The sequence below is a fragment of the Talpa europaea genome, assembly GCF_964194135.1.
Source record: "Talpa europaea genome assembly, chromosome: 12".
In the NCBI taxonomy this organism is placed as follows: domain Eukaryota; kingdom Metazoa; phylum Chordata; class Mammalia; order Eulipotyphla; family Talpidae; genus Talpa; species Talpa europaea.
Window position 1 is genome coordinate 10,156,690 of NC_140079.1, and position 135,280 is coordinate 10,291,969.

General features: G+C 46.9%; 6 protein-coding genes across 10 annotated transcripts; 3 read left to right on the forward strand and 3 right to left on the reverse strand.

Annotated features, from left to right (window-relative positions):
• Positions 1–16,287: 16,287 nt before the first annotated feature.
• SAFB2 (scaffold attachment factor B2) lies at positions 16,288–46,391 on the reverse strand (the record flags this gene model as incomplete). Its single annotated transcript, XM_084248823.1, has 21 exons — positions 16,288–16,444; positions 16,732–16,798; positions 16,919–17,031; positions 18,364–18,494; positions 19,531–19,573; positions 20,787–20,927; positions 21,863–22,153; positions 23,447–23,583; positions 26,197–26,281; positions 27,504–27,641; positions 31,756–31,868; positions 31,959–32,108; positions 36,059–36,159; positions 36,681–36,730; positions 37,159–37,669; positions 38,589–38,616; positions 39,431–39,493; positions 40,718–40,921; positions 40,999–41,063; positions 45,041–45,128; positions 46,206–46,391. 21 exons carry the CDS (start codon positions 46,389–46,391, stop codon positions 16,288–16,290), a joined length of 2,862 nt encoding a protein of 953 aa, XP_084104949.1.
• Positions 46,392–46,857: 466 nt separating this feature from the next.
• SAFB (scaffold attachment factor B) lies at positions 46,858–88,095 on the forward strand (the record flags this gene model as incomplete). Of its 4 annotated transcripts, none has more annotated exons than XM_084249242.1 (21): positions 46,858–47,061; positions 50,165–50,249; positions 66,726–66,790; positions 66,869–67,075; positions 69,302–69,364; positions 71,772–71,799; positions 72,744–73,254; positions 73,677–73,726; positions 74,615–74,709; positions 76,427–76,576; positions 76,653–76,735; positions 77,063–77,202; positions 77,396–77,484; positions 79,103–79,209; positions 82,142–82,432; positions 83,495–83,632; positions 84,468–84,510; positions 86,708–86,826; positions 87,056–87,162; positions 87,382–87,448; positions 87,679–88,095. In XM_084249242.1, 21 exons carry the CDS (start codon positions 46,873–46,875, stop codon positions 87,806–87,808), a joined length of 2,757 nt encoding a protein of 918 aa, XP_084105368.1. In that variant the 3' UTR covers positions 87,809–88,095. The 4 variants fall into 4 exon arrangements, with proteins under 4 accessions (XP_084105368.1, XP_084105369.1, XP_084105370.1 ...); XM_084249243.1 differs by having other exon boundaries at positions 46,873–47,061; positions 87,062–87,162; XM_084249244.1 differs by lacking the exon at positions 66,869–67,075 and having other exon boundaries at positions 46,873–47,061.
• A 2,083-nt stretch (positions 88,096–90,178) lies between these two features.
• Positions 90,179–91,887, reverse strand: MICOS13 (mitochondrial contact site and cristae organizing system subunit 13). The gene is made up of 4 exons (XM_084249546.1): positions 91,792–91,887; positions 90,958–91,135; positions 90,758–90,818; positions 90,179–90,380 (listed from the first exon to the last, which is right to left on the reverse strand). Exons 1-4 carry the CDS (start codon positions 91,815–91,817, stop codon positions 90,283–90,285), a joined length of 363 nt encoding a protein of 120 aa, XP_084105672.1. The 5' UTR covers positions 91,818–91,887; the 3' UTR covers positions 90,179–90,282.
• A 2,484-nt stretch (positions 91,888–94,371) lies between these two features.
• Positions 94,372–96,782, forward strand: HSD11B1L (hydroxysteroid 11-beta dehydrogenase 1 like; the record flags this gene model as incomplete). The annotated part of the gene is made up of 7 exons (XM_084250437.1): positions 94,372–94,454; positions 94,550–94,676; positions 95,277–95,388; positions 95,779–95,870; positions 96,108–96,201; positions 96,326–96,491; positions 96,587–96,782. Exons 1-7 carry the CDS (start codon positions 94,378–94,380, stop codon positions 96,780–96,782), a joined length of 864 nt encoding a protein of 287 aa, XP_084106563.1. The 5' UTR covers positions 94,372–94,377.
• A 2,124-nt stretch (positions 96,783–98,906) lies between these two features.
• RPL36 (ribosomal protein L36) lies at positions 98,907–100,988 on the forward strand. Its single transcript, XM_084250952.1, has 4 exons — positions 98,907–98,956; positions 99,156–99,250; positions 100,450–100,584; positions 100,855–100,988. The coding sequence occupies exons 2-4, from the start codon at positions 99,158–99,160 to the stop codon at positions 100,942–100,944; spliced, it is 318 nt and encodes a 105-aa protein (XP_084107078.1). The 5' UTR covers positions 98,907–98,956; positions 99,156–99,157; the 3' UTR covers positions 100,945–100,988.
• A 269-nt stretch (positions 100,989–101,257) lies between these two features.
• Positions 101,258–119,161, reverse strand: LONP1 (lon peptidase 1, mitochondrial; the record flags this gene model as incomplete). 2 transcript variants are annotated; one of them, XM_084248672.1, is made up of 19 exons in its annotated part: positions 101,258–101,434; positions 102,189–102,353; positions 102,436–102,653; positions 103,337–103,502; positions 103,871–104,011; positions 105,757–105,873; positions 105,953–106,075; positions 106,355–106,442; positions 108,339–108,517; positions 109,368–109,506; positions 109,728–109,948; positions 110,907–110,990; positions 111,462–111,591; positions 112,120–112,181; positions 114,002–114,233; positions 114,959–115,078; positions 115,684–115,772; positions 118,727–118,839; positions 119,038–119,134. In XM_084248672.1, the coding sequence occupies 18 exons, from the start codon at positions 118,811–118,813 to the stop codon at positions 101,258–101,260; spliced, it is 2,538 nt and encodes an 845-aa protein (XP_084104798.1). The 2 variants fall into 2 exon arrangements, with proteins under 2 accessions (XP_084104798.1, XP_084104797.1); XM_084248671.1 differs by having other exon boundaries at positions 118,727–119,161.
• Positions 119,162–135,280: the final 16,119 nt, after the last annotated feature.

Consider the following 135,280-nt stretch of genomic DNA (forward strand, 5'->3'; position numbering starts at 1 on the left):
AACAAATAAATAAAACATGCCTCTATAAAAAAAAAAATCTAAAAAAAAAATCTTAAAAAAAAGAAGAAGCGGGGTGGCTAGCAAGCTATGAGATATCAGGGTGAAGGGAGGTCCCTCTGAGGAGGCAGCAGCTGAGATCTGAAGAAGGTATGAGCCAACCATGCCACTGAAGCAAGAGCACCGGAGGCTGAGGAGGGAACAGACTGTGCAAAGGCCCTGGGGCAGGATCATGCCAAGAGTATTAGAGGAAAGGCTAGGAGGCCCTGGTGGCTAGAGAGTGAGCCAGGGGAGCGAGGACGTGAGGGCTGGGAGGGGACCTGGAGCAGGTTGCCTTGGGGACCTCCAGGAGGACTTGGACTTTTACCAGGTGAGGTGGAAGGGTTGTGAGCAGAGGAGGGAAATACTGAGGTTAACATTCATCACTCATTCATTTATTCCTGAATTTCCTTCAAGACACATTCAACAAGCGTCTTCTTTTTATAGGCATTGGTGGGAACCAGAGAAATCTCAACCTAGGACCCTGCCCTCCAGGGTCTTCTCAGTAGGAGATGGAAGACAACACAAAGCTGGCCACAGATACTCCTAGTTCTATGTGATCAAAACTTCAGTGGGGCCTCCCTCGTGGTATAGGGGTTAAATCTCAGCACTATTACCCATCACTGAGGCCTGAGTTTGATCCCTGGCCAGGGAGCTACCCACATGGCGAGGCAGACCTCTCCTGTCTCCCCGCTGCTCCCCTCAGCAGTGTGTTTCAGCCAGTCTGCCTGTTCTGTTCCCTGCTCTGTCTGAATCCTCTCACCAACCCCCACACCTCTGGTCTACACCCCAGTTCTTGTATGCATAAATAAAGAAAAATAAATCTTTTAAAAAAAAGAAAAAATGCTAGTGGGAAAGATCCCAGACTGAGAAAAGCCAGTGGCTAGATAACTTCAGGGGCGGGGCCTGTGGATCTGAGACTTCGGTGGATGAGTAGGGGTTCAAAACTCCCACAAAGGAGGCACCTGCCATGGTGACCACTATATAGAACGATGTGTGCCTAGTGGGGAGAAGCAGGAATCAATGTTTGTGACCAGCAGTGGCCATCTGAGCAGAGGACCTCTCCCATTCCTAACCCCCTGCAATCCTCTCACCTCACAACCTCTTTCTCAGGCTCTGCCAGTCTCTTAGGTCACACTTACTCAAACACCCTTGTTCCAAAAGCCTTCCCTGATTGCTGCCTGCCCCGACCCACTGCTACGCCAGCCTGGACAGGAATGACCAGTTCTGGGTATCCAAGATGTTAACTTGATCTCAATGATTCAAAGTCTGTACTTAAAAGCCAGTTAAATAGAGCCTACTGGAACTCCTCCAGTTTGGCCAGGAAGAAGGGAGGCTATGGTCAGGGCAGTGGACAGAGTGTGGAGTCTAACCCCAACCTTGTTCCTTGGAAGTATCTTCCCTGGGCTCCAAAGTCCCTATCTAGCCAATGGGGTTGTTACAAGGATTCAATTAATGTGGGTAAAATGCTTCATAATGTTCCTGAATCATTGTCGCTTGCTAATTGGCTATGCTGAAAGAATTATTCACAGAAAAATGTAGTTTGACTCCTCAAAGAAAAGCAAATAAAAACAGAAATAGCAGCTGCTAAGTGACAGATGGTCTTCTAGGCATTTGATTAGGTAAAAAGAAGAAAGTTTCTCATTTCACATGCCACTAATATCTCTCATTTTACAGATGAGCAAACTGAGACATAGAGGGGTTGAGTGACTTCCCTGAGAGTACACAGTGAAAAATGGCAAAGTCAGCATTTTGAAGCCACTTGGCTCCAGCAATCACCCTATAGTTTACTTACTACAGTTTTCTATACAACCATCTGATTTCAGGCAGAGATTTTAAAGGTGGCTAAAAGCAAAAGAAATTCCAGATGGATTCTCCCCAAACTCCCCACCCCCCACAAAAAAAGAAACTATAAAACCACTAGAAGAAAACATGGGAGTTAAATAATAATAATAATAATAATCCTAGTATCTGGAAGCATGATATTAAACCCTGAAGCCTTTCATTAAAAGTTTAATAACTACATACAAATATAATATTTGCACACACACAACAAAATGCTAGAAGGTCAATAGACCAAGTCAGGAAAACTTTTCCAAGACACAATAGACAATAGGCTGACTTCCTTAATATGTAAAAAGCTTCCAAAAATCAATATGGACCAACAATCTAATAGAAAAGGGGGAAAAAGACATGAATGGTTTTTGAAAATGAAACACAAATGTCTTCAAAGTATATGAAAACTATCATGAAATACTTTTAAAAATCTATCAGGTTGCTTGTTAATTCACCTTGTTAGGGTTTGGGGGAAAAAAAACATCTCACTTGGAAAGGTTTGGAATACAAAACAGGATAATCTCTGTAGTAACAGCTATGGAAATGAGAAGACAGCTATACTCCTTCAGGGGATTTATCCATGATGCCCAAGGACAGATTATAACACAACTCACAACTCATGTACTGATCAATTTACACATAACCCCCAGCAAACTGTGAGGCTGAGCTCCTCCAACAAAGGAAGGGAGACTGAGGCCTAGAGAGGGGAAGTGGCAGATGAGAGCCCAGGTTGGTGTGTACTCTCTCCAGGGAAGGTGGGCAGGCTGACTCAACCTGCAGAACTAGGTCACAACGGCCACCTCCCTTGTCAAGAAACTTCAGGCCTCACGTTTCACACCTGTTGGTGTCTAGAATGGGTCAGAATAGGGCCCAGGGATGCCTGACTTTAACATATGGAGGTCAAGCCGGCCACGCTGAGTCCTGTGAGTGTTGGGTGCCAGTTCCAATTAATTCTGATTTTCTCATTAAGTCATTAGGAAAAGCCAGGTGGCTGCAGGTGGTAGGCCCTGTGCCTGGGTTGCTGGATTAGAGGGATCATGGTTTCTGCCTGGAGACACTGTATTGTCTGTCATGGGCAATTAGAGAAGACCTTGGCAGACAGTGACATGCTCAGAGAATCCATGAGTTCAGGAACCCGGAAGACTCAGAATCATGCGATCATGAAATTATGAACTCTCAGAATCTTAAAATGCCTGGCATTCTAGATCCTCAGAATATTCACCCCTCTGCCTGAACATTCTGGAATCAGAGAGCTCTCTAGTTTAAGGGTCAGAATTGCCAGTGGCAATCAACAACACACTTAAGAGGAAAAGGAATATTGGGGCAGGTTCTGAGGCAGTTCAAATAATCAGTAGATGTATGATGAGCAGGTTTGAGAAGTAAGCCAGAATGCATGACTTGTCAGAGGGGGAGCAGGTGGAAATGTCATGGTTGGGGTCTGCATCCCACCAATCCTGCAGGCAGATAGGAAGGGAGGGTGGATGCTTGGTCAACTTGCCCCTCCCCATGACATATCCACCCACTGACATCACCAAATTCAGAAATCACAGAGGCCTCTTGTGACATGGAGGAGGTTGCTTATCTAAACTTGTCCCCTTGGCTTTCCTTGCCCCTCCCTGGCCTGGTTTCATGGCCTGGGAGTCCCACTTTATTTCTGTTCTTTTTCTCCTCAATAAACTTCTTTCTCTAAACAAAAAATAAAATAAAATAAAATAAACTTGTCCCCTTGATCAGAGGTCTCTCAAAACTGGAAACCCAGGGCCTACATTGGGTGTAGTTCACACAGTTTTAAAAAAAAAGAATTTCTGAATGAGTTTTTCCCAATAAGAAGGGGAAGTTTCATTTGATCCCTAGTCCAAGCGGTGGACCCTCTGTCGATGGGACATGAATTCCTTATCGCCCTGTTGTACCCAGTTCACTCCCTGATCCCTGGAGATTCACTCCCTGATCCCTGGGGGAGCTGTTTGCCAAGGTTCCCCACAAGAAGGATGAAAAGCTTTGGAAAAAGCAAATGAATGTCCCTCAATGCTTTGCGGTTATTCCACTGAGTCCCGGTGACCTTATGAGGTCAGCAGTGTTATTATCCCATTTCTCAGATGAGAAAACTTAGACTGGGAGAGGGAAATCACTTCCCAAAGTCACACAAGGAGGGGCAGAGACCATGAGACATGGCAAGAGTGAGTGAATTAACAGGAGGGCCCTGGTGCCTCTTTACTGGGGGGTGATATAGGGGCAGGAATGGCTTTGAAAAGGGCACATGGAATAGTTTGGATTTTCTTCTCAGGGTAATCAGGAGCCATGGAGGGTTTGAAGCAAGGAGGTGGCATGATTTGATTTATGTGTTAGAATGATACCTGCTGTGTTAAATCCATTTTATAACATGGGTAAATTGATCTCACCTAAGAAAGACCAGAGGTGCCAAGAATTGATGGAATTCGAGAATATCCACCATAATTCCAGGGAGAAAAATTTCCTCTTGACAGAGGGAAAGGATGTGCTGAGAACCGAGGCAGAGTGATAGAATCAATGATATCAGGGGACTACTCCTATTCTCCCACCCTCTTCCTCCCCAGGTGGGATATGAAACAGGTATAAGTGAAATTTCTGATAATGTGATCACTTACATAAATATTTACATCACTCCAGAAATTGTCCTCATGTGTTAAGACTAACAAAAGTCGCACTCTCTTCATAGATACTGTCTGGCCTCTTCTAGTGAAATTTTATAAGGAATTCATTGCCAGGATATCTGGCAAATAGGGGTTTGTGGTGGTTCCTGTTGGTAAAATGTGCTATGCTGGCCTAGCTCTTTTAGAAACAAAGGCAATTTGTCACCAGCATGGTCAAAAGTTATGTCTTTTATATATAAAGAGTTTTTAGGAATAAATAAGAATATTAGAAGGTACATTTTTAAGAGACTGGAAAGAAATGCAGCAAACTCTTATTATTGTTATCTTTTTATAATGGGTTCTTTACTTTCTCTATACTTTTCTGTATTTTTCAACTGTTTTACAATGAATATGTCATGAATGTTTAAAGAAAGGATTTTTTAATAAATGAGCATATTTTCTAACAGAAATAAAGAATAGACAGATGCAAAGAACATTGATTTCACTTTGGACACACAAAGACACAGTAGGAGACTATGAATCAAAAACTCACATGAAATAGTATGTAACCACCCTAGAATTCTCCCTACTCTAATAGAAAGATATCTGATCATAGATTTTGAAAGGGTGCAAGGCAATGATCACTCATGTTCACTGGCAGCCTAAATACCATCTTTCTAGAAGGTAAAATGGCAAAGTGTATTGAAAGCCTTTGATGAATAACAGCTAATTAAAATGACTCACCTTTGTTGATGACAAATCAACTTTATTTATAATGTTTTCCCCATTTGAACAGAAGCTCCTGTAGGGCAGGGATTTTTGACTGTTTTGTTCACTGCTGTGTCCCAGTGCCTGGAACAACACCTGTCTCTCATTTACATGCTCAGCATGATCTAATCATTTTTCTGTCCACTGAAGTTTGAGAACCACTGAGTTAGACCAAAAGGGAAATTTTTTTGCAGAGAGCTATCTAAGCATTCACCTATTTAGATCTCTTAGACAACTCTTAAATACCTAGCAGTGAGTAGAAAATTCTCTGGGGTTCCCGCTGACCCACAGGTTAATGGATGTGCTTGTAATTATAAGCAATAAATGAGGTGATTTCTGACACTTATTGAGTCCTTAGGCTGTGCCAGGCAGTGTTTGAAGAGCTTTACAAAACTCAACTCATTTAATCACTTAACAGCAATACTATGAGGTTGTGCTTATATGAGGCCTGTTTTATACATAAGAAAACCAGTTCCACAGCATGAAAGCAGCAACCTAACCAGGCTTGGCACATAGTCAGGGCTTCGGTTTAGCAGAATCTATATCTTACTCAATTATCTCCATGAATACCTGCTCTTATCTCTCCAAGGAGCATTTTCTCAGGGGTCCCATGAAAGGCTCTGGGCACCAGTAAGTACTCCATAAATGTTTCTGATTCTCAAATTCCTTGGGTGACTCTATGCAGAGTTGCTGGGGGAGTTGAATGGAAAAGGTAGTGCTGAGAAGACAGGCCAGTAAGGAGAAATATCTGAGGATAAATGACATGTTGGAAATGGTTCTGAGGAGGAAAATGTGAGGAGAACCGACTTTTTTTTTTTAAGATTGATTTATTTATGCATACAAGGACTAGAGTACAGGCCAGAGGTGCAGGGAGGTGAGAGGATTCACCAGAGACAGCGTGGGGAGCAGAACAGGCAGATTGACTGAAATACACTGCTGAGGAGAGCAGCGGGTGAGTCAGGAGAGGTCTGCTACCCCATGTGAGTCAGCTCCCTGGCCGGGATCAAACTCATGCTGCAATGGCTGCAAATAGCTTCATAGGTTGTGTCTTAACCCCTTGCACCACCAGGGAGGCTCCAGAAATGACTCTTTAGGAACTAGATTCTGAGGAGATGACAGGCCTGTGAGGAAAAAAATCTGAGGAGAAATAACTCTTTGGAACTAGTGTCTGAGGAGCGGCAGTTTCCTGGGGCTGTGGAGACACACATAGCTAGCTACCCCTTCTCCCCGCACACACATAGGGACACATAAACACCCCAAGACAAAACACACACACTCACTTCTAAGCAGACACACAGAAGCACACATACATCCAGAACAACACGAAGCTATTCCAAGACAAGAGCAGTTAGGCACAACACACACACACACACACACACACACACACACACAACCCAGGGCCTTGCTTTTATTCACTCTCCATCCTAAAGGGAGCCCTGGCTCGCACCACCGGGTGCCTGGGACCCAGGGCCTTCTGCTCAGCTCACGGAGTGGTGACCCAGTGGGAGAGCTGCAGGCCCAGAGAAATGAACTCAGGATGCAGGGGGGCTGCGGCGCAGAATGGCTTTCGGGCGCCACCTAGTGGGCACGAGGGGCAGGGGGCACCGCCGGCCTGAAGGCATCCTGGTCTCTGGGTCCTTCTGTCCATCCACTGCGTTTGTCTCTGCTTGCATAGATGTGTCTCTATTTCTCTGTGTCTCTTTGCATCTTTCTCTGCTTGCCTCTTTTTCTCGTCTCAGTCTCTTTCTTTTTCTCTCTCGCTCTCTCCCTTCCTTTTACCCACCTCCCCTCTTTGGAATCCAAAGCCTCTTCTAAAACTGAGTGAGGTACCTCGAGTGACTTTGACCTGCCCAGCCCGCTCATTAACCACATTCCCTGTGCCCTGCCCCCTTATGGCATCTTGGCACTTCCTGCAATCTGTGGGGCGATGACCTCAGGAACTTGCCAGCCTACCCACTCCCACCTCCTCCATTCTGGTCTCTGGGAAGGGGCCCTGTATACCTGAAGGTGCATGAACACCTCTGCTGTGCCTTTGTCTAGAAAGAGCCTGGCCCAGGAGCCCCGCTTGGCTCACCCCTGAAGGTGGAAAATGCCAGTTGTACAGAGGACACCGCAGAAACAGTGAGGACTTGAAGCCCCAAGCGAGGAAGGGCCCAGAGACAGACAGTGACAGTCACCCTGGAGCCCTGCTAGCAGGGCAGGGATCTCCTCTCAATTGCGAAAATCTGGCTCAGCTTCCCATCACCTCCAACTGGCCAGTCCAGGCCTGGGAGGACACAGTGACCCCAAGTCTCTCTCACTCCTGCTTGCTTGGTTCCTCCAAGGTGACACGGTCTTTCCTTCAGGGTGTTTCTGCACATACTGTTCCCTCTCCTGGAATGTCCTTCCGGTCACCTCCAGAGGGTCCAGCCTCACCACATGAAGCTACCCGTTGGCTCTAGAACTCTTGTCTGTCTTGGTCATGGTTATGGCAGTGGCCCTGGCACAGTGCCTGGCACACAGGACGTGCCCAAGAAGCATTTGCTAAATGGTAAGCTATCGAGAAAGGGCTCAGAGGTGCGTCCTCAAGCCTGGATTTCCAATCTTGCTGTGCTGGGGGCGGGGACTGTGAACAGGGGGGACTTGGCCTACTGGTTTGCTTTCCATTTGGTGTCCTGTTTTCCCAGGGATGGGGTGAGGGGGCATTTTTCTGGGCCGCCTGTGAAATCTACCCTGCTGGGTCTCATTTCAGCCAAGTCTGTAAATATTCGTCCACCGTGGCTGGTAGCATCTACACAGGAGAAGCTTCAGTGCCTTTTATGAGCCTCCCCGTGGGGCGTAACATGAGGTTTCTATCACTGGGTATGTGGGGCGCCCCCACAGCTTCACAGCTGGCTGGCCCAAAGTGGGTATGACTGTGGGACTGGAAGAAGTCACAAAATGCTACCAGTGGCTTCAAACATTTAACCCCACAGTGCGCGAACAGGGGCCTCTTATTTTAAAAATTGCTAATGCAACATTCTAGATTATAGTCGGGATGGAAGTGGAGGCCAAGCAAACCCCCATACCCAAGTCCGAATTTGAACAAAGGCCATTCTTTTTTTTTTTTTTTTTTAATAGAGGCATGTTTTATTTATTTATTTGTTTGTTTGTTTGTACAAGCACTGGGTACAGTCAGAAGCACGGGAGGGTGAGAGAATTCACCAGAGCCAGAGCGGGGAGCAGCGCAGGCAGAAGGACCGAAGTACACTGCTGAGGGGAGCAGCGGGCGGCAGGAGAGGTCTGCGCGCCATGTGGGACCCTCCTCCGGTGGCCGGGGAGCAGCCGGGGATCGAACCGGCGCCGCAGAGGCTGCGGGCAGCTTAGCAACCCAGTGCTCAACCGCTGCGCCACTGGGGAGGCCCAACAAAGGCCATTCTTAATTCTCAGAGGAATTTCTGCAAGGAAGCAGAATAACTGGGTTCGGACTTGGCTCTTCTAAATAATAACCACAAGCATTTGCTAAGCACCTACTGTATACCAAGTGTACAAAGCACTTTAAATGTGTCATGTATTGCATCCCCAGAAAGCACCTTGCCCATTTTATTAGAAAACTCAGGGATTCAAAGTAAAAGGCTCATTGGTCTCAGGTAAGCAGGGCTACCTGGAAGACCTATGGCATCCACAAAGGGCTTCTTAACAGTCGGGATCCCAGGAGGTGGGGCCTGGCAGTCTGCTTTTCAAAAAAAAAAAAAAAAAAAAACTCCCTTTAGTATCAGGTAAGTTTAGCAAGAGGTGTTCTTCAGTCCTTTCTCAGTAACGGCAGCCATACGACTACACCGTCCGAACACGTCCACAGCGCACGTGTCAGTCTTAGCAGGGAGTGTCTGCCCTCTGGTGTGTATGCCCAGCGTTATGCGCAAGGCCAAACTATGAATGACGCAACCAGAAAACTGAAACAATACAGGATCACTATGTAATTGCTCTTTTTCTCCTCCACAGATTCAGTAAGCATTTATTAAGCGTCTACTAAGATCCGGGTGTGTTGGCCACATCTTTATTGCCTGATTTTTGATGCTTTGTCACCTGGGACCACATGGCCCTTGCGGGGGGGGGGGGGGGGACACCTCCTCCCAGGGTGGGCTAGTTCCCAGAGATAGCAAGCAGTTCCCTCTAGAACACCTTTCACATGCAAACCAGCCATTCCAGAGCCATGCCACACGCACCCCCCTCCTTTGGGGCTCTCAGTCAAAACCTCGATTTCACTCACCTGGTCACCCAGGGCCTGGTACCAGGCAACTCGGGACAGCACCTTGGCCTCAGAGCTGCTAAAATCACTCAAATTAGCTAATCCTAAAACTGTTTACTTCACCTTGCATGTTTTTTCCCACAATTATTACAAAAAAGAGGCCCTCCCCTGCCCCAGCTCCCTGCCCCTGCCTCCTGATCACTCTGGTGTTCCCCCATGGGGTCATACCTGGCTGGCCACACCACCTCCTCTTAGGAATTATAGCAAAAAATGTTTTATTTTATTTTTTAATTTTTATTATTATGTTTAAAGATTTATTTATTTATACAAGCACTGGGTACAGTAAGAAGCGCGGGAGGGTGAGAGAATTCACCAGAGCCAGAGCGGGGAGCAGAACAGGCAGACTGACGAAGTACACTGCTGAGGGGAGCAGCGGGGGCTGCAGGAGAGGTCTACACGCCCTGTGGGACCCTTGCCAGGGGCCAGGGATCGAACCAGCGCTGCAGAGGCTGCGGGCAGCTTCGCAGCCCAGTGCTCAACTGCTGCGCCACCAGGGAGGCCGAAAAAATGTTTTTGATGGTAGTTGTCTCCCTGCTTGTTGGTCTCACCAGGCCTGAATCATCATAAAAGCAGTGTTTTGAAATGCTGTCTCAGGGGAGACAGCCGAAAACAAGAGTGAATGCCTGCTCCAAAGAAGCCCACGCTGTAGGTGAGGACAGGTGGGTGTGACTGCTTGGAGGAGGTGGAATCTAAACCCTGACACGCAAGATGAGAATGTGTCAGTCGGGGAGAGAGGGGTGGGCATATGTTGATGGCTGGTCAGTCACCATCGGGGCCACAGCATTCTGTGCCCTGGTTCCCAAGTTATCCAGGAAATTCCATGAGGGGAAGCATCATGGGGAAGGGGGAAGGAAAGAAGTGCTTTCTGTAGTAGAATGTGGGGGTGGTTGTGTCTATATTTGCTCACAGGGTCAAATGTGGGGTAGCTGCCTCTGATGTGGATTTGAGGTTGTGCAGTCACAGGCCAACAAATAGCACACGGGCTATCTAGCGAGGCCTTGGTGACTGATTTTAAGGGAGGGATTTGAGGACTTCGGCACTGTTTTAACCCTTGCTGGAGCAGCTTCTGGCTCGGTTATCGGTCTGTCCCTGACAGCAGCAGGGACAGACCAGTAGTTTTACTGGTCTGGTATAAAGAGTAGGTGCACAGCAAAGTAAGGCAGATGGCTCTCTTCAAGACCATCTTGCTGATTAGTGCTCAAAGCAATTGTTACTTTACCATATGTGGCCTGGGTATGTGGCTCCCTGGCATGCTGGGGTAGCTGAGGAGCAGGGACCCCTCTCAGGCTCTGAACCTCCTTCTGGGCTTGACCCAGGAATGGACTTGGGTTCCCCGTGATGCTATGACTGGGTATCTGAATTTGGGGATATCGTGCGATGTCCTTGGACACCCACCCCACACATACATTGGTCACTAGCCACAAGGGCTGGATGCCTCACTTCCTCCAGTGTTCACACCTGTAACCCCTCCAATACAGACTTTATCATCCCAGTGAGGTGCTTAAAATGATGGTCCCTCTGCGCAAAGATGTTACATCCTAATCCCTAGGACTTGTGAATGTCACCTCATATGGCAAGACACTTTGCAGGTAAGGTTAAGGACTTTGAGATGGGAGATTATCCTGGATTATCCAAATGGGTCCAATCTGATCACAGAAATCCCTGAAATCAGAGAATCTTTCCTGACTGGTCAGAGGAGATGTGTTATGGGAAAAGGATCCCAAAGACGCTGTACTATTGGTTCGAAAGACAGAGGAAGGAGCCAGGAGCCAAGGAATGCTGGTAGCTTCTAGCTGCAAAGGCAGGGAATCACTCTCCAGAAAGAAGAATCCTACCATCACCTTGGATTTTAGGATCTCCGGCCTCCAGAATTGAGTTAAGTTCCAAGCTATTGTTTGTGTTCTCTTACTATGGCAGCCATAGGAAACATGCACCCAATTATGCTGTAGGTATTGTGTGAAGCAGCCTAATCCAAAAATAAACTATTCAGGTTAAAAGAGGAAATCACTGTTTCTGAAAAGCAACAAAAATGGCATCCCACCTAGCCAACAGGCTTCTAACACAGAAGGCTGGCCATGCCGTGGTCACCCATCAAATCCCTTCCATCGGCTCGTGTGGCCGACGTGCCCACCCCAGAGGAATGAGGAAGCTGAAGACGGCAGAGGGGGGTAAGAGCTAATGACAGTTGATGAAAGCAGGACTGAGTGAACCTTTAGTGAGGGCCCAGGCCCACGTCCTCACCCTGCCTCACCATCCTGTAATGGTGTGAAGGTGGGGGCAGTCTTAACTCTCCCGGGGATCCGCATGGGGAGGGCTCAATGGACACCCCAGCCCTCAACCCGTCAAGTCAAATAAAAGGCGATGGAGCCCCAACTGACAACTTTGTGGTTGGAGTTGAAAAAAAAAGTCAAAAGACATTTTCATAACTGCATTTGGAATTATTTGACTGGGAGTAAATTGTGCAATTTAAGACTGGCAATCATTTTGCAGGTTTGGGAATTCCTGCAAAGTGAGAAAATTTAACCTAGGAGCTGTTTTGAAATGTAATGAAATCTTTATGAATACAAAATTTAGCAATTGACGAAGTTGACACATTTTTGTAGATGTGGAGACATTTGATAAGTTATTAATTCTGATTTTGAGTTTGCTTTTGTATTTTTGGAACCAATAATTTCTTCCTACCTCCTCTCCAAGCCTTGAAATGTATTACGGATCCCCTACAAAACACGACACATAATCCTATAGGGTTCCGAAGTTGCTGTCACATTTATTAAGCACCTACTGTAGACCACAAACGATTCTGAGCTTTTTAGTATATTAACTGATTTATTAATCTTGCAAAGACTCTCAATGGTAAATGCTACTATCATTTCTTTCTTCCAGTTAAGGAAGCCAGGTAAGGAATCCTTAACTCCCTGTGAGCAGATAGGTTAGACTCCCAAGCTTGCTCTCAAATCTTCTGTATCAGAGGCCCTCACTCCTATAACCAACATCCCCTCTTCAAAAACTTTTAAAAACTGTGGTCAAATATACATAATTTGAAATTCATCATTTTAAAGTGTGTAGCACAGCGGCATAAAGTGAACATTGTTGTGCAACCACAACACAATCATAACCCAGCCGTCTATCTCCACAACTTTCTCATCTTCCCAAACTAGAACTCTGTCCCCATTAAACACCAACTCTTCTCCACCCCCACAACCCCTAGCACTCACCCCTCTATTTGCTGTCTCTAGGATGTGACTCCTCTAGGGATATCGAGTGGCTCACACAGGATTTGTCCTTCTGTGTCTGGTTTATTTCACTGAGTATCATGTCCTCAAGGTTGTAGCCTGTGTCAGAATGGCCCTCCTTAGGCTGAATAATACTCCATTTTGTGGATGGATGGACACTGGGTTTCTCCATACACTATACATTCATTAGAGTGGTTATTATTTAAAAAATTTAAACTCCCCTCCCCCCACCAAAAATATAATGTATGTCAAAGAAATTGGAAGCTTGTACATTTCTGGTGGAAATGCATAATGGTGCAACTGCTCTGGAAAAGTCTGATGTTTCCTCAAAAGTTAAACATAAAATTACCACACAAGCCAGCAATTCCACTCCCAGGTTCAGGCCCAGGAGGTTGAGAAGCAGGTGGACAAGCAAGAATAGGTACACCTTCTTCCCAGCAGCATTTTTCACAGTACCAAAATGTAGGGGCAATGCTGAGGTCCCTCAGCACACCCTTGTTTTTTCTCTCCTGAAATAAAAATCAGATTTTTAGCTAAGCTTTGGAAACAGCCCAAATGCCCAAAAATAGATGACTGGATCAAGAAGATGTGGTACATATACACCATGGAATATTACTCAGCATTCAAAAAAGATAAACACATGCCATTTGCAGCAACATGGATGGCGCTGGAAGGGATCATGCTCAGCGAAATAAGCCAGAAAGAAAAAGAAAAATACCGGATGGTCTCACTCATAGCAGGAATCTAGAAAACTTAAATAAGGGACCAGGAAAATGAATAACTATAAGAAAGTGAAAATCAAAATCAACAAAAAACTATGAACCAGAGACACTTTTAGGGGGGCGGGGGCCGGAGGGGAGGGATTGGGGTCAGAATGGGGGGGCTGCAATTGTATGGGGAATATAACAAAATTTATAAAAAAAAAAAAAATCAGATTTTTACAAGCTAATACAACTCTTTACATACACAACACCCTAACCAATGTGATGCCATATCAGATAAACACAGAATCAAGGAAAATAGTGTCTGATAAGTGTAATTCAGCCTGTAAATGCTCAGCAAAGGCCTGGATGAAACTGGGTGCAAGGCCGGGACCCGAGCAGTTACTCCAGTTTCCAGCAGCAGGGAAAGCTCTGAAATGAACCACTGGTAAAGTTCTGGACAATACGATGAACAATTTTCCCAGAAACTACACTCTGAAAAAACCTACATGTATGAAAACTGTCAAACCCTGGTGGCGCAGCGGTTGAGCGCTGGGCTGTGAAGCTGCCTACAGCCTCTGCAGCACCGGTTCCATCCTCTGCCACTGGCGAGGGTCCCACATGGCATGACAGACCTCTCCTGCTGCGCCCGCTGCTCCCCTCAGCAGTGTATTTCGTCGGTCTGCCTGTTCTGTTCTCCGCTCTGGCTCTGGTGAATCCTCTCACCCTCCCGCACTTCTGACTGTACCCAGTGCTTGTAAAATAAATAAATCTTTAAAAAAAAAAGTGTCAAGAGTATTGTCAACTATGTTCACCCAGACACCCAAATTCATATGCTGTAGTCCTGACCCCTAGGGCCCCAGAAGGTGACATTAATTGGAAACAAGGCCTTTACAGAGCTAATAAGAAATGAGGGACTGATGGCCCCATATACAGGGGGCATTTGGACACAGATATGCACAAGGACAAGGCCATGTGGAGGGAGATAATCAGTGGATGTAACTACAAGTCAAGAAACACAAAAGATGGCCAGTAACCCCCAGAAATTGGGAGATGAAACAACAGATTCTCCCTCACAGCCAAGGAAGCAGTCTGACACCTTGATCTTGAACTGTTGGCTCCAGAACTGTGGGAAAATTCTACTGTTCTAAATCAGGTGTTTGTAGTACTTTGCTATGGCAGTCCTAGAAAACCAGTACGAGCCTTTTTGTTATCTGTGGGAGAGCTGGGGTGTAGGCCCTGCTACTTAGAAAGGAGCTGGGCACACCCTACAGGCTGTCCTGGGGGACTGACCTACTCAGTCAACGTTTCCCAGGGCTCCATTGGGGCAACTTGGCAGTGGCACCCCAGTTGAATCCTTGCACTGGGCTCCGTGATGCCCTGCTAATCTCCCAAAGTTGCTCTACAGCAGTTACATGACAAGATGTGCAGATGTCTTACCTGCCACTCCAGGCTGCATCCTCCTGAGGCCGGCTGTCTGGCTTTTATGGCACAACATGAAAAGCCGAGACCCCATGATACACTCTCATTTGTGTAGAGGGAGGACGGGCCTCTGGGTAGGAGGCAACATGCCACATGGACCCCAGGGTGCAACATGGAGACGGTGTCCTCTCAACCTGTCATCGGAAAATGACTAAAAGCCGCTATGGGGGAAGCGCACAGGTATTTATTCCTGGCAATTCAGACAGACAGGACACCAAGGGCTAGAGCTGACCTGCCTTTAATGCTGTGGCTTCCAAGGCAAGCTGGGTAGGATTTTCAGATTGCTCTTTTAAAACTAAACAGCCCAGCGGGAACACAGGGTACTCTAGGAGAATTGGCAATTGGCAATTGTTCCCGGGCCTGTGGGGTGGCTGTCCTAGTTACCAAGGGGAGGGAATGGAGGTTCCTAGTGGGTGGTACTGTGGATTAACTCTCACCATGCTGGCCTGGGCAGGTACATGCAGAAGAGTTGGCCCTCCCTCTTGCCCCCAAATCCCAGTACAGATCCCCCCACTTTCAGCTATACTAGGTCTAGCCTATTCATGAGAGGGACCCAGCTCTTCCCTGCTCCAATGTGCTTCCAAGAGGAAGAAAATCACCTTGCTGTGGGATCACATGGGAGAGACCTAGAAGGATGGGCTTGGGAAACAGCTCCCTGTGGCTGCCCTTAATGAAGAAAATCTGAATCTTTGATAGTCACAAGTAAGACTTCACATGTAAATTTGCGTTTCCAGAAAAATGGGGGGATTTGGCACCACTGGGCATCCCCATGCCTGCACAGTGCAGTGGCAGCTGCCAAGCACTGCAGGTTTGCCAGAAATCACAAGCCACGTTCCTTGCCCCTCTTCCACTCCCACACGCACAAGGGGTAAAGGCACAGACCAGAGGGCCCCACTAAATTCACTAAATCCCCCAATCCCACTAAATTCCTAGTTCCCACAAAGGCTATGACCTTGGGCAAATGATCTGATCCCTGCACCTATTTTCTTATCTGAAGAGAATGTGGAGACCGAGACCCCACTCCATCAGGTAGCTGTGTGGCTTCAGTGGATGCAGCGCCGCTGAGGGTCAGTACTGTCCTCCACGCTGTAATCACAACACACATGCACACATGCGAACCATAAACTTTTATTAATGGAAAATGGAATGCTCGTTAACAGAAACCTTGGTCTTAAAAATGGCAGAACAAGTACACATTTATTTAAAAAAGAAAAAAGTGACTTCACATTGTATTGAGCTATAACATGATGGCAGAATTTGTTTTTGTTTCTTAGCAGATTCCACAAATGCAAGGTAACTCTGGCTAGGAGATTCAACAGTGCATTTGCCTACCTGAATTGCAGAGTGAGTGGGGTTTAGTAGCGGCGGGTAAAGTGGGGGTATGGGTGGGGATGGGGGTGTGGGTGTGGGACTCTGCTGCCCCGGTCCTGGTTGGCCAGTCCTCCACCTTCCAGTCCGCCACCGGGCACCACGTGACCCTGGGAATGCCCACTTTGTGCAAAGCCGCCTCGCCTAGGAACAAAGGCACACACATTTGTCTCTTTTAAGTTTTCTTCCCACCGTGACACAGTGTGAGGTTCTGCAGCCACTAGAGCCGGCTTGGTTTTTTCCAGGTGAGAAAAATCATAATCACAGACTGCATCCAGGTAACTGAAGAGTGTTACTTGGTTAAGCTGCCAAGAGTTACTTTTTTGGTTTGTCTTCAAAATATTTTATCCAGCAAGCTGATCAAATGCGAAAAAAAGGGAGAGTAAGAAGCAGGAACAAATCAATTTTTATCAACAAACAAAACGTCTTACCCTGACAATCCGCCCCGATTTGCCATGTGGCCTGGTCCTGAGGGCCCGGACAGGCCTCTCTCACCACCTGGAAGAGAAGCAGTAGTCTGCAAACATTCCCTTCTTGACACAGCCTCCAGAAATATTGGTGGGACTGTGGCTTTCCCAGCTGGGAAGTCCCCCACTCAGGGGAGGAGTCAGCCCTCACCTTGCCACCTTGAGTGCTCCCGACCTGCGGCGCCTGCGTCCACCGTGCCGGGCCAGCTGCGCTCCGGGTGCTCTTCTAGCCTCTGACTATGCTCTGTCCAGTCACGGCTACCTCTGGGCCAAAACAAAAGCAGATACACCACTGTCCCAGTGTGCCTTTAAGGTCAGGGCCTGGCTAACAGACACTTTCCCAAAATACACACGACTGTAAGCGCACACACTGTTCAGCATCAGTAACACCACCACCAAGTCATGACATGTGAGACCCTTACCCCACCCTATCCACCAGGATGCTACTTTCAGAAAGACAGACAACAAAGGCTAAAGAGGGGAATCAACCTAAGTGTTCACTGAGAGATGAACAGCTACCAACTTGTCTCCCCACACAGGAACATCACTCAGCCACGAGAAGGAGCGACACTCACACACACATGCTACCATGGGGAGGGACCTTGAGCACATGATGCACAGAGAGAGAAGCCAGACACACAAGGCCACACGGTGCATGATTCCACGGAGAGGAAATGTCTATCAGAGAGACAGGAAGTGGGATTGTTGTACTAGGGATGGGGGGGAGGAGGGCTGATGGGGAATGATGACTGTAGATTGGGGGGGGGGGTATTTTTTGGGGCGATGTAAATGTTGACTGCAGTGATGGTTGCATGACTGAATAAACTAAAAGCTGTCGAACTGTGTATTTTAAATGGGTGAATTCTATGGCATGTGAATTACAGCGCAAAGTAAAAAACAAACAAGTTTTAACTAGAAACGCTGGGAGACTAAAATGCAAACATGTCCCCAATGTGTGGGCACCAGGAAAGCTTCCCAGGTCCAGGGACTCACTGGAATACCTGACTGTGAGAGCAAATACTGCCCCCCTGATCTCCCCCAAAGTGAAAGCCAAATGCATGTGACATCTGCCAGAGGGTGAGAGCTGCCCCATCACAGTGACACAGCTCAGTGCAGTCTTTTGTCTAAAGATGAGTTCCCCATTTTAAATTTCCCACAGGTATTTAAAACAAAACGAACTAAATGATAAACGCTAAGTAGGTCGCTCAGAAAGAACACGCTATATTAATTTATGAGCATGGTACCCCAGTCTTTGCTGAACACCTGAAAACCTACTTAGAGAGGTGGTACAAACTTCCGGTATCCATGAGACTGGTCTCAAACTACCTGACGATATTTTGGGGCCGGGGGGGGGGGGGGGGAAGAGCGGTAAAGAAAGCTTTGCTACAGTTCGTGGGGTCAGTTCTAAGAAGTTTCAGGGCTATCTCCTTCAGCTATCAGGGGTGCCTGCCATAGAGATATCTGTAACTAGGGATGACCCCTGCCTGTGTCAAGTGGGAAGGGGCTGTTCCTGGTGACCTGACAAGGTAGAGTTTGAGAGGCCCTGAACAGGTGAGTGCAGAGATGCCCAGCCACTGCTGTGACGCACCCACTCACCTGGGTGGAGGTGGCGGCCCTCGGCCCTCACTCATCCGCTTATCAGAGCCATAGCCGCCCCAGCCATCTCGTGAGTCCCGGCTGTGGCGCTCTAGGGGTCCTCCATGGCCATGGCGGTCATCTGAGTAATGCTGAAAGGCAGAAGAGAGACAGGATGACTCTAAACAGGACGTTCCTGGACAAAGTGTGTGTGGCTCAGTAGCCCCCAAATACTCTGAGAGGATCCACCTGGACTCCCTTGCATGTCACTTTGCCGGATGCTCTGAACCTGACCCGGTGCTTCCTGACACCCATTCCCTTCCCCCCAACCTGAGAGCTCTAAGCACTCCTGCATTATCTTTCACAAGCATGTAGGCCGCTGCCACACAAATGCCAATGAAGACCTCCTGCCCTGTAACAAGGAGAACCCTGAGCTCAATGGAATGTGAAGGCTCCGCCCAAGGGTCCACTGAAAAGAAAGTCAGTTACAATCTTCTCTGAAGAATCAGAGAAGGGCCCTCCCATATCCCAAAGGGGAAGTCAGGACCCTCAGACACTTCTGTACACCATTCTAGGGTAGCAGAATCTTCTCTCACTATCTGATCCCCAGGGGTGAGTACCGCCGACGAGAAAGAGTCAGTACCCCTGTCAACTAGTCCTGTGCTCAGGAACCCAGCACAGCTGTGTACAAAAGGGAATGCTAAATGCTCTCTCAGATACCACACCCCTAATTTAAAGAGCCATGACTCCAATGCCTGCCCCCCCCCATCTTTCTCTGAGCTGACATCCTATGTACCCCTCACAGGGCACCTAAAGATTACCACATAGACACTGGGACCCACATCCCAAAGTGTGGGCCAACCAACCTCCTAACAGGTTTGCTAAGTCCTCATTTGGGGTATGGTGGGGTAATCCCAAAGTATTGAGACTCAAAGGCACTCCAAGCAAATATGCAATCAAAAGCTATTTGCAGATTCTACTAGATAAAAATAAGCAAGAACAAGGCCTATGTATTTAGAGAACACACAGACTCCCTAACCAGAAAAAGACCAATTATGTGTACACTACTCGCTGGTCAGAACTGATATTTCCACATAAGCCTGCTGCCCCAATTCGGTTGCCACCTCTCTGGTCAAAAAGTCAGCAAGAAGCAGGCGTGCTCAGGTGTGGTGTCTGAGCTGTACTCACCTGCCCATCTCGCTCTCCCATCACTGACCTGGAACCTTCCCTCCTGCAAAAGGGAAATTATCTCATTCCAATGGCAGCTGATGATACTTATACAACATTTCTGTAGGCCACACAAAAGTTCCACAATTAGGATACTTATTCTGTTTCACCACAAAAAGCATAATTTACTGGTGTGAAAAAAAATACTGGTTGGGATTTAAAGTCTTTTCCTTGGGAGGAGTGAAGTCAGATCCAAAGAAGGTGGAAATACAGATGTTACTTAACTAAAAGCCTTTAGAAGGACCCCAGAGGTTGAGTCCAACACCTGAAGTCAATACCTACTTTATCTGCAGCTGATGTCAAGTCAGGATAACAAGGAAGACCCAGAGTCCCTCACCTCCAGCTCAACCCTACACACATAACTCACACCAAGCCTTAAACCGACTCCAGCTACACTGAATAAAGCCCAGGGCTTCTCCCATCTTTCCCTGCTCCCCCGTCCCTGGAGAAGAACTGATGAACAATGAAATGGCTCAAGAATGTGCAGCCAGGGGAGCACAGTGAGAAACCTAAAGAGCAGCACTTTAAACTGGAAAATCAAGGACTGTCTTTTTACTAAGCTAGATATATTCCTCATTAGAAGAGGCACAGAAAAAAGAGAAATAGGCAGGCACTGGCTAAAAAGCCCCACCTAGATCCTCAAAACACAAAGTAGGCCTAATGAGAACTTTCCTTTTTGTGGTCTGCTGGCTTAGGAATCTGTGCCACTCAGTGAACCCCAGGAGCAGATCCTGAAGCCCTGGTACAGCCCTGGGTGTCAGACAGTGCAAGCAGTCACACCATTCAATCTGCTTCCTCATCTGTCCTAAGAGTAAGTTAAGGGTCATGCCCTCCTCAAAGTCCTATAATTCCAAGGGAAGTTCAGGGAGGAATGATTGTGGGAGATTGTGGGACCCAGAAACTGTGAAGCCCAGAACCTGGGCCACCCTAAGAGAACGCAGTGTGGTGGACATCAAAGCTCCCATTCTGCCCAGGCCCTATCAGTCCTATGTGTGACAAAGACAAAGGATGAAATGAGTCCTGCTAGACAAGTGCAGGATGCCCTCCATGACCACTGATTCCTACATCTCACTTAAGGTCTGTTTTTCTATACCCCACATGCAGTCAGTCAGGAATCTTCAAATGAATCCGACATAAATAATACAGACTAAGACCTCTTCCTGCATTGGGCCAAGTAGGCCCCATCTGCGGCTGCAGGAGAGGGGTGGGGTGCTCACCTGTCGGGTACATGGTCCTGGTATTGGCTCCGGTCTCGATGGTCAAAGTCATGGAATCGGTGCTCGGGTCGAGGGAAGTCAGGGCGATATCTGTCCTCCATGGCCACACGCTTTCCTTCCAGCCAATAGGCATCATCTCGCCTGTTTATTTTTAAAAGGATATAAATTTCATTTGTGGAAAAGAATGAGGGGAAAAGGGAAGGAGATAGAGATGGGGAGGGAAGCTCTCACTCCAGACTGAGTATCATTTAAAATGTCCTGCAGGGCTAATCTCTAAATATTCAATCATTATCGCTCTGATTTGACAAATTAAAATCCCCCAACCTGCCAAGAGGCACACTGGAATTCTCATCTGACGATCCTTAAAAAAGGACTGCTGTGAGCTAATTGTATCACAAGGCTGTTAATACCTTAATCCCCACATGAGCTGGAATGTAAGTGAAATGAAATATTTGATTCTTTGGGAATGGCCTTCCCAGTCACCACATTTTTACCTTCCCCATCTTCTGTAACCTGAGTTTCCTCTGCAGTCTTTTATCCACCAAAAGCAAAAGGATTTAGATTGGGTGGTTAGTGAACTACATACAGCCCAGGAAGGCATCCAATTATCTTCTTCCCAATGTCTGCCAGAAAACTAGGCTCATGGGTGATGGGGTGATGGGTGACTATCAATTAAACAGCTCAGAGAAGCTGGAGACCAATAAACCTACTTTCTAAAGGGAAGGTAATTTCCTTTTCCACAGTGCAGACTCCGCAAGGACACATGAGACCTACAAAGAGAACGCAAGCCTAATGCACACTTGGCTGTCTCCTCTGACAAACACTTTAGAAGGTGGTTATGCGACGGCAGGAACCACAGTGCAAATAACGGGTCGGCCTCAGATGACAAGCATCACAAATGCCCCCAACAAGATTATTTGAAGAATAACGAGGACTAAGTCACCTAGCCACAGGACAGTGGACTACATGAGCTTGAGGTGGTGGTCACAAGTTCTACAAAGTGCCCTAGGAGCCTAGTCCATCCTAACTGTCTCCAAGCATGCACACCAAGGAAGACAGGAGGGCCAGCTCCTTACCGGCCATCGTCATAGGGTCGCCGTAGTGCCGGTCGCCGCTCCTGCTCATAGCGTAGCTGTTCCTGTTGTCGCCGCAGCTCCTCACGCTCACGGTGGATTCGCTCCTGCTCCTTGCGGCGTTCCCGTTCCACACGCATGCGCTCCCGCTCCAGCCGCTCCCGCTCCATGCGCTCCCGCTCCAGCCTCTGTCGCTGGCACTCGAGCTGTAGGCGCTCCCGCTGCAGCCGAGCCTTCTCCTTTCTTTCATGGAAGGCTTCCAGGCGCTGCTCGCGCTCACGCTGCTCACGTTCTCTGGGGGAACACAGGAAGGTCACCTTGAACTGCTTGATGTGGTGGGGCCTGGCCACTGAGGCCCAGGCTATTAAGGGGGAGAAAGGTAAGAAAGGTAACGGATAGTTGCTCCCATAGGGCTGCTGTCCATACAGAGACTCCCAGAGACATGATAACAAACGTTTTCCCTAGGGGATAAAGAATGCTTTGCTTCCAGTTAAGACTTTCCCCCGTTTTCTTTTAAACAGGCTGGGAAAGTGTGGGGACAGAAGCCTAGGCCTGGACAGAGGCGTGACAGAGTATCAAGGGTCCCCGTATACAGCAGCTTGGGCAGGGACTGGGGAGGGCCCTCCTTTGTCTGTAGAGGAGCTGCTGTCACTCACATAACCCTCCCAGGTGCCTGGATAGGCACCAAGGGTAAACTGGCAGGAAGCAAGAAAACTCCGAATGGATCAAAAAGCCTCCCCTCCTTTGACTTTCTAAAGCTACACATGCAGAAAGGCTGAAATCATATGACTACAGAAAGAGCAAATGTAACACAACTGGGGAAGTTTCTACATGATCTACTTAGCTTAAGAAAGTTCCCCAGGGCCTCCCCGGTGGCGCAGTGGTTGAGCGCTGGGCTGCGAAGCTGCCTGCAGCCTCTACAGCGCTGGTTCACTCCCTGGCCGCAGCGAGGGTCCCACAGGGTGCGCAGACCTCTCCTGCTGCCCGCTGCTCCCCTCAGCAGTGTGTTTCATCAGTCTGCCTGTTCTGTTCCCTGCTCTGGCTCTGGTGAATTCTCTCACCCTCCCGCGCTTCCGACTGTACCCAGTGCTTGTATAAATAAATAAATAAATTTAAGAAAAAAAAGAAGAAAGTTCCCCAAACTCCATCAACAGCTTTTGTTGGGCTAAGCAGTATTTAAGGAAAAATGACAAGGGAGCTGAGTGTGCTCGTGTGAAATGGCAGAACATGAAAGGGGAATGACAGGCTCAAGTCTATAAACTATCTTCACCATAAAAGAGGAGAGTGGCAGAGTGCCACCATGGGACTGTTGCGGCCACGGCCATGAGTAACACCCCTACTGAGCCGACACACTTCCTGACCACAGGAAAACTGACCCTAGCTGCCATTTTTCCTATTATTTATGCAGAAAAGACTGCGGCGTTCCCAATGAGGACCACTGCATTTGTCACCTGTGGGTGAAGCTGCCACATGAGACAGGGTCCAACTTCAGCCAGGGGAAATTCTGCTGCACGGTGACACACGAAGCAGCCGGCTGGCCCAGGCACACAAGACACTCAAGGGGGGAGAAAGGAAGACCATACTCACCGCCGCCTCTCTGTCTCTCGAATCTCTCGCTCCCGCTGCCTCTGGCGTTCTCGCTCCCTCTGTTCTTTGATTTTATCAAAGGACAAGATGTCTCTCTTCTCCTTACTTTCTGATTTGCGATCCTGACTCTGGGAGCTCTGTTTACCAGAATTGGTTTATTAATGTCAGAAAGTTCATCACAACAGATGCACAATGAAAGTAAAATACGCACATCTGGGTCAGATTCAGATTCTTCTGTCCACCTGGTTTATGAGGAGGCCATGTGTAGTCTTCCGATCAGAGGTGCCAACACAAGCGGCCTCACCCACATCTGGGTTATGTGGCTTACTCTATAGAGCCCTGCTTTTTTTTAAGTAATAAAGTTTTATTTTTCAAAATGTACAGTTGGTAGGATCTGTTTATGCAACTCTGCCAGCAGCTGGAGCCTCTCTACCTTTGGTGTTTCTGGTGTAAATTACTTGTGTTACACAGCCTTGCTTTTGAATGCAGCAAACAAAGGGCAGTAATGAAGAGGAAAAAGCGGGACAAACCTCAGAAAACCTACAGGTAGTTTGTCTGATGCATCTGAGTCAGGCACTCTATACAATCTAAAGCAAAGCTAAGGCAGTCCAACGGGCATGTGAACACGGTGCTTTGACAGTGCATGCATTCAGCAGGGGACAGTCATCAACCCAGCTGTCTGGGCAGCTGGATGATGGACTCAATTTTTCACTTCTTAACTGCTAACTCAGGCCTCAGGCAGGCAGCCTTCAAATTGAACAAGGCAGAGACGCTTGAATGTGAAACAGCATTTCCAGTAAGACACAACACGTTAGTGGGCAACTTACATGACATTCATTTCTGGGATGAGGCACAGTCATGGGGTCAACTCTGACTTGCAAAGCTCTGAAGGCCAGAACACCTGAACTGACCATGAATCACTCTCCTAAGATGCACGTCAGCAGCATGGAACCCAAGAGCCCCTACATGCCCACAGCCTCAGAATCCCCAGAGAAGGGGCCTGGTAAACATTTGTTTTAAAACTCCTCAGGTTATTTTAATTAGTTCATGCAGGGGAAAAATATCAATTAAAGGCAAAACACTCAAAGATGAGTAAAGGGTATAACTAGATATTTTAACCAGGAAAAAAAAAAGAAAAAAGAAAAAATGGAGGGTGGGCAAAGGGACAGAGACAGAGAAGACAATCTTATTACAAGGACAGATCCACACCACAGAATATTACGACACTTTTCATCTACAAGACAAAGTTGCAAGCCTGATCACACACATTGCAGGACAGAGTAAGGGGGCCAGATACCCCAAGTTCCACAGTAAGGGTGTGATCTAGTGTGAAGGCCAGGTCAGTGGAGTACCCTCACTGAACTCCTGGGCTCAGGACATGGAGTAGCCATTCACTAGCTGCCTGGCCACACCACAACATAGGGAACGTAACTGAAGGCCACACTGATAACAACTGTCACAGAGAGGAATTGCTCACATCTTTGAACTTAGCAACCCCACTGATGATGGGTGTTTACAAGATACACAGAAGTCTGCCAAGAGGCAGGCACCACAACAGTTCTCAGTAGAAAATATGGAAATAACCAAGTGCCCATCACCAGGCTGGTTAAAATGACAATAGCCACGAATGGAGCATGAGGCAGCTTTAAAAGGAGACAGTCTGGAAGGAGATCCAGGGCATTATGTGTGAAAAAAAAGACTATCTCAAGAGGTCACATGCCCCATAATTCCATTTATGCACATTCTCATGACAACATTCTGGAGATGGAAAATGGGTTGGTTTCCCAGGGCTAGGGACAGGCTGGGGTGGGTAGGGGTCTAACAACATAAAAGTGCTCTTGGATGTACACTGTTGGCTTTGGATTCACTAAAGGAGCACTGCTCTTCTCATTAATGTTTTAGCTAGAATCTTCAGCTGTGAAGTAATGAAAGTTTTGTACTTTAGAATGGAAAATGCACAATGAGAAGCCACTGGCTTGTCCCACACGCACACAGCTTAGGAGTGTAGCTTGTTCTCTGATAATACGAAAAACAAGTCAGTTTTAGGGGGACTCTCGCAAATTTATTAATAGGTGACTAGAAAATCAACTAAAGATAACAAATATAGGACCTCCCTGGTGGTGCAAGGGGTTAAGTCTCAGCACTGTGAAGCTATCGGCAGCCTCTGCAGCACAACTTTGATCCCTAGCCGGCCAGGGAGCTACCCACATGGCGCAGCAGACCCCTTCTGTCTCGCCCACTGATCCCTTCAGCAGTGCATTTCAATCAATCGGTCTGTTCTGCTCCCCACTGTCTCTGGTGAATTCTCTTACCCACTTCGCCCCTTCCCCCACCCGGCTCATCTGGCCTACGCCCCAGCTCTTGTACGCATAAATAACATAAATCTTAAAAGAAAAAGAAAATGAGTATAAACTGCTGTCACATCAAAGAGCAAACCCTGACTTCCAATCTGAGAAGCCTAGGGCATGCTTACCCTAGCCAATGTGGGCACTGGAGTACGAGAATCAGTTCTCTTTCCAGAAGGTGGCTAACTTGACAGGTATCAACACATCTATGGGAAGCAAATATAAGTATTGTTTTGAACTGAGTTCTAGAAACTAGTTGCGTGCTGTATGTATGACCCAAACAGTCAACAGCATGCCTTTCGAGAATGTCAAAGGTGAAAAGATGTTGTTTCCATAATGCAAATCAAAATGTGTCAAACTACCATCAAAACCAGCTGGATTTGAGAAGGAGGAAGTGATACTTACTCTCTCTTTTGACCTGCTCGTGGTTTTCACACTAATGACAGGCTCTCCTTTCGATTTATCCATTACGACCGTCCGTTCCATTCCTCTGCTTCCTTCAGGAAAAAAAGCGCAACAGTCTATGAAAACATGATGATGCCCTAACTTCCCAATACACAGCTGACTGTGGGCCCTGGAAGCTGTCAAGTGACTAAAGCTGAAGCTCAGTGCTGTGCCTCGTCTTTGCCACGATATAAAGACTACCACGATGGAAACTCCGGGTTTGAGATGGCTGGTGTACCCCAATAGGTCTTTGCTTATCTGGAATGCAGTGGTATGATTTGTTTCCATATCACAGCTGAAATCCAAGTCAAAGTGCATCCTGCATTATGTGCAAAACATACCCCACCTGCAGGATTCCTTCACCCTCATACTAAGCCCAGTGGCTAAGGGATAACCAATTTCAGTTTTTATTTTCCCCATACATTCTGGAAAGTGCTGCAAAATCCAGGCTTTTAGGTTTTGAATCAGACCAGATTGGTGGCTTCCTCCTTCATTCATCTAGGGCAATAAAGACTTCCAAACCCATTCTGCCCCTCAACTGTATGATAACCAGGCTCAAACCACTGGAATAATTACTGATTTAGGGAAATTTGCAATTCTTGAGGAACATTTTAAAAACACATTCCTCATGAGACTGCTGGTAAATTACCCCAAATGCTTAAGATCTAACTTGCAATGTTCTGTACCTAATTCCAATGTGCCAGATGGTTGTATTTTGTTTCTGGGTTGTTGATTTTTATGGTGTGGTTTTTTGCGGGTTTTTTTTTTTTTTTGGAGGGGGAGGAAGGGTTTGTCCTGTGGAGTCTTGCAAATTTGAAGGGGTAGAGCACAACAATTTTTTATACAATGACAATAGAGAAAGCATGTTCCAAATGCAACTACTTCAATGTGTACAGATATTCTGAGATTTTCATTTTCTCTACAATTTTTAATACATCTGGCTTTAAAATTTTAATCATACACCCTGCAGAACTGAACCAAATTAGTCAAAAAAACTAGGACACCTCCCTATTGCAAAATCCGGGTCTGTTCTGCCAGAGACTCAGGGAAAGCCAGAACCCAGGTCACTGAACCAGCAACAGACATGAATCACCTGAACAAAATACTCCAGATTTGCTGCACAGAAACTGCTTTAAGCCCCTTCATCATGTGAGGTTCTGTTGCTCTAATGCTTCCCATATGCAACAAACAGTCGCCAGAGTCTTCTGTACTCAATCTTTCAGACTACCCAGTCACTGTCCTTAACACAGTTCTCTTTTCATGAACACTCATCACCTGACTTGGTGACTCTGGACCGATTTGTGGGACCTGGTTTCAGCTCATCTTCATCTTTTTCTTCCTTTTTAATGTCTTCAGGCCTTTTCTCCTCCTTTTTCTCCACCTTCTCTTCCTTCTTAATTACAGTTCTATTGAAAAAACACAGTGATTAAACTTTAGCTGTTGAGACTAACGGGGGCAGGTCACACTAACTCAGGATTTCACACACTAGAAACCAGCCCTGCAGCACTCAGTTGGGGATGATGATTTTAAACCATAGTGATCACAGTGCTGCTCTTCAGACATAGTCCATAGACCCATTTAAGTTATCTGTTGTATCAAGAAGTTTGCAAGACAAAACTGCAGGCCCCAGGGGATGGTCCCAAAATGCTTCATGCACTGGTATATAAGACAGGTTGTCACAAGAATATACAAAAGAAACACTCTTTTGCACAAATGCTTGTTAAAGATTAATTCAATCTAAATGTTTCGTTTTGCAGGTGTGGAGTATTAAGTTGTTGGGTTTTTTAAAGATTTGTTTATTTATGCATACAAGAGCTGGGGTACAGGCCAGAGGTGTGGGGGTTAAGAGGATTCATCAGAGACAGAGTGGGGAACAGAACAGACAGATTGACTGAAGTACACTGCTGAGGGGCGCAGCGGGCAAGACAGGAGAGGTCTGCTGTGCCATGTGGGTCGCTCCCTGGCTGGCCGGGAATCGAACTCGTGCTGCAGTGGCTACGGATAGCTTCATAGGTTGCATCTTAACCCTTGCGCCAAGGGAGGCCCAGAATATTAAATTTTGTAAGGAAAAACATTTCCCTCCCCCCAAATTAAAACAGTACAAAGCAGAACGGAGGTACTGTAGGAGGATGGGTAGCTCGCACTATATTTAGCCCTAAGTCTAACATACCTGTGCACCTGGTAATTTCTACAAACTTCTAGGGAAGTACAGTAAGATTCCATGTGCCAGCAGATAGGAACTCTGCTACTGACATTTCAACCAAGGGCAGTTTTATTCTAATCAGCGAAACAAACCACTGCCATTCCAAGTTGTCTCCCCCACATTCCCACAAACTGTCGCAGACATTTAATACCGCTTTTATTAATGCCCACCATGTACCAGCATCTAGGTCAGGAAAAGTCAGGCCCCAAGGATCCTCCAACAAGTGTGTTCTGCTTATCTTCCCTACTGACCAGGCAGAGCTAGGGGCATCGCAGGAAACCCTTCCCAGCAGCTCCTTGGCTCTGCCCAGCAGCTACCTCTTCTCCCCACTATACTTCCCAGCATAGAAGTGGTATCTTTAACATCAATCAAAGAAAACAAACCAGCAAAGCATGGCAAAATAACTCTTAGGCTCTGTAAAAATATACTGGTTACCAGAGGGAATGGGCAGGAGGAGTGGATCCGGGAAGGAAGGAGCTAGGACATCAGCACACCAAATTTTGGTGGAGAGTGGAGGTAATGTACATATGAAGGTATAAAGGTGTACCTCCAAAACTATATGGAAATGAGTGACAAATTAAAATTTTTGGGTGGGAGGGAGATTAAACACACATGGTGTGTACCAGAACCAATAACTGTAATTGTTTTTAACATACTGGTTATCTCAAAAAAAAAAAAAAAAAAAAAAAAAGTAAAACACTACAGGCATAGCAGATGTCAGATATACTTGTTTTCCTCATAACAACCATCACTAGTGCCTTTACTGTCAATCATTCAGCTCCACCTTCTGTGGCTTTACCCACATCTTTACAGAGCCCTACTTTTTCTGCAAAGCTTCCAGTCCTTTCTTAAGACTGCCATCATGGGGCAGCACTTGGTACTCTGTTCTACAGCTCTTTTAATCTCATGCTGTGAAGATCAGCCTGGGTGGATATATACACAGACCTGCTTTGTCTCAACTCTTGCACCAGGATCCTGTCCCTTCTGACAGGCATGGAGACTTTTTGCAGTGGCCATGGCAGCAAAACAAGCATGAAGCGTCTCCAATGGGCCTCTCCTGCTGACAGGGCCCTGCCTTCTCCCTCCAAGCAGAACTGAAGTATGTCTCAAAGGTACCCTTCCTCCTTGCTTTGCGCTTACCGCACCACTTTGACACAAATTAACTTGATAGCAGAAATTAGGTTAAACAGTAACTCCTAAAAATCAAACACACAGGTCCACGTAAGTGATGCTGAAGGTTTGATTACAGGCTTTTACAATAAAGCAAATATTGCAATATTTGCTGCCTTCAAGTTGTAATATTTTAACTGTTAGAGGGGCTTGTGTAAATGGCAACTATCTGTGAAGCACAATAAACAAGATATGCTCCGTGTAGGAATAAATCCGGAGGCACAGACACTAGAAAGCGTTGCCCCGAGCCGTGAGATGACACAGACAATTGCGTGTACTTCCCCACGGTCTTTATATAGAGCACCGCTCAGTGAAGCTACATCTTTGGAAAAGCTTCTCTCTCAATTAGGCTACGTACTAAACCTAGAAATTCTTAAAATGAAAGGAAGGTTATGTAGCAGAAACTACCTTTAGTACTCTACCAATGCAGATTTTTCTGGCAATGCTAAGATATGTGTCTCTTTGAAAAAGTTGCTGATAAAAAAATGGTACACATTTTAAAACACTCAGCCTCCTAGGCATACCACTGGAAGGCAGTTTGGCTTTAAACATCTTAAGTTCACGAGCTGGTTAAGTGCCCCAGTGTTGGGGGCTGCCAACTCAGGCTTAATTTCCAACCTTGTCGCCTCCCTGGGGCCCTAGGCAGACACTTTCCTTTCTGAGCTGGTGTCCTCTTCTAGATCTCACAGGACACTTCCAGGTACTAAGAGAACTACCTGATACACACTAGCTAGTTAGCACATACAGCTAAACAGATCTGTTTCTTCCACAAACATCTCACTACTGTGACCAGAAAACCAAGGACTGAAATGTACTCCGAAACAGTAAGGATATCAAGAAACTTTAGTAGTTTCCTCATATTCTACCAATGTAGATGTTTGAGCAATGTTGATAAGATATGTGTCTCTTTGAAGAAGTGGCTGATAAAATTATAGTTCTTGTTCCCAGCACATGAAGTTAATTTGATGTCAGTGCTCACAGGCTTACAAATACCAACTTGGCCACAATGACTGACAATTAATTACAGCTTTAAAAACCAAGTTCAACTTTTGAGCAGTGCTAGTTTGCCCTACTGTGAATTTTCTCACAAACGTTCAATGTCTAGAGAAGACTGCAAAATGGAAGTAAATTATGTTGGCAATATAAACGTAACACAGCGTTCTGAGAACAGCATCCTATCAGTCTACCCTCTCAAAAAGATAGTCCTTCAGTTTTGAGACAATTATAAACAGCCAATGATTGCTTTGAAAGAGACATCTGTTTCCATCTTGATTACAGGCATAAATCACCTCCTTTGTCAAAACAGTATCTCAGATATGTGGTTTCCAATCTATTCTGTGAAGAATTACCCAGGATAAATTTACAGGTACACTAACATATTTTAAAAATTTGAAGGAAACAGTAATACTTGCCATCTCTTCAACACTGCATAAGCTACAAGCTTGAGGTCATTTCAATATCACATCACTAAGATGTTTGGACAGAAATACTGGATTGACTAAATCAATTTTTTAAAGTATATACCACATTTTGTTAAAGTTATGTACTACATTTCGTTGGATGGCATGACAATGTTTTGGTCAAAGACAGACCATGCACACAGCGGGGGTCCCAATAGGCTATAAAGACACAGCCTCATTGTGTAGTGGGTTGTACCCTCTAGATTTGTGTACTTACATTCTTGCTACATTTGCACAAACATGAAATTATCTAACAACACATTTTCCAGAATGTGTCTGTCACTGAATGATGGATGCAAGGCTGTTTATTTTTGCAAAGCAAGATGTTTAGCAATTGCTACAATAAAAAGTAGGAACTGCATAAAATTCAATGTAGGTCAGGAAAAGACTCCCAAGTTTGTGAGGCCAAGAAAGGGTCTAGAATGTTAACAATGAAATAAAATGTATTCTTTGATTTCCTGTCATTTAACAGGCTACTAAGATATTTGGACAGAAACACTGTGGATCAACTGAAATCAATTTCTTAAAGTTATATACCACATCTTGACTGAAAGCTGAATATTCAAGTGGCAACAAGATGTAAAATGAGATTTAAATGAGGAGCTAGTGAGGCTCTCTATGGAAAGGAGACATGTGCCCTCCTCCCAAGAGAAAGATTAAGAAACAGGATTTTAAAAATCACTTTACTTTTCAATTTTGATCTCCACAGAATGATGTCTGTCAACGCTAGATAATTTTTCCTTCTTCACTTCAAACTCTTTTCTGTCAGACAGCTTTTTCCCAGCAGGTTCGTTTTTGGCCTGGAAACAGAATATGGGTAGAAATGGTTCACGGACCAGGTCTTCTCAGCTGGGAACTTCCTGAGTTACCAAAGACAAGAACTGCCTCACCTTCTCCACGGAGATCATTCTTCCGTGCAGTTCAGTTCTGTGCAGATGGCTGATACACTTTGTAGCCTCATCAGACGTTGACATGGTGACAAATCCGTAGCACCGAGCCCCAGGACTGCGGGCATTGGTGACCACTTTGGCCCCGACAACCTTCATAAACAAATGACACTCTTTTATCTTCTCATACAAATCACCATGCAAGTTTTTCCAAAATTTTTAGTAGTTAACTGGTCGTCAGAATAATTTACACTAGTTTTTAATGTCTCTGGAAATTGCTAATTCTTCAGTTAAATCCAATCAATCCCGAACTACTAGAATATAATTTTTGATATAAAATAAGTCTTTGTAGTACCAAAAGACAAAGAGGCAAAGACAGACAATTCAACCTCACAATTCACAATTTCCTAACTGAAAGTCCGCCCCATTCAGATCATGTTCTCCAATCCCACTATACCCCTAGGTAGCTGAGGAGTTATTTACTCAGAATGCACCACAATCCATGAAGGCCAAGGCCAAGAACCTGCTGAAAAAATTGCGGAGAGGATTTCTGCTTAGCCAGGAACCAAGCATTCACCCTCCTGCTACCCCAAACAACCAAAAACCTGCAGGAAAGCAGGCAGCAAGGGCTTTCAGACAGCGCAGTCAGGCCACACAGGACGGTGACCCCTGCAAGAGGGAAACACGACTCAGGCCTATGGCCTGGTTTGCTGCCTGGAGTTAGTTTCCAAGCCGCAGGCAGGGAACACTAAGTAGAGGGCTGGGGGAGCCAGATTCCCCAGTAGAGAAGGCAGAGCTCAGAGTACAAGGAGATCAAGCGGAGAGAAGTCACAGCACCAGAGAACAGAGTCGCACAAAGCCCCCATGAGGCTAAGGAAAGGACTGCCCATAAAGCAGAGGGAACAATTCCTGGGGCACACCCAGGGCTGCAGATGGTTCGCTTTTTCCACAGTAGAAACAACAGCCCCACAGAAAACGCCTAGAACCCACCAGACTTGAGTGCCAGGACGGTATAGGACTGAACACAAGGAAAGCACTCCTCAGACGAGGACACAGCTGGCCCCCAACTAAGGAGACCCTGGCAGGATTGATGAAGCCTAACAGCCTCAGGAGTAACAGGTAACCCAGTTGTGTCCTACTCCAAGTTTAAGGATAAATAAAGAGCAACTAGCCCCCAACAAAGTGGAAGTTACAATATGGCATCCGTCAAAACTGATTTTCCTGCTTCTTGGCAGGAATGAAGGAGGAATGAAGAAAAACCAAGCAAGAGAAACAGATCAAGAAATGACACAGGTGACAGAACTGTGGATAAGGATGTGAAAGTTATTGTAACTATATATTCTATGTTCTAGAAGGCAGAGAAAGGATTAGTGCACTAGGTAAACGCATGGAAGCTATCTGGGAAGGACAGGAGACACTGCAGAAGGGAAGATGAAAGAATGTGAAGACAGAAAATCTTCAAAATGAAACAAACAAACAAAAGACTGGAAAAACAACTACAGCAACTGAGTTATGGGCACCTTGAGGACCTTGAAGGCAAATCAGCACAGAAGACACTTAAACAAGCCCAACACACCTCACTAGCAAACTGCTCCAAACCCCAGATAAAGAGACCTTCAAAGGCAGCTGAGGAAGAAACACACAAACACACTGAAGAGCAAAAATGGAAGGACAGCCAAGTGGTGGGAGAAAGTGAGTGTCAGAGGGCAGGTCTTTGCCTCTGGAAGAAAACCAACCAGGCCTACAACTCTGTACCCAGGGTGAGAAGCTTTCAAAACAAAGGCCAAAAAAGCAACTTTTTCAGACATACAGAAGTAGCAAAAATTCAGCAGTAGCAATCCTGCACTGTAACAAAATGTTTAAGGAGGGAGAATGACACCCCATGGGGAAGTGGATATGCATGGAGAGGGAGATCCAGCACCCAAGATGTGAAGCATGTGGTGATTAATTATAAACCCATAGTTTCTCTTCCTGATTTATAAATCTCTTTTTACAAGCTAACTATTTCGAACAGAAAAGCAAACACAAGTCAATGATGTACAGTGTGGTTTACTAAATAGAAGCAAAAGGTATGATGCAAATACCAAAGACTAGGGCAGAAGGGTGGTTCCCTGTTGTCAGGTTTTGTACACCTGGAAACGTTATAACATCACTTGTAGACGGACTATGGTAAGTTAAGACATGCACTATAATTCCTGAAAGCAACCAATAAAAAAAAAGCATAGTGGATCAGCTGCAAGTAAAAATACTTAATGTAAATGGGGACACACAAACAGGAACAAGGGATGCAAGCAGAGAGAGGATACAGGGAAAACATGGTGCCGAAAGGCACCCTGCCACACCAATTCTATCCTCAAATGGAATGTCTCAAAAGACATTCAAACAAGTGAAGGTAGAGCCAGCTGCCCAGGGAAATGTGGACAGTGACACAGAGGACTGGTTCCAGGGTTTGATCAGTTCCATTACAAGGGGCAACGAAGAAGGCATTCCCTCCCTAGCTCTCAATGCCCTCAACAGTAAGATGAAGATGGTGTGAGCCAAGGGTCTAGGGGATGAGGAAGTCCCCCTAGGTTCCCAGCGGACTCCACCAATGGGGTCTCTGCCTGCTGCGAGGGAAACACTGGTCTGCCTGCAGAAAAAGTCCTCATGAGTCAAGAGCACTCCAAACAGGGCCAAAGGTAATAGAACTCTCTGCTGAGAGGGTCACTTCTCATATCAGAGATGGAGTTCAGACTGGCTTCCTGTGCTTGAGGTCAGAAGACTAAGTCAATTTAGGATCATCTGATCTTTCTGTCAAACTAGTTATCTCTGCAAGGACACCAGTTATGACAGGTAAAACCCATGCAGTAGACACTATAAAAGGGCTTCTGTCTCCTAGCCTACCCCCTCTGCCCTCGACTCCACACAGCAGCCTGTGATTAGTTCACCAAGTTACAGAGCCTGCCCCCACCTCGGGGCACCTACGCCCTGTTGCCTTTGTCCAGAACTATGCTCTAATCACTGAGGCACCTCCCAAATCCAAATTAGGTCTCCCTCCCACACTGACTACACGTGCTAGCACTTTCCTTACTGTGCTTATATAACATGTCCCATATATGTTTATTTCTTAAATGATTTTTTTCACCAGCTCTAAAACCTATGACAACAATGACCTCATACAACATTTAATAACATTTCATTAAATGTTACCCTTTTGGAACACTGATGAGAAAAAAATCCTGGCAATGTTGAATGAAATGTTCTTACTACAGGACCTGGTTTTGTTGGATGTTGTTTAAAGTCACAAGCTGCAACAACTTACGGATGAGGTGAAGTGAGGACTTACTATACCTGCAGTCTTCTGCTTTGTAATCACTGCCTGACTACAGAAGTCAACAAAATAACTGAATGACTAGGTTTTAGCCTAACAGTTTTCTAAGCTCTTCTAAAAAACACTTAAAAAAAAAAATTCAATACAATAAATGCTGCTTCTGGGTGCTGTCTGCTTAAGTCACTAACACCTAACAAGGTGACACAGACCCGAGCTTAGGAATGACTTGGGAGGCAGCATCAGAAAGTTGCCAAAGCTCTGCAAGGAATCCCCACCACGCCTTCATACATACTCTCCTCAGAGGGCTACTTCTCTAATTCCAGAACAATGGAATAGTTTTTAAATGTCTTTGGAAAGCTTCGGAGTCATAGTATTTTCCTCTTGCCCCCAAGAACAGTGTATGAGCTGACTTATTTTTAAATCATTACCACATTCTAATTAAGATGCCAGAAGGGAAAAAACCAACATAACAACTAAGTTTTGTACTGGTCAAGAGACATTAATTTCTTTTTAGAAGTTAGAATCACAAGAACATTGAGCATGTAGAGATTTACACACATTTTTGGAGCCACGATCTATGATACGGCAAGCCCTCTGCCACATCTGTGGTCCACTCTTGGCTAGGAAACCAGGCATGCTACCCCTAGTGGGTAGTTCCCCCATGTGCTATTTTTTTCCTTAAGCAGAAATAATCACAAATAAAATGAACAATAGCAAGAAGTAAGTTTGAGTTCTTGAGGTTACTTTTAATGTCACATTGAGGCAGGGTGGCAAGAGGTGGGGAGAACATTACCTTTCCATACTTGCTGAAAAGGTTCTTCAGATCTGTTGCTCGAGTTGTGGAAGACAGTCCACTGACCCAGAGATTCCGACCCGAACTGCTGCTGACACGACCTGGAGCAGGAGGGAGACCATTAGGCAGAACAGGAAGTAGAACCACTCCTAAAACTATGCCACCCCCCTCACACCCCAACTAAACCCAACATCCACTCTTCCTAGTCAAGAATTTAATACTGTCAATACATAAAAGACAAAAAAATCTGCATTACAGAAAGTGATTTTCCTTGCTTGAGCAATAAAAATAAACATGCCTACATCCGTGACAAACTGAAGTGTCTCTCGTGGATCAGTTTCCAACCAAGATAGCAGTTTTTAGAATTCTGTCATCTGAGTGTCCGATAGGCAGAAAAATTCTCTAACAGGATTCTCACTATCTCATAAATGACAACCACAACAAGGATATGAAACACAGAAACTGCCCATTTAAAACTAGTGTCTCAAATACATCAGATAGTTAATTCTCATAATTCGCGATAGAACAAAGTACCAGATCCAAAATGTGGACTCCTGTAGGCCCTCCCTCCCAAAGTAAGGGATCCATAGGTGGCTCCCCACCACATAAGTTAAAATCATACCTTTTTCATCTTTAATGATTGGCTTTATATCTTTTTCTTCCTTAAAAGAGCTAGAGACAAAAGTTAATGTTACTCATATAGGAAAAAATGAAAGAGAAATAAATTAAAAGTATGATATGTGCTAAAACTTAATACCTACCAGAAAATTAGTCTGAAATAAAATTTTAAGACACCTTTGCAAGCTTATATTGGAAATCTGACCCCCCAAAATACAATGTCAGATTTTCTTAAAAGTCAATTCGATTTAGCTGAAGGATAACACTTAACGATTTAAGAACACAACCATGGTAGGTTGAGAAAAAGAAAAGGAATTGAATCACCCAATAAAAATACACAAAGAGAAATAAAACATTCTTTAGAAGTAAACTACAATTTCATCAGTCTGGCTGGCCAATTGCAGAAAAAACAGCTTATGTGTGTCATTAAACGACCAATGAAAAGGAGATAGCGTCTGGTCTAAAACTGAGAAAAAACAAACCTCATTTTCTGATCAGCGCCCTCACTGGCTGAGGACTCTTTAGGAGCCGGAGGGACTTCACTACAAGCTTCAAAAGCAAACTTCTTCACGTCTTCTTTGCTATCTCTGGGTTCTGGGCTTGAGGCTTCCCGGGGCGCTTCCGAGACCTCCTCGCTAGAGGCTTCCGCGTGCTCTGAGGCTTTACTACTCTGCTCAACTGGCTTCTCTAGCCCTACAGGCTCACAGTCCGTCCTCTCGCCATCGCCTGTCTGCTCCACGGGCTCCCTTTTCACTACCGCTAACAGGGTGTCTGCCTTGCTCCACTGAGTTTGTGCTGTTGACTCGCTGGCCAAATCTAAATCACCCTCCTCCGGATGGGCGCTGTCAAAAAGGTCCTCTTCCTCCGCAAGCTTTCTGTCTGGCCCCACGCTACTTGTGTCCTGTGCAAATGGCTGCTCCAGCTCGAAACCTTCTTCTTTTACTGGCTCAGATTTACAAGTTTCCCCCAAAATGTCGAGTATTTTCTCATTTTCTACGGATTTAACAGGAATAGAATGGCACAAGGTTTAATTACCAGGGAAATAAAGCAATCACAAATGCGGAACTGGCACGGCTGCCACACTAACACCAAGAGAACTGCTAGCTACACAGAGATTGGAAAACCCGAGGGTACACAAAGTTACACTGGTTACACTACCTGCACTCCAACCGACTGCTAGAGCAAGCCTCTATGCTACATGGAAGAGAAAAGGCCCCCACAGATTCAAACACCTACAACCATTTGGCTGCTTCTGACAGTCTTCTTTATGTTTCTGTTCAAGTCTGGGTCTTCGACTTATTTTCCCAATGTCCAAGGTGCTGAACCGAATGCAATCACCATTCAATGACAGCTCAATTTCCAAATTTCTTTGAATTTCTTTTAACAGAACAGTCCAATATGAAAACCAGAAACTCTTCCGACGGCAGGAGATAAATGCAGTCCAGAAGGGGAATAACATGTTGGAAATTTTCACGAAGAAACTCTGTTTCCTCTTCTGGAATCCAGTCACTTCTCAGGCTCTAAGTGCCCTGACAACCGATTTATCCTGCCTTATCTGCATTAATCAAAATGACTGCAGCAAAATATCACAAGATCTGTTTCATGTGTAGAAACACATGGAAGAATCACAGGGGGAAATTACTTAAATGCCACTCTACAAGGTTAGAGAGGAAAATAATCACCACATCTCACCAAATATATTTGACCTCCAGAAACCAGAACGGCACTTCCACAGATCTGGTGATACGAATGGGTTTCCAATCTCTGATCCTTGTATGATCTGGATTGTCCACCATTAAAATAATTTACAAGACCGTAACACAGTTTAAAATAGTTAGACAGTTTGGGAAAAAAAAAAAAAAAAAGTGGGAAAACTTTCAAACCATAACTGTTGTGTTTCTCTTATCAGTACCTGGCTCCAATAGAGGTTCTTCAATATCCTATTTCAAGAAAAAAAGAGAAAAATATACAAGGCACTTTTAAAATCAGGCAGACACATTTCCTTACCAGCTCTAGCTTTCAATTACTTATGACTAAAAGACTATTTCAAACAACTTTCTCCACTCAAAACAGTTGAGAGCAGGTCATTTTGTCAATTTCTCTCTGGCAAAAGCAGAGGCAGTAATACTTAGCCTGTCAAATTTCCCCCACCGAGTGCAGGGCCCTTCCCAAGTGTGTGCTGACCTAATAGACTGCAGCTTGCAAAAGATTCCAGTCAAGTCAGAAGTCACACAAATGGCCACTGCTTTATACATCACACCAGATTTAAAATCTATTTCTCCTAGCATAAACTGTTGTTATATCTGGAACCTGTTAAAAAACCACCTCTCTGCAGCCCCACCCTTATCCCTCTCACTCCACCATGTTCTCCATGCCAACAGTGAGCCACTCTTCCTCTGCCCCAAAGTCATCTTTTCCCTTTTACTGGGTTAACCCCTGACCTGAAGAGCAGATGCCAGCAGGGACAGGATTTCCTGCAAGAAGCCTACCACGCACTTGTGGAGTCCAATCACCTTCACTCCTCCCACACTGAACTCGTCTTCTCCCCTAGTTAGACTCTTTACTGTCCCTACTGACCATACCTGTAAACCCCCAAACTGTTCCTGTTTGATTCAACCTATTATCCCCAGCAGCCACCTTAGTATCACTGCTTAATGATTAAGTTTTACATATACACACACATCCTTTTACACTATCAAGAAATCATCTACTCGGGTAAAGTTTCAGGTGTGGCAGAACCAGATGGTAACTTACAGGAGGTACTTTGAAGTCTAATGATGAAGTATCCAAAGTGTTTTCAAAGCCTTCCCCATCCACCTGAAAGACAAAACGAAGATCACTTTGTGGAGAGCTGCATTTATGAAGGCTAACACCTCACTACTTTCTGGGCAACCTACTTACATAGTATTTCCTCGATAGTGTCCATCCGTATCTACAAGTCCACTGCTGGATTATTTGATTTATCACCCGCCTCCCTGCTACAACACCCACTCTAGAAGCTGGAGACACCAGCAGTTCTGATGGTGATTAACAATAACTGGGCACTTTCTTCTAGAATGCTTTATTTAAAAGTAAACACTTAATTTGTTCATTTTTACTACTTACCATACTACAAAACTTGAAAGCCTTTTACTTTAAGTGAAATACAAACTATCCTTACTGAATTTCTCTCCTTTTCTAGTTTTGAACCTTATGTCTAAATACCTCCATTAACCAAGAAATTAGAAACACAAATCATGCTCTAGAAATTATTAACACAAGATAGGATTAATAGAGAGGAGGTCAAGTTATTCAAATGGTATCCTAGACCAAGGTATGCTGTTGTTTGGAGTTTGTGACTTCTGACCTTTAAAGTTTTAAGTCCAGTCCTTGAAGGGCAGTTTTTCCAATTCAAAGATGTGCTGTCTTAAGTAAATAAAACCAAACTAAAATGGTTGGCATGACAAGTCAGTAAGATGAAATGGTAATCAACTCTAGGACAGCCACCACAGAAAACTCTACATCACTTTTCACTAGAAGTGAAAAGTTGGGAACGTGGCCCTGCCAAGTTTTAAAGCCCTCCAACCCAATACATGGACTTCAACAATGGAACCCTTTAATGAGAGTGGTTCTTCTGGAAAATGACTACCTTTCTTCACTGTTCTTTACCTTTTCTACTTAATTGTCTAACCTTGTGCATAGAGCACATTAAAAAAAACAGCAACAGGATTATCTGGATAAGATTATGAACAGTTTTTTTTTATGTTTATGTCTACAGTTTTAAAGGGAAACTAGCTTTATGACAGACTTAGAAAGTGTCTACCACCCAATTATAAAAATACCATCCAGCATTCAGAGAAGCGATCCAATAATTAATACCTGACCTAGGTGAAGTTTACATGGATATAATTTGCTAACAAGATTTTTTAACCAAACAAACTATTTAAAGAGAATGATGATTCAGCTGTAGGAGCTGGTGTGTCATTTCCATACAAATAGCACATGAACACTGGGCGCCCGAGGGCTGACGGCACCCTTCCACCACGTCTCCAAGTTACCTACAGCATGTTCTGTGAGCTGGGCTGGGAGTTCGCTCAGCTGTGCAGCCACATAGTCTTTGCTGTCACACAGGGAATCAAGAATGCTGTCCGCACCGTCCTCCCCGAAGTCTGGAGCACTGCTATTCTCGACTTCGGTTTCTTCTAACACACTAACATCCATCATGTCTACACTCTGCAAGCTCTCCAGACCTGTTTCCATATCCTCCTGGAGAGAGGAATGAAAGCTGTCAAAAGACCAGGACAATGGGCTCCAGTTGCCACCACCACAGTAATGCCACACACCTGCCCGTCTCTGGAATCTTCTTCCAAGCCATTGTCTTCTGTGCCTTCTTCCTCTGTCTTTTGTCCTAATTACAGAATAAGCGTGTACACATAAGACAGGTTCTGACATGATCATTTGTTTACGCAGGAAGCTAGATTTCAATCTTGGGGGGAACATATCACAAAAAAACTAAAAGTTCTATCTGTGTAATTTTGTCTCAACTGGGACACAAAAACCTAGGATTTCTGCAAAATTACCAAAGCATGCTGATTGTGTACAAAATATCTAAAACTTTCAGAAAATTTCAAAATCACAGCAAACCAGATAATCGTTCCCAAAGTGAGCAAGGGACACAAACAGGCATTTTCCAACAAATTAAAAAATACAATGTTCATCTAGTAAACAAAGAGCTGCAAACTAAAGTAACACACTGGATAGCTAACTTGCTGATTCACCAACATCTCATCCATTTCAAGCAGGCCACCTGCCTTTCATTATTCCTCAGCTCAGGTACTTTTTTTTACAAATCAAAAAGGCAAAGGCTGCCCTAAAGTCAATGGTCAGACTGGGTTTTGTGACTGCAGAGTCAGTGCTAGCTATTCCTGAGAGGGCTGGGGCTACAGGGGAGGAAGTGCAGAAAACTTTTACTCCGAAAAGAAGTTTAATCTCTGGGCTCCAGGTGTAGCAAAAGCATTATTGTGCATACCCTAATTCCAGAATGTGTGCCAAAATGTTTGAGAAGGAATTAAAAACAGGCATTTATTCCATCTACAAGGTATACACAGAGGAAATAGCTGAAAGGGAAACAAATAATGGCAACTTTGTTCATCTGTGAAACACCAGTTCCCAAGTGGGAGAGTGGGGAGGTAATGTCTGGAGATGTTTCTGTTATGAAGACTGGAGCCCCCGCTGGTGGCATCTAGTGCACAGTGACCAAGGGTGCTGCACAATGTACCATAATGCTGCAGACAGTGCCCTAACACAGGAAATTATTCAGTCCAAACTGCCAACAGCGCCAAGTTCATTAACCTACCATAAAATATCTTGTAACTTTAAAAAAAAAAAAAAAAAAAGACTTATAGAATATTTAATGGAGTGGGAAAAGAACCAAAGTTAAAAAAAAAAAAAAACCCAAAACCCCAAGTCAGAGATAACTACTTTTATTAAGAAGCACATGTTTGTTTGTTTACATCTAAATGTGAAGATACACTTGCAAAATTAGAAATGGATATGGCTAGGGCAGTGGTAGACAGGAGATTATCATCATATGTTGCACTTTCTACATTTTCTAAATCAACTCACACTATCTTTATAATTTTGAAAATTAATCATAAACCCTCAATCTGCAGTGTTTATACCTTACATAACTCATTCCCCATTAATATCAAGAATTACTCAAAAAATGCAGTTTCCTTACCTGCCAGGCATGAATCTTCACGTTGTATTGTTTAATACTCCCCACAATACCAGTAGGTTTGTCATCCACTTAACTCAGCCGTCCCACTTCCCATTATACCTAAACATGGCTCATCCATTTGAATTACGTTAAAAATTAAAAATGTCGGGTCATCCACGCAGGATGTAAATAAGAGATACAGACCAAAAAGCTTTGCCAAAAAGCACCCTTAATAGGCCTTGTCCAAGCAAACAGGCTGCAACCCAACCCAAGGACCTGGTCTCACCTACTGCTGTAAGTTGAAGGGTGGCGAAAATCAGAGTTAGTCCAAAGCATAACCAAAATTCAAAACCACCTTTCAAAACACACCTCCAAGTTTTCAACAACTTGTTTAGGTACATTATGGAACAGAACTCTGGCTGACTTATAATAAAGTTGTTTCATAGAAAGCTTAGTTATAACTTTCACTATTAAAAGCAGCTAGTTACTGGTGAATTCCTAGAACTGGCCCAACTTTGTGACAGTCTCTGGAAAATAAGTGATTTCACCTAATCACCTGTATGTAACCTCAAGGATCTAATACAACCAGGTCTCCAGGAGGGTCTAATGCTTCATAAACTTAACTATGAGCCAGACACCATTAAAGAACATGCAGGGGAGACAGACCTGCAGAGGATGTGTACCCCAGGGCCCAGACCACTTGCTTTTCTGAGTTTTAAAGACTTCCCTGATGAATGGGTCTTCCCAAACCCAGCTAGAGGCACATTTTTTTGTACTAATGAAACTATTATCTAAGCTTTTCTGACAAAATGCTAACAGGTTTGCCCTAAACTTTACCCTAGTCTTTCAGGCAGGTATTTGAAGCACTCATTTAAGGTTTTGTTCCTGTGAAGATACGAAGCTCCCTGTTAGGAGATAAGAACCTCACAGATTTGAAACTTTTCAAACAGTTTTGTGAGAACATCTACACAAGAAACTTCAACTTCACAATTATTCAAAAACAAACTTTTAGGTAACAGTGAAGCATAAAGGTATTTGTATGTTTCCTACTATAGATTTGCCTCTCACAGTCTATATTCATTTGGACAATCAATATTTATAGCTGAAATATAACTAGTTGCATGAGTAGCAGTAGCACAGGAATGTTTTAAAATTAAACATGCATTTCTGTGTAACTTAATTCAAAAATATAACCTTTCAAAACATGCATAAATCTTAAATAGGCAAGTTATGGAAAAGCTGTCATTGGAAAATGTTTAAATATAAGCTGAAAATATTGAAAATACTACAAATTAATTTTTTTTTTTTGCTTTACAAGCATTATGCTCCATTGCTTGAATTCAGTGTTTCTTCAGATAAATGACATGACAATTTTCGCATGCCACTCATTAAAAAAAACAAGTCCATCACACAGGAGCTTTGAATTATAATGTATACAGCAGCGATACACTATAACATAGGTGAAATCTAGAGCACATTACACTTCGACAGAAGTCTGACACAAAAGGCCACATATTGTATGATTCCGTTTACATGTAATGTCCAGAACAGGCAAGTCAGCAGGGACAGAAAGTCAGATACTGCACGGGAAAAGCAGGATTACTGATATGCACAAGGATTTCTTTCTGGGGTCATGAAAATGTCCTGAGATAAGATTAGCAGGGATAGTTGTACAGTCTTATGAATGCACTAAAAAGTACAGCATTGCATAGCAGGCAATTTCATAGCATGTGAATTTCATAGCATGTGAATTACATATCTCAGTTAAAAATAACTCAGTGTTGGGGCCTCCCTGGTGGTGCAAGGGGTTAAGAAGCAGCCTATGAAGGTGTTCCCAGCCACCACAGCACAAGTTCAATCCCCAGCCAGGGAGCTACGCACATGGCGTCTTGCCCGCTGCTGCCCTCAGCAGTGTATTTCAGTCAGTCTGCCTGTTCTGTTCAATCCTCTCACCCCTCTCCCCGCGCCTCTGGCCTGTACCCCAGTTCTTGTATGCATAAATAAATATTTAAAAAAAATAAATAAATCAGTGTCATAAGCTAGATGCAAATATTCTGACAATCTATTTTGGATCCCAGAGAAGTTGGTTCTATTCTGTCTTAGGATGGTATCATTTTCCTTGATGTAAGACCTATTTTTTAAACAAGGAAGGAAGCAAAGCAGGTATATTTGGTTGCTTAGACTAGCTAGGGCAGCATTAAGAGTGTGGCTTATTCTACTTCTTTCTAATCCAGGGACAAGCTGAGATGTTTCTAATACAGCAGGTACTCAAATAACACCCTTCATTAACACTTATGGGGCAGGGGGAACAATCCCAGCTGACACTGAACTAAAAACCACTACGGAGTTCCTGATTTCCTTATATCTCACATTCACTTTATGCCTCAATTTCCAAGACTCTCTGGACAGTGTTAAAGGAGGACTTACTGTATATATTTTAGTTTTACTTTGGTAACCTCTCATCCCTTTACTGCTCCCAGAACCATGGATAAAGCTACTTTTTAGGGAGTGAAGAGCAAACCTACTCTGGTGGGGGCCAATGACAGTCATGTAAGTTCTCCGGGCCTTGAGAACAAAGAAAGAATGCTAAAAAAAAAAAAAAAAAATAGTTGAGCAATCTTTCTGAAATATTCACGCCCCAACCAGCAAAAAGTGTTAGTGGATACCTTTAACACATCTCTTTGTTGTCTTCTTGCTTGTGGCTTCCAAAACGATGCCAATTTCATCAGGATCCTGCCCTTCTTCCTTAACCGCCTATTAAGAGAAAAGTTCATAACTACTAAAAGCTGCAGGGCACACAGTGTTCTTTGTAAGTAACAACTTCCCAGCAAACAAAGGCTCTTGAAACCAGAGCAACTCTGGTTCTGCTATCTGGCAAGGCACAGGATGACCCTAGCACAACTTTGTTTTCTGGGTCCCACACCCAAAACACAAAGGGGTATGGGGGCTGGGGCTCCAAAATCTCTGTCAAGGACAAGATCCTAAATGGCACCTGATGAGAACAGTGCCTAACCTTGTACTTTAAATAAATAAGGGAACTAATAAAAAGAGAGGCTGCACTTGTATGGGCAAAGGGCTGACTGGTGCTCTCAACAGGCCATCGTTGACTTTTGGGGAGGAAGAACGACAAACCACCTGAGGTGGGAGGAGGTTAATGGTTCCACTTAGCAGGTTATTTCAGTGCCTGGAACAGGGCTGGACACTCAGAGGAGAATCCACTAAATCCCTACAGCTCAGTTTGTTCCAGTTGGGGAGAAGAAAATCCCCACATTCCCAGCTTTGTATTAACTGCTGTGAAATGGGGCACAAACACAGGAAGGGACCAGGGAAAAGGCGGAGGTGGTGTATCACTTTAGGGAGGGTGGCTGGAGAGAAGACACTTCAGGCAGAACCAAAATGACGAAGCATCACTCAGGACGGAGCACACGGGGTAAGTGCAAAGGCGCTGGGGCAGGCTCCAGCTCAGACCCCGGGTCTTGTAAAAAGTCCTTTATTCTTTAAGAAAGAAAACGGAGACGCTAAGAAAAGACACTTATTCAAGGTCACAGCGCCGAGTCAGAAGTCTCCAAAAAAAGTGCTTCAGTGAGAAGTCCGGGGGCCACCCTGGTGGCTGAGTGGTCGGACTTTCGGGGCACCTGAGCGACCGGCTGGCCGGGGAACTGGCGACCAGGCAGAGCGAAGTGGTGCTGGGCCAAGGTCACACAGCCGGGCCCCAGGGTCCCCGAAAGCTCGGCGCGGGATGGGCCTGGAGAGCGACGGGGGTCGCGGCGACAGGCCGGCGCAGGGGCGTGCCCCGGCCCCCCCGCGCCACGCCGGGCCGAGTCAACTCACCTTCTTGAGGCGCTCCATCAGGACGCTCTTGTTGCCTCCCGTGTCCAGGTTCCGCTTCTTCAGCTCCGCCCGCAGGTCAATCACCCGCAGGTCGCTGAGCCGCCGCGCCCCGGCCTCCGAGGCGCTCGGGCCGACAGCGGCCACGCCAGAACCAGAGTCTCCTGACCCCGCCAGAGTCTCCGCCATGCCGGGTTTCCACTCTCCGCCACCTCCTGCCTACACCGCCGGCGGCTGTAGCGGCTCTGAGTACAAAATGGCGCCGCCTTAGAGGAAAACGCACTGGCTTCCTCCCGCCCCACTTTCCGGCGGCGCAAGCGCGCCGCCCATGCCAGCCTTCCTAGCAGCAGGGACGCTCGCGCGTCGACCAACCGCACGTTCTTCGCCGAAACGCGCAGGCGCCGTGATTGCAGCACGCGTGTGTCGCGGCCGTTCTCGGCGGGAGGCCGGGGAAGCGCAGCGCGCCTGCGCCCTCGTTCCAGGGCGCTCATACGCATGTGCAGACGCGACTGGAAGAGTCGGGGCCCGCGACGGATGCGCCTGCGCAAAAGCGAGGCGCGCAGGGGCGGCTGGAGCGGTTCCCTCGCAGGCGGCGCCATTTTGTGCTAGAAGCCTAGATAAAACCGGCCCGGTTCTGTGTGAAGTGGGCGGCGGAGCCAGGGTCCCTGGAATGGCGGAGACTCTCTCAGGCCTAGGCGATACGAGTGCGGCGGGCGCAGCGGCTCTGAGCTCCGCCTCGTCGGAGACCGGGACGCGGCGCCTCAGCGACTTGCGGGTGATCGATCTGCGGGCGGAGCTGAGGAAACGAAATCTGGACTCAAGCGGCAACAAGAGCGTTTTGATGGAGCGGCTCAAAAAGGTGGAGCCCGGGTCCTGGGGTGGGTAGGATGTGGACCGGGGGTGCCCCGTGGCCGCGACGGGGGTCTTTTGGTTTGGGGGTTCGCCCCATCCCAGTTTTCGGCCTGCGCTCGGCCTGGCGCGCTCCGCTTCTTCCATGCCTCGGGCGGGAGTTTAGAGGCCGAGGGCGCGTGAACTCCGAGCCCAGTTCTTCCCAGGTTCAAATCCCAGCACCGCACTGCCGAGGGGAAAAAAAAAAAAATGCTGGGCGAGGGCGGGGGAACCCGCCGTGTTCCCGCATCTCTGAGTGACGAGTGTCGTCGACCCGAGGTCTTCTGTTTACTGCATCAGCCACTTAGCGGAGGGCCTTCCTCTCATTGTCTCCTCCCAGCCACCTAAAACGGATGGCGAACCCTTAAACCCTCACTTCATAGGCTAGTTAGGGGACTCGGCCAAGGTCACGCGACTCGGGCGAGCAGAGTCGGGATTTGAACCCAGATCGGTGATTCCCTGAGCTCTTGGCTGCCCTCGGGGTTTCCTCCGGAAGACCGATGCTCTTTGAGCACTTTAAGGCCAATAAACTTGAAAGACGGGATTAATTTGCGAAGTAAACATATCAAGAAAACCTAAGGGGAAGACAGGCAGTTTAAGGCTTTGCCACTACTAGCTTGGGCTAAATAAAGCGGGAGGAAAAGTGCCGTTACTATAGCGACCAAAAGTGGGGAGGACGTAAAGGACAGCTGAGGGACTTATTGGGTCTGCGTTCGGTTTTCTGTCAGGTCTCAGCGGCCTGATCTTAACCCCTGTTGAGCCTCCTATTTCTTGTGTAAAAGAAAAAGAAAAGCACTTTTGTGCTAGGATTAAGTAAGGGCCAGGAAAGGGGCCTAGCGTGTTTCCTGGTGCTTGTAAACAGTGAAGATGTGATCACTGTCGCAAATCGTTTTTTCTCCGGGGCTACCATTTGTCATTTGCAAAACGGGCCTCTAACCCCTGTTTTGAGGCGTCCTGAAGGGTGGTGTGAAGAGGGTAGAGTTAAGTAGTCGTCTTCACCCTTTTTTGTTGTTGGCTTGTTTTGTTTTGTTTTGTTTTGTGGTTTTTTTTTTTGTTTTAACAAAGCTTGTCTTTGGACCTTCTTGGCCTTGCCACCTACTCCCCCAATTCTTGCAGACAGTGATGTTGGTGACTCATTCAACCCCCCCCCCCAAACAACTGAGAATCTGGGCTTTACTTATTAATTGCTACTAAGAGGAAGTTGGGACTGTTTCTGTTTTCTGGATGAGGGAGTTCAAGCTTCAGAGTGGTGAGTTGATTTGCCCAGAGTTGATTGGACCTTTCTACTTTGTGCTGGTGTTTCTTTCACTATGGATACTGATTTCCTTTATTTAGATACTCAGCAGGAGAAAACCCAAGGGGGGGGGCATGAGTTTGGCACCTGGGAAACTGTTGTCTTTGCCACCAGGGCCTGACATCAACAAATGCCAAAGGAGCACCTTTATCCTATTTCCCCCAGACAAAACATGATCCTGCTAAGCTAATATCATGGCATTGAATCTTATATCATGCTGGTGGCTGAGAGTGGTGTGTGACTTAAATCTTCCGTTACTATCATCTGTGGGGGCGAATCCATCCCTTCTCCTTTTCCCATCATTTCAGTTTCTTAGGAATTTGGACATGATACATAAATACTGGCAGCCTGCACACCCGTCTGCTACCTTACCCTTGCAATTACTGATTTTTTTTTTTCCCTCCTCCACTTCTGTTATCCAGTTAGTATGTTTCCTACAGAAAGGGCATAAAAAGAATGGTAGAGGGAAAACAATGTGTTTTCCATGCTTTGCATGGATTCATAACATTCTTATAAAAGCTTTCTAGGGCCAGTCATTTGTTGATGTTGAATGACTCAAAGCCCCCAGTCCCCATAGGGCTGACGCTGTAAACGCTGCACCCAGAGCAAAATGGAACACCTGCTACCTGGGGCAGTTTTTCTGTTGTAGTGAAGTGTCTGTTCCTGGGAAAAGGGTGAAGGACTTTCAGGTTGTGCTTTACTTTGAACCCAGGGCAGAACTCCAATTTCTCTTCCTGGCTCTGGTTTTTAAGACGAGGGAGAGATTTTCTTAGCTTTTTGTAGAGACTAGGTGTGGAAGCCGTTTGTCCCATTCTAAATTGATTTCCAACTGGTAAACTCCTAAGAATCTCTGAGTCTTCTGAAACTATCTCCAGATAAAACATAGGGTTTGCAGTAGGTTTAAACGAAATCTGTGCTCTTGGAATGGCATGGTAAAGAGGAAAGTTTATCAGTAAAATCTAAATTTGAAGCCCAGTATCCAGGATGTCATTATTAACGTGTTCAGTAATGATTTGCTGAGTTCCTCCTTGGTGCCATGCACTGTATTGAGTGTGGGTGGGACCTGTGCAAGTGAATGACAGGCTCTTAGGGTGGGAGGTGGGGCTTGCCAAGAGATTTATAATTCAGTTTACTATGAGATTGATCCTCTAGTAGTTGAGAACAGGACCTTTGGAGTTGATCACCGACATGTGATCCAATTAAGTAATGTATATCCCTTCTGGTCTCATGCCACACACGGTAGGAACTCAGTCTGTTGTTAGTGTTTTCTCCAGACAGTGGCAAATGCAAGCATGACCTGGAGAATGGTCATGGGGTTGAACAGTACATTGCTGGGTGAATGATAGCAAATCAGAGAGAGTACCACTACATTTTTAAGTTCCATTTGAGGCCTAGGATGAACCAGATTGTGGTGATGATGATGATAATAAGAACAAGTCTGTAATACTTTGAATGTCTGCTTTACATGGATTAATGAAGGACTTTCAGGTCTTATAACAGCTTCCTAGGGTTAGTCTTTTATTAGCCCCATGTTCCAAAATAAAAAAAAATTCAAAGTGATTAAGTAAGCCTCTCTGAGACCGCAGCTAAGAACTGGTGGAGTTGGTCAGACTCCAGAGCTCTTGCACCAACTTGGTATAGGAGAACTGATGAACGAATGAGTGAATGAATGAATGAATGAATGGGTGAGGAGAGGCCATTTCTAGATCAGCATCCTGAAACTTATGTGAAAGCATGTCTATGCTGTCTTATTTGAACTTTACTATTACTTTTTTTGCAGGCAATTGAAGATGAAGGGGGTAATCCTGATGAAATTGAAATTACCTCCGAAGGAAACAAGAAGACATCAAAAAGGTCCAGCAAAGGTATTTAGGATTTTGTAAGCCACTACTAATGTTAAAAACTTTATTCAGAACGCCTTTCCTTGCTAATGTTCCTTGTCTATTTGGCTGTGTTAGGGGCCTGTTGATGGTCCTATGAATCAAATGGGTCTCAGATGGAGCTTTGCATTTTCTTTCAAGATTTCTTCACTATATTTTGTTACTTGTGGGAATTCAAACAAGGTGGGATGTTTGCATTTTTGTTTTCTTCTGTAGGTTTCACAGTCGCTCTTGCTTATCCAGGTCCTTCAGTTCTTTAAATTTGAGAGCATTTAGGACTCATGTGGTTGAACCTCATTTAGTTCTGACTTGCAGAAAATAGCTTCCCCCTCTCATGACAAAACAAGACTTGCTCTCAAAACTGCCTACTGCATAAAAAGCCACATTCCACATGACATTAATGACCCTTGCCATCTGACCCAAATCTCCCTTTTCCACTTTCCCCCAGTGACTTCCTCTGCTACATCTTGGACTTTAGTCAGTCTTCAGACATGTGGTTCACTCTCTTGGGAGTACATGTGCTCCGCCCACTCCTCTCCATCTGTTTGCATTCAAAGCAAATTCTGACCCCACTGATAGCAACTCATCTCAAGTCCTCAGCACTGCCACTTAGTTTCTTATCACTTTCTTATACCTTCATTGAACACTTATCCCACCCTGCCTGTGCCATAACTAGATGTTTGAGGCGCTATATCTTCTCTCTTCCCCCCCCCCATATTTACTCAGTAATTTGACATGATAGTATTTAATTATTGTCTTAAGAGAGAATCAGCTAAAACTGTGTATTTGTTCTGAGCTGTCTCTTGGTAATTGAAGACCTTGTTGCTCAGGCCCCAAACAAAATGAAATACTCGTATTACCTGGCTGATGGTAAAGAATTGGCTTTGAAATGTCTGAGAGCAGACACCAGTGTTAGCCATACTACTGTAAGCTCTAGAACAGGCAGTGACCTCACTTTGAAATTAAGTCAGTGCATTGTGCATTATCTTTGCCAAGGCAGAGAGTACTGCAAAATTGAGAAACAATTGTAGTAAGGGAAAATAGAGCCTGGGGAACTCGTTTGCTTTACTTTTCCTTCTGATAAAAGGAATATGGTTTGTGTTTAAGCATTGAGTAACATATAAATGTTCTTTCTTTTCTCTGTCAAGAAGCAATCTGTTAGAATTTGGATATACTTTTCCAGATTTTCTGTGTATATATTTTTTAAGTGAATACATAAAGATGTAAATATGCCTGGCTATTTGTATTTTTCTTTTAAAGATATGGTCTTACTACACAAAATAGTCTATAAATTTTCTTTTTGTTTAACACCTTAAGGACATCTTTATATGGTGCTATAAACAAAATAAATAGACTTCATTCTTTTTTGACAGCTTAATAGTCATCCTTCATATGCCTACTTTTTTAAGCTATTACCTGTTTCTGTACTGCTGGGTGATATTTATATAATTTCATCCTTAGAGAAAAGGTGTAATAACAGTACAAGGAATTTCCACATATCCCTCACCCAGAGTCCCAAAATGTAAGCATCTTACTACACTTGTGTTCTCTTTATACAAACACACACACATATACATGTATGTGTTCTTTTCCTGAACTATTTGAGAATAAAGTACAGGCATGTGTCCCTTTGCCCTACATATTACATATAGTATTGCCTACAGGCAAGGACATTACATAACCTTAGTTATCAAAATCAAGAAATCAACATTTATTGACGTCTTATCATTACTAGCCTGTTGATGTTTTTGTTTTTTTACAGTTTTCACTGTGCATTTCTGACTTTCAGTGCTACCATGAGCCAGAAATACCTGTGTAGTTGAAGAGTTTTAAAATGGGCACTAACAAAAATAGTTAGCCAATCATCTGTACTGGTTATTATTTTTACCAATGGTGGGAGTTACCATTTCCTCACTCTACTTAATGTTGACTCTTTTAAATGTTGCCTGTAGTATAGAGGAAAAACATTTCATTGTGTTTTTCAGTGTTCCTACACAGGTAGTTTTCATCAGCATTTCTTCACAGATTAGACAGCTCCTGATTAATTGTCCCATTTTATAATTTCTAAATTGCCTTTTCTTGCCCTCTGCTCATTTATCTATTGGGTTGCTTGTCTTACTGACTTTTGAGAGTTCTCATATAAAGTGTCACTGTTGTTTTTTTCTCAATCTGTCATTGTTTTGGTCATTAAAGTTTTAATACTTAATGCAGGCAGTTCAGTCAAACTGTTGTGTGTTGTTACTGTATTTTATGTGGTTTAAAAAAGCATCTTTTGCTTTAAAAGTATAAAAACGTTCTACATTGTAGTATAAGACTACAGTTTTACTTTTATATTTGACTATTTCATTTTGTGTAAAATATAGGGTAGATAGGAATCAAACTATAAAACATTTCTTTCAGAAAAGCTCCTTGTGCCCTTTCTGAGTCACACCTTCTCCTTACTCCCAAAACAAAACCGAAAAATGTTGTGATTACTTTCACTGTTAGGTTAATTTTGCCTGTTCTGGAACTTCATGTAAAATAGAACCATTCAGTACAAACTCTTCTGTGTCTGATTTATTTTGTTCAGTATAATCAGTTCCATCTTGGGGTACATTGTGATATTTCATAGGGCAAATATCTTAAGTTCTGCTAAATTATGTTCAACAGCCAGCCTTATTTGATTTTATCAAGATTTTAACTGAAAATAGAGGTCTTCTGGCCTATTTGTTGAACAAACTCAAAATGGTTTCAAATCAGTATACTTGTTATTTTCATCAGAATCCCAGAAAACTTATCTCAGGTAATCCTAACACTCCTCCAGTATAGTTTTACACCAATAATTTGTTTAGTAGAATTTTCAAAAAATTACCAGCAAAATAAATTTGAGTAGAAAGGTAAAGTCAGCATGTTATACTTTTTTAAGCTATTACCTGTTTCTGTACTGCTGGGTGATATTTATATAATTTCATCCTTAGAGAAAAGGTGTAATAACAGTACAAGGAATTTCCACATATCCCTCACCCAGAGTCCCAAAATGTAAGCATCTTACTACACTTGTGTTCTCTTTATACAAACACACACATATACATGTATATGTTCTTTTCCTGAACTATTTGAGAATAAAGTACAGGCATGTGTCCCTTTGCCCTACATATTACATATAGTATTGCCTACAGGCAAGGACATTACATAACCTTAGTTATCAAAATCAAGAAATCAACATTTATTGACGTCGTTGTTTGTCCCAATAATGTTCTTCATAGCTCAGAGAGAAAAATCATTGTCAAGCATTACATCCAGATATCACATCTCTTTCATTTCCTGTGATCTGGAACGCTTCCTAAGACTTTGGTGATTCCCATTTGTGAAGAGTACATACAACTTGTTCTGAAGCCCATTTTTCAATTTGGCTTTTTTTTTTCCATAACTAGATTTAAATTACACATTTTTATCGCAAATACCTAACATCGAAAGATGTTAATCTTCTGTGTCATCTCTCCAGGATCAGGTGCTATCAGTTTGAATAAGTGACTTCAAGTGATAACTGTCCAGTTTCTCCCCTGGAAAGTTACTTTCTTACCCATTGTAATTGTATCTTTGAGGAAGATACCCTGAGACATGTAAATATCCAATTTTCCTGCCACTAGTTTCAGCATCCACTGCTTTTCTTTTTTTTTCTTTTTCTTTTTTTGGTGGGACCCTTGCTGGTGGCCAGGGATCGAACTGGCGCTGCAGAAGCTGCAGGCAGCCTTGCAGCCCAGCGCTTAACCGCTGCGCCACCAGGGGAGGCCCCTACTGCATCTTACCTAATGGCAATTTTCTAAACTTACTATTCCTTCTACCATAAGAGACAGCTTGCCCTTGTCCCTCACTTTACAGTGTGAACTTAGAGAGTGCTACTTTGTTCAGTAAGTCATAAACATTGGTGATTATCATCTTGATGTTCAGAAGGGCCCCATTGAGAGCCCTTATAGCTTGCCCCTATGTCTTTTTGACATCACACGTCACTCTTCCAGCATTTACTTACTTTTTGGCATAAGAAGATATTCTAGTCTCTTGGGTTTTTCCTGCTCCACCCCTGGATTCAGCCATTTCTTCCAGGTACCCATGTTCCTTATTGTGTAGTGTGGTACTGTTTGCTACTGGGATGTCAGCTTCTAGGCCAGTGATGGATTTGTATGGTCTGTTGGTAGTCTTAAAGCTATCGGAAATAAGTCAGAGACAATTTGAGGTTTGTTTTTTTTTTTTAGCCATGGCTAAATGAAGTGCAGCTGCCAAACTTGCTAGCACTTACCATTGTTTATCGCTTGATAGCTTGGATTTTTGAGGTCACAATTATTCTATTTGTAAATCAATTCTTAATGTTGGCAGATGGATGTATAAATATATAAAAACACAGAGAAAATATATAAATATATGCATGAGTATGTATGTATGTGTGTGTATAGTGTTTTTAAATAGTAAATAGATTTAAAGAGAAAGTTCAAGGGCTTCCCTGGTGTCATAGGGATTAAGTCTCAGCTCTATCACGCTATGATCCCCTGAGGCCTTAGTTCCATCCCTGGCCAGGGAACTAATCCACATATGGCACAACAGACCTCTCCTGTCTCTCCTCTTCTGCTCCCCACTCTGTCTGGTGAATTCTCTCACCACCACCACCACCCCCCCCACACACACACCTCTGACGTGCAACCCAGTTCTTCTATGCATAAATAAGTAAATCTTAAAAATAAATAAAAAGAAATTCAAGACTTTATGGCGTGACTAGTTTTGAGAAAGTTTTCCTAGATATTATGACATATCAGAAAGTTGTTGATTCCCCTGAAGTAACCTAAAAAGAAATGCTTAAAAAACAGTAATGTAAATTTGCTTTTATTTTATGGTAGAATATTATTGGAAACAGTAAAGGAGAATTTGTTCATTGTAAAGGTAGCACTAAGGATTTTAGTTAGACAGTAAAACTGTCTAACTAGTGGTAAGAAAAAGTTTTTTTCCTACCTCCTTCCATGCAAATAGAAATTCCAGCTAGGGTAGCGCTTTAGTAACTGGTAAGGAAGACCTGAAATGAAATTAAAACTAAGAAAATTAAATTAAAAAAAATATTTTTGACAGCATAAAAATTTTAAGCCTCCTTGCAAGACACTATAAATAATTAAGACACACAACAAACTGGGGCCGGGATGGGGGGGGGGGGCCTGCATGCGTGTGTATCCAGAGAGTATTAAGTACTCATCAAAGTCAATAAGGAAAGTAGACAAATATTTCAGTCAAGCAGAAATGACAAATCAGCAATTCACAGCATAAGAAAAAAACATGGCCTATGTGTTAGCAAAGATTCTCTTGCTGGTAATTGAAGGGTTACATATAGAACTGAGATATCTATTTCCCTATCACACTGGTGGAAATACACACAAATTTTAATATCTGTCATTTGGCACGAGTATGAGAAAATGGGTATTGATAGTAAGTTGATCAGGTCATTTTAGGAGGTAGCTAAGCTAGGGAACACACAAGAGTTTGAAAGATGGAGATGACTTTATATATATATAAATATTGCAAGCCTTTAATACCAAGAGCAAGTTACAGAAAGTAACAGTTTGTTATCATTTATATAACAATTTATTGCAGTCCTTAATATATATATTTATGTAAATGCCACAGAAAGTGTCTTGAAGGGCTACCAAACTGTTAGCAATGGTTATCTCTTGGGTGACTCTTATTTTTTTTTTTTAATAGAGGCATGTTTTATTTGTTTGTTTGTTTGTTTGTTTGTTTTGTTTATACATGCACTGGGTACAGTCAGAAGCGCGGGAGGGTGAGAGAATTCACCAGAGCCAGAGCAGGGAGCAGAGCAGGCAGAAGGACCGAAGTACACTGCTGAGGGGAGCAGCGGGCGGCAGGAGAGGTCTGCGCGCCATGTGGGATTCTCCTCCGGTGGCCGGGGAGCAGCCGGGGATCGAACCGGCGCCGCAGAGGCCGCGGGCAGCTTCGCAAACCAGCGCTCAACCGCTGCGCCACCAGGGAGGTTCTTGGGTGACTCTTATAGTAGTATAATGAAATGAGTGAATCTTTTAATGGAATCATCTGTATAATTGCACAAATGTAATCAAGTAAATAATGGCCCTTCTGATGCAACTGTCCCATTGTAGCAGGATCTATGAGGGAGGTGATCTAACAAGTGAGTTGGACATAATCGCTGACTCAGATGTTAACAGAGGAAGAGGCAACAGGATCCCAGACTTGGGGTCTGGGAACTGTTCATGGGCCAAGAGCAGGGAGATGGCTGTAATGTGGAGGCAAGAACAAGGATCATGCTTACACCATGTTGCAAGGATTTGAAGGGCACCCTTTACCTTGTTACTAAAGATAGTTGGTGCCAACAGTTTTTTCCAGAGTGATATTTTCTCTCCACATTAATTTTGGATTGGTTTAAACACATTGCTTTCCATCTTTGGAAAGGAATAGTTGTTGGGCCACCCTGGTGGCACAAGGGGTTAAACACAGCACTGTCACCCTATCCGCTGCCTCTGTAGCACAAGCTTGATCCCCAGCTGGCCAGGGAGCTACCCACATGGCACAGCAGACCTCTCCTGTCTCACCCACTGCTCCCCTCAGCAGTGTATTTGTCAGTCTGCCTGTTCTGTTCCCCACTCTATCTCCAATGAATCCTCTCATTCCCCCACACCTCTGGCCTGTACCTCAGTTCTTGTATGCATCAATAAATCTTTAAGAAAAAATGGGCCTCCCCAGGTGGCGCAGCGGTTGAGCGCTGGGTTGCGAAGCTGCCCGCAGCCTCTGCAGCGCCGGTTCGATCCCCGGCTGCTCCCCGGCCACCGGAGGAGGGTCCCACATGGCGTGCAGACCTCTCCTGCCGCCCGCTGCTCCCCTCAGCAGTGTACTTCGGTCCTTCTGCCTGCTCTGCTCCCCGCTCTGGCTCTGGTGAATTCTCTCACCCTCCCGCGCTTCTGACTGTACCCAGTGCATGTATAAACAAAACAAACAAACAAATAAATAAATAAAATAAAATAAAACATGCCTCTAAAAAAAAAAAAAAGAAAAAAAAAGGAATAGTTGCTTATAAGCATACCAGCTGGTTGGTATGCTTTCTATATTGAAGATCAACATTCTTAGGATAATCTTGACATTTCTGGTTGTTTCTTAGCTGGAGAATTCTCCCCTGGGAGGAATCTGGGCAGCAGTGTGCTGTGCCATTGCTCAGGAGATAAGTTGGTCATGAAAATGGAAAACACTGATTCTGCTTGATGGAACAACTGCCTTTCTTGTAAAACAGAGATATAGTGTAAAGGATGGCAAGTTTGTGGCAACCTACCTGAGTTATCCTAGTAACTAGAATTCTAGAAAAACAAGGAGCAGTTTTATCAAATAGACTAAATCTGGGGGGATGCTCCTGGTGCATTGTCCTGGCCCATTTACAGAAACCACCAGTTTGAGTCCAAACATTTGAAACTTTCGTACTTTGCTATAGTATACTATAAAATGGTAATGAGTTCCCAGCCAGCCACCAAAGCATATGACATACTTACTTCTACCTTAAGTAAGATTAGGCCTAGAAACATGAATGAAATGAGAATATGTACAAATTAAGTAATATAGGTTATATGTAGGTTATAAGAAAAGTCTTAGGCCTACGAGAGATTTTTCTAAAAATCCTCAATTGTGATATGAGTGATCAAACTTAGGGCTTGTCTTTGCCTTTTTTTTTTTTTTTTCCCCCTGAAAGCTACTTTTTTTTTTTTTTTTTTTTTTTTAGAAACTTACAAGAAATCATTAAATATAGACATTAATGTCTGGTTCCTTTGTATTGCTTGAAACAATTCTTAATAGCCTTAAAAAGTTATCTTGAGGGCCTCTCTGGTGGCGTGGGGATTAAATCTCAGTGCTATCCATGCTGTCACAGCTGTGGCCTGGGTTTGATCCCCAGCCAAGGATTAACCCATGTATGGCGCAGCAGACCTCTCCTGTTTCACCTGCTTTTCCTCTTAACAGAGTATTTTAGTAAATCTGCCTGTTCTCCCCACTCTGTCTAGGGTGAACCCTCACACTCCCTCATACCTCTGACCTACACAAAAATAAAATTTTAAAAACTAAAAGCAGAGCAACAGAAGAACATGTCAGAAATGACTGGGGGGAGGGGGTATTACCTAGAGAAGTCTCAACCAGCAGAACTTTGGAATATGTCTGATGAGGAGTTTAAGATACCAGTTGTAACCATGCTTACCAAATAAAGAAAAGCAAAGAATAATGAAAAGCAGGAATATCATGAAGGTCAGAAAAATATGAGATTCTTATAATTGCCCTGGTGGGGCAATGGGTTAAGCACAACACTATGAAGTTATCCGCAGCCTCTGCAGCATGATTTCGATCCCCGGCCAGGTAGCTACCCACATGGCGCAGCAGACCTTTCCTGTCTCGCCTACTGCTCCCTTCAGCAGTGTTTTTCAGCCAGTCGCCTGTTCTGTTCCCCACTCTGTCTCTGGTGAATCCTCTCACCCTCCATACCTCTGGCCTATACACCAGTTCCTGTATGCATAAATAAATAAATCTTTTAAAAAATATAAATGAAACAGGGCCTCCTGGTGGCGCAGCCGGTTGAGCTGTCCACAGCCTCTGCAATGCGGGTTCCATTCCCGGCTGGCTGGGGAGATACCCACATGGTGCAGCAGATCTCTCCTGTCTCGCCCAGTGCTCCCCTCAGCAGTGTTTTCAGTCCATCTGTCTGTTCTACTCCCCGCTCTGTCTCTCTGGTTGGTCCTCTCACCCTCTCCCAGCTCTTGTATAAAAATAAATAATGAAAAAAGAAAAGCAAAGACTTAGCAGGAAAAGCACAGTGGTAGAAAACAGACACACAAAGAAAAGTAGAATAAAAACAGCTTAAGAGGTTTTTGGGAATAACCTAAGGAGAAGTAATATCTGTATCATTACAGTCCTGAAGAAGAGGAGAAAGAAACACATAGAAATTGTGAAGAAATAATTGCTGAGAACCATCTCAATCTGGAACATTAACTGTATGTTCTGATCCAAGAGGCCCAAAGAGTTCCAAACAAAATATCAGACCGACATGCCCCAAGATAAATTATAATTAAGCTGTTGAGAGTTGAAAGCTACTGATAAGGACAGACTATTAAAAGCATCAAGAGAAAGCAGCATATCCAATAAGGGAACAACCTATTAGACTGGACTTTGTGGAAACCCTACAGGCAAGAAGGAAATGGCAGGAGATATTTAAAATACTCAAAAAGATTTCCAGCCTAGGAAATCTGTGTTGAAAAAAGTGAAATTATCGTTATTTGCAATGATATGATACTACACATAATAAAGATCATTTTTAGAAAACCTCCACCTAAAAAGCAATTAGAAACAGTAAATACAGCACATTGGCAAGTTACAAAATCAGCTGTAAAAATCTGCACTTTTATACACAAATGAAGAAGAAATTAAAATCCTTTCACAACCACTTAGAAAAGAATCATAAACCTAGGGATTAACTTAACCAAGGAAGTGAAGCACATAAACAATAAAAACCTATAAAACTTTATTAGAGGATAGTGATCATGACATAAGATGAAAAGACATGGTCATGGATAGGGAAAAATCAACAGACAAAATGATGATTTTGCTGGAAGCACTATATAAGTTTACTGCAGTTCCCATTCTTCAAAGAAGCTGAACAGAAAGTATTAAAATTTATGTGGAACCATAGTAAAATCAATATTTAGAAGAGAGAGAAATGGAACCTCATGCCACCCGACTTTATACTGTTATAGCTATAGAAATTAAAACTGTGGTATTGGAATAAAAATAGCTAATTCATGACAGGAGCCATGGCCATACAGTGTAGAAAGGAGAATTTGATAAGCAAGTGGTACTGGGAAAACTGGACAGTCACATGGTGGAAGGATGAAGTTGGATCATTCTCTTAGTGCCATACACAAAAATAAACTCAAAATGGATTGGAGGCTTAGATATAAGACCTATGGAGACCATGGCAAGGGAAAGAAAAGCAAAACTAAACAATTGGAACAATTACCTCAAGCTAAAAAACTTTTACACAGAGAGTGAAAGACTAAATTAAAGGGAGAAAATATTTGCATAATAAATACACATACAATTGTCAAAGGGGCTATTAGCTAAGATACACCCAGAAACGTATATAACTTAATAAAAAATACAGCCCAATTAATGGCAGCGTATTTGGTGAACAGGCAGTTCACCAAAAAAGATAACTGGAAGGCAGCGGAAACACGGACATATGTTTGGTACCTTAATAAGGGAGATGCTGCTGAAAACCCCAGTGAGATAACATCTCACACTCATGCGACTGGCACATATTAAACGGTCCCCTAACAAGTGCTGGAGAGGCTTTGGAGACCCTATTATGGTGTTGGTTGGAATGTGAACTGTACAAACATTTTGAAAAGTAATCTGAATTTTTAAAAATTAAAAATTTAAAAATACTGTATGATACAGTAATCCCACTTTTGGACATCTAGCCAAAGAATATGAAGCCATCAAAGAATTATGTGCTCAACAATACAATGTTTATTGCAAGTTGTTTATTATAGCTAGGACATGGAAGCAATCTCAATTCCCACTGATACGACTGGATCAAGAAGATTTGGCATATCCATACATTGAAATACTAGTCAGTCATAAGGAAAGACTAAATTGTCATTTATAGCAAAATGAAGAGTTTGAGGAAATTATCTGTAATAAGGCAAATCTGACAAAGACAAATATTGGACTTTTACATAGTGGATGGTTTGACAAACCTAAATACTTAAACAAAATTGTTGAGCACTAATAAATGAGCTTTCTGAGCCTAAGGGGAAGAGGGAGGAGGTGGGAGAAGGAGAGAGTCAAAAGGTAAATAAGAGCTGGTGATTTGGGGTTGGTGGGGTGGATACTTAGGAAAATATTGAAAAGAGCTATTAAGATAGACTAGCCTTACCAGACAGTCACACAAAAGTATAGAAAGAGAAATTGAGCTAATGACAAGGGGAGGATATCAGGGCTTTAGTTTGTTTATTTAAATATGCAGGTTATCTATACTAGATGATAGATACTTAAGAAATGAAAAACAAGAATAGTAGAAAATACCAATAGCTAATTAACCAGAGTTTTGGACAGAATATGGGATGAATGGATACATGGAGGGAGACATAGTCTTCTATCTTAGGAGTGGTTAGTTATCTCTTAAAATAATCACTAAGACAGTGAAACTATACTGCTTCAAAAAATTTCTCACTTTAACAAGTCTGTTCTCAAGATCGAATGTTATCTTCATTTTTGCACATTGAAATGCAAACCTAAAAAAGTATCTAGCATCTTAATTTTTTCATTACTATAATCTTGAAAGAACCCTTGCATTTAAGTCATTTGTGCAATTCAGTTGTTTCATTTTCTTTGTTACTCTCAGCACTTTACATTTTATAATGTTACTAATTAAAATTGGAAGAAGAATAACATCAGGGCAGCGCAGCGGTTGAGCGCTGGACTGCGAAGCTGCCTGCAGCCTCTGCAGCACCGGTTCGATCCCTGGCCACTGGCGAGGGTCCCACATGGCGCGCAGACCTCTCCTGCCGCACTCGCTGCTCCCCTCAGCAGTGTACTTCGTCAGTCTGTCTGTTCTGCTTCCCGCTCTGGCTCTGGGGGATTCTCTCACCCTCCTGCGCTTCTGACTGTGACCTGTGGTTGTATGAATAAATCAATAAATCTTTAAAAAAAAAAAAAAATAACAGATCAGTGGAAGAGACTAGAAATGTTAAGTAGTCCCAAGCATATATTAGAATACTGATATCAAGACTTCAAATTAATAAGGGAAGGGGTAAGGAAAAGAATAGCAAGTGGTCCTGGAAAATCCAGATTAGATAATCATTTCTAAAATAGTCCCACTTAGCCTAAAACTGAAAATTCAAATATTAAAACTGAGAAAGAACTAAATATAGGTGAATATGTCAGTTTTAGTGTGGAGAAGAGCCTCTAAACATAAGGGTAAAAAATCACCTATACATATTATGGGTTGGAAGAATTCACATCAAAATGGCCATCCTGGGCCTCCCCTGGTGGCACAGGCAGTTGAGCCCCGTGCCGTGAAGCTGTCTGCAGCCTCTGCAGTGCTGGTTCGATCCCGGCCGTCCGACAAGGGTCTCACATGGCACAGCAGACCTCTCCTGTCTCGCCCGCTGCTCCCCTCAGCAGTGTATTTTGTCAGTCTGCCTGTTCTGTTTCCCACTCTATCTCTAGTGAATCCTCTCACCCTCCCGCACATCTGGCCTGTACCCCAGTTCTTGTATAAATAAATAAATAAATCTTTTTTTAAAAAAAAGGCATCCTACTGAAACCAATTTACAGATGCAATGCAATTCTGATAAAAATCTCAATGGCATTCTTCAAAGAGATAGAATGAATAGTGGTGATATTCACGTGAAGTCACAAAATCCTCGAATAGCCAAAGCTCTCCTGACTGAAAATGATGAGAATGGAGGTATCTCACGCCCAGACTTCAAACTATACTACAAACCCATTATATTTAAAACAATATGGTACTGGAACAAAAACAGACACACAGACCAATGGAACTGTTATAGGACAGGGAGAGGGGCAGCCCAAAACCCCGCAAACCTGCCTATTCTAAATGGGTTCTGCCATCCGCCGCATCAACACAAAACATAGGAGACTTTAATGAAAAGGAACTTTAATAAAACTAGGAAACAATACAGGTAAGGCAAAGAATCTAGTTTCTAAATCAAGCACCCGCATCCCCTCGTGGGTAAAAGTCCATCCAAATGGGATTGGCCCAGAGCAAGGCCCCAAGGCCTGCCACAAGTCTAAAGCATCTTCCAGTGGGGACCCACAGAAAAGGGTCGCAAACAACCGGACAAGCCCGGAAGGAAAAGAGCAAAATCAACATCAAGATAAAAGCTGCCATTGTCACCTCCCCATGGGTCTCACCCACATCTGTGTCACCCAGTCCACGACCAAAAGACAAGCCCAAAAGACAAGCGCAGTTTCTTCACGTGTCTCTAGATGCGCCTCCTCCAGGTCTCCTTCTGGCTCCATCCTGCTTCCTTCCTCCGTCTCTTCTGCAGCTTCTCCTCTTCCTGCTCAGCTCCACCCTCCCTTGGGTGGGGCAGGGAACCTCCCCCTTTCCTGGGGACCACCCTGTTGCAGAACCATATTGAAATCCCAGAAATAAAGCCACACATATACAGACCAGTAATCTATGACAAAGGAGCAAAGAATATGCAATGGAACAAGGATGGTCTATTCAATAAATAGTGCTGGGAAAACTGGACTGCCACTTGAAAAAGAATGAAACTGTATGACTACCTTACACCATAGACAGAAACCAACTCAAAGTGGATAAAAAGAATATAAGACCTGAAAATGTAACATAAAATATATAGAAGAAAACGTAAGCGAAACACTCCATGACACACAACTCGGAAACATCTTTGAGGACTCATCTCCAGAAACAAAGAAAGAGAAGGAAAAGATAAACAGCTGGGGTGACATCAAACTAAAAAGCTTCTATACAGCAAGAGAGACAATAACCAAAACAAAGACTCCCTACGGGTTGAGAGAAAATATTTGCACTCCATACAAGTGATAAGGGACTGATTTTAAAAGATCTACCAGTAGCTCACAGGACTCAACAAAAACAAAGCACACAAGCCAGTCAGAAAAATGGGCAACAGATATATGGAAAAATGCTCAGTATCACTTAATCAGGGAAATGAAAATCAAAATGACAATGAGATACCACCTCACACCAGTGAGAAAGGCCTATATTAAAAAAAAAACAACTGGAAGCAACAAATACTGGCAAGGGTGCAGAGAAAAAGGAGCCCTCTTACACTGCTGGTGGGAATGCAAACTGGTCCAATCACTTTGGAAAGCTGTGTGGAGGACCCTCAAACTACTAAAAATGTAGCTACCATGTGACCCAACAATTCCATTCCTAGGAATTTACCCAAAGGACAAAAAACATTAATGCAGAAGGAAACCTGCGCTCCAGTGTTTATCGCAGCACTATTTACAATAGCCAAGATGTGGAAACAACCCAAATGCCCAAAAATAGATGACTGAATCAAGAAGATGTGGTATATATATGCAGAATGGAATACTATTCAGCAATCAAAAAAAAGATAAACTCATGCCATTTGCAGCAACATGGATGGAGCTGGAAGGGATCATGCTCAGTGAAATAAGTCATCAGGAAAAAGAAATATGTCGGATGGTTTTGCTTATAGGAAGAATATAGAGAAACCAAAGAAGGGGTCAAGAGAAACACAAAGACAACTGGCAGACAAACTATAAGTCTGACACGTACAGCAGGGAAGGAGAAGGGAGAGGGAGCAAAACAGGAGGGAAGAGCACAGACTGTGATGACAGTTCACGGGAGACTTGATGGTGGGAATTTTATGTAGATTACACTTGAGGTGAGAAATCAAACATTGTATAAAAATGAACAACTATATGAATTTATTTTTTTAAAAAACCATCTGTATATAAAATTAATAGCTTTGACTGCATGAAAGTGAAATTTACCCATAAGCAAAATTAATAGATTAGTGAAGAACCAGGAGAAAATTAAATTGTACATGTGGCAGGTAAATATAAAACAGAAAAGCAACAAAAGTTTTTAAATGGTGAGAAGTCATAAATGAGAAATTTTTACAGGCAAATGGCTTAACATGCAACCTTAGTAATTAGATAAGTTCGGGTTAAAATGGGTATTCCTTTTTTGACTAGCACACATGGACACAAGTTAAAAAAAAATAGGTGATTTTGATATTTAGAAAGGTTGGTGCTTCTGTTCACTGTTGAATTTTGAATTGAACAAACTTAGAATGTCTTGATGATACATAAGCCTCTTTTTAATACAAACTTTAAAAATATTTACTCTTCAGGGGCCTGTCTGGTGACTCAGGGATTAAAATCTCAGTGCTATCAAGTTATCAGCCACTGCAGCGTGAGTTTGATCCCATGTCCCCAGGCAGGGAGCCAACCCACGTGGCACAGCAGACCTCTCCTGTCTCGCCTGCTATTCCCCTCAGCAGTGTGTTTCAGTAGATCCTCCTGTTCTGCTCCCCCCTCTGTCTCTGGTGAATCCCCTTTCTCTTAAATACACAAACACACATACACATACGTACCCTCACCCTGTACCTCTGTTCTTGTATGCATAAATAAATAAATCTTTTAAAAAAAATACACTCTTGGGCCTCCCTGGTGGCGCAGGGGGTTAAGATGCAACCTATGAAGCTCTCTGCAGCCACTGCAACATGAGTTCGATCCCTGGCTGGGGAGCTTCCCACATGGTGCAGCAGACCTCTCCTGGCTCACCCACTGCTCCCCTCAGCAGTGTATTTCAGTCAATCTGCCTGTTCTATTCCCCACTCTGTCTCTAGTGAATCCTCTCACCCACCCACCCACCCACCTCTGGCCTACACCCTACTTTATGTATGTATAAATAAATGAATCTCTTAAAAAAATCTTCAAGTATATTCTAAGATGATAATTACCTGTATGCAAAAAGAATTGGGTTAGCCTATTTACCTTTATGAGCATTTAAAATTTTTAAAGATAAAGGTATTGATCATAAGTGGTGTGGTATCTCCTTATAATGGTATTAAAAATATGGGGCCTCCCCTGTGGCGCAGCAGTTGAGCGCTGGACTACGAAGGTGCCCGAAGCCTTTGCAGCTCCGGTTAAATTCCTGGCCACCGGCGAGGGTCCCACATGGTGCAACAGACCTCTCCTGCCGTGCCCGCTGCTCCACTCAGCAATGTACTTCGGTCCTTCTGCTTGTTCTGCTCCCCGCTCTGGCTCTGGTGAATTCTCTCACCCTCTCACGCTTCTGACTGTACCCAGTGCTTGTATAAATAAATAAATCTTTTTAAAAAATATGTGTAAGGATTGTCACAACATACTTAGGGAAGAGATTTCAGAATGACAATGATAGTACAATGCTATTTTTACAGTACATGTGTGCTTATCAAATAATGTATGGGAGGATAGTTATGTTATCTGTGTGATAACAGGAGGGCTAATTCTAGGTGGTAAATTTAATTATGACTTTTAACTTTTTTTGTTTGTGTTTTATATGTGGGAAAACATGTGGCATGCCATTAACTAAATATCACATTTGTATGATATGATATACTACTTTAACCAAAGCCATTTGAAGAGAGGGCTAGGCATTAAGATTGGTCTGGTGTGCCACCTCCCTTACTAAGAGCCCATTTTCAGCTCTTTATACTTCTCCAGGCTTCTGATTAGAACAGAACCTCTTCTGCAAGTATGGGGCTGCCTTGTCCACAGTGGCCTGCCATGAATGATTGCACATTATGTCTAAATGGAGAAGAGCAATGGATGTTTTAGGTGCTACGAAAGTGAACGTTACTGTTTCTGAAAAATGTATATATTGACTTAATGCTGTAAACAACTTTTCTTTAGGGCGTAAACCAGAAGAAGAGGGTGTAGAAGATAATGGACTAGAAGAAAATTCTGGAGACGGACAGGTATGTGCAGCTTTGTTGATAAGCTGGGTAAAGGAATTGGCTGCCATTGTGTGATGGTTTTGTTTTGTTTTATCACAGGAAGATGTTGAAACCAGCTTGGAGAACTTGCAGGACATCGACATGATGGATATCAGTGTGCTGGATGAAGCAGAAATCGATAATGGAAGTGTTGCAGACTGTGTGGAAGATGATGATACCGATAACCTTCCAGAGTCCCTATCTGACAGTAGAGAGCTGGTGGAGGGAGAAATGAGAGAGCTTCCTGAGCAGCTTCAAGACCATGCTGTAGGTAACTCGGCCGTGTGTTCAGAATGTCCCGGAATGTATCAGTTTCTTACATACCATAATAGATGTTTTCTATTTGGAATTAAGTTCTTTTTTAATGCTAGTTCATAAGATGATAACTAATCTGTAAAAGTCACATGAATCTGGAAACACACTTTATTGAAAAGTGGTGTCTCATGAAGTAGTCTAGTATATGCTATCTTTTAGCATAACTCACCATTAAACTTTTTGAGGACACTGTTCACAGCCTTCCTATTATAGGAGATTGGTGTGGTATCATGGTTAGAGGCCTTGAAAATACCAAAATGGAGATTGAAAAGTTGGTCGTTTCCTGTTAGGAACTGATTGTTACTCCTAATAAGTCACCCTTTATAATAAACTTGGACGTTTTTAACCCTTAGCTTTTTTCAAGTTAGAAACAAATCCAATGTGTAATGCAATTATTGTGGCAAAACTCTCGGGCATTAGGCATTATGTCCTTTAATCCTTTATTGCAACTCTGTGACATATAGATGCTGTTGTGTGCCCATGTACCATTTGAATTAAAACCAGGCTAATTCCAGAGTCCCTCTGTTTAACTCATACACTGCCTCGATGCCATGAATTTACTGGGTTATTTTATTACTAGGAAGATGGATAATTGTCAGATAGAAAAGGCAATGAAAAAAGTACAAGTCATGAGGAGTCTCTGTAGGACTCCTTACATGTTGGTCCTTGGGAGGAGACATCTAGTTTTCACAGTAATCCTCTCAGATCTCTTGGAATGAGTGTCTCTCAAGTAGTTCCAAGGAAAGGAAACCCTGTTCTCTGCCTGTTCATCCAGTTCCGCCATTTCTCAGAATAATGGTTAAATAATTTAGATGTAGTAGTAGCAGCATAATTTAAGAGTAAAAACATAGACTTGATGATCTGATTCTTAATTTTTTTAGAGATTTATTTATGCATATAAGAACTAGGGTGTAGACCAGAGGTGTGGGGGGTGAGAGGATTCACCAGAGATAGTGGGGAACAGAACAGGCAGATTGACTGAAATACACTGTTGAGGGGAGCAGCGGGCAAATCAGGAGAGGTCTGTTGCACCTTGTGGGTAGCTCACTGGCCAGGGATTGAACTCATGCTGCAGTGGCTGCGGATAGCTTCATAGGTTGCATCTTAACCCCTTGTGCCACCAGGGAAGCCCTGATTCTTAATTTGCTGTGTGAATCGGGCCTTAGAAAAATACTGTGTTTTGGGGAGGGGTAAATAGATGAGTGTTTATCACAGGCTTAGAAAAGAAATTATCACACTGTAGACCTGATCCAATCACATCTCTTGGGACACAGCCATACCTGTTGGTGACAACTGTCTGTGACTGATTACATGATACAATGGCACCAGTAGGTGAGTCGTGACAGAAACCATCTGGCCTGCAAAGCCTGAAATATTCGCTTTCTGTCCTTTGACAGTTTACTGACTTGACTTAGAGCAGTGCCTGGCACCATAGGATGGTTGCTTATGGGTTACGTGAACTTTGTTAGTTATGTGCTCCTTTCTTCATACCTAATTCAGAAGTCAGTGGTGCTGGGAGGCAGATTCCAGACAAGGATGCCATTCCAGACAAGGTGCCAGCCACTTCAAGGGCACTGTTCCCAGCATCAGCATCCATATTTGGGAAATCAGTGGTAGCCATGGAAATTAAATAATCTGCTCTATAGCCTGATTGTGTACAGTGTTCCTGGAAGAATGGCCTCCACTCCCAGTGTTCCTCTGTACACCAGCCAATTTAAATAAATTATTTTTTCCAGTCAATAGAGAATCACATTATGATGCCATTTTGCTTCCTGCACTGTCATAAGTGCACTTTTGTCATAAGTGATTTTTTTTTTTCATTTATTTTATTTTTATGCATGCAAAAACTGGGGTGTAGGCCAAAGGTGTATGGGCATGAGAGGCGTCACCAGAGACAGAGTGGGGAGCAGAACAGGCAGATGTACTAAAATACACTGCTGAGGGGAGCAGTGGGTGAGACAGAAGAGATCTGCTGCACTATGTGGGTCAGCTCCCTGGCCAGGGATTGAACTCTTGCTGCAGTGGCTGCTGATAGCTTCACAGTGCTGAGACTTAACCCCTTGCATCACCAGGGAGGCCCCATAAGTGATTTTTCATGGCTGTTCATTTTTGTTGTGTGCATATACCATTGAGTTACCTTATTCATGAAATAAACAATGTTCTCCTATTTTGTTATAGGTAGAGGACAAAGAAACTCTAAACAATTTAGATACTTCATCATCTGACTTCACTATATTACAGGTAAATTGTTGTATGTCTCAATAATTTAGAATCACTGGTTAGACTAGATCTGGGAAACACTTAAGGTGTTGTATGGCACTCCCAGCTAAAAGGTCTTCAACATTTGTTTATCAGTATCGTCAGAGAGTTTTGCTTTCCACTTTCCCCAGATATAATGTGCCTATTGCAAAGGCCTTATCTTGAGTTGCACTGCCCCAATTGGAGCGCAGTGGCTGTGAGCAGAGCAGATCTTGTTTGTTGGATTGCGGGGGAGGGTTCCCCCTTTTTCAGAGAGATTAAGTGGCCCAGATGAGGATTTGTAGGGAGGGGGACAGAAACCTGACTTCAGATATAGATTCTCAGGGGTTCTCATTCTATCTTGGGAACTTTTTCTCAAAGAAAATGCACAGATTTTCTTTTGATGACTGTATCATGTTGGCTGTTTTATTACCATCTCTGTAAATATTAAATCTTAGATGAGAACGTAAGAGATATGGACTAACTTTCAGGTATAGTATACATAAATGTGGGTCTTGAGTTTCCTTATAGGTTTTATGCCAACCTACAAAATTTTTGAAATAAACTGACCTGGCTTGCTAATTTTCAATAGAAAGTTTTGTGAGGAAATAAAAATACAGTCAACTTCTGCCGGTTGGGGGCATTTTTGTTTATTTGATAATGTCACCTATGTTGCTGAGTTAGGAATCACCTATAAGACAAGATCTCCATTTTATCAGTGTTGGTGACCCAGAACCCCAGCATCAAGGAAGGTACAAACCTCAAGAAACCTTGGTAAAAACCAGGCTTACCTTTAGAATCAGTATTTCTCTGCAGCTCCAAAATGACAACTCACACATTCCTGTTTCGGAAAGGTGTTGGGTCTTACCAAAATTTCTCTAGTGCCTTTCTAAGACAAAGACTCCTGTGTTAAAGTGGACAGTATATAACATATGTAACCTATCCCAGACAGAAATAGAAATATATTCATTTTTCTCTGGAGTATGTTAAGGAGAGAGTTGTTCTACCTAGAGTGGTCCTTTGCTTCAGAGTCTTAGTTTCCAGTATGAGGTATATTACATGGGGAAAAAAAAAAAAGACTGATGAAAATAAATGAAGCAATGAGGGAAATGAACTGTTACTTAGGGGTTCCTCAGAATGGCAGATCAACTCCCAGTGGAATTTCCACAGCATTCATGACTGTTAAATGAACGTGTTATGCACTTGTGATGTGTCAGGTGTAGATCAAAGATGAATGAGAAGAAAGGATGCTCCTTGTCACAGCCCATCCTACCCACACATGAAGTGCATGTATATAGCATTGGGAAGTGGCCTGGACTCTTGTACAGTATCCAAGTCACACTTTTGCTCAAATGTTTGTTCTATAATGTGCGCTTGAGCAAGTTTGTTAATTACTCTGTGCCAGTCTCTTAATCTATGAAAAGGAGTGATGCTGCTAGGACTAATAATACGTGTATATGTATGGTGCTGAAATTATGCCTAGAGCTGTGCTCATCAGTGTTGGCTGGAATTCCAGAATAATATACCTTGTGCAGAGGAAAAGGTAGGAGCCAGCACCACATATAGAGAGAAAAGTCCTTTCTTTAGTGGATAGTGGTTGGTACTATTGGGGCAAGCCTTTCTCAGGTAGATAGCCCCTAAACTGAATACTGAGGGATGTATGTAGGGCTTGGAGACTCAGTACACATGGGCCTATGGGGAAGATGGTAGCTTAGGAGAAACCATTGCTGAAGACTAGGCCACAGAGGGACATGTGCTCGCCACAGCAGACAGATGGGAGTCATAAAACCAGATAGTACTACTAAGTGAGGCATAGCACTGGTCTGAATGCCTGGGCTTTATGGGGAGGTATGGAAGGGTGTTTTAAGAATTAGAGGTGGCCAGGTGGAAACCCTGACTTGAAGATTTGCTAAGGAAGAGGAGTGTGTAACCCTGAAGAGCCACTCACATGACCAGGTGGGCAGGGAGTACCTGTCTTGCCTTAGTCTTTGGAATTTTCAGAAAGGAACTCTATATCCATTAAGAAAAAAAACTAGTTTTCTGATCTGTATCAATCATCCTCTTAGACACTAATGTAGGACAGTGAAAAACTGCTCTCCTTGCCTTTGAGTTCCGACCAACAAGTGATAAGTCCATCACCATGAATGTGACATTGCCAGGCTCCAGGAAGTGAAGCCAGGTGCTGGGCCCTTTCAGAGTAGCCTGAAGCATGGGGGTTGGGGCCAAGAGAGCTAAGATGGATGCCAGCAGCCTGAGGCCTCTCCCTGAACAAGCTGGTTTTCCACCTGTTGGATTTGTCCGTGTCCTAGTCTGTGTTTTTAAATTCCGCTTTCAATTAAAGTTTTCAGTTGTTTGTAATCTGTAAGTCTCGTCCATCTGGCACAATCTTATTTATATTTTTTTGTTGCAGGAAATTGAAGAGCCATCCTTGGAGCCAGGTACTGTTAAATGAAAAACTTACCAGCGGGGGTTTGAAACCATTCTAGTTTTTCCACTTTCTCTAATTTGAATTCTTTAATTTGAAAGAGTTACCTTACTGTAGTATACATTGTTCTAAAGGTTTACGATCCAGAACATACCAGGATCATAGAGATTGGAAACCCAGCCATATCACCAGATCTGTGAAAGTGGCTAATCTATTATTTTACAAAATACAGTAAATGAGATGAAACGATCTCATGCCTTTTTCAAAGTAAATGGCACTTAAACTTATATAGAAAGAGTTTGCATGCCTCTCAAGAGCTACTGTCTCTGCACCCCACAGAACAGATCTTGTGATATTGGGCAGTATCTTAACGTTACGGTTTTTAATTCAGGCAGTGCAGGCAGAGGTAGGGAGATATGTGTTAAAACATTGAGACGTAACTGGATTCCAGAAGAGGAAAAAGTTTCTTCATGAGAATTCCAAACAAATACTATTCACTTTCTGGACTGCAAATATCTCAAAACACCGATGGAAGAGATTCTGGTTTCCATGTTGGACTGTTCTGTTAAAAGAAATTCAAAGAAATTTGGAAATTGAGCTGTTCAGTGAATGGTGATACATTCAGTTAAGCAACTTGGACTTTGGAAGCTAAATTTGGAAGAGTCATATATAAGCGACGACAGAATGAAGACTGTCAAGAATCAGCCAGAAGGTTTTGGGGGTTAAATCTCTGGGATGCTTTTCTCTTCCATGTAGCGTAGAGGCTTGCTCTAGCAGTCGGTTGGAGTGCAGGTAGTGTAACCAGTGTAACTTTGTGTACCCTCGGGTTTTCCAATCTCTGTGTAGCTAGCAGTTCTCTTGGTGTTAGTGTGGCAGCCGTGCCAGTTCCGCATTTGTGATTGCTTTATTTCCCTGGTAATTAAACCTTGTGCCATTCTATTCCTGTTAAATCCGTAGAAAATGAGAAAATACTCGACATTTTGGGGGAAACTTGTAAATCTGAGCCAGTAAAAGAAGAAGGTTTCGAGCTGGAGCAGCCATTTGCACAGGACACAAGTAGCGTGGGGCCAGACAGAAAGCTTGCGGAGGAAGAGGACCTTTTTGACAGCGCCCATCCGGAGGAGGGTGATTTAGATTTGGCCAGCGAGTCAACAGCACAAACTCAGTGGAGCAAGGCAGACACCCTGTTAGCGGTAGTGAAAAGGGAGCCCGTGGAGCAGACAGGCGATGGCGAGAGGACGGACTGTGAGCCTGTAGGGCTAGAGAAGCCAGTTGAGCAGAGTAGTAAAGCCTCAGAGCACGCGGAAGCCTCTAGCGAGGAGGTCTCGGAAGCGCCCCGGGAAGCCTCAAGCCCAGAACCCAGAGATAGCAAAGAAGACGTGAAGAAGTTTGCTTTTGAAGCTTGTAGTGAAGTCCCTCCGGCTCCTAAAGAGTCCTCAGCCAGTGAGGGCGCTGATCAGAAAATGAGGTTTGTTTTTTCTCAGTTTTAGACCAGACGCTATCTCCTTTTCATTGGTCGTTTAATGACACACATAAGCTGTTTTTTCTGCAATTGGCCAGCCAGACTGATGAAATTGTAGTTTACTTCTAAAGAATGTTTTATTTCTCTTTGTTTATTTTAAACTGATTACATAATCTTTTTTCTTTTCTCAACCTATAATGGTTGTTTTCTTAATTCTTCCTAATTACCTTTAGCCCAGCAGAATTAATTAACTCCTATGGGTCTGAAATCTTATGGTTAGGTCAGATTTCCAATACCAGTTTGTTGGGGTATCATTTTTTCAGAACTAAATTTCGGGTAGGTATGCAACCTCAGCACGTATTTTATAATTTTGAGTTTGTTTCCTCACTGCTTCTTCCTCCTAGAGTAACATTATCTTTTGTCTCTAGTTCTGTCGAAGATGACTCGGATACAAAAAGGCTCTCCAAAGAGGAAAAGGGTAGGTTCCCTCAGTTATACCGGTCTGTTGGAGAATGTTTGGCCAAGGTATACTGGAACCTATCATTGGTTCATCACATACCGCGCCTTTTGCCTAGATTTTCCTGAGTCTTTCATGAAGCCTATCTCGACTTCTCTGCTGTCACTGCAGGTTCTAGTCATAGGGAGCAAGCCTGGAGCAAGCCAAGTTGATGTATAGTTGGTTCAAATGCTTGCTTTTGTTAGGAGTGTTTAATTTGTCACTTCAGTTGACTCACTGTTTATTTGCAGATGCCTGAGCTTCACTGATACTTGCAAATGGAAACAGTGCTTCTGGTTTGAGATATCTTGGGGTTATCTGGTATTTTAGATTTATCAACACCATAACCTTTTATTAAAATCACTAATCGAGAAGTAATTTCATTGATCCAGAATCCTTTTTAATCAGTGTTCTAAAAAGTAAAATTGGGGATAGGTGCAAAGGTTTATGCTACAGCAAAGTAGCAACTACCATGATTCTGCACTGTTGGCAACTGTTGTGTTCCAAAGCTGCGTTGCTTGGTTGTAGAATGTCATTGGACGACTATCTGAGGAGACCTCCCAGACTTTTCTCTATAAGAAAAGTTGCCAGTATTCCTGTTGGTCCTTGTACATCATGGAACTGAGTTTGAATGGGATGTGGGGCGGGCGTGGGGGGGTACACTTGTCTGCACCTGTTTTCCAAAATGAAATGGAAACCATTCAAGGAGGTTATGTGAGGCCAACTGACAGGCCCCATTGTCTGGCTGCTTTAGGTGCTCTTGGATTTGGGGAGAAGTGACAAAGGAGTTTAGCTTGGAATGCCTTTACTCTTTATGAATCAGCATCTTGTCAGAATTGTGTTTTTGACCAGAACTTTCTTTTGAAATAGGTCGTAGCAGTTGTGGTAGAAATTTCTGGGTTAGTGGACTTTCTTCTACCACCAGAGCTACAGATTTAAAGAATCTCTTCAGCAAATATGGGAAGGTAAGAACCAGGGATTTTCTGGGTACGGACATGTCTTCAAGTCAGTATTAGGACACCCTTTCTATACAGAGTATTGTCTCTTCTCCATGACCACTTTGATAGCATTCTGTTCTTGACTTACATTTGCACATGGCTCATGGAGGGTCTGCCTCTGCACCAGTGAGAGGTGAGAGGCCTATGGAGTCTCCCAGAACCCACATTTGCTCATATTTTTCACCCTTCCCTAACCCCCAAGTTACCATTTAGGTTTCATGGGATTTCTTAAATCTATCCCCGTGGCTCAGGACGTAAATTCAATAAGGGCTGCAGGGGTTGTAACAGGACAGGACTGGGAGCTGCTGTCAGCATTCATGAAACTGGTGGTCAGAGAAAAGAATGAGTGAGACAGTAGATGAGAGTAATGGGTGGGGCTTTCTGTCAGACCAGCTCCCCCCATGAACAGTGGGGTGATAAGAAGTGTGTCACTTGCTCTAACCGAGCTTCCTTTTGACAAAAGCTGCTACCTCCATAGATGGTATATGCAGCTGTAGCAAAACTGATGCCCTACCTTGTGGCCCTCAGCCCACCTACTTTCACTCATATCTGGGCAACTCTTAACACCGCTTCTCTGCAGCACCTGACTCTTCCCTCCTTTCTCACCTGTGAAACTGACAGTGACATGGGGTGTGCCAACCTTCCCACCCAAGGGCCTTTGCATTCTCTTGTTTGTTAGGTGCCTACATTGACTTCCCTCTTTCTTACCTCCACTTCCTACGCTTCCTGGACATGTCTCCCAAAGAAGCTACTGCATCCAGGGCTCCTTGTCTCTCAGTCAGCTGTTGGAGCCAGCCAGACTTCATTCTAAGGATTCAGCATTTACATTGGTTATTGTTGTCCAAAAACTAACATGAGAACTACTAGACATGTGACATAGTTCTAGAAATAATCTAAGCTGTATATGGTAGGCACTAGTGAAAGGTTTTTCCTGAATCCCCTGTGGCCCTTAGAGCAGATGGTTGCTGCCAGCTGGGAAGTGTTGGCCTGGAACGCTCAGTGTCTGGGTGCATTGTAGGCTTTACCTGGCTTGAATCAGGGACCAGATCCCTTTGAAACCTTTTTTGGGGTCTAAGACTCCACATGACATAGTGAGGATAAATAGGGGCTCCATCTCTGGCTCCTATGGATTCCCCTTGAGCTGTTGTACCTTTTGCAATAACAGGGTGCCCTCAGTTCAGTTTGCTGGAGTTGTTGGGAGAACAAGTAGCGTGGGGGGATGTGCCTATAGTATCTGAAATAGTTGGATATTAATATTGTTGTTGTAATGATATGATGGGTGCTTTGTTCTCATCTCTAGCGGTAGTTATATCATCCTGCTTTCCTGCCCATAGAGTGACTATTTAGAGTCATCTCTTCACAAGTTCTAAACAGTGCTAAAGGCATGCTGGCAGAACTCTACCATTGATTTCCTTTCCTCTCAACACCTCCACACAGCCACCCTGGTCCCCAAAGGGACCTAGAGGGGTGGCCACAGTGGAGAATGTTCTAGGAGTATTCCCCAGTCCTCACTGCCATTGGGCAAGGGCCTGAGTGGCAGTGTTTCCCCACTGCTTCTCATCCTAGGGAGGACATGATTAGAGGAAAGCAGTATGAGCTATAATGCCCCGGGTGTTCAGCTGATGGGTGTTCAGGGTCTGTGTTAGGGTTTTGTATCTAATGTATTTATGTGCTTTCCTTTGAGGTTGTGGGCGCTAAGGTTGTGACAAATGCTCGGAGTCCTGGAGCTCGCTGCTACGGCTTTGTTACAATGTCCACAGCAGAAGAGGCTACAAAATGCATTAATCACCTTCACAAAACAGAACTCCATGGGAAGATGATCTCAGTGGAAAAAGTAAGGGGCCTTTATTCTCTGGGGATGTGACCATTTTAGAAAATGAGGTAATATTTCCCGTGATTTTCTTTTTCAGGCGAAAAATGAACCTGCTGGGAAGAAGACCTCTGACAAAAGAGAGGGTGAGGGGAAAAAAGAGAAGTTCAGCAACAGTGACAGGTACTGTTCTCCCGAGAGGCTGGTGCCTAGCTGATCCTTTCCCTCCTGCACGTTTCCCACAGCCAGGACAGCAGACTCCAAGGCTTTCTCTCCCTCTCTTTATTTTTTCATATTTGATGGCACGCGTTCACCACTGCTCGTTAGAGATAATTTCCTTTATCTGGTCCCTAGTCCATGGGTCCTTGGGAAAAGTAGGATGGGTCTCCCTTTTTTTATTTGTCTTGGTGATGGCAACCTGTTGTCACTGGTGCTCCTTGCAGGATTTCTGTGTGGCTGGTTTGTTTCCCTAAATACGTGACCTAATACTTCTGTGTCTGGGTATTATAGATCTGCGAACCTTAAGAAGGAGGATAAAGCTGATAGAAAAGATGATGCTAAAAAGGGTGAAGATGGAAATGGAGAAAAAAATAAAGATCAAGATGATCAGAAGCCTGGCCCCTCAGAGAGATCCCGAACCACAAAATCAGGTAGCCAGCAGTTAATGGAGATTTCACCTGTGTTCTGTTCCTGGCCAATGTGGGGTTTTTGGTTGTCGTCATTCGGCAACACAGACATAGAGTTATTTTCCAAAAATACTGCGTGGGTTTTTTTGTGTGTTTGTTTATTTTTGGTGTGAGGGATTATTGTTTCTTACTTGACATTTCCTCCTTTCTCCTGTAGGAAGTCGAGGAACTGAGCGGACTGTAGTCATGGATAAATCTAAAGGTGTGCCTGTTGTTAGTGTCAAAACTTCGGGTTCCAAAGAGAGAGTGAGTATTAATTTCCTAACTAGAGTATTTCACACACTTTTTTCATGTGTGTCTATTTTTCTGCATGTGTGTGTATTTTAGGGAATTTTGAAACTCAATTCGAGAAAAGTTCTCTGCCTTTTCAAACTATAGATGTCTTCAACATAAAAAAAAAAAAATATTAGAGTTTAAAGACTTCCCTTTATACTTTCTTCTAGTGAGAATTGTTGCTTTTGTATTTTTTGATAATTCAGATATGGAAATAGTTGACTTTTTCGCCTAAATCAGCACATAGCAGTCCATTATCATTACCTGCCGTGAACATTTCAGCAGCTCCCCAACTTTCTGTGTGTGACTCAACTAGCTTTTCTAGCCTTCTCAAAGCCAGTACTGCAGCTTGTCCCTGTCCCCTTGCACATATGCCACAGAACATGGAATCTGCAAAGTACTGTAGATTCTTACCATCTCTCTCTGTCTGCTATTAGGGTCATGGACAGCTGTTGATGTTCATACGTTCAGCCTTTGACAGCCTGCCATCTCGACAGATAAGGAAGTACAGGGTTCCCCCAGGACCACCCACTTCAGTTATTCACTAAAAAAGACCACTGGACCCAGCCTGTAATTATACTCACAGCTGAGATTGGCGATAGTGATGCAGTAGGAGGAGAACAGGCAGAGGCTAGAGGGGAGCCTGTGGAAGCTCCCTTTTGTTTTCTCCCTCCCAGGAGGTTTCACATAGCAGTGAAAACACAGCAACATGTAGTTGATGTTTTGGTCCGGGAACAGGGTTTTTACAGTGCTGGTCACATAGATAATATATCTTCACCAGGCCACAATTCCCAACTCCCAGGACAGTGGGCGTTCAACATAAGCCATAATTTGAGTGGTCCCAGCTCAGTGAACCACGCTTACCAAGTAACTGTCACCTAGTGAAATTCAGAAAGCCAAGTTTCCAGACGCTAGCCTCAGACCTTCTGTGTTAACCCCATGCTGCACAGATGAGAAACCATTTAAGCTGCTGAATGGTGCAGACTGGTGGCAAGCCAACGCTGCAGTTGTGGGAGCTTGCAGTCTCCCTGTGTTTTTGCAAATATTTAAATATGTTGTATGTAGCCTTTTACCCTCATATTAGTAAAAAGTGACTGGGAAATGGCAAAATGAGAGTGGGCTCCAGGGCAGCTGCTGTGGGTAGATCTCATAAAGATAACGCAGTCAGACAAGGAATCCTCAGATAACCCACTCTTGATTGGGCACTAATTGCATGTTCAGTTATTGGGGGGGGGGGGAGGACAAGGTTAAGGGATTTATTTTGGTTGCAAAAGATAAAGTATAAAAAGTATGTTCTTGATCTTATGAAAAGTTTTTGGGGAAAATGCTTGTTTCTATTTTGACACTTGAAATTGAAGGTAGTTGATGGATCATATATTAGCATTAAAATAATAAGGTATGTGGCTTTGAATTATGTTAAGTGAAACATGGAGTTTCCTAAGAGTACAGAGCACCTCTTTACCTAATTATTTTCATTAAAAGTGCCTCTTCAGTTTGAATCATTACATTTTATGTTTGGAACTGGCCTTGTCTGATTCTTCCTGTTGTCGGTGAATGCCTTAACTAAAATTAATGTTCCTTGGTGATCCAGGTTTCCAAGAGCCAAGATCGTAAATCAGCCAGCAGAGAGAAGCGGTCCGTTGTGTCCTTTGATAAAGTTAAAGAACCTCGGAAGTCAAGAGACTCAGAATCCCGGAGGTGAGTCAGGGGCCAGGAGTATCCAGTGGCCTGGATGTTGCCCTGTACTGGTTCTAAGTATGTCCTGGCCTCCCAAAGTCCGCTGTGGGTGGAATGTTGTTAAAACGTCTTTGTTCCTTAGACTTTGAGTCCAACCACTTGTACTGTCATTTCATCCTCTGGTTCTTCTCAAATGCTTTTCTCCTGCACCTGGGTCCATCTCTTCTTAAAGGCTATGGGATGCCTTCCTAATGCAGCAGCACTAATTAACAAAACAAACTTACACCAGAAGCCAAGAAAAACATCTTTATAATATTTTAAAAACACAAATGGTATTTAGTGATAGAGTTAATTTATATTTCCTAACAAAAACAATTTTGAAAACTAGTTTCAATTTAAAAAGAGCCGTTAGTAAAATTGGCTGAGTAAGAGTGAGAAAAAGGGGTTGACCAAGGGAACTAATTTTTGTAATCTCCTCCCCCATACAGAACTTTCTTTATAAAAGGAAAAGGTAGTGGCCACATATCAGTGAAATAACTGGCAAATAGCTCAGTGGAAATGTCATGTGATAAAAGTGAGATTTCCCACTAGTGATGAAAGGATGAACTCTTCGAAAAATTACTTCAGGTCATTTGATGGTTCCTTAGGACAGTATTTTGGCTTTCTCATGTCATTGATAAAATAGCATAGACTGAAACCTGAATGTAAAGATAGAAACAAATAACTTTGCAGTTATGGATCTTGGGTTTGGAAGGCCTTAAAAATCATAAGGGAAAAGTTAACTAAATCAAAAGTGAATTTGTGCCTGATGAAAGACCATAGAGAAAGTCAAGAGACATGCATAGATGAAAGTAGAAGCGATTTAAAATAAAAGTAATAATAAAACAACCTAATTGGAAAAGAAACAGAAGACAGTGATCAGGGAAGTGCAGATGAACACACAGCAGCATGACCATGGTGCTGTCTGTCAATTTCAGGTGACTCGTTGAAGCACAATGTCAAGAGATAGTGGGAACGCAATGGGGCTGGCAGCCTCCCAGGACGCACTGTCATAGCGTGCACTTCTATGTCTTAGTGTCCCCAAGCCCAGAAATGCACATTTCCCAACTGGGCAAGAGAAATTTGCACAAGAAAATGGGGGTGTGGGTGTCCGTTTTTGTGAACATTTCTGTCTGATATGTTATATTTCTGTCTTTGAACATTTGAAGGCCACCAAAAGGTTTGCCTCTTGAGTACTGGTTAAATAAAGCACGGCCTCTCCCCACTAGGGGAGCCTTCCCAAATATGTGCTGTAGATATAGATCTCAGAGGCAGGGTTCTACTGCATGAACCAAGGAATTTGAAGTCATTTTTGACAAGTCACAGACACATAAGGCATAATGGTACAGATCTACCTGTAAATGTACAGCAAAAGATGGAAGAGAGACAACCTGGCAGCTGTGTTGTCTGTCACATAGAGAGATTACCAGGAAATATACTGAAATATGGTCATTGTTGCTGTCAAAAGAAGAGCTGGCGGGCCTCCCTGGTGGTGCAAGGGGTTAAGACTCAGCCTATGAAGCTATCCATAGCCTCTGCTGCATGAGTTCGATCCCCGAGCTGGCCAGGGAGCAACCCACATGGAGCAGCAGACCTCTCCTGACTCTCCCGCTGCTCCCCTCAGCAGTGTATTTCAGTTGATCTGCCTGTTCAGTTACCCACTCTGTCTCTGGTGAATCCTCTCACCCCCCATAACTCTGGCCTGTACCCCAGTTCTTGTATGTACGTATAAATAAATAAATCTTAAAAAAAGCTGGTGATGTTTTTGGGCCTGGCAGAGTTCCTGTGTGGCTTCAAGACTGGCTCTTCACTACTCAGCTGCTACAGGCCCTTGCTTATTGTCAGATTCATCTGAATTTAAAAACCTCAAAAGGTTTCATTAGTAGTGTGCTAGCCCTCATTCACAGTTCCTGAAGGTCACAGTTTAGGGAGTAAAAGCTCTGAGACAAACCTGCTATGAAAATATGTTGTTGTTTCCTTCAAATGGGTTATTGCATGTCATCAGATACTGAACTTAAAAAGATCTTAGTTCAGGGGCATTCCTGATGGTACAGGGGTTAAAGTCTCAGCACTATGACCTATCACCAGCCACTAAGGCCTGAGTTTGATCCCCAGCTAGGGAGCTACCCACGTGGTGCAGCAGACCTCTCCTGTCTTGCCTGATGCTCCCCTCAGCAGTGTATTTCAGCAGATCGGCCTGTTTTGCTCCCCACTCTGTCTCTGGTAAATCCTCTCACTTCCCACACTCCTGGCCTATACCCCAATTCTTGAATGCATAAATAAATAAAAATAAATCTTTAAAAAGAAAAAAGGTCTGGGCCTCCCCGGTGGCGCAGCGGTTGAGCGCTGGGTTGCGAAGCTGCCCACGGCCTCTGCAGCACCGGTTCGATCCCCAGCTGCTCCCTCCCCGGCCACTGGAGGAGGGTCCCACATGGCGCGCAGACCTCTCCTGCCGCCCGCTGCTCCCCTCAGCAGTGTACTTCAGTCCGTTCTGCCTGCTCTGCTCCCCGCTCTGGCTCTGGTGAATTCTCTCACCCTCCCACACTTCTGACTGTACCCAGTGCATGTATTAAACAAACAAACAAACAAATAAATAAATAACATGCCTCTAAAAAAAAAAAAAGAAAGAAAAAAGCTCTCACTTCATATTAGACTTGACCTCATGGAGACACTTGGCTCTGACTTGATCAGGAATGAAGATGGCAGTAGAGGTAAACTGGAGATTCGGGGTGCTTGATGGGCTTTCATAACAGTGACAGGCTGCACTTCCATCCCCCAGTAGAAACTGGCCTGTGCAGGAACTGGGCTTCATCCCCTGGATGGAAGCTGTTCCAAGTCCATGAAGTGCACCCTCACCTGGCTGGATGGTACCTGCAAGATGGTGCTTTCTGCAGCCGCTGCTCTTCCTTTGCAGGGTTCGTGAGCGCAGTGAGCGGGAGCAGCGCATGCAGGCTCAGTGGGAACGGGAAGAGCGGGAGCGACTGGAGTTTGCCCGAGAGAGACTGGCCTTCCACCGGCACCGCCTGGAGCGAGAGCGCATGGAGCGTGAGCGTCTGGAGCGTGAGCGTATGCATGTGGAGCAGGAGCGCCGGAGGGAGCAGGAGCGCATCCACCGGGAGCGAGAGGAACTGCGGCGCCAGCAGGAGCTACGCTATGAGCAGGAGCGGCGGCCTGCTGTGCGGAGGCCCTACGATGTGGATGGCCGGTGAGCCAGCTGCTCCCAGCAGCTCCTTGGTTGGCCTGTGGCATTGCAAATTGCCTTATGATCCCCCCAAATGGTGTTAACAGGAGACCTGTAATTAAAAGAAAGTATGAGTACACATCATAGCCCAGTTGGATACCCTGTAATCCGGGAACCTGAGATGGGTTGCAGTCACAGGAGAGAGAGAGAGATAGAGATCATTAGGTGCAAGTTCCAGCATAGACTCCCTGCGGATGCAGTTCAGGCACCCAGAGTAGGATATGATACAGGAGTGGGGGGGTGGGCAGAGATGCCAATCATCTCCCGAGTACCTTCCGAGCTTTCTAGTCATTATAGTAATTTGTGTTGGCTTATTCAAATGATAAAGATTGGTTGTAATGCCTCCATCATGCTGAGAGGCATGAATACAGAAAGGCTAGCCACGGGTGGAAAACAGGTTTGCTGTCAAGAGTTTGTGGCAGTAATCCCATTGTTGATCCTGTATATGGTGCACCTTGGAGAAAATTGAGTTTTGTTTTTGTTCTTCCTACTGCATAAATAAAGAGGGGCCTATGTAATTAATATATGAGATTTCTGTAAAGAGCCTGTAAGCTGTTTTAGGACCATTTTGCCTTTCTACGAAATACTGATACTGTATTCATATTCATAAATATTTTGAGAAAGTTTCCTGTGCTTCTGAAAGTCCTCCCCACCTAGTATCAGTCCTGTGTGTGTGCTGGGTCAAAAAGTTAGCCTCACTGCTCTGATAGTTGAAGCTGACCCTGTGGTGGCAAGTAAGACTCCCAGAGGCATCTACATACCTACCTGCTTACCCACTGCACTGGTCATCTCCTGTCAGAGAAACCCACGCTTTTTTGTTTGCAGGCCTGTGTATTGGACAAAATAAAGAGTCAGGTACCATGTCACCCCTCTGACCCTTGCTGCTGGTGTAGCAAAGAATACTTGCTGATAATATCAAGTCTCCTATGAAGTGATACAGGCCAGTGACAGTGGTGCACCAGCTCCCGCAAGGGTCATCTATTTGAAGGAGGAAAATATTAATTCCTTTGTTACATACCCTTGCAGGCGAGATGATGCCTACTGGCCAGAAGCCAAGCGGGCTGCCCTGGATGAGCGCTATCATTCTGACTTCAACCGCCAGGATCGCTTCCACGACTTTGACCACAGGGACCGTGGCCGCTATCCTGACCACTCGGTTGACAGGTCAGCAAGGCCCAGTTCAACCTGCCAATTTGATGGAAGTTTTCTTTGTCCTGCTTCACTCCTTTTCTTTTCTTTTCTTTTCTTTTTTTTTTAAGAAGTTATTTTATTTTTTTTTTTTAAGATTTATTTATTTATTTATATAAGCACTGGGTACAGTCAGAGCGCGGGAGGGTGAGAGAATTCACCAGAGCCAGAGCCGGGAGCAGAGCAGGCAGAAGGAGCGAAGTACACTGCTGAGGGGAGCAGCGGGCGGCAGGAGAGGTCTGCGCGCCATGTGGGACCCTCCCCTGGTGGCCTGGGAGCAGCCGGGGATCGAACCGGCGCGGCAGAGGCTCGGGCAGCTTCTCAACCCAGCGCTCAACCGCTGCGCCACCGGGGAGGCCCTTATTTTATTTTTGCATGCATGCAAGAACTGGGGTGTAGGCCAGAGGTGCGGGAGGTGAGAGGATTCACCAGAGACAGAGTGGGGACCAGAGCAGGCCTATCTACTGAAATACACTGCTGAGGGGAGCAGCGGGCGAGTCAAGAGAGGTCTGCTGTCCCATGTGGGTTGCTTCCTGGCCGGGCATCGAACTCGTGCTGCAGTGGCTGGTGATGGCTTGTGGTAGTGCTATGACTTTAACCCCTTGCGCCACCAGGGAGACCCTGTCCTGCTTCACTCTTGAAGCACTGGGATTGGCTTTTCTAGATTCTGCAAGTGCACTGAAACCATCAGAGGCACATGAGAATTACCTGGCTTTGATTTGGGAATTGTTGTCTTCCATTAGGAACTCTTATCCTTCAATGAGGCTTATCCTTCCTTTCCTTGTGGTTTCACTTAAAATATGTCTTTCAGGAGAGAAGGTTCAAGGTCGATGATGGGAGAAAGAGAAGGACAGGTAAGCCTGAAGCTATCGTCGTAGCCACTGTTGTCCCCACAGACTTGATTCTCTTCCCTTCTGCATGCCTCCCAACATGGGAATTAGGACAGTGGGGAAGGGAAGATGTGTGACACTGTTAATATTTGTGGCATGAAAATTTTAATGATTTGTGCTAGATTAGAAATCCAGACAGTTATTCTGAAACCTTTGGGGCCTTGGTCCAGAGGTTTCATGTTCCTTAATAGGTAAGTTCATGGTACTGCCATGCCAGGAAGCCTTGGTGAGTCTGGCAGCCTCTATTGGAAAGGACCTTGTTACTCACCAACCAACGGCATGTAACACTTGCATGCTGTGGACTCCCTGTGCCCTTGGAGCAGTGGTGAGCTGTGGTGTTGCTGGGTCAGCCCGCCCTGCTGAGCCACAAGCTCAAGTCTTTGGTTCACACTTGCTCTTAGGGCCAGATTAACACATTAGAAAAATAAGCTCCAAGATCTCCTTGTTTTCTGTCTAATATTTTGCTAACAGGTTTCGTCTATAAAGAAAAGTCCTGGTGATATGAAACTAAATCTTGAACTAGTCTGATTCATATTTGGTGGAGTTTAGCATAGTGATTAAATGTCCAGGCTTCAGAATCAGATCCCTGCCTCCTGCTCAGTCTGCTCTCCAGCTGTTACTCCTGCCCAGTGGGCCAGGGGAGAAGGGTGATGGTTTAGTGTCTGCCTGTGCATAGCCATTAAGCATTGCTACCAACTTTAATGCCATTATTATATGGTGCTCTTCCAAGACTGGAGGGTTTTTATTCCCTCACATGCCCAGTCATAAGACATCAGTGCCACCCTGAATGGTAACTGGTGACATCTGACTGTAGGGGGGAAAAGCCTCAGAAAGAGGAAACTAGCACAGGACCTGTTACTCTGGTTAGTTAGGTGGGAAATAAGTTGGTTAATTTGCAGGATACTAAGGAAAAGTTGGAAAAGGAGCATTAAAGAAGTAGGTCTTACCACCTTAAACTTCCCTGTTTGGCATCAGATCCTCTTTTGTGTCTTAAGATAGAAGGATCTTAGCAAAAGATCATTCTTTCTTAAATGTTTGCCTTTTTCCAAAAATAAATGAATTTATCTAAATCCATAGTTATAATTTTCTTTAAAAAGCCCCTCTTCCTCAAAGATTGTTTATAGAAGTGTCATTTCTGGATTCCCATTTAAAAGCTCTTCTTCCATGTGGCAGCACTGGCTACTGTGGACACTTTTTGCTCATGGTTTTGTTCCTTGAAGGAACATCATACAGAATTGACCCCCTTTTTTTCAGTTGAGGGTTGGTGTCAGCACATGCTTGGGAATGAGAGGCCTGGGAAAGCTGGGGATAGTGTATACTGGTGACGAGCAGTTGGGCCTCCCTGCTGTGGACACCGTGTGGGAGGACACTGCCTTCCTCAGAAGAGCCCCGTTCTAATGAACAGATGAGTGTGCGCGCAGTGCCAGGGGGTGCATTACCAGGACTCCTCTAGGTCTTCACCTGGAGTATGGGCAGAAGCCACCGTGGCTCCCAGTTGAGTGTGTGGGCTGTGGAGCCAAAGACACCACCACCTCTTGCATCTTCTAGCTCTCTAGAAGTTGGATTGGAAAGTTCTTCCAAGCAGCAGGAACAGGGGCTTTGGGTGGAGGAAAGGAAAAAGTGGGCTTTTAGGTAAAACTGTCTTTCCTGAAGTGCAGGTTCATCTGTTGTCCTCCCTACAGATAGTGTTTAGTATGGGCCCCACACTTTTAGTCCATGCAGCGGGTGCCCCACATCCGGGACAGAGAGGGAGCAAGCGCCAGGCCCAGAAAAATTTGTGTTGAAGTAGCCCTAGTGACCGCTCTGCTCCCATAGTTCTGTGGGGCTGTTGTGGGACCTGGCGTAACATCGTCCGTCCTTTCTTGGTGAAGGACCCTGTGAATCCATCAGTGCCCAGCTCTTGGCCTTCTGGTCAGGGGCACTGTCAGCCCAGCAGTACTTTTGCCATTCCTCTACTCTGTTGAGGACCTTTTCCTCACCAAGGCCCTAGTCAGAATTTGGGGATGTGGTGTGTCACGGGAGCTGAGATGGTCTGTGTGGCACAAGAAAATCTGCACAATGCCTACTAGCACTACCTCTGGCCTGCTTTGATTTATTGCCCTTGACCTTAGGGTCCAGGGGTGATAGTGAAGCCTTTTCATTCTGGCTCTTTCTCACTCAGCATTACCCTGAACGCCATGGAGGACCAGAGCGCCACGGTCGGGACTCCCGAGACGGGTGGGGTGGATACGGCTCTGACAAGAGAATGAGTGAGGGCCGGGGGCTGCCGCCGCCACCCAGGTTTGTCCGAACCCCAGTATCTGTGGACCTCACACCTCGTCAGCTGACAGGATCCATTGTGCTGGAGAGGGCCCCGGGAAACCGATGAGCACCAACCCCATGGCCCTCACTGTCTCACGGGGTGGGGGCTGGGGCCATGCACTGTTGAGTCCGCCTAGCGGCCACCCACTGCCCTTGTTCTGAACGGCAAAGCTGGGGCAGTCCAAATCAGAAAGCATGTTTTTCCAAGGGGCAGACGTGACTGGGGGGACCATAGCCGGAGAATAGAGGATGACCGTGCGTGGCAGGGCGCTGCTGACGGAGGCATGATAGACCGGGACCACAAGCGGTGGCAAGGTGAGGACTTGTCTTGGATAAGCGCCTGCTCTCTGCCCCCGCACTGACCCCAGCCTCTCTAGGCTCACTCTTCTGTCCCCGCACAGCTCTTTGCTGGGCGGGTGTGAGACTGCTCAAGCATCTGCCAGAGACCTGTAGGTTCTGGGTTGGCCTGGTGACTCGGGGCAGCGTGGCTTGGCGCAAGAGGCGTTTTTTGAAAAAGTGTCTCTTGCCCTCTAGGTGGCGAAAGAAGTATGTCTGGTCACTCAGGACCGGGTCACATGATGAACCGGGGCGGGATGTCTGGGTAAGGCATGTGTCAGTGGTGCCTCACTTCTTTGTGTTTTGTGTTGCCTTTGCATGTTGACCTTGGGGAAGATGTAGAAACCACCCAGTCTCCCAGCTGTCACTGCTTCCCCTCCCTGGGGCCTAGGGGGGAGGCGCCCCCTGGCATGGTCTGCCCGCCCCCCTGCAGGCTGCCTTGTGGAGTGGGCCAGGGGTGGGGCTCCGGCAACAAGACTTTGCCTCTGCTCTCAGGCGCGGCAGCTTCGCCCCTGGTGGCGCCTCCCGGGGCCATGTGATCCCGCGGGGTAGGATGCAAGGCGGCTTTGGAGGTCAGAACCGGGGGAGCAGACCCAACGATGCCCGCTTCACTCGCCGCTACTAAGTGCTCGGGATCCTGTGTATGTCACGTGGCAACAAAACTCTGTTCTGTTAGGAATTATCTTAAACTGTGTAAAATAATTTTTTTTTATCTGCTGCCATATTGTAGCTCAATACAATGTGAATTGTTTTGTTTTTTTTTTTTGGTTTTTTGTAATAAATGTGTTTCTGTTCACATACCCTTTCAAGTGTCCTCTTTACTTGTATCTCAAGTAAAATGAAATCATACTTCGTACTGCTTAGCCCAGCTCCTCCCTCAGGGCCAGGAGGAGGGCAGAGTGCAGCTTTTAAGGGACTGTTGGGATTTCCAAAGGTATGTTGTGGGGGTGACACTTAGAGAACATGAAGTTGGCATTTTCAAGCACCCAGCTCAGTGGCATTGAGTACATGCCTGTTGTGGCGCTGCCATCCCGCTCCAGAACCTAATCATCTTCCCACACTGAAACTGTTCCCTACCCCAAGCCCACCCTCCTTCCCGTCTCTCTGAATGGAACTTCTCGGGATCTCCTAAGTGGACTGCACCCTAGAGGCTAAGCCAGGATGCAGACTGCAGTGTGTGCCCAGGAGGACCCCAGGGCTGCTTGCAAGGACGGGAGGGGCGGGTTCCTCCTCTGCGGGAGGGTTCAAGGCAGCTGTGTTCGGGGACAAGGTGCTGCCTCGCCCACCATGTGGCTCTTCTTCCAGATACCAACAGCCGAGATAACCCCAAGGTCTCAGCCAGCTGACCCTGGGGCCTCAGACCCAGAAGACTGGCGTGGGAGTTAAAGGCACCCTGCTTCCGGCTCTGCTTCCTTAGCCTACCAGGGGCAAGTTCCTTCAGTTCTTGGCCACCACATGCTCACCAGCCTGATGGGGCTAGTAGGCTGTGTCTGAGCTTGCACAGGTGAGGAATGCTGTCGTGAGACTATGTCCCCTCCTTAACTCCCCGCCTCTGTTCACAAAGATGTGCAGTCTCTGCAGCTACTCCAGGTTCTAGTTCATCAGGACCTCATTTCTGGGTCCAAGTAAGTTGGGGGAAACATGTCTCGACTGCTTGGGTGTGTTACTTTGCTCTTAGATGTCATGAAAGCTGCCCTGGCCCTCAGATACATAGGGAGGAGCCTGGATACCACTCGCCCACATGGCTTGGGGTGGACAGACCCAGGGCAGGGGAGCAGAGTGTGGGCCCTGGGCCCAGCACATCCCTACCAGTATCTGGGGCTCCTCAGAGCACACAGGGTGACCTCCAGTTCTGCTGAATTCACCATTCCTTCTCACCACCCCTTAGGCTGCACTGGCACCACCCCTTGCCCCAGTCCAACAAAGCCTAGCTTTCCACAGCCAGAACAGCCTTCCGAGGACAGGGGTGCCGGCTGCACGGGGGAGGTAGGCCTCAATGCAGGACTCCTCAGGGCCTTTAAAGCACCAGGACAAGGTAGCATGCACAGGCGACTGTGGTGCCCAACGTCTTCATTGACACAAGAGTAGTCAGAGGGAGGCCTGCATCTTGGCTTTGTGGAAACGGATGGTCACCTCCCCTCTCCGGGATCCATCTTTGGTACGTCCAAACGGGGTTAGACCTTGGCAGCAAGGGCCCTGTATTCCTAGTGCCCACAGCCAGGGGAAGACACTTAACTAGGCCTTTACACTTGGTGGTCATCCAAATAAACAGCTCTCCACAGGGTCAGAGATGTCCTCATCCTAGTTCCTGGAACCTGTGTATGTGGCACCTCACATAGCAAAAAGAACTTTGCAGAGAGGATTTAGGACCTTTAAATGTAAGATGATGTCTGGAAGACCACTGAGGCCGTCCAAGCTGACTTTGAAGATGAAGGGCCCCCAGGCCAAGGAATCCAGCAGCCTCTAGAAGCTGGAAAAGGCAGGAAATGGGTTTTCTCCCCATCTCCCACCCCGGAGCCTCTAGAAAGACCCAGCCCTGCTGACACCTTGTGCTCCACCCAGAGAGCCCCAGCGTACACACAGGAGGTTAAGAGCTGATGGGGGAATAACTCCATGGCCAAGTTCATTCAGCTGCAGGATGAGACTGTCTGGATGGAGATGAAGGGGGCCAGGAGGGCAGAGCCTGTGCCCTAGGACAGCTCCTCACCACCCACAGAGACTGGCTTTCCTTTCTGTGTGCTTGCTGGGCCAAGGGTCTCCCATGGGGGTGGGGGGGGACACGCACAATTCAAAGTGTCTATGGAGCACCAGAGCCTATGGTCTGCTCTCACCTCTTTCCAGGTGGACGTCCCCAGTGGGGCCTAAACAGCAAAGGGGTGAACCATGGTCTGTGGTCCAGGTCCCTTCAATTCTGGGTGCCAACTGGGTTCACCTATGCCCCCCAGGTCCAGCACATGGGAGAAGACGTTTCCAAAGTCCTTTATTGGGCCAGCAGGGCCGGGAGCTGCCCTTGGAGTAGGGTCCCAGTCTGGAGTCTTCTGGTTCATTGCATACCTGCCATTCCCCAACGGAGGCAGGCAGCCACCTCTAACATTCAGGTTACTTGACTCGCTCCTTCAGGTACTGCCAGCCCTCCTTGGTGTACGCGCAGACCTTGGCAGGAGCCACCGACAGGGCAGACATCACTGTAATGATGCCTGTGGGCAGAGAGGACCCAGTACCCATTGAGGCTTCAGCTAAGGGAGTTAGTCCACCCCCTGGGGAAGCCTTAGCTCTGCAAGGCTCAAAGACACCCCTCCAGCTCAGTCAATTCTCCAAAGGAAATGGAGGCAGAGATGGGGCAGGGTCTTGTCTGAGGTCATATGCTGAGCTTTGACGTGGGCGCCTCAAGAGAGGCGCCATCCTGCTCCCACCTCCCTGAAATCTGCCCCTTTTCTTTCGGGTATGTGGAGGGGGGCACACACGGCGGGAAGGGGGAGCAATGGAAAGGCACAGCCTGGGAAAGGTGGGGGAAGAGGGGATGCTGGACAAGAGTACTGAGGACCACCCTCAAGCAGAGGGACCCTGGGCTTACCTGAATTCCAGTTATCTCGGAAGTGAAAGTTAAGCTCTGGAAGCTCTGGAAGGGCTGGGAGCTGAGAAAAGAGGGAAAAAAAGGGGACTGGTGAAGGGAAAAGGACCCAACGCCCAGCCCCCGCCAGAGGCAGGACTGCAGGACACCGGGGAAGGCTCATCCCCCTACCAAGCCTTAGTGTCATTCCCACTCCGAGGTACCTGGGGTATCTTCAGCCCCGTCTGCTCACACACATACTGGCTGAACTGGTACACAGCTGGGGGGACCACCTCCTCAGCCTTCTGGAGGGCGGCCTGGCTTTTATCACCGGTACCCAGCAGTTGCTGGTCATACACCAGGTAGACTGCGCCCCCAGCCACACTGCCTTTGATGAGGAACCTGCAGCCAGAGAAGGAAACAGTAGCTTAACAGACACTGCCCGCCACCTTGGGGGTCTAGGCTCACCGAGGGAGCAGTCAGACCCAGGTGGGTAAGGAACACCGTTCAAAAAGTGACACATCTGAAGCCAGAAAGGTGATAAGGTAAGCACCCTGGGAGCCCACAGGTACACCTGACCCCCAAGATACACAGGGTGCACAGCAGGGCTACTCAGCCCATTTAACCGGTGGCCGGGAGAGACAGCGACAGCGGATCACTCGTGATCCTGCAGGGAGCAGGGGCGAGGGCGGACTGAAGCCTCCTGACCCAATGTCTTGCTCCGCGAGGGAAGCTTCGCGAACAATCCCCGGGGCCTCTGCAAGTGCCCCGGGGTGCTTCCTGTACTTCCCACGCGGCTCTGGCCGCGCCTGAACCTCCCAACAGACGGGTGCGGCGCTCCCGCTTTACGGAGGAGGCAACTGAGGCTCGGAGGTCTCGGGCACAGAATCGGGAAGCACGAGCTCGCTGGGAAGCGGACAGGAGCCCGGAGTCAGCAGCTGGGCCAAGCGGGGCTGGCACCGAGGGCCCCCGAGAGCAGGCCGGGAGGCGCCGGACGGGTGTGCCCACAGGCGAGGGCTTTCTCGGGGACTCCGGGCCCGCCGGGCGGCCCCACGCACCTCATCAGCGACCACACTCGGGACATCGTCTTCGCTCGGCGACGCGCGCAAGGACACTCGAGTCGTCCGTCGCTTCCGCTCCAGCGCCGCAGAGACCTCTGGGAAGTGTAGTCTCTCCTGTCAGCGGCAAAGGCCTCCGGGAGTCAGCGTCTCCTTAAAGCTTCGAGACGCCTAAGACAGACTGTGGTCCCACCGCGAAAGGACTCCGGGAAGTGTAATTTTCACGGTCCCGCCGCTGCAAAGTTGTCTGGGAAATGTAGTCGGCACAGCCCGGTGAGGGACCGGAAGTTTCGTTCTGCCGCCAAGACTTCTGGGAAATGTAGTCCGGCGCGGCACCGCCCCGGTAGCATGAGAAAGGGAATCGGGGGTCTGGAGTGAGGCTGAAGAGACCCAAAAAGATGTTGGAGCCGGAGGCATCTATCGGCGCCCGCGGAGGGACTAAGAGCTCGGACTGAGGAAGAAGGTACCTAGAAATCTGTTGTCACGGCAACGCGAAGGTGGTGTGGGGGCGGGAGGGAGGCCGACAGCCGCCCACCGCCGACCCTTGCGGGCGCCATCAGGCGTGACGTTCCGGGCCTTCATCGAGGGGGCGGGGCCAGCCACACGGAAGACCGTTGCCTGGCAACCTTCGGACGCCCCTGCTGGGCGGTCTGGCGCCTCCCCTTGAGGAGGCTGGGCTCGGAGTTAAGGGACTGCGGCCCTCCGGGTTCCGAGGCGGCCGCGGGGCACACCGTAGGGGGCCACGACCAGCTCGCGCTCTGGGGTCCCTGCCCCGGCGGACGGGCGGCGGGAGAAACTGGGTCGTGTGGGTAAGTGCGCGCTTGGGGGCGCGCAGCGGGTTGCACGCCCTCTTTGTTCAGACGGGAAACGGTCAGGGGTCCAGTGAGTTCTGCGAGAATTTGGTTAGCCCAGTTCCTCCCCCGTCGCTGCACAGTTGCTCCATCCCTCCACCCACCCACCCACCCACACACACACACACACACCCACACACACACAAACACATCCACTGAGATAGCAAGCCAGCCAACCCTGCGGAGCTGCTGTGGTCATTGCGTAGGGGGGGAGATGGCTGAGCCCTGGGCTTCATGGGCTTTCCCAGGAAGTAGGGAGAGGTGTTAGTGGATACCCTGCCCGGAGCATGTGTGCAGTGTCCACTTTTCTGACAGCCGATTCGTGGAAGATGAAGATGGACAGGTAGGCAGGGCTTTGTGGGCTAGGTGAGGAGGTTGGTCTCCATCTGGGAGCAGTGATGAGCCCTGGAAGGGTTTGTAGCAGGAAAGGCTGGGTGAGTTTGTTTTGTGTTTTGTTTTTATAAAGTTTCATTTGGCTGCATGGAGTCATGGGATGGAGAAAGCACTGTTGAGTCAGGAGAAGTCAGAGAGGAGACAACTGGAACTTGCAGGACCGAAGGCTGGATCTAGAGATTGGTATCTGGGGACTCCCCAACCCCACCTCTTCCAAGGCTCCTGGGTCTTGGAAGTACATCTTTCCTCTTTGTCTCATTGAGTGCAGAGGATGGAAATCCCAAGATGTGATGGGCCTGTGCCCTTTTTGGTAGAGAACCTTGACCCCTGAGCCTTAAGAATCCAACTTCTTTCTTTCTTTCACCTTCTCCATGAAACAAATAAATCTGCTTCTACAGCTGAAATTACATCTTAACCCAAAGCACCAATTCTCTTTCCAACCCACCCCCAAGTGTCTAACTCCTCCCAGGTATCTGCTGACGGAGTCTGTTTTCTGGGTTCCCCTAGCTCTTGACTCCCTCATTCTCATTTCACTCTGTGTGAATCTAGTATCTACTGGGTACTTACTGTGTGCCTAGCACAATTTTGGGCCCTAAAGACCCAAGGGTGGACAAAATAGAGGCACGTTTCCTTTTCCTTCCTGCTCTCCTAGGGCTGCCAGAGACAGTGAGCATGTAACAGATCATCAACGAGATTCCTGGTGGCGACCAGTGCTGAGAAGGAGATGAAAGCTTGAGAGATAAAAGGGAGAGAGATCAGGAAGGGAAGTGCTCCAGGAAGGGAGAGACCAGAAAAGAAGGCCCTTGGAGAAGGTAATGTTTGCACTGAGATCTGAGAAAGATGAGAGAGTAAGCCACTGCGTTTTATTTGTGAAGTGCATTTGGGCAGAAGGACTAGTCAATGCAAAGGCCCTGAGCCAGGATCATGACAGGATACTTCTGACTCAAAGCCAGGAAAAGGCCAGTGTAGCAAAGCAGAATGAACCAGAGGGGCTGGTCCTTGCAGGGCCTTTTCGGCCATTAGAGTCTGGCTTTTGTTCCTAAAACAAAACAAGATAAAACAAATGGGGAGGATTTTCAGCAGGGGAGACCAAGATGTGGTTCACTTGCTGCTGCTTCTGCTCCATGAAGAAACCCCTGAAGGTGGCAGGAAATTGGTGCCTTGGTTCAAGTGAACTATGTGATGACTTAGATCTGATGGTGGCAGCGGAGGTGGATAAGAGGTGTGAGGGCCGAGCCAGTGCGTTATCCCATGCTTCCTGAACAGAGGTGTAGTTGCAGGTGTGGCTCTGGGCCAGGCCTGTGCCAGCCAACTTCTCTCTCTCTGCAGACCAGGGAGGGCCATGAAGGTGCTGCTCCTCACAGGGCTGGGAGCCCTATTTTTCGCATATTACTGGGATGACAAGTTCGACCCCGGTTAGTGCCTGGCAGAGCGTAGCAGTGGGGGGTGGAGGAACTGGGGCCCGCTGTCTTATCTGTCTCCCAAGCTGACCACTCCTGCTCACTGCCAGCCAGCCTCCAGGGAGCTCGTGTGCTGCTGACAGGAGCCAGTGCAGGTGTGGGAGAGGAGCTGGCATATCATTACGCACGCCTGGGTTCCCACCTCGTCCTCACGGCCCAAAGAGAGGCCCTCCTACAGAAGGTGAGCCGCCCCAGGTTAATGGTGGGGGCAGGAATAGAATGGAAAAGGGCGCCTGGGTTTTGAATACTGCAAGGATTCAGGCTTCCTGTGTGATCTTGAGCTAATTACTTAACCTGTCTGAGTGTTAGTCTCCTTGCTTGCAAAACAGAGACAGTGAAAGTATTTATGAGTTTGGGTGCTGGGTTGGTGCAGTAAAGACAGTAGAGCAATTACGGTCAAGCAGGTGGCGTTCCTCAGTAAATGGGAATACTGCCATGCTTGCCTGTAGGACACTTCTCAGCAACACCCCAGTCTTGCACCAAGGAAATGTACTGGTTTTGGGAACAAACCTTTACATTTTCAAAAGAGGCCAGAAATATTGAGATTTATTTGAAACCTACATTTTAAATGTTGGTCACTGAGCAAATAAGCCGTCGCTTATTCTGGCCCGTGGGCTGCCAGTTTGCAGCCCCGGTGGTAAAGTTTTGCGAATGATGTCGACTGGGAACTGGGAGCTCACGAGTAGGGGAGGGGGCTTTCGGCTGGGGCTCCCGTGGGGCTGGTAGGTGGAGGGGGGCCAGTGGGGGTGGAGGGGCCCACGGGCAGCTCTGGCCCCCCCAGGTGGTAGGGAACTGCCGGAAGCTGGGCGCTCCCAAGGTCTTCTACATCGCTGCGGACATGGCCTCCCCCGAGGTGCCCGAGCACGTGGTGCAGTTTGCGCTGGACAAACTGGGTGAGGGGCGGGGCTCAGAGTCCGGGACCTCGGTCTAGGCCTATGTCTTGGCTTAGGGCCAGAGCAGGAATTGGGGTGGCGGTGAGGTCATGACAAATAGCTGAGGGCGGAGATTGCCGGGGTCCGGGACGAGGCTAGGGATGGAGCTTGTCGCATCCAGGGTGGAACGCCAGAGCAGAGCTCACTGGGTCAGGGAGGCACAAAGCCTGGCAAGACCCAAAGAGTGGGGCCGGGCGTTTTGCACCTCTGCCGCGCGCCAGCTCGGGCGGCGCTTTTTGGATTTGTCGGGGCTCCCCCAGTTCGAGGGCGTGGGTCGGAGGCGGAGCCGCATCCGGACCTGGGGGCGGAGCCTCAAGGCCAGCTCCGGGCTGACTGGATTCTCTGGGCCAGGAGGGCTGGATTACCTGGTGCTGACCCACCTCGGCGCCGCGCCGGCGGGCCCGCGGACCCGCAACGCCCAGGCAACGCGCTGGTTAATGCAGGTGCCCCCCCCGCCCCCCGCCGCGGCCGTGGCCCCCCCTGCGCGAGCAGCCCGTTCCCCAGGCCCCGCCCCGGCCCCGCCTCCTCCGGGTCTGGGCTTTGATTCCCGGACGGGCTGGCCCCGCGCCCGCGTCCCCGACTCCGCCGGAACCCTCGGGCCCCGCCCCCCCGAGGCCCCGCCCCCGCGCTGTAGACTCCGCCCCCTCCGTCTTTGGTTGACTCGCGGTCGCCCCCTCCAGGTGAACTTCCTGAGTTACGTGCAACTGACTTCATTGGCCCTGCCCAGCCTGACAGACAGCAAGGGCTCCCTGGTGGTGGTGTCCTCGCTCCTAGGTGCGTGCACGCAGGGGAGTCGGGAGGCCACTAGCTCGTTGACAGCAAATATGGAGGGGACAGAAGACTTTCGTGAGGGGGAGCAGCAACGTCTCATTGCTCAGCTGTCGCCCTCTGTACACAGGCCGGGTGCCCACGTCCTTCTCCAGCCCCTACTCCGCGGCCAAGTTCGCGCTGGACGGCTTCTTCAGCTCCCTGAGGCGGGAACTGGACGTGCAGGACGTGAATGTGGCCATCACCATGTGCGTCCTGGGCCTCCAGGATCATGCTTCAGCCACTGAGCAATTCCGGTGAGGCCCAGGACCGGAGCGGGGTGGGTGGTGGTGGTGGAGGAGCTGTAGGAAGCCACCCAGCTGCAGCCTCCACCTAACCCTCCCATCCCCAGGGGCATCACGAGGGCCAAGGCAGCTCCGGGGCCCAAGGCAGCCCTGGCTGTGATCCGGGGCAGCGCCACACGTGCCTCCAGAGTCTTCTACCCATGGCGTTTTCACCTGCTCTGCCTTCTCCGAAGCTGGTTGCCTCAACCACGGGCCTGGTTCATCCGCCAGGAGCTCAACAGCACGGCCACCGCTGCTGCCTAAGTCTCAGGGGTGGTACCCTTCATCTTCCCAGAAGAGAACCCTCCATCCAGCCGGCCCAGAGCACCCTCTCAGAGGGTGACCATGGCCCAAGATGGAGTCATCAAGACAGAAAAGGAAGATGAGAAGACCTCCCAGCACCTGGAGACAATCAGCTCCCAGGGTGTGCAACCACCTGTTCAGGGACTTGGGAAGGCATTACCTCATCTTGCCCATCACTGATGTATAATTGCTGCTTCCATTTTGCAGATGAGAAAACTGAGTCTCACAGAGGTAATATGACTTGTCCCAGGGCTCTCGCCACATCCAACAGGTTACACTACCCTGAGCCACCCTTGGAGCCCTCTCTGTCTCCCACCTGGAACCACCGGGTCCTTTATTAGTTCTCATTTGTTTTCAAAGCTGTCCACCTGATGGGGGGGGGGGATCTGAGGAGGAGAAGGCAAAGAATGTGTTTTGGGCTGGACTCAGCCTTTCCTTTCATAATAAAAATCTTTTCTCCTGAATGTCTCTTTTTTTTTTTTTGCAAAGATTTATTTATTTAATTATTTATACAAGCACTGGGTACAGTCAGAAGCACAGGAGGGTGAGAGAATTCACCAGAGCCAGAGCAGGGAGCAGAGCAGGCAGAAGGACCGAAGTACCCTGCTGAGGGGAGCAGAGGGCGGCAGGAGAGGTCTGCGCGCCATGTGGGACCCTCCTCCGGTGGCCTGGGAGCAACTGGGGATCGAACCAGCGCTGCAGAGGCTGCGGGCAGCTTTGCAACCCAGCGCTCAACTGCTGCACCACTGGGGAGGCCCTCTCCTGCATGTCTCTTGTTCAAATTGCTCGGTCCTTCTAGTTTGCTGGCAGCTGGCAAGTGAAAAGGGATATGTGTACTGAACCAAAATTCCAAACCCCAGGTAGAGAATTGGAGGCAGGAAGGCAGATGGAAGGATTGTGAATTTTATTTGCAGCACAGAGTACACAGTTTATGCACCAGTAGTGATAAAGTGCATTAGTCATAAGCACTTGATGTACATGACCTCATGGCATCTTCACAAACAGAAGTTGGTGCTACCTTTGTTCACATTTCACAGATAAGGGAACTGACAGTGGTAGACCATGGCAGAAGCTGGCATTCTTCTAATTCATGTTTCTCTTGGGTATGGACTATATTTGCATTAATTAATTGAAAATTAACATGTTCCCTAACCAGTGCTATTTGCATAAATAAAAATTTGATGTAAAGATAACTGTAGAACAAATATAATCTGGTGAAACGTTAGCTACTATTGGCTGTCCAAGGCTCTAAAATGAGCACGTGTTAGAAGGCATAACCTCAAACAGACCAGCCCCAAGTGGAGACAGTCTCTTGGAGATAAACAGGTTTGAAAGATAAAAACCAGAAAGTCTTTTTTTTCCTACCAGGCCACCCATCCCTACACAACCTAAAATTACACTAAAATATATCAAATGTTTCCAGGGGGCATTATACCACAGCACCTACCTTAGCCACAAGAGCTTGGCCTACATGTAGTGAAACCAATACATTAGTTCCCCTCTCACCTGCGGGGACAAGTTTCAAGACCCCCAGTAGATGTCTGAAACTGCAGATAGTACTGAACTCTATACATGCAGGTTTTTCCAAAGCATACATATCTATAATACAGTTCAATTGATGAGGTAGCTACAGTAAGAGATTAACAACAGTAATAATAAAATAGAACAATGGCAATTATAGCAATATTACTGTAACACGGGTTTTGTGAATACAGTCTCTCCTTCCATTTATGGAAGTTTTATTTTGCGCAGGATACCATTATATCTTGTTCAGTTGGGATGGGGACTATTATTGTTCCTATCCTATAAATATTTACTTAGGTACTGGGAGGCAACTGGCGTAGAGGCAGCCAGTTAGCAACCAAGGTGGGATTTGTAGCCAGCAAGCAGCAGAGGTAGGATTCAAGTTGTCAACACACAGGGAAGGGCAGAGCCACGGCCCTGCCCACCAAGGCTGATAGACGCGCAGGCACAGGAACCTTTCGCGCATGCTCAGGAGGCCGCTGGGACGCCTCCAGCCGCCAGAGGGCGCGCGTCATTCCTGCGTCTCGGCCTCACCTGCCGCGGAGGGTAGATATCCCAGAGTTCCGCGCGGCGCCGGCCTCTCCGCAGCGGCGGCCATTCCACAGCAGCAGGTTAGTGATCCCCGCGTGTGTAATATCTACTGCCATCCTTCTCCCGGGATGTTGCTGCGACTCGGAGGGATGGCTGGGGGCAGGGAGGGAGTCGGAGGGGTGGCTGGGGGCAGGGAGGGGGCTCGGGGAAGCCGGGGCGCGGGGTTCTGAGCCGCGGGGACCGGGCGGAACTCATCGTCCCTTCTCCCCCGGTCCGCAGCCATGGCTCTGCGCTACCCCATGGCCGTGGGCCTCAACAAGGGCCACAAGGTGACAAAGAACGTGAGCAAGCCGAGACACAGCCGCCGCCGCGGCGTGAGTACCGGGGGTCTCCTGGAGAGGGGGGTGGGGGGCGTTCCGGGCGGAAGGCACGGGCATGGGCTCCGTGCGCGGGAGCGCCGAGGGGAGCGCGGGCGGGGGGTCCCGGAGCGCGGGCGGGGGGTCCCGGAGCGCGGGCGGGGTTCCCGGAGCGCGGGCGGGGGGTCCGGAGCGCGGGCGGGGGTCCCGGAGCGCGGGCGGGGGGTCCCGGAGCGCGGGCGGGGCGTGGCAGACTGGGGAGCACGGCCAGTGAGACGCCCACCCCGGCGGCCGGCACTTCTGGGCCCTCGCCGCCGGCGGGGTCGCGGCTGGACAGGAGCAGCGCGGGCGGGAGAGGGCGCTGGCGTGTGACCGGGTGTTGGGTCAGTGGGCCGGGGGAGCTGGGTCGGGTTGGAGTGTGGAGGAGAAAGGTTGAGGACTTAGACGTTCGTTGGGGTTGGTGGGCGCCTTCATTAAGCATCCCTGACTTGGGGCCTCCCTGTGGCCTAGGGGTTAGTCTCAGCGCTGTCACAGCTACGACCTGAGTTCGATCCCCGGGCAGGGAGCTACCCACAGGGCGCAGCAGACCTCTCCTGTCTCACCCGCTGCTCCCCTCAGCAGTGTATTTCAGTGGATCGGCCTGTTCTACCCCCACTCTGACTTGTGAATCCTCTCACCCCCCCCATACCTCTGGCCTGTACCCCAGTTCTTGTATGCATAAATAATTTTTTTAAAGTCCCTACCGGGCCTCCCTGGAGGTGCAGGGGTTAGTCTTAGCATTATCAAGCTATCTCCAGTCTCTGCAGCACGAGTTCGATCCCTGGCCAGGGAGCAACCCACATGGTGCAGCAGACCTCTCTTGACTCACCCGCTGCTCCCCTCAGTGTATTTCAGTCAGTCTGCCTGTTCTGCTCCCCACTCTGTCTCTGGTGAATCCCCTCACCCCGTGTACCTCTCATCTACACCCTAGTTCTTATGCGCGGGAAAAAGAGCAGCTCTGACTTAATGGTGTCCTGGCTCTTGCTCAGTGGGAGGTGAGGATTCTGGGCCCAGGGATCAGCCTGGGCAGAGGGCCGGGCATGACAGGCCATGTTGATAAGAGTGGGACTCTGCATGGGGAAGAGTCCTGTTTTTGTTGTACCAGAGACAACTGCATGACCCAGGGGTGTCTCAGCATCAGAGCATCTCACTCAGAACCCCTCCCTTTGCCTGCACAGCGCCTCACCAAGCACACCAAGTTCGTGCGGGACATGATCCGGGAGGTGTGTGGCTTTGCCCCCTATGAGAGGCGCGCCATGGAGTTGCTCAAGGTCTCCAAAGACAAGCGGGCCCTCAAGTTCATCAAGAAAAGGGTAGGTGGCAGAACTTGAAAACAAAAAGCCTTAAATTATGAGAGCAATAGTGGAGACCAGGTGATGTGGGAGGAGGGCAAATTAGGTGTATGGCGGAGAGCGGAAACTAGTTTTGTGTTGCTGTGAACGGATGTAAAACTACAAGGCTGAACGCCTGAAATGTATGTAGCATCACACCAGGGTTTTGACGGATGGCAGGACACTCAGGCAGTCTGGTAGGGGCAGGGTAGGAGTTGAAGTCCTCAGCCTGACACCCTCCTTACTTGGCAGGTGGGGACACACATCCGCGCCAAGAGGAAGAGAGAGGAGTTGAGCAATGTCCTGGCTGCCATGAGGAAGGCAGCTGCCAAGAAAGACTAACAACCCTCCCACCTCCCAATATGCACAAATAAAATATTTGCAGAAACTTGGAGTCCTCTGCTGCATTGGGAGGTTGGCCTGTCCAACCCCCAGGCTCACCCTTCTTGTGGTTGTAGGCACAGAAGCAAACGGACAAGCAGTACTGGAAATGGTTTTAATCATAATTATATATAGTTCAAATGCTCCGTACTCGGTAATCAATCCATAATTGAAGTCCTTGGGTTCTAGGCCACTGGGGGGTTTCCTGATGGCTCAGCTCCCAGAGTCCCTGCCCTGCTATAGTCTCAGCCCAGGCTGGTCCCACTGGCTGCCATCACCGCTCCACAACCAGGGCCTCTGCCCGCTCTTGGGAGAAAGCTATGTTGAAGACCTCCCTGTAGTGCTCCACAAAATGCACCTCCAAGCCATCCGTGATGAAGGCAGCAAGGTCATAGAAGTCCTTCTTGTTCTCAGCTGGCAGGATGACACAAGTCACTCCAGCACGCTTGGCCTGGGCGGGGGACAATAACAGCAAGTCAGCAAGAGGCAGGTTCCACTGCAAGTGTCTCAGAAGCCAGAGATAACCTCGCTGCTGGGTAGGTGGACTGTTCTAGATGGAGCCCACCCTTTCCTTGTGTTTAAGTATGTCGTTATCTGAAATCACAGCTTTACATTTAGAGGTCTGCCCCCCCCCCCAAAGTGCATTGCAATTGAAGATGGATACTGAGTACATTTGAAAAACCTAACACTAACATCCCCACCACCCAGCCCCAGGAAGGTGAGGCAGCTTTATAGGTAATTATTGGGGGTGTGGTCAGGTTTAGGGTGTGCTGAGATGGGATGAGTTAGGGGAAGGAGGAGGTAACAGGGCTCTACCAAGAGCTAGACATAGGTGGGAACCCTGACAACTGAGGGGCAGGCACAGCTCTGCAAGCTCTGGAGTGCCCTGTAAGAGACAGGACCAAATGGCCCTCAGCTCCATCCCCTCCAGTCTGTTCTGCTCCTGCTAGACTCAAAGGTAAAGGAAGCCCCACCCTTAAAGGAGGAGATGGCACCATCAGGGATAAGCCTAGAATGTTCTCCAAGGATTCAAAGGGACCTGTGGAGGGTGCAGGTAGGACAGGCAGCCTGGGTTCAAATTCCATACCCACTGGCTTCATTTCCCCCCATCTATGAAACTGGCCTGTCACCTGATGGTGCAATAGTGCAGGCCTAGACCCACCCAAAAGCCGGCCCCGGTATGGTGAAGGATCTGGAACACTCACTGCAATGGTCTTTTCCTTGATGCCGCCCACTGGCAGGATTTTGCCTGTAAGGGAGACCTCGCCTGTCATAGCCAGGTTTTGCCGTACAGGCTGGTCCATGGCCAGGGAAAGCAGGGCCGTGACGATGGTGCAGCCAGCACTAGGGCCATCCTTGGGGGTAGCACCCTGGGGGAGACAGGGAGGTAGATGGGCAAACCAAAGTGAGCTGTAGCAGGCTGACTGGGGGCGGGGAGGTCATAGTTCTCACCTCAGGCACGTGCAGGTGGATGTGCGAGGTCACCAGGTACTCGTTGGCGGGGTCATGCTGCATCAGGAAGGCCCTGGCGAAAGTGTAGGCGATGCGCGCGCTCTCCTTCATTACCTCCCCCAGCTGACCTGTCACCTCCAAGCTCCCGTCTTTGTCTCCCTTGCTGTCCTTGTCCCGTGGCCGTCTTGGGGATGTTTCCACAAACAGCGTGGAGCCACCTGGGAGACCAGAGGGAGGATTCTGAGCCCAGGGAGCTGTGATTACCAGGAGACTGCACTCCCACCCTCCTCACTGCTGGGCCCTGTTCCTGACCTGGCTCTCTGTTCCTGACCTGGCTCTCAGCATCCTGTTCCCACAGCCACCTCCAGCTGCCGGGGCCAGGTACGGGAATGGCCGAAGCCAGCCTTCGTGCTTTGGCCCGCCCTCGGCTCCTGTGCGGTAGGCTAGCCTTCCGAAACACACCTCCGCTTTACATAGGGCCCAAACCACCAGGTCCTTCTGTAGCTGTGCCTGCTTGCCCAAGGCTGCCAGCACTGGTAAGACAATCCTTGGGCTTTAGGTACCGCAAGCTGCCAGCGACATCACTGGATACAGGTGACCTGTCCACTCTCCCCAAGCAACTGAGCTCGCCTTTGCTGGATGGTCACCTCAGAGCAGTCTCAGATAAGAGACACCCCCCCCAACCCCACCCCAGTACAAGGCTGATTGGGTGCTACTGCCACCTAGCAGTCCCCTCCCCCCATTAAGTCAGAAATTCTTGGGACTCATTGTACACACTACTCAATAATTTGTAGCTAACAGCTCAGGTGCCACCTCCCTGCTCCCAGGGGGCACAAGTGAAGGGACTGGAGAGCTTCCCTGCATGGCCCAGCACTTTCCCCAGCACAGGCAGCTAGCTCACCCATGGCGGTCCAGGCCAGCCCCATGACCACACCAGGCGGCGTCACGTCGTACATGCGCTCTACAGTGAACACAGGCTTCCCCACAAAGTCCTGTAGGTTCTCAGGTGTCACCTCCACCGACTCTGCCTCGCCACTGACAATCTTGTAGGCAGACTTCCGTAACACCTGGGGAGTAGGGTGACATGGGGAGGGGAGCCATGCCTCAGACCCAGCTCACTTCATTTTTAAAGTGACAAAATGCACACATGGTACCATCTTAACTGCCTTTTCTTCCATCACACCCATCTGAGTACACAATTTAATGACACTAAGAACTTCCACATTGTTGTATAACCATTGCCATCATCCATTTCTAGAATTTTCTCATCTTTCCAAGCGATCTTTGTCCTTTAAACACTACCTCCCAGTCCCGAGCACCTATCATCTACTTTGTGAGTGTGGCTCCGAGGTCCCTAGGGCCATGCAGCATTGATCTCCCTGTGTGCCAGCTCAATTCAGTCAGTGTCAGGTTCAGCCCCCGCCACCAGGCTCACCTTCTCCACCTGCTTCTGCAGGTTGCGGACGCCGCTCTCCCGGCAGTACTGCTTGATGAGGAGGGTCAGCACATCTGATGACAGCTTGGCCTTGTTCTCGTCCAGCCCACAGAGTGCGCGGGCCTGAGGCACCAGGTACCGCTGGCAGGGAGAAGGACACATTCAGAGCCTCAGGGTCAAGTACAAGGCCTCTCCCAGAGCCCAGCCCAGCCTTCCAGAGACGCAGAGACTGGCTAAGGAGATCAAATACTGGACCCCGGGTCCACAAGGAAGCCCTGTCCTCTTGGAGGAACAGGGTCATCCCGGTGTAGATCAGGTGTGTGGGTGGGCGTGTCAAGGCAGCTGCTCCAGGAGCTGACAGAAAAGCCAGGAACTGAAAGTGAGAAGCCGGCCAGGCTAGTGTCTGGGCAGAGAGCTTGGCAGGCACTGAGGCCTGCAGACACCCAGACCCAGCACCTCTGCTTTAAGGCTCCATACCTACCTCTGCTTGAGATGCACCCTCTGCCTGTACCCCAGGCACACCACCCTGATCCCCTGGACTCAGCCCACACAGACCACAATAAGTGACTATTACATGGCCAATGCCCTCGTCAGGTGGGCATGAGGAGCAGGTCACAGGCTCCAGTCATCCACAGTCTAGCATATTCCTACACCACAGCAGTGACCAGACAGGCCTGAGCACTGATCTTAGGAAAGCCACACTGTCACTACATTTTTCACAAACACTGGCCTTGGTCCCAGAGCCTTAAGGAGTCCTCAAGTTCCTCCTGCTGTCCCTTCAGGAGTCTGTAGGAAATCCTCTACCAAGAACCTGGAGGTGTCCCTCCTGCCTTCAAGTGTCCACCCAGGCTTTGAGCGGAGGACATGATGGAAAACACCCACACCCCTGCGACCACAGAGGCTGAGGCCAGCCCAGCTCCCCTCGCAGGGCTACACAGGGCTCAAGGGGAAGGAACACAGCCAACTCTTTTCCAAAAAGCAAACACTGCATCAGAAATAGAAAAGTCCCTTCTAGAAAGGAAATTTGTCTCCTCTGCCCAATGTCTTTCAGGATGGGAACTGGGTCTGAACTGATTCTGGGTCAGGCGCGAGCACGCACACCCCAGGAAAATGGATGGGATGTGTGTTCCCTGGTCCGGGAGACGGCTCCCATCCAGAAACATGGACAGAGACTGAGCCCTGGGTGAGCTCCCACTCAGGACAGCCCATTTGGGGATCATGAGACCTGAGGACCCATGACTGGTGAGATTGTCAGTGGTTTCTTGCTCATGGGGCATCCCAGAGAGAAGTGTGATCACAAGGGGGACCTCCCTGGTGCCACAGGGGTTAAAGACTCAGAGCTATCAAGTTATTGCCAGCCACTGTGGCCTGAGTTCAATCCTGGGCCAGGGAGCTACCCACATGGCGCAGCAGACCTCTCCTGTCTTGCCCGCTGTTCCCCTCAGCAGTGTGTTTCAGTGAATCTGCCTGTTCTGTTCCCCGCTCTGTCTCTGGTAAATCCTCTCACCCCCACACCTCTGGCCTGCACCCCAGTTCTTGTATGCCAAATAAATAAAAATAAATCTTTAAAAACCCGAGGTCTGATGCTATTTCCATGTAGTACCAGAACCTAGTTGAACTGTGGGACACACAACTGGAGACCGGGTTGGTGGGGACAAAGCCTCACTACTTGGCATTGTTCCATGAAGTTACCAGAGTCTCATCTGTTTCCCTGACACCCCACATTGTATCACACAGACACACTCTGTGTCTACCTCATCAGGCTCCCCTTCTGGTATGGGAGCTCTAAGAGCTGGGTCACAGTGGACTGTACCCCCAGCTCTTGTTAAGTGCCCAATACTCAGTGTATTTCTAGAGCCCAGGTCACAGCAGGGGCCTAACCTCACCTCTGCAATGGCAAGCTTCTCCTGAGCCACGTAGCCCGACACGTTGATCATCTCCATCCGGTCCCTCAGCGGCTCCGGGATGGTCTCGGTGACATTGGCTGTGCAAATGAACAGCACCTGCAGGAGGCAGTGGTGAGACACCGGCGGACAAACCATCCTGCCCGCTCCCTGCTGGGGAAAGGGACGGGGCAAGTACCTTGGACAAGTCCACAGGCACATCCAGATAGTGGTCCAGGAAGTTGGCATTCTGCTCAGGGTCCAGCAGCTCAAGCAGTGCGGATGAGGGGTCTCCCTGGTAGCCCCGGCCGATCTTGTCCACCTGAAGGGGTAGCAGGTGATGTTACCTTACCCTGTTGCCTGCACCCACCACTCAGCAAGGGGACCAAGAAGCCTAGACCAGAAGTCAGGGATGGGGTCCTCTGGAGCAGGAGAGGGGCAGCAAATGACTTCGGACCATTGCAGACAGACAGCCTGGTCGGGGCTGCTGGGCGTCCTGGGCCTGGAAGGCTCAAGGGACCATGTCTAACTTGGGGAAGTGGGCCATGCCGCTGATGCAACTGATCCCAGCCCTGGCCCGACCCCCCAGCCTGGCGCACACCTCATCTATCAGGATTAGAGGGTTCTCCGTCTTGGTCTTCTTCAGGCACTGGATGATCTTTCCTGGCATGGCGCCCACATATGTCCGCCTGTGGGAAAGGGCACAGTGGACCTCATCGCGAGGGCCTGGCCTTGCCCGCACCCACAACCTGAGCCTGCCCAGAGCTCCAGGAATTCAGTGCACACGTGCCCTCCGGGATGCTCAGAAGAGACGAGAAATGCACATGACAAGGCCACCGTGGAGGCCAAATCCGGCCTGCAGAGCCATCAGTCACTCCAACTGCTGCCTGAGTGCTGAGGGGAAAGATTCACTGCCAGGTCTCTCAGACCTGGCCATCCCCTGCCCCACTGGCAGCTGCTACCCAGATGCTGGCCTGCATCACCTGACCCACCAGAATAGGAGGGGCTCTGAGAAGTCAGGCACTGGAGGTGCCCCTCACTAAGGGACAGCAAGCACAGTCACCAGGGTCACTAGGTGCAGGCTGGCACTTTCTTTCTGGAATGTTCCCCAAGAACCTAGCTCTGCCCTGGTTGGGCTGTGGGAATTCACAAGAAACAAGCCAGGCACAAGTCTGTGCTTGTGAGCTAAGTCCAAAAAGACAGACCATAAACCTGGTCAAGGAGACAATCATGAGGTACAAAGGACATTATATATGCTACAAAGAAAAGCAGGGATGGGGGATCTGAAATGCCATGGGGGTAGGGTTGGGGGGGGGCAGAATCTTGAGGGATAAGGGTTGTCTTAGAGGTCCTGAGCAAAAAAGTCAAAGGGGTGCCATGTGGGTGTTAGGGGAAGATCTTTCAGATAGAACAATGTGCAAAGGCCCTGGGGCAGGACCATATCTGGCGTGTAGGGAGACTAGCAAGGAAGCCCATGTGGCTGGGGCAGCGTGAATAAGGAGGGGAAGGAGGTGAGGGCAGGCAGGGGAAGGGGCGGGCCAGGTAGGAAACTTTGGGCTTTTACCCTGAGGAAAGTGGGGCCCCGAAGGGATGAGGGCAGAGGAGGGTTTGGCTGCTACCAACATAACAGCAGCCAGGTCTCTGTCCTTGTTTTGGGATCTGAGACCAACATCCGACACAACATGTGTTGGCCCCTGCCCTCCTGGGCCCTTTGCCTCGATTACTCACCCCCAACATTAGGCTGCCTTCGCTTATTTACCCCTGGAGAGTAATCCTTGCCCACAGCTCCCAGGTATCCCTGAAACCAGAGGTGTAGGGGCCTCTGCCTCCCTTCATCTTCCCTCCACCCCCCAAACCTTCATCCTGCTGCTCCTCCCAGCTCAAACTTCAGCCCTGAGTGAAGAACCTGCAAGAACTCCCTCTGCCCTCCCTGTTAGAGAGCCCCCTCCTGTCATCCTCAGAGCTTGCCCTGCAGCTCTAGGGCACACCTGCACCACTCCAGCCTGGGGGCCGCCCAACAAACTCACAGTCAGTGTCAGCCTCAGTCCCTGGGGATCCACTGCCTGCCCCCTCCCCACAAAAGGTGCCATGAACAGGCCAGGTGACCTTACAGAGGGTTTGGCCACTGCTCAGTTCTGATGAGGGAAGAAAGAACCCAGCCAGGTGCTGGGATTGCATTGGTGCATGCTTCCTGTCCTCACTGGGGAAACCATCTGGCCCCCAACTCTATTCCACAGTCCATGGTACTGGGGCAAGCAGGGCTGGCAAACACCAGTCCCAGAACTCTGGCGGGAGAAATGTGGGAGCTGATTGGGGGCGGGGAAAGGGTGGGACACAAAAGGTAGAACTACTTAGGGGTCCTCCAGTAGCCTGGCTAAGAGGCCAGGATTTAATTCAGTACTGAGTGCCTGGACTAAGCCAGGCCTGAAGTCTGTAGTGCCTGGACTTTTCAGCAACTTTCTCAAGCCGGAGCATGATGCTGAGACACTGAGATCAGCCTGACAAATAGGAGAGGAGCAGAGCCACAGAAGGATGAAGTCCAAGAGGAAGGGTAGCAGGGGCCAGGAGAGGAGAGGCTGGCCTACCTATGCCCCTTGATCTCCGCCACGTCAGTCATGCCCCCAACGCTGAAACGGAAGTACTCGCGGTTCAGGGCCCGGGCGATGGAGCGGGCGATGCTGGTCTTGCCGACACCAGGGGGACCATAGAAGCAGAGGATCTTGCCCTGGGTGGAGCCCCGGAGCTGGCTGACAGCAATGAACTCCTGCAGGCAGAGGTCACTGCCATGACACTGTGCCCTTCCTACAAAGCGCTAGGCTCTGCCTGGAGGAGGCGGTGTGAGCCTGCTTCCCTTCACGCTGCGAGAGGTACAGGGCTCATTCCAGAAGGGCTGAGCTGACTGAAATTCAGCAATGGTCAGAGAGGGGCAGCATGTGACACTGAGAGGACAAGCAGGTGCCAAGAGACCATTGTGACTGGGTGACCAGTCAGGCCCATAAACAGCTGCCCTGTCCTCCTACACCCTGGGGATCATGACAAGTCCTCTCTCTGGGGTCCAGCCAAGGCCTACCCACCTTCAATCACACACGCCTGATCCCTGTCTTACCTGTCTCAAGTATGATTTTATTCACCTGTGTTCTGCAAGCCCCCTGGAGCAGGCGGGCCGGCCCGGGGCATGGACTCCCTGTGACACCTGGGAGGCTCGCAACGTCACACCCTCTGCTGGGGCCTCCACCCCCACCTTCCAGTCCCCGCTGATCCCCACCAGTTTTTCCTCACCTGCGCTCCTCCCATATTGCAAGACCTGCAAATTCACCAGGGGTCACTCTGGGTGTTCTCTACAGCACAGGAAAGGGAGGCAGGTCTGGGCCAACAGTCTGTGGTGTCAGCCGAGGCACCCACCACTCAAGAAATCTAGACCGCAGCAAACCCTGCTTCTCAGGGCCTGCCCGGGGTACACTGACACATGCCACTGCTGAGGGACTGAGGTGCCCGGGGAGGACTTAAGATGGCTTGAATCTCGGGTCCACATATGCAGGGCGGCCTCACCAGGTGGGGGACAGCCTGTGCCCCAGGACCCCAGGGTCTGTGCGGGAGGTGCACAGGGCGCTCACCAGGATGCGCTTCTTGACGTCCTCCATGCCATAGTGGTCCTCCTCCAGCACGGCCTGGGCGCGCGTCAGGTCCAGGTTCTCATCGCTATACTTGCCCCACGGCATGGATGTCAGCCAGTCCAGATAGTTGCGGGTGACACTGCCACAGGACAGATGAAGCAGAAGGAGCTCTGAGCCGAGGACCACTGCTGGGAAAGGGCTGCCAGGTCTGCGCTGCCCACCCACTGCGCCATCACCTGAACTCTGCCCAGTGGTCCTGGGCTGCCCGCAGGGCTGGTCACTACCTCCCAAAGTCATCCTGGCTCCAGCCCCAGATCAGCGCCAGTCACCCCACCCCACCCCACCCCCGAGGGAGCTCACTTGAACTCTGAGGAGTGGTTGTCCAGCAGGCTCAGCTTGCTCAGCTCCTCGTCCACCACGTCCATGACATGCTTGGGAACCACCAGTTCCTTCAGCCGCTCTCGGAACTTCTCCTCGATGGCATCCTTGTCCTCCTTCTCCAGGCCCAGCTCCTTCTTGATAATCTTCAGCTGCTCTTGCAGGAGGTACTTGCGGTGAGTCTGCTTGATCTTCTCCTCCACCTAGAGGTCCGAGCAGAGGCAATGAGACAGTGCCCCAGCAAGTGTCCCAGGAAGGTGGGTCAGGGCCACAGACCAACCCAGGCCCCAGCTTCTGCAGGACCAGGGAAGAGGCCCCGGCACGCATCTTCCATCTCTAACCCAGTCTCCCCAGCCCGGGCCTTACTGAGACCTGAGAAATAAATTACGTTAAAACTGAATTCTAGGAGAAGGAAGATATCTGTGCTTCAAGCTTGATGACAGTCAGGAGCTGCTTTAATGATGCCCTAGTCAACAACAGAGCCCAAAACTGGGGTCCCTATAGGCTGTGCCCCCAGGCCCAATGTGCAGTAGGCACAACCACCTGGCTTTGTGTGACTACAATTCACAGCAGTCCTAGGACACGTATTTCTCAGAATGTCTCCAGTCACCAAGCGACATATGACCGTACAAGGAGGGAAAGCTGGGTGAGGCCAGCCTGTTCCCCCACACTTCTCTATCAAGGGCCAAGCTCCCCAGGGCTGCAGGATGTGGGCTTGGAGCCAGGAGTAGCCCAGGCACCTGCCTGCAGGTCCACTGTTGTGTGCACTGTGTGAGAGCTGTCTGGTTAAAGACCAAGCGTTATAGGTTTTTTCAATTAAAGACATGATGAATAAATTTTTAGGTGAAAAAAAGCATGTCACATCTGGAAAGCTAAGTGACTGACAATTCAGGTCATCCATGCATTTGCCCAGATTTGGGAAGGTGGGCCTCACCTGGCTGAATGTGAGGGTGTAGCTTTTTAACCCATCCCAGGCTGGTTTCCAATTTTTAGCATTTTCCCAAGGACTCCAAAGGCAGAGTAATTCTCTACCCCCACGGAGTGAGGTCTCAAGACTTTATTCTGGGCTCAGTCACTGGAACCACCTCCTGCAGCCCTGCTCCACCACTAGACTAACCTTCTGTACTACCCCCTCTCCTAACCAGCACTCCCCGTACTCACCTCCCGTCCCAGGCGCTGCTGCAGCTTGCTCAGCTCAAACTCCTTCTTGAGGAGGGACAGGGCCTTATACAGTCGCTTGGGAATCTGCCAAGGAAGGGAAGATGTGGGAGGGAGTCAGAAGTGGTGGGGGCATGGGGCACAGGCACCCAGAGAGCTGCTGCCGGAAGGAGTGCAACTCAGGCAGGTGGACCAGGCCACGCCTCACCATATGCCAGAGGCACACGGGCTCTGACCTGACAGCCACTCCCAGGAACACATTCCACAGACACACTTCTGTGAGCCTACAAGTTGCATGGACAAGGACATTCGTAGAGGTCTTGTTTGAAATGACAAAAGACTGACAGCAACCCAAACCTGCCTCCCCATGAATGAGGGGCATTGCCTGGTGGAATACCAGACGGCTGCCAAAAAGAGAAAGCACGCTGAATAAGGTCATGTGCTAACATGAAATCATCTCAAAGACAGAGCTGAGGACAAGCAGCCAGGCCTGAGGAGCCCGGCATGCAGCACAGGTCCAACCGTCCGTGCCTGGCAGGAGGGGAGGGGCTGACTCACATTGGTCTCTTCGAGCACATCCTGCAGCTCATGGGACTCAGCTCCAGTCAGTGCGGCACCCATGTCACTCAGGTAGATGGGGTTGTCCACCACCCTCTGGCCGGCCTGCATCATCTGCAGCACAGACTCCCTGAAAGGAACAAGGGATGCAGCTGGGGGTGCAGGGAGCATCATAGCAGCCAGGGCTTCACTCCTGTCTGGACAGCAGCCCGTGGGGACCCCAGGTTAGTCCCCCTCCCCTCCGCAGCACTGGGTCTCACCAGAGGTGCCCAAGCTAGAATCAAGAGACTAACGCCCATGCCCAGTCGCAAGCCCCTCCCACAGGCCCTTAGTGATTTCTCATGAGCATCCCTTCCTCCACCCGCGCTAAGGACAAAAAGGTTCTGGCCCAAACCAGGCTCTTGTCAGCAGGAAGGAGGCAAAGAATATGAGTCAACTAAGAAACTCCCAATCTCCATTACAGGGTCACCCTGCCAGAAGGGAAGCAGGCTCCACACAGACAGGGCTGCCAATCTCTGCCCCCAGCCTCAATAAGGATGTCTCAGGCCGACACTCTGAGAAAGCATCCCCCAACCCAGCTGTGGAGCCACGGACAGACCCCAGCCTGGTGCTGGGGACAGGCAACCACACACTGCGGTTGACAGGGGTGAAGACCAACCTGTAGAGCGGGTTCAAGGCAATGATGTCCCGGATGGTCTTCACAATCTCCGCAGTCAGGGCCTAGCAGGGAGTCAGGGCCAAAGGGATCAGGAGGGGCTGAGGCCCGGGGGAGACCCTCCCATGGGGACCCGGCCAAGGCGAACTCAGTGGCCCAGAGCCTGACCTCACCAGTCACAGGGAGAGAGGGCCAGGAGTCAAACCTGAACCTGCCTGTAGGCCAAGTGGTCTGAGGGAAGTAAAGGGAGGGTGATACACTTCAGTCCTTTCCTCTGAGCCCTAACCGTACAACTGACACTGCCCCTTCCCTAGCTCAGCTGAGAACTGTCTGGGGATGGGCCTGTGAGTCACCAGGCCGCTCAGCTGACAACCCCCCTCCCTCTTAGAGGCCGGCCCCCCTCACTGTGGATGGGTTGGTTGTTGTTTTCCACCAACTTTCCTCCCTGCCACAGTAAAGTCAGTCGTGCCCTGGGTAGGACCATGAGCTGTTCATCTCACTGGTTCCAGAAGGCAGCAGCTCCTAGCATGAGGCACCGAGGCACCAGACCTCAGTCACAACCAAGGTCAGGTTTTCCAGTGTAATCACCTGATCTCTAGTTGCCAGGTTTGTCCTTGACCTTTGTAGAAGGAACAAGAACAAGCCAGTGGTGGTGCATGGATACCACCCACGCGAGCAAGGAATAGCGCATGGTCTTCCCCAGGGCCCCAGTTAGTTTTTAAATTTTATTTCTTTTTGCATAGAAGAACTGGGGGTAGGCCAGAAGTGCAAGGGGTGAGAGGATTCACCAGAGACAGAGTGGGGAGCACAACGGGCGGATCTACTAAAATACACTGCTGAGGGGAGCAGTGGCAAGACAGTATCAAGTCTGCTGCTCCCTGGCCGGGATTGAACTCAGGCCATAGCGGTGACAGCACTGAGACCTAACCTCTAGGCCACAAGGGAGGCCTAAGAGCACCAATTTCTTATCACAGCGTCTATATGCTCAGCCACCTGCCTTCCTGACCACAAGATCACAGGTAATGCTAACACTCTGCCATCCAATCCAGCACTCACTGGTCACGACAGCTCCCCCAGGGGTTATACTTAAATAAAACTAGACATTCCATTCCTCTGTTGTCCCAGACAAGTGCTCAAGAACCACAGGGCGCGGATGATGCAGAATTACAGAGCACTTCCACCCCCAAAGTGTTCCGCACAGCACTGCTGTCAAAGGCCAGTGTGGTTCCAAGGACGCAAGTGCCTGCCACAGCCCCTGAAGAGCCTGTGGGGACATCACCAATCAACTGCAGCACCTTCTCACCAAGCTCAGGACCCGCCCCAGAACCGCCGTGCCGCAGGACTAGCTGCCGCGACACCGAGGCTGCGCTCAAGAAGCCAACAGCCGGGGTGTGACGTGTGAGGCGCCTCTGGTTAGCTTTGCCTTCCCTCTTTGTTCCTACCCACGGAGGGCGGCCCACCCTGTCGACCACATGGGAAGGGTTGGAATTTCCCACCCCCACCTGGCAGCTGGCTCACCGCACTGTGAAGAAGGCAGAGCGGCCTCAGTTTGGGGACCAGAGTGACCAGAAGGCTGTTTCTTCCCAGGCAGGCAGCCAGGGTCATGGTGAATGGCACTGCTCCCGCTCTACCCCCGGCTTGAGGGGAAGGAGCCAGCACAAGTAAGAAGGCTGGACCCGGGGTGCGACTCCTGCCTCCTTCATGGCCGGCTAAGAGCCTAGCAAATCCCCTTTACACTTCCATTGCCAGTTTCTTTCACGGGCTTTTGGGAGGAGCAGCGTGCACGCCACACAGCCCCTGAGGACATGAATGCGCGGCAGGCCGTAGCAGGGGGCCCTGTGCAAACATGGACATGGAGCCCCGAGGGCCAGCCACGCTGGCTTACTTTCACTTCCTCCGTGACCTGGAAGTCTTCGTGGACAACATTCTCAACTTCCACCATGAGCACCTCGCCAGGGGAGCCCAAGGCGGACTCCATCACTACTTCCATCTGGCGCCTGGTGTTCGAGTCCTCCTCCGCATCCTTCTTGCCTCGCTTGGGCTTCCTGCGGGGCTTCTGCTTATTTTCAGCATCAGACTCCTCTGGCTCCACCTCCAGTTGTCTGTTGATATGAATCCTGGGGAAGGAAGGCAGCGATGAAGCCAGAGGCTGGGTGGTGCCTACCCCAAGGGAGACTCCCTGCGCTGATAACTAAAGGCCCTACCAGGCCCAGGCTCCTGTAACGACCGCAGCAGGGAGGCTATGGGATTCCAGAACAGGAGCCCAAGCTGCTTCCTCAGAGCCCCAAGACTAGTGGCTACCCCTGGACTTCAGGTAGACCCATTCTGTTTCTCACACCAACATCCCACTGTCCTTTGTGAATGTCGGAAGCATAAGGGATAAGCCAGCAGTAACCAGAACCCAGACCAGAACCCAGTAACCAGAACCCTACACAGGCTGACAAGAAACTGTGCTCACTGGGAGGAAAGCCACCAACTGCTAAGCCGAATGCGCAGCAGGATCTGGTGGCAGATGCAGACATGGGTACTTGGAAGAAAACACACCCAGCTATGAACGGCTGACACCCAGAGATGGGATGTGAGCTCACTTGCTACTTTCTGTCTCTGATGCTTAACGTGCCTAAAGGAGAGGGCTACTTGCTGACCACCCTCACCCCATTAACAAGGGGGCTCCGAGAACAGGAACCCGGAGATAACATGTCCAGCCCCCATCTTCAGCTGAGCTTCGTCACTGCGATGACAAGGACACAGGGCTGACGGTAAAGGCCTGCTGAGTGCCGGGACAGGAGGACGACCCCAGGGCCACTCTTCCTGCCCCATCCTATGAGTTCAGCCCCTTCACCTTCTGTGTCCCATAACGATCATGCGAAGCTTGTCCCCAAGGTCCTGCATCTCGTGGATCTGGACAAACGTCCCAGTATGGTACACTTCATCCAGGCTCTCCACCACGTCGGACTCGTTGCTGAGGGAGAGGGACACAAAGCGACATCAGGACAGGGCCTCTGACTCTCAGTGGGCTTCTCAGGCTAAGAGGGAGCAGGGAGAAGAAACACCCTCACTGGCCTTGAAAACTAGCAGCAACGGCATGGTTCCCACAGGGGCTCCAGGGATGAGGGCTGCCACCAGTGGTGACAGCACACTGGTGAATCCCGGCCCAGTGAGCCGGGAGTGGGGTGGGATGCAGACAGAATTCTAATTCCAGTCCACACTCCCATTACCAAGTCTGCTTAGCATGTAACTTAACTGGGAAGTGGAAGTACTTCCTACCACCAAGGTACCAGAGCCGCGATATTTGCCCACCTACTCTGCTTAAGTGGGCTCCCAGGGGTGTTAACATTAAGGGTCCTGGAGGTTAAGATCCCCCCACATTCTGACTGCATAAGGCCTAGAGCTGCAGCCGAGTCCTCAGCCCAGACTTAAATGCTATGCTCGGCTCTTGGCCTTGTCCCCTTGCTTGGTTTCTTTCAAGTCAAGGGTCAGCGGTGAGGGCTGCTCTGAAACCGGATTTATAGTGAGCTACACTCCCGGGCAGCTTCAACAAAGGTGTGAAGGAAAAATTACACTTACTTGTCATCTTTCTTTAGAAAGACACCGGCATAAGGCTGGGCAAGGCGGACTTTCCTTCTTAGCAGCTCAACCAACTTCTTATTTTTAACCTAGCATGACAATGACCCCAAAGTGAAATGCAGGGTAGGTTTTCTAGCTGACATTTTGACAGCAGCTCTAGTGTTTTCTGTATGATTCTCTGGGGATGATCTAATCTGATCCAGGAAACTAATGAAGATGGTCCCGGAATCTCTGAAACTTAAAAAAATAAATAAAAGAAAGACAATTTATTTATTAAAAAAATAAATAGAAGGACTAGCGGCACTCCTCAGTGGCTCTCCCCTCTCCTAAAGAAAACTCCAAAGGGACAAATGGCAAGAACCAAAAACTGAGTTAGCCTCCAATTTCAAGAGCTATTTCAGTGGTGAAATTTTTGTTTGAAAATCTAAACCATTCTGATTTACCAGAGTCAGAACGATGATGCTAGTTCAAATACAGCTTACCCAGTTACCCCAAATGGGGTAATTTCCTCCACTTTTCATTAAAAGTATTTCCCAATCACATCTCTATCCCACTCATCAATCATCAAATGTCCCAGGGTCACAGGACATTCTCGATGGCAAGTAGGGATTCACGATATTTTCTAAGAAACAGAGGTGGGGGCAGGTGAAGCTGCATAGATGTCTTTACGGCTCAACTGAATTCTTTCCAGGCCAGATCTTACTAAGTTTAATGACTCCCAAATTTTAGCGAGCCTCACAACTGCAGGGAGAACTTTTTTAAAAAGAGGATTGGCGTGCCACCCCCAGGAGTCTCTGATTCAGGTGTGGGTGGGGCTCCGGAATCTGCATTTCAAATAAGCTCCCAGGTGATACCCACACCCATGCTGTTGGTCCAGGTGATACCCACACCGAGAATTAATGTTTCAATTCACTCTCCAACAGGGGTGTTAATTTATTCCTGACGACATGAATGTATGTTTTCCCTACAAGAAACACCCACTAGGAGTATACATGACCCATCAAAAATTAAGAGCCACTGGCTTATACATTAAGTCCTCGCTTAACATCCATGAGACCGCAACTTTAAGCAAAACTAAGTATAACAAAAGCAGGTTCCCATTCGTTGTTTTGTTCAAGGTCAGCAAGGGCTATCTTTTTCCCTTTAATATTATGATAAAACAACCTTAAAGGATTTGCTGTATTCAGAGGCCATCGAGAGAAGCTATTTGGAAAAGTTAGCCACCAATAGTGTCAACTACAACATCAAGCCACCTTTGTTAACAAGTTCAGAAACATTCATTGGGCCCCACAGGTTTACCCATTTCTCTGCTAACAGCAGGTGCATCTTAGCACCTGTCCCTGCCCTTTGGCAGGATCCCTTTTTGTTATTTACAAAGTAACAGAAATAGTTACAGTCTCACCCTATCCACACCAACCCATTTAACGCTCATGACTAGCTCAGGGTAGATAGGCAGAATTTCTGGAAGAATCATCTCTCTGCTTGGGCTTGGGGGTGGGGGAGATGAGGGGTGGGGTAAGAGGCATCTGCCACTTTACAAGGCTGAAGAGATCAGAAGTGGGAATAGTCCTGTCCCCAGAAGCTTAGGAGAGCAGAGAGGATTGCTGGGGGTGGGGGCAAAGACAGAAGAAAGGCCTCCATCTCAGAAGTACCCCAAACAGGAAACAGCAGCAGTTTCCCATTAAAGCCTAGGAAGCACCAGACAGGGCTCTAAATCCTTTATACATGGGAACCCATTTATGTCCCATACAACCTGAAGAAATGAGGCACTATTATGATATCCATTTTGCAGATGAGAATATGGAGGGATAAAGGCACAGCTTGCCAAAGATATAGACCTAGGGGTGATGGAGCCAGAGTATGAACCCACAAAGTCTGGCTCTGTGCCCAGAGAGTTACCACTACTTAGCACCAAGGAAAAGCCCTGGCTCACCCAATTGACAATATAGGAGAGGAGGTGGAAAGAGGCTCCTTTTATTCCCCCCACTGACTGGCTGCTGCCCCTCGGTATTGCCTTTTTCCTTTCCAAGGGATTACTGAGATTTATTTAGCAGAGACTGCAGTGTGTGCATGGTGAGGGAGGGAGGGAGGGGAGATGAAGCAGAGGCTGACTCACTGTATGACCTTGCTTTGACAGTTAACAGATAAACTTTCTCCTCCATGGACTCCAGTTTCCACTTGGGGGAACTAAAAAAAGTGGGGAAATGGAAGGCATTTGGGTCCTTCCTACATTAAAAAGTCAAACTCAAGTTCCTTGCATTCTTGTTGCTTTCACTCTATTACATCACCCTATTCCACCCCTCTCCCCCTTCTTTATGATCTTAGTCTGATATCATCTCTTGCTAAATCTCTTTTCATCGGAACCTAAGTTCCTTAGAGCTTGCGTTTGATTTGGTAGCTGCACTATTTAGTATCCGCTACAGGTAGGAGGTCAAGAATACTATGCTAATGAATAAAGAACATCCTCCCACCTTCCTAAGTTTTCCCTTGCTATTACTTGTAGTAGGAATTGCCTTCCAATACATAATTTACTTACTAATCTTGTCTATCACCTTTCATAATTCGCTAGAGTGTAAATTCCAAATGCAAGGATTTTTCTTGTTCCTTTTCATTTGTGTCTCTAACGTTTAGAACTATACTTGGCACATGTAAGCGATCTAGAAATGTTTAAATAAGGAAAGCCTCCTGATCCCAAAGGGACTTGTAGCTGTACGGCAGATCTCCCGGGGGGCCGAGGGCAGGGAGAGGGGTCGTTGGGCCCCAACATAGTCCTGGCTCTCTCAGTGCCGGTTTCTATGACTCGAACTCTAAGTAGGCGGTCATAAGCTCACTGGGCTCAACTGCCCTTAAGGGCTCTGAAAGAGGGAGAAGTTTGTCTCCAGTTCATCAAGCTAGTGGTGAGCAGACAAGAATTCGAACTCCAGCATTTAATAAGCTTCGCGTCTTAAAAGATTGCGACGCACGAGGGTGCTGGGCGATCCCTCCGTTCAAACCGCTGCTTGCACAGATGGGGAAACAGAGGCCAAGGCGGGGCTCTCATTACCTCGATAATCTTGATAAAGCGCGGGAACACCGGGTTACGAGTAACGGCGATGAGCGGTAGGTGCGGGAACACGTCCGGGATCGTCATGGGCGTCAGCGCCGTTATGACTGGGCCTTCCCCTCCGCCCGAGCTGCCCCCCGCGCCCGTGGTCCCGTCTTCCGCGCCGCCCTCGGGTGCATCCTCGCCGCTTGAGAATGAGCCGCCGCTCCCGCCGCGGCTGTTCGCATCCCAAAGCTCCCGCCACTGGCCCGCGGATGCGGGGCTTCGGCCCCACAGCGCCCAGGGAGGCGAGGCGTCGCAGGCCCGCCGGCCTCTGGGGAACCACGCTCCGGCGGCAGTCGGGACCCTGCCCCCAGCGGCGGCCAGCAGCGGCCGCCGCAAGGCCCAACACCGCGCAGCTCCCCACAGCCGCACGCAGCCTGCGCCCGACGCCATGGCCCGGCCATCCTGGCGGCGCGCGGAACTTGCGTCACTTCCGCGGGCCGGGCTGCAGCGCACGTGACGTCGGGCACGTGCCTCAGGGTCTGTAGTCGGCGTGCGCGTAACAGAGGGAGGGGCCTGAGGGGTGGGCGGGGCCCTAGCTCCCTCATTACGTCCACCCCTTCCGGTGTCCCCTTCACGTGGAGGACTGAGGCCAAGTGCCCGAACCCCTAGAAAAAGAGCTGTTGCTGCACGCGCGGCTTTGGGAACACACGGGCAGCCTTAGGCAGCGCTTAGATGCCTGGGCGCCCGGTGAGAGGCCATGCATGGTTAGAGTCTGGGGCACGTCACGGGCGGCGGATTCGGTATTCCCGGGAGGCGCTACGCGCATGCTCAACGTGTCACCCGCCCCGGGCGGCCGGTGCGTGGCCCCGGCTCGGGGGTGCGGAGGCAGCGGGCGCATGCGCAGACCCCCGGCCGCGCGCGCCGGGGTGCGCATGCCCAGACTCTAATCTGCGCATGCTCAGACTCTAATCTGCGCCTGCGGAGAAGCGTGAGGCCAACCCCGCGGCGGTTGAGGGGCTGCTGCGGCGGCGGGACCTGGGAGAGATGCTGGTGTGGATGCTCTTGGCGGCGGCGACTTTGCAGCCCTGGCTGCTGGCCAGAGCCCAGTCCTTGTGCCGGTGGGGCCGCCCTTCTCGGGACAGGGGCTGCCGGGGGGCTGAGGGGGACTGGGTCCTCGAGCTCAGCCTGGGCGGAACCCTGGAAAGACGCTGGACCCCCCAACTTCATTGAGGCTTTTCAGTTCGTTTACTCTTGTAGGCGCTGAACTTGCGCTCCTCCAGCCCATCACCGGGTCATCGTGGCCACTTGAAAACTTTCCTCCTATTCCGACCCCTGCAAACCACCTCCGTTGCCACCTCCCTGGCTCGTTCCTCCTGTTTAGCTCCCGCCCAGCAGCCTCAGGGATTATTTTTACACGAGTCTGCGTTTCCTTGCATGATCTGACCCAGCCTTTCTCAGTTGCAGCGCGACTGACGTTTGGGGCCGATCATTCTTGGGTGGGCTGCACATGTGGTGTGTTGAGCAGCATCCCTGCTCTCCACCCGCCGGATGCCGCCCACAAATTCCTCCCTGGGCTTGACTGTTAAAAATGTGATTTGACAACCAGTAATTTGCCTCTGACCCTCCCTTGAATAACGGCTCCAGTTACCCCATCTAGTAAACAGGCTTAACGTAGTCCAGAGCCTTTGGGGGTGGCGCGAAGGGGAAATCTTGGCATTTGCTGCTGCTCTGCCTGGCACGCTTTGCCTCCAGATTGCTCCATAACTGGTTCCTTATTCAGATCCCGACTTACACACATTTCCTTACTTAAAGCCGCGCTCCTTCCCGTAGATGTTTTTTCTTATGTCACTAAATTGTTTTGTTTTTGGCAATTTTTTTTTTTTTTTGGTCTGTTCCTGTCACTAGAATATTAGCTTCGTGGGGTTGTAAAGTTTATCTTATTCACTCTTTAGTCAGTACATTTTAAAATTTAGGTAAATATTAGATTAGTGAATATGCAAGATGCCTAGGGGACTAGACCTGCCAACACCCACTCCCTGGCATGGAGAAACTCCTACCTGGAGTGAGTTGTCACATTCTGCAGGCCTTGTTTGTTGATGAAATAGTGAGGGACCTCTTCTGGAGTGTGGCCTACACTGAGTTTCATGGAGTAGTGATTCTTTAACCTTATTTTATAGATGTGAAAACAGACTCAGCAAAATTACAAACACATTTGCCCAAAGGTACACATCTAGTGTGTGTGGAGTAGGGTTTTCCTGGGATTGATTGTCTCCAATTGTTCCATTTCCCCACACTGGTCCTCAAAGTATGGTCTTGGATTAGCAGCATCAGCCTTACCTGGGAATTTGTGGCATTGCAGTTCTGCTGAATCAAAGACTTGGGAGGGAACCAGTAATCTATGGTTTATCAAGCTATTCAAATGCCTCTGATCTACTTCCAAGATTGAGAACCCCTGCTGTAAACTATTCTTGGAGCCACCAACATCTCCCCCATCCTAAAAAGAGAAGAAGAAAACTACAAAGTAGGAGTCCCTAATTTTCCTAATCTGCAACTGAACCTTCATGAGCACTTAGGATTTTATCTCCATTCTTGTGTAGGCATATGTCTGTTTCTGGGAGAGAAATGCCCCCAGTTTCATCAGGTTTTCCAGGGGCTACCATGACCCTAAAAACATAAAAAAAATAAAGTTAACCTGGAGGCACCCTGGTGGGCATCATGCCAAGTATTCAATAAAAATTGATGGATGGTCTCTTGTCCTTTACCTCCAGTGTTCACACGGTAAGGACAGGAAAGGTGTTTCATAACACAGAGCAAGTTGAAGGGGTACGTGACTCCATGCTTAACATTCATTCCTCTCTTCTATCACTGGGTCAGAACCAGCATTTTCCAGTATTTCTTGGGTGCTAGTATTGTGTCAGGCTTAGAACACTAACGCTTACTTACCATTGCCCTTCGAAGTAGTAATGTCTCTTGCCATTTCACAAGGGGTGAAAAAAAAGCTTAAGAAAGATCAGAGAGGGGCTTCCTTGGTGGCACAAGTGGTTAAGCTTCAACACAATGAAGCAGTCTGCAGCCACTGCAGCACAAGTTTAACCCCCAGCCAGGGACGTAGCCCACATGGCGCAGCAGACCTCTCCTGTCTCGTATTCTTTTTGAATATTTTTAAATTCTGTTGTACTTGACACTTAAACAATATGGGCTAGGGTTGCTGGCCCCCCAAGCACTTAGAAATCTGTATGTAACAAATTTCAACTATCCAGAAACTTTACTAATAGCTTGCTGTGATGGGAGGCCTTATCAATTGCAATCGATTGGTACATATTTTCTATAATATACATGGTATTCTTACAATAAAGTAAGCTAGGGAAGAATTAAGAAAATCATAAGAAAAATATATTTATTTAAAAAAATATGCATCTAAGTGGTCCCTCACAGGTCAAATCCATGTTGCTAAAGATCAACTGTCCTTTCTTTACATGATATATTGCAACAGGAAACTTACTGTACCCCCCCCAACCTGGAATCTTAACTTTCTATTTTGATTATAAGTATAGATTCACAACTAATTGCAAAACTAGTCTAAGAGGTGTCCCACAAACCCTCACCCAGCTTCCTTCAGGGTGGCAGCTGACATAACCCTAGTATAGTTGGTCCTTGAACAATGTGCATTTGAACTTTCAGGGTCCATCTATCCAGTAATTTTCTTATAAACAGATGATATGACCTTATGGTATAAGCAAGTATAGTACAGTATACTGCAAATTCGTTTTATGACTTTCTTAATAATTTCTTTAGCTTACTTAACTGTAAGAATACAATATACAATACATATAACCTAAAACACATGTTAATCAGCTATTTATGTTGTCAGTAAGGCATCCAGTCAACAGCAGCCTATTAATAGTTAAGATTTTGGAGAATCAAAAGTTATATGTGGGTTTTTTCTTATGTGGGGACTCAGTGCTCCTCACCCCTGTATTGTTCAAGGGTTAAGTGTGTAACAGGAAAATGACATTGACACAATCCACCTAGCCAGTTCAGATTTCATCTTTACATTTTCACTATGGCACAATGGGAAGTTGTTTTTCTTGGGTGTTGATTGTTATTGACATGAAGATCTTGTCACTATGTCTCTAGGACCAGCTGTATTTTCCATCTACAACACCACGCTTGTTTCTACATCCTTGTGAGAAAGATATAGCTCTGTATTTAGGGTAAGTGAACATTTTATATATTGTTAAATTCCTTTTTATTAAAATGTTAGATTTTTCCTTATTTATTCAATAAATATTAAGGAAGATGCCTCTGTCCTGTGTTGTTAGTCGCTGGCCTGCAGGGAATTCATAATTGGGTTAATTACAGGCGAGTGTAGTGCCACTCCTGGGGATTTGGGAGACTGAGGAGAGAATGTTTCATAAGGTTATTCTGCTGAAGGAATGATGCCCTAACTGGGTTTTGAAGGATGAAAAATTCACCATGAGGGAAATGAGAACCAAATATGAATGGACATAGAGCATTCAAAGGAGTGGAAACACCATGCCCAGTATGTACTTGGGGTGTCAGGTGCAAGGTTAGAAAACCAGATATATGAGCCTCCCTGGTAGCCTAGGGGTTAAGTCTCAGAGCAATCATCCCTGTTGATCCCCCCGCCAAGGAGCTAACCTCTCCTGTCTCGCCCAGTGCTACCCTCAGCAGTGTATTTCAGTAAATCACCTGCTCCACACTCTGTGTATGGTGAACCCTCTCTCTCTCTCTCTCTCTCTCTCTCTCTCTCTCTCTCTCTTTCACACACACACACACACCCCCCCCACACCTCTGGCCTAGACCCCAGTTCTTCTATGCAAGAAAAAAAAGAAAGAGATAAAGTTACAGTAGATGTGCAGAAACACTAAGGATCACAAGAAATTGTTATAAACATCTATATGCAAATAAATTGGATAACCTAGAAGGAACCAATTATTAGAATCAGACAACCTTTCAAGATGGACCAGCTTGAAGAGACCAATCACAAGCACAGAAAATGAAAGAATAAACAAAATGCTCCCTATGAATAAAAGCCCAGGATGAAATGCTTTACTAGTGAATATACCAAAAAGAAATTGAAACAGGAGGAAAACTCCCAACACATTTTATGAGGTCTACACTACCTTGATCAAAAAAGACAATATTTTAAAAAAAAACCTATAGACCAATAGCATGGATTGAACACAGATACAAAATTCCTCAACAAAATCTTTGCAAATAGTATCTAGCAATATATATATTTATTTTTTAAAGATTTATTTTATTTATACAAGAGCCAGGGTACAGGCCAGATGTGCGGGAGGGTGAAAGGATTCACCGGAGACAGAGTGGGGGAACAGAACAGGCAGACTGACTGAAAAAAAAATACACTGCCGGGCCTCTCCAGTGGCGTAGCGGTTGAGCGCTGGGTTGCGAAGCTGCCCGCAGCCTCTGCAGCGCCGGTTCGATCCCCGGTTGCTCCCCGGCCACCGGAGGAGGGTCCCACATGGTGCGCAGACCTCTCCTGCTGCCCACTTCGGTCCTTCTGCCTGCTCTGCTCCCCGCTCTGGCTCTGGTGAATTCTTTCACCCTCCCGCGCTTCTGACTGTGCCCAGTGCCTGTATAAATAATAAATAAATAAATCTTAAAAAAAAAAATACACTGCCAAGGGGAGCAGCAGGCGAGACAGAAGAGATCTGCTCGCCATCTGGGTTGCTCTGAGGCCAGCTGAGATGGAACCTGCACTGCAGAGGCTGTGGACAGCTTCACAACACTGCGCTCAAGCGCCTGCGCCACCAGGGAGGCCCAGAATCTAGCAATATGTTAAGAGAATCATTCATCATGATTAAGTGGGATTTATTCCAACAATGCAAGACTCATATGCAACATAGGCAATCAACCAGTGATACTCATCATACCAACAAAAAGAAAGATAAAAATCATTATTATTTCAATACATGCTAAAAAGCATCACAAAGCTACAGGTAACATCATACTCAATGGTGAAAAACTGAAAAGATCTTCCCTAACATCAGGATAAAGTTTTGGTGGAGGGTGCATATGTGGGGGTGTGAAATTGCATTCCCAAAATTATTTAGTTATATAATGGTTGGCAAGGAATAATGCATAATGCAACATATAAAAAGTAAAATAGGATGGTGGGTACCATCCTATAATGCAACATAAAAAAAAATAAAATAGGATGGTGGGATGGAGAGTTGGTGTTTAATGGAGACAGAGTTTCAGTTTGGAAAGATGAGAAAGTTCTGGAGATGGAGGGTAGGGATGGTTGCACAAACACATGTGAATATGCTTAGACAAGGCAATTATGAAAAATGCCCTTAACAATTGTAACTAAAACATTAAACTACATAGGTTTTTAAGGCAGGAATTCATTTTTGTTGAAAACTATAAAACTCTTCTTTTTTTTTTTAATAATAAATTTTATTGTTATATTCCCCATACAATTGCAGCCCCCCCATTCTGACCCCAATCCCTCCCCTCCCGCCCCCGCCCCCCTAAAAGTGTCTCTGGTTCATAGTTTTTTGTTGATTTTGATTTTCACTTTCTTATAGTTATTCATTTTCCTGGTCCCTTATTTAAGTTTTCTAGATTCCTGCTATGAGTGAGACCATCCGGTATTTTTCTTTTTCTTTTTGGCTTATTTCACTGAGCATGATCCCTTCCAGTGCCATCCATGTTGCTGCAAATTGCATGTGTTTATCTTTTTTGAATGCTGATTAATATTCCATGGTGTATATGTACCACATCTTCTTGATCCAGTCATCTATTTTTGGGCATTTGGGCTGTTTCCAAAGCTTAGCTATTGTAAACAGTGCTGCTATAAACACAGGGGTGCAGGTGTTCTTTGGAATTGATGTTTCTGTGTCCTTTGGCTAAATACCTAGGAGTGGAATTGCTGGATCATATGGAAGCTCTATGTTTAGTAGGTCCAGAAATCTCCACACAGCTTTCCACAGTGGTTGGACCAGTTTGCACTCCCACCAACAGTGCAGAAGAGTTCCTTTTTCTCCACACCCTCGCCAGCATTTGTTGTTGCTAGTTTTTTTTTTTTTTTTTTTTTTTATAGAGGCATGCTTTATTTATTTGTTTGCTGGTTTGTTTGTTTGTTTTGTTTTTATACATGCACTGGGTACAGTCAGAAGCGCGGGAGGGTGAGAGAATTCACCAGAGCCAGAGCGGGGAGCAGAGCAGGCAGAAGGACCGAAGTACACTGCTGAGGGGAGCAGCGGGCGGCAGGAGAGGTCTGCGCGCCATGTGGGACCCTCCTCTGGTGGCCGGGGAGCAGCCGGGGATCGAACCGGCGCCGCAGAGGCCGCGCGCAGTTTCGCAACCCAGCGCTCAACCGCTGCGCCACCGGGGAGGCCCTGTTGCTAGTTTTTTTAATATGTGCCATTCTCACTGGTGTAAGATGGTATCTCATGGTAGAAAAACTATAAAACTCTTCTAAAGGAGAGAAGTGACCTAGATAAGGAATAGATAAACCATATTCATGGAGCCTTTGAATTCTTAAAAGTTTCCTGCAAGAGGGGACTTGTTTCTATACACACAGTTCTTGTCTGAAGCCATTTATTTTAGTGGGATTAGAGCACTGAAGTTCCTCTTGAGCAAGACAGACTGTCACTTAATATACATCTGATATATTTTTATATTTGACATAGTCACAGTTTTAAAGTAATGTTATTTGAAGAAGTCAAACACCCACACTTTAGATGTTTATGGAAGAAGGGATGAGGGAGCGAGGGAGTAAGGGAAGAAGGGGGGCAGGAGGGATGGAGGGGGGCAGGAGGGAAGGAAGGCCTACATGATTCCTTCCTAAAAAGGAATTTTGTTTCGAGTGGGGTAGTTTTACAGTACTTGTTATGGTCTTTCTTTTCTTTCCTCATGTGAATTTGTCCTAATTTAATTTTTTCATTGTTTCAGAACAGAAGTTTTTCTCACAAAAGATGGATTTACGAGTAGCATCCTTCCATTTTCCATCCCTACATCAATGATGGTAGTTATTTTACTGAATAATCTGAAGGATGCTTGAAATTAGTAATACTGATGGGGAAGATACAGTTTGGAAATATCACACTAATCTGTTTTTGTTAGTTTGCTGTTTATTTTATGACATACCTCTTGAAAACGTTGAGGCGCAGTTTCTAAGCCAAAAGAATGATTGATTCAATTTGGCCCTTACTACCAAAATAGGCTTTTTTTCCCCCAGAAAATAAAAAGGAAGCAGAATGTTGCAAGTACTCCCTCTACTGGTTGTGTGTTATGAATAGATGGATCACACACACTAATTTCAAGTCCTCCTTAACTTGTTCTAAACCAAAATAGAAATCTTTCAGAAAATGTGTGGGAAAATTCTAACATTGAACCCGAAAGAAAGTTTTGTCATTGATTAAAATATCAATGACTTTCTTTGAAGTGATACTTTAGTCATTCATCATTTCAAACTTCGGGTTTTATCCTCAGAGAAGGCTCTCATAAGGGAGAAAGAAGTGAGAAGAATTTAGGTATCTGAGGGCACCAAACACTAACTTCAACCTCCTAGTTTTGAATACAACTCACTCCAGGATACACAGTTCCCAATATCTAGGAACCAAACAACTCTTGCTGACTTAAGTGTTTCTCGGATGTGTGTTTAGAACTGTCGCCTTCTGAATCAGTGTCTGATAAAATGCGCTTATTAGAATTGTTTTTATGACTATTTTTAGGTTGGCAAACCAGAAGTCACATCAGCACATTTTAGTACTGGAACAGTGGTCTTAGTCGTGAATCAAAAAGTTTATGTTTATGATTATGAAAGTGATAGGTGGCATATATCTTCAGGTATGTGTGCTTTATATTTTTTATCTTCTTGATTTCAGCCAACATCAGAGAAAAGGTTCCTGCTTTTGGAAGTGCAAGCTATATTGCTACATGGCTGTCAGGCCCTAGACATTACTCTCTCCTTTGAAATTCAGATAAAAATTGGCCCAATTCCCACTCCAAGGGGTACGAATCTAGTGTTTTCCTTAGGGATTGTAGTTGCAAGTCGTGAAAAGCTGGTTTGACTGATTGAAGCAAAGGAGGGACATCAGCAGGACTTGTAAGGGATTAGAAATTGGGAAGGATTAGAGGAGCCAAATATGACTCCCAGCTGCCTGTTGACAGAGCTGGGTGATGGGAATTTTGAGTCTCACACACAGTCATGTGTTGCTTAATGACAGAAACACATTCTGAGAAATGTATCCATAGGCAATTTTGTAGTTGGGTCATGTCATAGAGGGCAGTTACACAAATCTCAGCATTTAGCCTACAGCACAACTAAGTCATATGGTACAACCTAACGGGTCCACTGCTATGTATGCAGCCTGTCATTGACAAAGCGTCACTAAGCAATGACTGGACTTCACGTTATGTGTGGGGAACAGGGGTGAAGGTAAGTTTTGTGAAGAGAGAGAAAGAAGAAAACTCTGATGTAAGAGGCAAGGAGGGAGACATTAGCTTTAGAAAAGAATGTTGAAGCTGTTATTAAAATAGATCCCTCTTTTTTCCTGAAAAGGGGGAGGAAGCAAGAGATCAGTACAAGGTTTCTCAGCCCTGGCACTGCTGACATGAGTGCTGAGTCACTCTGTAGGGGGCTGCTCTGGGCACTGTGGGGGTGTTGAGCAGCATCCCAGGCCTCAACCTTCCCAGTGCCAGGAAGATGTCCCCCCCAACCCCCGCCATAGTCCTGAAAATAGAAATGTCCCCAGACATTGCCTAGTATATTCTGGGAGTTAAAATCCCCTCAGATGAGACATACCCAGTTGGTAGATCTCCATTTGGAATTTGTTATTTTACTTCACTTGTACAGTAAGTTCTCCCTTAACAACATCAACAAGTTCTTGGAAACTGACTTTAAGCAAAAACAATGTATAGCAAAACCAGGTTTACCACAGGCTTACTGACAGAAACGAGTTAAGTTCCTAGAGCATATTTCAGGACACAAACATTATCACCAAACCTCTAAATAAACACCTAAAACACTTCTAATATTCAACAATCATCTGGATTCATTTATTCTCCACCCTGCAATTCCAGTTCAGGATCTCAGGGGGCCAGAGCCCATCCTGGCAGCTGAGCATACAAGGTGGCCTCTAACTGTGGACAGGGCCCTCACACCCACACACACTCAGACTGGCGCAATGTAGACTAGCCAGTGAACCTCACCAGCAGATCCTGGGGATGTGGGCGGAGACCAGAGTTCCCAGAGAGAATGTGTAAACTCCACACAGCAGTGGCACTGGCTGGGAATCAGTTGTTTCTTTTCTCATCAGTATTATAACAAAGTGAGACAGTGTGATTCAAGGATGTTCTGTACTAGTTGTTTTGCTATTGTTGTTTGTTTGAAAACTGTGGCCAGACTAGGTGGTGCCTTGCCCTAGTCATGCAGCACTGCCAGGTGCTTGCCAAAGTTCACTGCTGGTGAACTGGCTACTCTCATCAAGATGACTGGGTAATCCTCAGTGAATGGATACTTGGACTGTCTCATGCGCCTTGGCTGAGGTGTGAATACTGTAAATCAATAGGCCCATGGAGGATGTATGTAGTGTCTGTCTCAGCTTATTGATAATGCTAGTGGCAAAAAATGCCTGGGAATACTCACCTGGACCTTATGAATTTCCCATAGACATTTTCCTTCTTATGTCACTATTAGGACTGTTACAGCCTCTACGGTTCTTCTTATGATTGAAAGGTGCCCTTCAGAAACCATTAGAAAACTTGGGGAAAAATAGAGGTTAATTATATACAAGACCTGAAAATTCCACAGCATACCTGGGCCACAGGTAGAGTTGGGGGTTTGGTGGGGTCCTTCTATTACTGGGGCTAAATGTGGGGGGGTCTAGGGTTTCACAGGCACATTCTTTATTGGTGAATTTAAATCATAAGAGTGGAATTGAAAATATGGGAAGAAAGACAAAAGGAGGGAAGGAAACAAGCCAGCCCCAACTGACCAGTTACCTGAATCAACCAGGACCTATAAAACAGGCCTCCCATCCCCACATCATCGCTCTCATCTGGCCACATGACTGGCAATGTGTTTGTCTGAGCCAGGCCTCTTTAAGGTGGATGCCTCCACAACAAAACTTAAGTCAGGCACCTGCATCACACAAGGATTTACAACACTTGTTTGTAATACTGGGGCCAGTCTTGGAACCATCTTATCAATTTGTCACACACAAACCCAACACACATCTGCCTTTAAAACATGAATAGACCTACTCTTTACAGAACTTCCTCCCTACAGTTAAACTGCCTGAAAATTCTTTTTACTTGCCACCTTCCTCTCTTCTGATGAAATTTGCCCTCTTTCCCTCTCCTCTCCTGATGTTCCAGATCAATTCTTTTCTCTCTCACTGTTCATGATGTTTTTCTTTTGGGGGCAGGGGGCATAAATTTGCATAAATTTCATCACTTTAAAGTGTATAATTAAAAAGTATTTAGTATATTTACAATGTGGTACAACCATTACCACTATCAAGTTCCAGAACATTCCATCACCCCCAAAAGAAGCCCCATCCCCACTAAATAGTCACTACCTATTCCATCTCCTCCCAGCCCCCAACAACCATTAGTCCACTTTTTGTCTGTTGATTTGCTTGTTCTGGACATTTCACATCAGTGGAGTTACACTGTGGTGTTTTGTGTCTGGCTTCTCTCACTGAGCATCATATGTTTTTAAGGTCCATCCACATATAGACTGTGTCAGAACTTCACTCCCTTTTATGGCCAAATAATATTCCATTGTATGGCTGGAACACTTGTTTATTTATTCATCGGCTTCTGGACATTTGAATTCTTTTCCCGTTGTGGCCATTGTAAACAGTGCTTCTGTGAACACTGTGTATGAAATTTTGTGTGGACTTGTGTTTTCAATTGTCTTAGGGAGAGGCTTAGGCATGGAATTGCTGAGTTACATGGAAACTCCATATTTAATTTATTAACTAACCATCAGGGATTTTTACACTCTAAGTCTATCTAGTCTTGTCCTTCTCTCCATTAATTTCTTGACTAGTGGGCCTCCCCTGGTGGCACAGGTGGTTGAGTGCCGTGCTGTAAAGCTGTCCGCAGCCTCTGCAGCACCAATTAGATCCTGGCCGGCCGGTGAGAGTCCCACATGGCATGGCGGACCTCTCCTGTCTCGCCCGCTGCTCTCCTCAGCAGTGTATTTCATCAGTCTGCATGTTCTGTTCCCTGCTCTGTCTCTGGTGGATCCTCTCACCCTCCTGTGCCTCTGGCCTGTACCCCAGCTCTTGTATTAAAAATAAATAAATAAATCTTAAGAAAAAAATAATCCTTGACTAGCATCCAAAGAGCTAATTTCACCCTCCTCCAGTCCATAGCGCCACCATTTTACTTTCTGTCTCTATGAACTTGATGCCCTAAGGGCCACATATGATTTCTCCTTAACATGTTGGAATACACGTAGCCTGTGTCAGAGACTCACTCCTTTTATGGCTAAATAAGATTTCATTGTATGGGTGAACCACGTTTTGTTTATTCATTCATCTGGTGATGGGCATTGGGTTGCTTTTATGTTTTAGCAATTGCGAATAATGAAGCATATGTACAAATATCTCTTTGAGTCTCTGCTCTTAATTTTTGGGGGGTATATGCCACAATAAATGAATTTTTTGGAATTAGGGATCATATGGTCCTTCTGTTTTCAATTTCTAAAGGACCCTCCACACTGTTTTCCACACGGCCTGCACCATTTTACATTCCCACCAACTGTGCACAGTGTTCTCTCTTCTCCACGTTTTCACTAATACTTTCTTCCATTTCTTTGCTAATAGCCATTCTAATGAGCATGAGGTGGTATCTCAAGTGGCTTGGCTTTGCCTTTCCCTAATGACCAACGACATTGAGTACCTTTACTGTGCTTGTTATCCATGGATGAATTTCCTTTGAATAAGGTTTTTGCTTTTTCAAATAGAAACAAATTATTCCTTGCTAAGAAAAGTAAGCCCTTTCTGCAATTTTGGCAGGGCCGTGAGTTTCTGCAAAACTTGTGGTTCTCAAATGGATAGTTCTGCCAATCTGGATACATATTTGTGGATAGATAAGTAAGACTGAAGAATACTCCTGGCATCTAGTCAGTAAAGGCAGGGATACTGCAAAGCACCCCCCACAAGTACAAAGGACAGCTCCCACCCCCAGCATGACCTGACCTTAAATGTTAGTAATGCCAAGGTGGAGAAGCCCTGCTCTAACCAGCCTCCTCATGAAACTACAGGAAATTCATATAGTTAAATGATCTTTTCCTTTCAGGTATAGATAGCCCTGTTTCACATGTTTCTGGTGACAATTGTTGTCATAAGGCACTGTCCTGCTTGGTGAGTACAGTGTATAGTCTTTTCTTGTTTGACTCTGCTCTATCATTATGAATGGAAATCAGGAGAGTATATGTCTTTAGGGTTGGGACTTAGGCAATGTCATCTCCCCAGGATTCAGAAGAGGGCCTAAAAAAAGGGAGGGACCCTGAAGTTACTTTCAGATCCACTGGCTGACAAACTATCATTATATCCATGAATCTTTTTTTAACTTGTTATTTTGAAATAATCAAAGAGCCTACAGGATGTTGAAAAAAAAAAATAGTACCCAGGCTCGTGTACCCTCTACCCAGCTTCCCACAGTAGTTACACCTAACATTACTATAATATGGCTGTGAGTCACCAGTGTTCTGAGAAATGTGTCATTAGGCAATTTCATCACCAAGCGAACATCATAGATTATAATTACACAAACCTAGATGGTACAGCCTACCATGCACCTAGGCTAGATGGTAGAGTTTATTGCGAACACCATTATGTATCTGGCCTGTCATTGACCAGAACATCTTTAAGGGACACATGACTGTACTAAACCCAGAAAACTGACATGGATACAATATGTGCTTCGGTGGTTCTGTGCCATTTTATCACATATGTAAAGGCCCAGGCTGACATCAAAATCATCCCAGAGTTATCTGTAACTCCCTGCCTCCCCTTCATCCCTCAGCCCTGGTGACATCAATCTGTTCTCCATCTCTATAATTTTATCACTTCGAGAATATTATGTAAATGGCACCTTTTCTGATTAGCTCTTCTCAGCAAAATTCTCTGGAGAGGCATCCAATTTGTTGTTGATCTCTCCAGTCCATTCATTTCCATTGCTCAGGAATAGTTCTGTGGATTTACCAGAATTTGTTTTTTTCTACTCTTTGTTGCAATTAAAGCTGCTGTGAACATTTATTTATGTACAAATTTTCATGTGGATGCAAGTTTTCACTTTTCTGGGACAAATTCCCCAACATATCTTCTGTTTATCTCCTTTAAAAAAAAATTGAGATACAGAGTCATGTGTCACTTTAAACAGCATGTCACATGTACAAGTCCCCGGAGGTACCCCCATCTAGCCGAGGTATATAGTGGGCTGTGCAATCTAGGCCCGGGTCATTACACTGACATTTGCACAATGGCAAAATGGCCAACTGCACATTTGTTAAGTGACATGACTGTAACTGACATACAAAATTTTATAGATTTGATGACAATGATTTGATATTTTATATATTACAATATGATTACCACTGTGGCCTTAGTTAACACCTCCATCACTTCACAGAATTACCATTTCCTTACCAGTTCCCACAACTGTGCCTTTGTGGGGACAATTAAGATCTAGTCTCTTGGGCCTCCCCTAGTGGCTCTAGGCGGTTGAGCGCAGTGCTGTGAAGCTGTCTGCGGCCTCTGCAGCACCGGTTCCATAATGGCCAGCCAGCAAGGGTCCCACATGGTGTGGCAGACTTCTCCTGTCTCGTCCGCTGCTCCCCTGAGCAGTGTATTTTGTCAGTCTGCCTGTTCTGTTCCCCACTGTGTCTCTGGTGAATCCTCTCACCCTCCCACGAATTTGGCCTGTACCCTGGTTCTTGTATGGATAAATAAATAAATCTTTAAAAAAAAAAAAAAAGATCTAGTCTCTTAGCAACTTTGATGTTTCTAAGGCAGCATGATTGTCTGTAATCACTCTGCTGTGCATTAGCTCTCCAGGACTTAGTTATCCACTACTTGCAGGTTTGTGCCATTAAACACTATCTCCCCAGTCTTTCCACTCTGTCTTTCCTTTTTAAGAGATCACTTTATATGTGTCTTCTTTCAGGAGATGAATGATAATGTGATTGCTTATTTGCTTGGAGATCAAATATCACATACCAACATATATTGGTCACTTTCTCAGGGATTTTCATTCCAGAAGATTGACTATAAAATGCAGGTATGTCCAATTTGGTAAAGTGAACATTAAAAAAACATAGTTTTATGTGGTTAGAGTAATTCTCTGTCAGGTAAATAAGGGCTTTTCTCTCTTTAAGTGTTCAACCGGGGGCCTGGTGGCGCACTGGGCTGAGCGCAGCGCTGAGAAGCTGTCTGCAGCCTCTGCAGCATGGGTTCAATTCCTGGCCGGCCAGGGAGATTCCCACACGGAGCAGCAGACCTCTCCTGTCGCACCCGCTGCTCCCTTCAGCAGTGCTTTTAGTCTGTCTGCCTGTTCTGCTCCCTGCTCTGTCTCTGGTGAATCCTCTCACCCTCCCACACCTCTGGTCTGTACCCCAGTTATTGTATAAATAAAAAATAATTTTTTTTTAAAACAAAAGAGTTCAACTGACTGAGAGGATAGCAAAAACTTCCAGGTAAAAAGAACTGTCTTAGGGAGACTAGGAAGTCAGATAAGGGGACGAAAGGTTCTAAATCATAGCACCATTTAGGGAGTGCTTGTGAAAAGCTGGTGCATAGAAATACTACACATTAATTATAACACTTAACCTCATGCTCACTTAAAGGTAAGGCCCATCAGATGCATAATCACCCTTTTTTTACAGATGAAGTAACTGAACTGGATTGGAATATATGTCCTCAAAAAAATGGAAGATCCCCCCAGAATCTCAGAATGTGACCTTACTTGGAAATAGGGTCATTAGTTACGACAGGTCATACTAGACAAGGCTGGGTTTTAAGTTTAATGTCTGGTGTCCTTTTAAGAGAAGGGAAAGATATGAGGAGATGCACAGTGAAGAAGGTCATGTGAAGATGGAGGGAGGGGTTGGAGCGGTGCAGCTGCAAGCCAGGGAATACCAAAGATTGCTGGTCACCCCCAGCTGCTAGGAGAGAAGTGTGGTATGGCTTCCCTCTCAGAGCCTCTGGAAGGAACCAATCCTTCTTACGCGTTGACTTCAGACTTCCTGCTTCCAGGACTATAACAATAAATTCATGTTGTTTCAAAGCTCCCAGTAGATGGTATTTTGTTATGGCAACCCTAGGAAACTAATCGCAGGATGAAGGCTCAGAGAGGTGCAAGACCTTTCCCAAGGCCACACAGCATGGCTGAGCTGAGATTTTTTTTTTTAAGATTTATTTATTTAATTATTTATACAAGCACTGGGTACAGTCAGAAGTGCAGGAGGGTGAGAGAATTCACCAGAGCCAGAGCGGGGAGCAGAACAGACAGACTGACAAAATACACTGCTGAGGGGAGCAGTGGGCACGGTAGGAG

What these genes read in the sequence shown, in the direction of transcription:
- MICOS13 (XM_084249546.1), bottom strand. Translation starts at nt 91,817, where the DNA reads ATGTCCCGAGTGTGGTCGCTGATGAG. An exon ending in CGGGGCTGAAGATACCCCAG is followed by an intron (nt 90,819 to 90,957) that starts GTACCTCGGAGT and finishes CTCTTTTCTCAG; the next exon opens with CTCCCAGCCCTTCCAGAGCT. An exon ending in CCGAGATAACTGGAATTCAG is followed by an intron (nt 90,381 to 90,757) that starts GTAAGCCCAGGG and finishes CTCTGCCCACAG; the next exon opens with GCATCATTACAGTGATGTCT.
- RPL36 (XM_084250952.1), top strand. Translation starts at nt 99,158, where the DNA reads ATGGCTCTGCGCTACCCCATGGCCGTGGGCCTCAACAAGGGCCACAAG. An exon ending in GACACAGCCGCCGCCGCGGC is followed by an intron (nt 99,251 to 100,449) that starts GTGAGTACCGGG and finishes TTGCCTGCACAG; the next exon opens with CGCCTCACCAAGCACACCAA. An exon ending in TCAAGTTCATCAAGAAAAGG is followed by an intron (nt 100,585 to 100,854) that starts GTAGGTGGCAGA and finishes CTTACTTGGCAG; the next exon opens with GTGGGGACACACATCCGCGC.